Raw genomic sequence first — 144,179 nt, 5'->3', positions numbered from 1 at the left:
TGAGGTGGGATTAGCCGTGAAAATTAACTAAGGATTGGACGTTGTCATAGTTTAGACCAGGGTGGTTTAGCAGCAATTGGGTATTCCTAATAAAAAATGAAAATAGCAAGTGGGACTGGGGTGACATTGGTAAAAATGAGAGGGGTCATAATGGCATTTTGCAACTACTGCATGGCCTTGGAAGAAACAGTGTTTTTCTGTTTTTAATGTTTGGCTTTTTCTGTGTCTGTCCTCCAAGCCTGACTCATGGCAAGGCTGCTTTTTCTCCTTTTCAGTCCGAGCTGATTTTCATTCTTTCTGTTCAGGACAGATATGTCACATATAAATAAATAAGTGAATTTTAAAAATACAGAGGAAAGGTAATCTTGTTTTTCTGGATTATGACTTAAATAGCTAGAACCTGAAACAAATTTTTGAATGGTTGGGAGAATATTACTCTCCCTGTGGTCAGTGGTTTAAAAGTGAATTTTCATACACATGTAAGTCTCAAGTCAATTGTCTACACTTATTTTTACTTTTCCTTTGAATGACTTTCTTTTCCTTGAGCCACCAGATAATTCTGTATTTTTATTCAACTCTCCCTTCTCTGGCTCATTGTTCATTCTTTAATTATAGATACAGAGTTGTGGAAATGTGCTGAGAACATTTTCACAATTTCTTCACTTTCTTGTCCACCTCCCTGCCTCTCAAATGCCTTTGGTTTAATGGATCAGAAGCCTGCTTTTGTTATGTGTAAGTGTATGTGGGTGTGTGGTGTGAATAAACACACATTGATACCCCCCAATACACACACATACACACACACACACACACACACACACGGAAAAGAGGATATGAGATAGTTTTATTAAAGTTTTCCCTAGAGCAGAAACAAGTATAATCAATGTTAGAAATTGTTAAGCCATTTTCTTCTGATCCTGCAATCTTTAAAATTAGGTTAAAACTCTTTATGGCAGGCTTTTTCATATCTTCAAACACTGTGTTCTGTGTTGTAGAATTTCTCATGGTGGTGATTTTTAAAAGGTACTAGATTCCATCCATTCCAGGACACTTTCCCTCATTCCTTCTGAATCAACCCCCTAATAAAACCCCTAATTTATTATTTTTTTCTTTAAATGGATACCACAGCTGAAATCATATATTATTTGGTTCAATTTAAACATTAATGTTTCTTCACCTGCATTTATCAACCTGTCTACAACCAGAATGTTTAGAAGCAACAATCAAAAAAAAAAACATGACCTCACCATTTTAGAATTCACAAGGAGAGGTGTTCCATTAGCAAATGGCTCAGTTTCAGATTCAAGAGAACAAGGTAATTTGTCCTAAAGTAGAAGCCTCCTTTCCTAATTTTGTTGAATGCTACCTGGGCAGCCCTGGTCACACAACAGAGAGAGAGCATGTCAATATTTTTGGTGTGCGCTGTATATCAGAATGTGATTATAATCATTGTATCTGTATTTGTGTTTCTCTGGTTCTCTGTTTTCTTTTTAATTGGGTTACAAAACAATTAGTTAACACCATGTCTTTTTAGAACTCCCCAAGTGGGCCAGGAGCTGTTTGTTCTCCCCGGACCTTAGGGGGAGGGAGCCCTCAGGAATCTCACTTTATTTACAGCAGGGTGAAGGTCAGAGAGAAACAGTTTTTGTTCTTGTGCTGTTGCTTTCTGTTGTGACCTCTCTTGCATTGTTTGGCTTCCCTGCCCCCTCCCCTTGTGCTTTGAAGAGCCGCACACCAGGTGTTCCTGTTCTGAATTACACATGAAAGAACCTCATCCTTGGACTAATTAACTAGTAAACTGTACCCACCTCCCCTGGGATTAATTGATGCTGCTCTTAAAAGGGGAAGGCAGTTCTCCACCCCCACCCCCCCCACCCCCCCACCCCCCCCCCACCCCCGATTTCACACCACAGTTTTCTCTTCTTTATCTTTCTTAAATGTAGAGGATGTTCCAGGTGATTTTGACATCTAGGTAAGGTGCTGGGGCCAGTAGCATAGTTCATAAAACGATTACCCTGGGTGAAAGGAAACTCATCTGGACTTTTCTTCATGACTTTTTAAACCTGTGCATGTGACTCTTTCTCAAGGGAGTGTGGTGTCCTGAGTGATCTACTTGCTCACGGTAGCAAGACCCAGAATCTCATCCTTAACTTTATGCATTTCTGCATCTGATTTTCCTTCTTATCAAAGCAGAGCGGGAAGCCAGTATGCCAACCAGGGTTGTCTATTTTTATTTCTAATTGTAGTATTGGAAATATTAGAGAAATGTTAACATTTATAGAGTCGCATAGTATATCATCTTGTCTTCCAGGACTCCAAGGCTAGTTGATTTTATTTTTCACCTGCAGGGATTCTGGTCTCCTGATGTAGTGGACTTAGACTGTGGGCAGTCTTTTAAGACTTTGATGGGCATTTCAGGGAAGGGCAGTACTGAGTGCATGTGTAGTGCAGCATCTAGCCTTTCCTTTCTTCCTGTTGTCACCTTTAAAGTGTCTGATCCTATTTTTTTTAATGTCAGGATTTAAAATTTAGCGTATGAATTTTGTAACTTTTCCCATCATCATTCAGCTGTGATTATATTGCTGTTGTTGGTTTTTCTTAATTTTCAAACTAGAATTAAAATATTTAGAGTAAGTTTTTATGTGTGAGGACATTTAAAATGCTCTCTTTAAATTAAGCAAAATATTTTATATAACCTCTTAAATAATTTCTTGTAGCTATGACTATAGTTAATAATACTGTACTAGATATTTGAAAGTTGCTAAGAGAGTGAATCTTAAAAGTTCTCTTCACAAGAAAAAAATGTATAACTATATGTGGTGATGGATGATGACTAAACTTATTGTGGTGATCACAACATATAGCAAAAAAAAATAAAAGAAAATTATTTCTGTATAAATTTGGCTTCTTAGGGGTGCTTTTTAAAATTCCAGCCCAAGTATATAGATATTCCTGAATAACTTAACTTTAAGAGCCCTCCTTGTCTTTTCCTTGTTTTCTTCTTTCTATGAGCCCTGATGGACATTTATTTTGGTACTAACTTCCAGAACAGGACGTGAAAGATGCAATTAAAAAAAAAATCATACATATAATTATTACTCTAAAGTGTTAGTAAGAAAATCATTGTTTTTGTTTTTGTAAAAGGCATTAAACCTTAAAAAAAAAATCAGTCATCCTGTTGGAAAACTTTGCTCTGTGGTTGAAGGATTTACTTATTGGATTGCACACTAGGTATGCGTGATAAGATTAGAGTTCAAACATTTTTATTCTGAACTTTTTAGTTTGCTTAATTGAAAGCTACTTGAGAATGGGTGTTGTCTGAGTCTATCATTTCTGTATCCCAGCCCATAGCAGAATGCTTTGGTGCATGTGTGATCAATACATGTTTGCTGAATGTAACTGAATTGAACTAAGTAAATTTTTACTTCGTATTGGGTGTTGAAGAGAGCCAGGAATGGGAACTCGACAGAATGGTAGAGCAAACAATATCTCTTAAATTATTAACAAGACGATAACAAAGATATGGTCATGGTGCCTGAGTCCTGTAGGACTTGACTGAGTCTGAATTAGCCTCTGACATGATTGGGGAAAAAAAATGAAGAAAAAGTGCTGAGAATCTAGTTCAGTGTAGACAAAATGTGGAGGTAGCGGATTTGTACCCAGTGATCCTGTGAAGTCTGAAAATACTTGTTTTAAACATAGACACAGTTTTAATAACACAGATGTGTACCACTCTGTCTCTCTTTTTCTCACATATCCTACACATGGCAATCACATGAATTTATCCTATATGCCATTACTCACATAGTTCATAATTCTTAAAGTATCAATAATGGCAACTGCTGATCTAAAATCATCCACCTGATATTCACTTCTGTTGTACATTTTCATCTTCTGCATATTCTTACAGTGAGATTATAAATATATGTAAAGTTAAGGTTACATGTTTAAAATGTTAGTTTAGCCATGCATTTCAATATAAAACGATTACTTTTTGTGAAATGGAATCAAGTGTTATAGATAAATTCCATGAACAATAATTGAGTTTTTACTTTTATGGTAGATACAGTATGAGATTCTGGGTTTTGAAAAATGCATTAGATAAATCTCTGGCCCTCTAGAAACTGCCAGTCTAATGTCAAAGAACATCACACATATTAAACCATGCAATACAGTGTTATAAATGCTCTAATAAAGACATTTTTTAAAACTACAGATATACCCAGAAAGGTTAATGGCTCTGAGGAGGTTGGTAAAAGTTTCAGAGGAAATATCTTTGGAGTTGAATCTTGAATGATGAATTTTTGAAGGCAGTTCAGAGATTTGTACTTTGGAATAATTAGATGAATGGTGATACTTTGGGAGTCAGAAGAAGGTATAAGTTTGAGGAATGGAAAATAATGAGTCACTGTGAATATGTTAGATGTGGGTGGCTTAGGTCACCTAGAGAGAGAGCTCTAGGTAAAAATATGGAGCTGTCACTTAGAATAGAAACGAAAGTTGAATATATGTACACACACGCACACAGACACGTGCACACACTTGGTTGTCTTTGAGATACAGGCGCTAGTTGAAGAAAGCCAGGAGTTGAGAAGATTTGCTCATGCAGAATGTGTGTAGGAAGGAAGAGGAATGTCCGCATGGGAAGGGCCGCCAAAAGGTGAGGAGGAGACCACAGTGGCCAGTGCAGCTTCTGCCTCCCTTCTGTTCTCTTTAAGGATCTGGGGAGTGTGCTGGGCTCACTCTTCTCTTTTTCTCTTCCCTGTCTCCCCCATTTCTGTAGTCATTACTCTAGGCAAATATACACTTTTCTTTCTTTTGCGGCCCTTCCCAACAGACGATCCTTAACTAAACTTAAATAATTGAAATGAAATATCCACGTATGAATAAGTTAAAAATTTTGAATTCCAAAGTCCAGCAGATTAGAGCTGATTCAGACTTACATGAGATTCTTATAGAACATGATTTTTAGGTTAAAAAATGAACATGATTTTTAGATTAAAAAAGGAACATGATTTTAAAGGTTAAACCTTTAACTTTAACTTTTAAAACTTTTCACCCCATATCTTTATTTATTTATTTGGGCTGCACTGGGTCTTAGTTGCGGCCTGCGGCCTTCTTAGTTGCAACATGCACGTGGGACCTAGTTCCCTGACCAGGGATCGAACCCGGGCCCCCCCGCATTGGGAGCATGGAGTCCTACCCACTGGACCACCAGGAAGGTCCCCACCCCATATCTTTTAGGCTCTCTTTAGTCAATGTATTTCCCTTTAGGGAGTTAGGACTCTCTCAGTTGTAGTAAAATAAACTCAACTCAGACTAACTAAACTAGTTTGACTTTAGAATCTTCCTTTTCCTCTCCTCCTTTTCTATTATCTTCTCACTGACTCTGCTCTAATTTACTACTAGTGCTAAGGCTGAACTCAGGCGTCCTCTGTATTAACAGTTCCAGTTCTCCACTGGGAGGGGAGAGCCACCCTCTGTGTGCAATTCAAAAAAAAAAAACCCAAAGAAGGCCTGATTTGGGTACATACCCATCCCTGTACAATTCGTTTTTGTGGCCACAAAGATCAGGTACAGAGCCAGACATGGGCCAAGTACACACCCAAGGTACAAGTGTGGGAGAGGAATACCTTGGAAGAAAAGGGGGTGCTTTTATCAGATGAGGAGTGGAATAGCATGCTGGGCCAATGACATGTGTAGCCAACACAGTCCACAGCATCACTTTTAAAAAATTAGTAAAAGGTACATTAGCCATGACAAAAATAATATTCCTATTGTACTGAACTTCTTTTTAACAGACATAGACTAAAACCCCTAATATGTTGCTAATGACTATAAAGGACTTATTCAACTGAAAAGGTGTTTAACATCCTTCAAAAGCAACTTCATTATGGATGCATTTTCAATATTTTCTGTAAATTATTCTTTGCTTTAAGTTAGTATCATCCATCCAACTGATGATTCCCATTGTAATCACAATGGAAGTTAAGTCATGACCGCATGCTTGTATGGGTTAATAGCAGTCAGATATTCTGGTAAGTATGCATAGTTATGTTTAAATCTATCAGCAGATCCCAGGTTTTCTATTTGCAAATTCTTTGAAGTTCTCCACTTCTAATTCTTTTCTCCATTGCCACCTTCCTTATGCCACCATTTTTCTTCTGGACTTTAGCAGTAGTTTCCCAACTGGTCACTCTGCTTATCCTCTCACCCCTCTCCCACAAATCGACTTACCACATAGCCTGAGTGATCCCTTTAAAATATAAATCAGGTCATAAAATATAAATCCTATCATGTTATTGCCCTATTTAACGCCCTCCAATGGCTTCTCATTATAACTGGAATTAAATCCAGATTCTTTGCCCTGGCCAATAGGCTTTGCAGAATGTGGCTTCTGCTTACTTATGTAACTTCAATTTGAGCCATTGCTCTCTCATTTATGAAGCTGAAATCACACTCCCATTCAGTTGGAGAACATGTCAAAAGCTGTCCCCATATCAGGGCCTTTGTATACACTGTCCCCGCTGTGTAGAACTGCCCTCTACCCCACAACAACCCACCATCCTTCAGTACTCTGCTTAAATGTCAAGTTCAGAGGGTTCTTCCTTGCTACCCTATCTAATTTTGTATCTTGCCCTTTTTTTTCCTGGCTTTTCACCATGTTTATTTTCTTCATATGCTTACAATGATAGAATTTTATGTTGTTATGTTTACTTATTTACTGCCTATCTATCTCCCCCACTACGTTGTCAGCTTCGTGAGAGAAGAGTAAAGGTCGATGCCTGTTTCTTCACAGTGCACTGTTAATATATATTTAGCGTAGTGATTGACACAGAATTTTTGCTCAGCAAATACTTATAAAACATCTAACAGTATGAATTTAATAATCTCATTTAAAAATCTAGTTACCTGAGAGTTAATTAAAAATATTTTTCCATATGCTCATAAAAATAACAAAGACAAAAAACACCAACAGCAGTGGCAACAAACACTGCTGGAAAGAGAAAGGAAGTTTGTCAAGTTGAAGGACAAAAAAAACCCGGAAAAACCCTCCAGAGAAATTAATCAAGGCTGGCTGGATGCTTACAGGAGGGAAAAAAAAAATCGATTCAGAGGGTAAGAATTATCCATAATAAAGTGTTTTTCACCAAATCACAGGAGATTGGGCCTAGGTGTCTGCCAGGATGGATCTTATTTCCCTCAGGAAAACGGTAGGCTGCCATGGGGACTATGGGCTAATCTGAGGGCTGCAGGGAACCACTAATATAAAAGTTAAATCCAACTAGATGGCGTTACTGTAAGTCACTCACTTGTCTGTGTGTTTGGGGCTCAAGCTTCCCAAGTTAGAGTCTGGTGGTGTTGGAGGTTGGGTGGTGGGCATGTTTCCTATGCATTCCAAAGGGAGTGCTGATTCGTTGTCTCTTTGGGGAGGGGCACTGAGGAGACTCAAGAATTTAATGGAGCCCTGCTCAATATGATGTAACAACCTAAATGGGAAATGAATTTGAAAAAGAATAGATACATATGTATGTATAACTGAATCACTTTGCTGTACACCTGAAACTAACACAACATTGTTAATCAACTGTGCTCCAATATAAAATAAAAAATAATAATAATTTAATGCCTTTTTTGCCAAAGCAGTAGTATAAAGGTGGGGTCTCCGACTTTATTGCTACACTGTGGCAGAAACTTTCTCAGTCTCTGCTTTCAAGTTGTTTATAAGTGAATCTAGGAATACAGAAATTTAGAAGTGTCCTGGCAGTGTGACTTGATGGCATTAATAATGAGCTAATGAACTAAACTTGATAACCAACTTAATTTATTATGTTTGGTCTTCATTTAAAAATCTGATATTTATTTATAATGTGCAATCTCATGCTAAATCCATTTGTAGTATATACCAACCATATGCTAGTTAATACAAACACATAACCATAAAACTAGTCTGTTGAGCTTCAAGGAAGGCATCCCTGAGAAGCCTTTTTTAAGATTAGACCTGAAGCAGGATGTAATTAAGTGAAGGGTGAGAGGAAAGGAAAGAACTCCACCAGGTAAGGAGTAGTAGTATGTGGGTGCTGAGATGAGTCAGCCCACTGTGGGCCGTGACCCCAAAGAAAACAGTAACTCTAGACAGCAAAGATTCAGAGAGGTGCTGAATTATAAGTAGAGGGCTATATACAGCTAGATTGTGAAGGATTCTGTACACAGGTTTAGGATTTGGGCAGAAGGAAGCCAAGGAACTTATTTTAGGTGGAGAATGGCAGGGTCAGATTTGCATTATAGAACAGTGTTTCTGTAGCCTATTTCATCAGTCCAAACAAAAGATGCATGTGGGCTGAGTGGGATGCTGGTTGTGGAGATGCAGAGAAGCCGAGATTAAAAACCTATAACGTCAAGTAGACTCTACAGGGCATAGTTATTTATTACTTAGGCAGAGGTTAGGGTGGGGTGAGGAGAAGAGTAAGGATGGTTTCATGTTTTTTTGTTTTTATTTTTCCTGGAGCAGCAAGGAGATTTGTGGTGTCCTTATGGAAATGAGGAAGGCTGGAAGGGGTGCCCAAGTGAATGGGTCCAGTTTGGAGCAGATTAATTTTGTGTTTTCTGAAAGGCTTCCAATGGAGATACTGAGTAGATACTTGAGTAGGTGGGTTTTAAGCATATTATAAGGGTCTGGGAAGGAGATAAAGATTTTGAAGGCATTGGCATGTTAGGTGGGAATTTAACATATGGGAGTGAATGAGATCATATCGTGAATCAAAAGAGGGCCTGGAACGCAGCTCTGAGGACCACCCACCTTCAGGGTTTGGGCTGAGGAGGAAAAGGGTTTAGAGAGAAGGAAGAGAGTGTCCTGAAAACCCAGAGAAGAGAGTGCATCTAAGGAAGGAAGTGGTCATGGTGGTTGAAATGCTACTGAGATGTGAAGCGAACTGTGGCTCTGAAAGTACCCCTTGGATTCGGTGGTGTGTGGGTCACTAGGGGCCTACCTAGCACTGGCAGCTTTGGGAAAATGATGGTGCTGAAGCCAAAGTCGCATGAGTGGAGAAGAGAGTAGAAAGCGAGGGAATGTCAAAAAAAGGAAGTCCCAGACTTTTCTCTCTTTGGAGGTAAAGTGATGTCTAAGGAAAGTTTATTTTCTTTTTGATTTTATGTTCTTAAGATGAAAGAGACTTCAGTTTGTTTAAATGCTGACGGAAGGAGAGGGAGGGGTTAAAGTACATCTATTGAAAATGTATATATTTTTTTAACCTCAACACATCTGTTAGACCAGCCTAGAGACACTTTTTAAATGTTTCCTGAGTTTTCTTTCTCTTACTACTCAGAGATCATAGACAAAGAGAGTTAGGAAAACAGAAGGGGTGAAGAGGTACCTTGCAGCGATTGGAAAGCACGACATTAGATCGTGCTGGGTCTAGTTATGTTGCCACAGAGTTCATAGGTGCTCAGTAACTATTCACTGAATGACTGAAGAAGAAGAAAGGTAGTGAGGAATAAGCCCGCAACTGGTGTTTCCTAATGGGGTCTGTGTTTATGTCTTCAAAGTCTTTACGTCTCATGTGAAATTGCTCTGAGATTCTTCCTTAAGGAATCTTTGACCTATATAATAAATCCATAAAAAAGAAGTTTTACAATGGGGCATTGTGTTTGCATTAGAAATAAGGGTTTTAATGTATTTTTGACCCAGGATTAAAAGTCATTCTAATTTTAATGTAATTCATTTTTCTCTCTTTTGGAAAAATTAGCTATATTTATAATCATCAGAAAATGTCTCTCATCTTCCTTTCACAGAGATTCTCTTTGTGCTTAGAGTTTGAGGAAATCTATGATATCACTCCATTATTCAGAAAGGAATCTGGAGGAAAACAAAACCCTGTTTTACACTTACCAGTGTATATGAATGTGTGTTACAAATACTACCGTCTTGTACTTATGGTTACTCTTCATTTCTTATATGCTGAATGACTAAATTATAATAAAGGCTGAATAACCCCTTTTAGATTTAGAAAGGATAGTGGCTATCTGAGAAATATTTTATTCCAATTAGTCCATTAGTCTCCAGTGGAGACCAGTGGTGAATGTAGCTCACTGGACCCTAATTCTTCTCTACCAAGTAAAAACTCTTGACCAAATTTGTATCATGATGTAGTCCTGGGGATTTATTCTAAATGCATTTCTTTTCTTTTCTTTTTTCTTTTTTTTTTCTGTCATATTTCATAATATTCCATAAGTGATTTATGCAAGAACATTTGCATAACGGAAGGTGGTTTTAATGTATGCTATTTTCAATGAGGCCTGCACTTTCAGATTGTTCTTTTTGCTGGAGGAATTACTGAAGGGTCCAGGAGTTTGAATTTCACCCTCTTCTGTGAACTAATCAGTGAATGTTTTTTGTCAGGAAAAGCCATACTCCAAATGTCCTGGGGCTGTTGTTAGAACAGACCTGTTGGATGCATTGCGTGATTCTGGTTTCCAAGTAATTTCTGGGCAGGAGGTACAAAGCAAAATTTTTCTACCTAACTTTAAAATCTGCATTAGCCAATAAGAACTGTTTGCTACTGAGCAGACACATTATGAAAGATTATTATGTGGGAGAAGTACAAGTACAAAGTGGATCAGGACAGCAGGGGAGATCAAGGGAGGATAGAGATACTTTTTTTTTTAATTAAGAAAAATAGCATACAGTATTTAACGTGAGTCTATTACTAGTCTAGATTTCTTTACAAAACTTTTTTTACATGAGTATTTTACCAGCCATTTGATTGCATTTAAAAAATCAATATAACTGGGGACTTCCCTGGCGGTCCAGTGGTTAAGACTGCAGTTTCACTGCAGGGGTTGTGGGTTTGATCCCTGGTCGACCTAACATGCCGCGCAGCACAGCCAAAAAGACAAAAAACAACAACAACAAAAAACAATGTAACTGTTTATCAACTTTTTGTCACAAGAAGGGTAGCACTGTTCTTTCAGGGAGAGGTGAGACTCTTGAAGTTAGCATGCATCTTCTGGAAGGACACAGTGAGAATAAGAGTGGATGGGGAAAGGGTTACTTACCCAGCTGGGAGTACCAGCTGCTCAACCCTGGTCCCCATGAGGTGAGGAGTTTTAGAAAGAACATCTTCATATTCTACATGTCAGTGATGATATGCAGTTTGTTTTGGTACACACAACTGTAACTATCTCTGTTTTGGAATATGCCTGATATTTATACCAAAATGATTTATACTCAACTCCCTATTGAATCTGAAGGTTGGTACAAGGAATAAAAAGAAAGGTGTATATCATTATAATTTACATTGCTTTTGAGATTGCCATGACTTAATGCAGCATACACAACTTCCTTATAATGTTCTTAGATTATCCAATTATTTGAATTTCAACCACGTGATGTTTGGGCAATGAAAAATGGCCTGGAAGTAAGATTTAATGAAGGGAAACAGTTTAGGGAAGGTACAAGTTGAAGTTGCTTTTCTATGGAATCTTGCCTGTAAATAACTACCAGAAGGACTTTTTATGTTGCTAGTTAGTATGTATATTCAGTGCAATGCAGGGAACTTAAAAAGGAAAGAAAACGTTTTCCTTACTGTGTTTCTGAGATGTAACGCTGTACTTTGTGGTATTATCTGCTACTTTGAATTAGTTTACCTCTCTATTTTTTCTAATAGTATTGGTGGATAGAATCTTTTCAGGTACTTCTTTTCAACAAACAGAAGAAACATCCATCAGGATGCTAGTGGGTTAGAAGAAATGGGCACTAAGGAAGTTGCTCTGAAGATGATGCACATAGCGAGTAGTTGTCTGTACACCTGGGAGAGGCCAGATGAGGTGCATAGCCAGTGGGGGACCTGGCCATGGCTGCTCTGCTCTCTTTCAGTAATGATTTTAACAGAAACTTGATGGTCAAATCTTGGCTTTTGCTGGTAAGCTTTATGCTTAACCTCTCACCTTGGTTGACATTGAACTTGCCTCTAATGGCTTCACAGCAGCCCAGCAGCAGTTTCTCAGCTCCTTAAGTAAACATCACATTACTTCAAGTTAACATCACATTGTGTCCTTCAAACACTGTTTCTGTAGAGTTATGTTCGGCTGACCTCTAATTCACTTATAGAAATTGCTTTTAAGAAACTTTTTTTTTCAGGAGAAACATGGAAATAAAATAGCAACAAAACAAAAATGTGATCATGTACCTTCCTGAGCTGTTCCAGGGGTTATTATGCCTTATAATATAAACTAAATATATCCAGCTCTACTGGATATGTTACTAAATATTTACTAAATATTTTACATTTTACTAAATAGCTGAATATCTTACTTGTCCTACTCTGGTGTATTTTCAGGATATAGATTACCTTTTAGTGTTCTGATCTGTTGTTCACTTCTGTCTTATGGACAAAATATCAAAAGAATGCTTAACATTCTGTGAAGGGACTCTGATGCTTGGGGTGATAATATGCTTTAATCTGGGATGACAGTTTGTCTTGAATCATAACCCTCCCCTTCTTAATGAGCCAGACTTTGATCTTGTACAGATACTTCTGGTGCCACTGTCGAGCAACTTAGAATTTTATAACCCTTAAAAGTATAGGAGGAACTTCCATCTGAGGAAAGATACCCAGAACCCAGTGTCCCATTGTCCTACTTGTCCTGTAAGTCAGGTTCTTCCCTATGTTATGATATATTTATGGACCTGTGGTCCTTGTCAGTTGTCATAAAATGTATGTTATCTGGAGACATTTTCTAATATTCTCTAAGTCCTTCATAGCTTGTTATAAAATGCTGATGACCCCAAATTATTTGTTTTGTAATCATTTAAATCCCAGAGTGAGGAAAGTAATGCAGTGAATGAAATGGGCCTAGTATAAGAATTCAGCTCTCTCCAAATTTGCCAGGTTGGAGCTCAGTTCTGCTCTGGGCCCAGACCTCACGTTACAGATAACTGGGGATAAGGGGGACCCTGGGAAACTCAGGAGAGCATCTGCCTCAAGCAAAGGGGGCTGTTTTAATTTTTTTTCATGTGTTGGGTTTATTGTTACTCAGTCTTATTTTTTTCCAGCGAAATCAGAATTCTAGATGCTTATGTAAAATGTCCTGATTTTTAAATGTCTTAGATGCTTTAAATGTTTCTCAAAAAGGGGGAACAAAACCACACTGAAGACTAAATAAAAGATAGCTCTCGAGTCAGATAAGCTCCTTAGATAACCCATTTGAGTCTTCTGCTGTAAGGAAAAGCTACAGGTATATTGTCTTTCTTTTGCTCTAAGTAGATTATCTCTTTATTTAGTCTGAAGAGGACTAATAGGTCGGTAGATATATGATATTACCTAGGATAATTGTTGTTCAACCCTCTATTTTTGAAGGTCATGTCATAGTTTCTAATGTTATCTTCCCTTTCTTATTCCAAATAAAATCATTTTGCTTTATGTTGGTTAGGTGATGGGGGGTTGGATAGTTCTGAATAATAGTTTGAAAAGGTATTTTGGATAATAAAAGCATTTTTGCTCTCTGGACCTTTATCACTTGTGGTATTTAGAAAAGTAACCAATTTACAATGGCTAACTTTAGTAAGTATTCAATGAATATTTACTGAATTAAAAGTAATAGGCCTTTTAAACACAAAATACTTAGTGTTGGTGGGGATATGGAAAAAACAGAGCTCTAATACTCAGTGAGAATATAAACCACACGACCGCTTAAGAAACTGTTTAGTATCTACTAAAGTTGAACATAGGTATGGATAACTGTAATTCCAGTTCCACCTGAAGTGTTTATCCAATAGATATGCTTACATATGTTCACTGAAGGGTATGTACTAGAATGTTCAGAGTAGCACTGTTACAATAGCCCAAATCGAGAAATTTTACAAATGCCCAACAAATATGGAATGCATAAATAAATTGTTGCTTATTCTTAATGGGGAAAACTATACAGTAGTGAAAATGTATGATCTATAGCTGCACATAACTATATGTGAATTCCACAAGCTAATGCTCAGCACATGAGGCAAACATGAAGTGGTATGTACTGTATGAGTCCATTTATATAAACTGCAATAACCGACAAAGCTGACCTATGCTGCTTCTAAAGGAAGGGTAGCTGTTACCTGGGGATATTAGTAACTGGAAAGAAATACAAGAGGAAGGCCTTGGGAAGTGCTGACAAGGTTTCATTTCTTGATTTAGGTATAGGATTTCACCTGTAAGCTCAATTATTACAGATATTGAGCTGGACACTATGACTTGTGCACTTTTTTCTGTGTCTAATATTCTTGAATAATACATTAAAATGAAAAAAGTAATAGGTCTTTTAAATTCAATGAAATAATTGTTTGTAATTGAAGGAAGTATATTTGTTTTTAATATTCTCCAATATCTTATTACCTACTTTAGGGTAAAATTAGGATAGAGTGGAGTAGGTTGTTAAATGGAGGTACTCTGTAAATTATGGTTTTACATAATTACATTTAAAGTGTGATTCTTGCCAAGTTCAGAGATATTTTTAAGAATCTGCATTCATTTTACAAAATTTAAAAAGTGAAATGTAACCTGAAGTGTTAATCAGCTAGTCATGTATACAGCATTTCCAATATAATGCCTCTCATTTTGCAGTGATTTTTTACAATGCTTGCTGGTGAATAGTTTTAATGATGCAAAAAAATTTTATAGAATGGGAAACCTCTATTTAAATTTTGTTCACAATGAAGGTTAAGGAATTTTAGATTTGTTACACAGAAGATTACACCAGAGGAAGTTAAGGAATATTCCTTTCAAACAACCAAATGCTTCTTTAGTGTCTAATACTAATAAGAAAATACCAATTTAAATTTGAATCATAGATTAAATTCAACATCTTTAGAGTTATATGTGATCAAATATTATTATAGAATAATCCCTCTTTCTTTTTTTTTGCGTGAGGAAACAGTCTCAGAAAGGTTAAGGGGCATGTCTTAACCTGAACACATTCTTAATACTTTTCTCATTACTGAGACCAGAACTCTCCAATATTTCCCAATGCCTGTCTTTTCAGTCTGCAGAGAACATTCATGTGCATGATCTCAGTTACTGCTAGGTTTAATAGGAACACATTTTTGTAATTTAAAGCCATTCTCATATTCTCTGCCAAATGCCTGTTTACAATAACCCTACATTGATATTGGTATATTTTCCTGTTATGTTATTCTTGACACTGTAGGTGCCTTGATTAAGAAAAAATGTAGGTCAATTAGATTCTATTTTACTTGAAGCTTTTTCAGGTTTGACCAAGACTATAATGTCTGCTTTCATCTGCAGATGCATTTTCCTGCCTACGATTGAATAAATACAATTATTGATGAATAGGGATTTCCTAAGGTTTTAAAAAAGGATCTCTGATCATGTCAAGTAATCTCATCTAATTGTTTTGATATTATCAAGATGTTTAATGACTTTAGATAGTTTCTTTTTGTCATTGGAGCATTGAGAACTATCTGTGCCAGTGATTTAAGGTAAGTACGGGCTTAGAAATTTTTCATTTTTAGATAATGATCAGGTTTGAGATATATAATGGCCAGCATTTTATATTATATTGATATATCATATATACATGTACCTACACACATACATACATATTGCATTATATATGTACATTTAAAATTTTAAGTAAAGTGTTTTAAGTGTTTTTATCAAAGTAATACATACATGTGATTAGAAAAATCAAGCAGTTCATGGCAGCAGTTCTGTACCTTACCACATTCATTAGCCCTACGGCATTTTCCAGAGGCAAACATTATTATTTTAATTTCTTCTCCATACTTCTAAGTCAGGAATTTTTAACCTAGAGTTGATTCATAAGGTCTGCATGCTTGGATGGGGGAAAAAAGTTACATACAAATTGAAATTTAGCATAGGCAACGATCCACAGTAGTATTAGCAGTACTGTGACTTTATCAGTGGTAGAATTCAGAAGTATTTTCATATGACATGAAGTTGTTGCAAAATCTGTCTTGAAATATTGTTTACACTCCTTTCTACTTCCAAGTTAGATCTTGTTATTTAATGCATTAGTAAAGAAACATCTATTGCTATACCACACATTTGTTTAGTATTTTTGTATTTTAGTATAATTGATTTCCTTTGCAATTCTATATATTTTGTTTTATGCCTTTAGACTATTATTTTGAGAATAGTTCCATAGGCTTCACCAGACTGCTAGTGGAGTCTATGCCAAGTATATGTTAAAAATCTATGTTGTCAATACTATGTATATACCATTGTTTCTTGATTTATCAAATTGAGGCATTTGAGGCATCCGCTAGTTGCCAAATAGAAGAGGCTTCAGCTCACTTATAACTTTCTCTCATCCTTTCTCCTATCCTGTGATACAGTTATAGTATTCAACTTTGCTTCTCTATTGGTTGTCTTTTAAATTTAGGTATCTACTTATACCTTTAATTAATATTGGTATTTGTTGTATCTCTTGATGTTCCATTTTACTAAAGGAAGGTATTAGCATCCCTATTCTTTTCTTTGGCTTTCATTTCCATCCTTCTTCACAATGTCTGTCGTCTATACTTCTATATTAACAACGTCAAAGATAATAACATTTGCATTCTGTTCTAAAAACCTAATGATGTTCTGAAAACATGATTAAATCCCCAATTATTTATCTATATGTTGATTCTAAAAGTTCAAGATCAGTAAACAGTATTTACCTTGTTATGACTATGCAAATTTTTACTGTACATCTGACAAGCAAACTATGATTATATATCCTCTTTGAGCATCTCTTTGTTTTTCATGTTGAAGTTTCAAATTGCCTCCCTTTCTTCTTATTTATTTATTTCTTTGCAATATTTGCCTTTATCATATCCTCAATTTTTTCAAACTCTGACTTATCACTTATGCTAGTATGCACCTTCTCCCACTTAGGATTTTTTTTTTTTTTCTCTTCCTGGAGACTTCCTTTCCTGAACTCTTTTCTGACTGTTCTATTCTCATTGTTTTTTGGACTTGCTGCAGAGCTTATCAGGGTACATCCTCAAATAACTTACTAAGAAACTTCGCATAAGACAAACATTTCTGAGACTTCACATGTCTAAAAATGATTTTACTTTGCTCATACACTTGACTTTTATAATTCTGTGGGATACAGAATTCCAAGTTGATAACCATTACAGTTTTTCAAAATTTCACAAAAATATATCAAGGCAAGTAGTTTATTTAATTGATATTTTGCTTTTTTGTAATTATTTATGTTTTGAATAATAAGACTAGATCTTCTGTAGGTCCTTTTATTGAGAATAGTAATGTCTTCTGGATTTGATAAATCTTTGATTTCTGTCACTTTATTTTCTCTTTTTCTTGTGTATTAAATTTCTTGTATTGATTCTTCATGGGTTTTCTCTTATATATTCCATTTATATACTTGTTCAATTCAATCTCTAAGCCGATTCTTAGAGTTAAAAATAAATTCAGCCCATCCATTTTTAATTTTTACGTATATTTTCTTCTTCTCTGATACTTCATTATTCATAGGATCTTATCATTTTATAAATTCAATGCCTTTTCAAGTCTCTCTGAAGATTTTAAGATTTATTTAAAAAAAATTTCTCTGCCCTGAATTATGTGTTTCCTCTAGAATCTTTTTTTTTTTTTTTTTTAAATTTGATCGTTCTTTTTCAGGCTGCAAACTTTCCTCAAATGTTTGCTGATTCTTAATTACCTATTATTGTAAAGAGGAGAAGTAGAATCAGGTCTACCTCTGGACAGCACTTGTTAATAAGCAAAGCTTCACTTAAAGGGGTGGTCAGAAGACCAGCCACAATTCTTGTCTCCTCAGTCCTTCAAATCAGAGAGGTCTTTTCTTACAGGATTGTCAATCTCATTAGCAAAATCTCTTCTTTTTTTTTTTTTTAATGGGATTTTTCTATATTGCTGAATTCAGGTAATATGCACACAGGGATGAAGCTAGTGAGTGGGGTTTTGATTCCCTTGATTGTCAAGTTTTCCATTTCACCTTCCCTTCCTGCTCTCTAAGCTGGCTAAAATTTCCACATCCTGAACCTTCCTGAAGTGTATCAGGGCACCTAGTACATTGTCAGTCATTTGTAGCCCCTCCCCAAATCTTCCAGGTTGCAGAGTTTTTCTCTGTTCTATTTCATCATTCTTTCTTCCACACCTTTTCATTGTCCAGTAATCTGTTGAAAATTCTTATCTGCTGATCATTTCATCCCATCTTTTTTGTTGTTGTTTTTTTATATCTCTTTATACTTTATTATTGTGCCTAAAAGATTGGAGAGGAGCGCCCACAGTTCTAAATCAGAAGCCCTGCATACAACGGTGTAGTAATAAAAATTTTATATTGTTTATAATTATTTGAGCCAAAGATCTAACTTCGTATTACATACCAAAACAGAGTATTTTCGTGTAGCTTAATATATATTATTTTTCTCAGAAATGCAACCCTAAAAATAATAAAACAAAGAAAGATAGTATTTAATTTGTTCTGAACGTCACTAAGGATGTTTATCATTTTAAAATATCACTTTACCTTATGATACTTGAGTTACCAAATAACAACCCAGTTGTATCAATCTGTACTTTTGCCTCTGGATTTTTAGTGATTTACACACAGTTTTAAATATCTGACTTGATTATTTTTTCTTCCAGGGTAGATGTATTGAGTATTTATATATTTGAATACATATTATTTTATTATAAATTACTCCTGTTTGATTTGTCCTGTAAATTACAGCTAGGACATTATATTGATTTTGTTGAAATCAGCATCTGAGTAATTTAAATTATTTATGACTTTCATTTCAGAAGAATAAGGGGACAATAAGAATATTTAAAAATGTTTTTCGGTTCTAATAAGATTGAGAAACAGTAATCTAAATCATTGGAATCAATTTTTTTTAAATTATTTTTTAAAGTTCTTTCCATTGATGCTTTTTAAAAGCAATGATTCAGGAATAAGTACCGGGAAGTGTTCTATATTCCTGCACATGATAGTAAATCAACTACATTCTATCTGCTTGTTCTCTATTTGATGAAGTCTTACTTGGATGTTCTCCAACAGAGGCCAACAAACCTTTTTTGTAAAGGGCCAGAGAGTAGACCTTTAGGCTTCAAGCACTAGATTGTCTCTGTTGCACCTACTTAACTCTGCCATCGTGACATGAAAGTAGCCACACGCAATTCACAAACAGTGTGACTGTGTTCCAATAAAACTTTATTTACAAAATTAAATGGCAGGCTGAATTTGGCATACAGGCTATAGTTTGCCAATCACTGATTTTTGGGATTATCAAATCTTTCCATTTCAGTGGACCGTCATCTGTGATGATGTTAATCCATTCCAATGGCAAAACCGCTTAAACATCTTGAAATATTTGCCTGAATTTTGGTAGTTGAGCCATGGTAAAAATGGCTTTAGAGGTTCCTTCTTCCCTATTTGGCTGTTTGTTGTGATGATTGATAAGCCTAGCTACTTTATATATAGAAAGAAAAACACTACTGTTAATCTTGTACCATTCTTGGTGATGGCAAGACTCTTGACAAAAGCTGAAGCAAATAGAGGTTGTTCCATTAAAAAGGAATGTAGAGAGTGGAAAATATCTACAGTGGATTAACCTAAAATAATTAAAGGTCAAGGAAAAATAATTTATGAGTAATGATTGAAGTTGTGATTAGTAAAGAAAGAAGGAAGTTTTTGAGGGCCTCCTATGAGTCATCACATATTTGAAGAATTACCATGAAGAAGAATTCTAAGGTTTAATGTTAGGTTTTTTTTTCTTTTTCAGCTCTGAGATTTTCAACAAGAAAAGCTTTTTTAAAAAAACCGACTTGATTAGAGGTTTACATATGAGAAACATCATGGTTGTGAGAATCAGTAGATTTCACAATTCAGTCTACAATCTGAATTATTGGAATTTCCAGCTTAAAAATGTGTGGATTCAATTAACACTGATTTTGAGCTAAACCAGACAGATAACAGATTTGTGCCTTAATGATCCACACAGGTTTTTTAGGCATTAAAACAACTGATATATTAATATCTTACAATGCTCTTATTAGTGATACTAATATATGACTTTTATTTCTGGTAATTGTTTTAGTTAGACCCTGGTAAGACCCAGGAGCTGAAGGTGTTGGCTGGTCTAATACATCACTCATAGGCTACACTGTACACACTCTTTATCCCTGCAGCACAAACGTAGGTTGTGACTGTCAACTTTGCCCTTTGATAGATGTTATCTAATGTCTAAAATATTCTGTGAAGCCTTTTCTAGATTTCTCTTGGTAATATCAAGTTTAGAAATGTGATTTGTTTAATGCAGGCTTCTCAACTGGGGGTAATTTTAACCCCAGGGGATGTTTGGCAATGTCTAGAGACATTTTTGCTTGTCACGATCTGGGGACGCTATTGGCATCTAGTGAAGTAGAAGCCTAGGGTGCTGCTAAACTTCCTACACAGTGCAGCAGTCTTCCATAATAAAGACTTATCTGACCCAAACTGTCAATAATGCTGAGGTTGAGAAACTCTGACTTAGTGTAGAATTTGGGAAATAGGCCTTCAGGATCCTTTAAATCCATTCCATCTTAATTCTCATCAGTCAGGTACTTTATTCTTAATTCTTAATTCCATCTTAATTCTCATCAGTCAGGTACTTTATGTCTTCTTTATGGAGATATTTGAAAATGCAGCATTTTCTTTTATATATTTGAATCATAGGGAAATCATTGGTTGTCAGTGTTTCTTCCCAGATCAATCATCCATTTGTTTATCAAATATTTAATAAGCCCTTGATGCGGGGCCTAGGCTGACTCTACAAAATTGATAAGAGAAGGCCTTAGCTGAGATTACTGTTAGGCTATTAACATGGTTCTGAGACCAATTCCAATGTGGGGAAGGGGGTTTCCCCACACTTTCAGCAAGCAGTTCTCGGATAGAAGCAGGGCGTTTGAGAAGTCACCTACGTTATGACATGATCTGTCTGGAGATAGCATCAGATTCCGTAGGTTCGAGTAGGCGTTGGGATGGAAACTTCCAACGCTCTAATCATGTGGTTGGCTCCTCTGGTGGCCAGCCCCATCCCTAACCTGCTTCCCCCACGTCACCTCATTAACATAACAGAAGACACCTTGGTCACTCTCAACACTAAGGGAATTCCAAGGGTTTTGGGAGCCGTGAGTCAGGGAGACCAAATACGTAGTTTTCTTTTAAATCACAATATCGCAGCCGTTATGGTGCCATAATGCTGCAACAGCAATTGTTGTTGTTCTCTAAGACTTTTGTCATGTTTTGTTACATGATATCAAACCTTTGGGCTTTATTAAAAGCAAGGATAGGCTTGTCGTGAATTTTGGGGAGCTTTATTTGCGTTGGCAAGAGGATGGGGCAAGACAGTTGATTTACAGAATCTTTAGTCTTGTGTCTTTGCGTAAGTAACACGTAGACCAAACCAGTTGAAGAACCGTTGATGAGTGTTGATACCTCTTATAGGCAGAGGGGTGAAGTTGATGACTTCTATAAGTTTCTTTCAGAAATGTGAACATCATTATTTCCTAATGTATCATCAGACAAAAATTTCAGTGAGATTGGCATTAAAGTAAGTTTGTGTTATAGCATATTTGAACTTGTGGATATATATTTTCCAAGAATTCTGCTTCTGCCTTTACTTTTTTGGAAATTAGGACATGGACTGTAGGCTTAGTTTCCGAATGTGGATTTTAAAATAATAGTTTTTTTTGAAATAACCAGAAATACTTTTCAACATCTAATATTATTAAAATATTTTACCATTAGTTCTGTCGAAGTGAGTTTTGTTTTGTTGCTGTTTGAAACTAATTTTCTTCTTGGTGCTATTAAGTTACGAAAAAAAAAAAAACCTATAAAGAGACCAATCTATTTTTACTGTGTAATGATCCCCCTAGTGGATATGAGAAGCAGCTAGATTCAGGATTTGCATAAAGAAGCAGGTGATTGTGGGTGAGACTTCACTACTTGTTTCTCACTTTCAGAAGTGTTTTACCAGATCAGGACTGTCTCTGCTATTTTTAATAAAGGAACTCCCGGTGATTAAATTGACTGTTTAGAAAGCCTTAAAGAGGCAGAAAGTGGTAGAAGTGCATAATTCTTCAAAATTAGAAAAAAGATGAATATCTTAAACAAAAGCTGGAGTTATGCTTTTGTAGTTTTTCAGAACACTACATAAAGAAAAGGATTTTACCCATTATTCTGTGTTCTTTCATTTGAATTGGCTCACTATTTTCAAGTAGTCATAATGCAGCCTGGTGCTGCTATGTATGTGAGCTGGAGTTAGAAGATTTTTTAAGGCAAGAATAAATGTGAAGGAAAATTGATAATATAAAAATTGGTTACTTACAATGAAAGTGCTGTTAAAAGTCATACTGTCAGAGTAAGATGTTTAAGGCAACTATTTGTAGTAGCAATATAATAAAACTTTCGAAGTAAAAATTCGTTTTGATTGAGTAAAATGTTATTGTAATATTAAACCTACAGGTTTCAAATATGAAACACTGGAAATAGGAACAAGAGAGTAGAGATAAATGCCCTGTGAGGCAGAGAAAACTTAAAATATTGCTAGCTCAAAGAGCTTTACCGTGTTCAAGTAAAAATAATGTTAATGTAGACCGTATAATGAATCCAATGTCAATAGAACATTATATTGCCTGAGCAAACAGTGCTATTACTTCCCTCCCTATAATACCTTGCTGGCTTATGGAACTGCTACTGCTCTGAGAAGGGTAATAGTTAAGTAGGAAAATAGCCTATTTCTTTGTAAAGGCTTCAGCAGCAGTAGAGGATAGTACTCTGTTAAATAAGATGCATTTTGCAAATGCAGTGTGTCAAAAAGGCATGTTTGATAATCACTTTCTATCATAAAAGCTGTGTAAACTATAGAACAAATGTGTATGCTATTTGTAAACGCAATTGTCTTATTTTGTAATGGCCATCAGTAATGTGATTTTAAACTTTTAATTTTATTTTTTTAATGTTAGAAAGATACCTGTAGAACAGATAACTAAATAGCTAACTTGTTGACAGAAGTGAAGGATACAGTGTGTGTGATATAGTACAATAAATGACATATAACATCATTCAGGTAATGAGAAGTTCTACAAGTTTTGCTTGATTATTGAAAAGAAAACCACAGTTTTCAGTGATTAACATTCTTTGATGACGGTAATGATGATGCATGAATTGGATGAGAAGATAGGAAACGAGAAGATAAAAGGGTGGAAAATCTATAATTAACAAAAACCATACACAAACAATAATTAGTGTAAGTGAAATATATTTCTGCAGAATAAAAATGGAACAAAATGAACAATGAAAATCGTAGACAATTAGGGTGGATGCAGCTTGGATCATAGAAATGGTGAAAGGCAAAAGATAATGTAATACAACTTGTACAGAGAAACAATGGAAATCTGTTCAAAAACTCTTTTAAAAGGCCTCCCCCTCACACATAATGTATCCTATTCTGCCTTTTCATTAGCATGTTTTCTTTAATGTTTTTAACTTAAAAGATGCCTGAGGAAAATAAACACTTGGCTTGATTTTAAAACTTTATTTGTAGCTCTGCTACATCATATTTTGAATAAGCCTATATGTTATATGGATTTACTTAAACATTCACTGGGCTTTGCTTTCGAGTGGCCTGCTGGTCCAAACTGCCTGATATTTGAATGTTACCATAGTGATGAGTAGTGGACACTGTCATCTTTCTCTTTTTAATTAAGGAACAGATGCAGGTAATGCTGATCTCTCAGTGACCCTCTTTAAGCTGGCATCAACACATTGATTGTTTCAATTCTTTTCTCTCCCCTGCAATCTTAGCTTTGTCCTTTCTTCATATCAAGGTCTTCATCCTCTTAGGTTAAAGATGCAGGAATTCCTTTTAAACCCTTCCTTTGGGAGCTTTATCTTAGAAGGAGTAAAACACACTTCCACTGAACACCAATGAAACACTAATGCATTTTTTTTCTCAACAAGAAACCCTGGCCTTTTCCACTTTAAAATTCAGTAATGTGTGAGTGGTAGTTTGTTAAAATTCTGTAGAACCCACGAAGGCCATAAATGTTTCCACTTCTACAACTTTTTTGAGAAAACAAAATGCCCTTTCCTATTTAGTGTATTTACCAACAAAGTACATTTGGAAGGTTTAAATGGTGTTATCAATGCAATCATTCTTCCTTGGGCTATAATCTCCTAAACTTCACTATACCAAGGTACATGAATGGCATTGTTTTAGATGTTTGTTTTTTTTTTTTTTTCCAAATAAGAAGAGTTGATACCCTAAAGATGCTCGCAGTTTGTTTGTATGTGAGGCAGGCAGTAATGAGTATTTTAACCCAGTCATAACATGCTCTGGTGGAAGAAACAATATTTGCCTGGAGCGATTAGAGGAGATTAATAGGTACCCAGTAGTTAGAGGTTCAGGCATGGTGCAGAGGAATAGCATATATATAAAATGCTTGCCCTAACCAATTTTCATTCCTTCTACTTAGGTTTGTTAAAGTTAACTCAATACTTGTATGGTTCTTCATTATTTTACCTCAATTTTGTGGCAATTTTGTCTCATTTGATGTTTGTATTAGATTTCATTGATGTTGGAGACTAGCTAATCAAATTTATTATCCCTTTTAGGGTATCTCTAATTTCTTTTATGCATGTTAAATAACATGGATTCCAATGCATTTTTCTTTTTATTTTGAACCCTTTTGGCTTTACTTGTCTTTGTAATCTTTAGGCAAATACATTTTCATGAATTATTTCACATTTTACATTGCATCTAGAAGCCATTATGTACTTCTGAATATTTTCCCAATAGAATAGGTGGTCTGTAAGTATGCATAATCACATTTATTTACACAGTTTTCAAATAGTAACTAAAGGAGGTACTTCTTTTTTTCAAATCAACTTTATTGAAGCTCAATTTATATTCAATTAACTGTACCCATTTATAGTATATGATTCAATAAACTTTGACAGATGTATATACCCATGAAATCACTATCACAGCCAAGTTACAGAGCATTTCCATCCTCCAAAATTTGCTGATGACGCTTCGTAGTCAGTTTCTTCCTTTACCTCTGGCCCCAGACAATCGTTCTGCTTTCTCTCGATGTTTGCCTTTCCTGGAATTTCAAATACATGGAATCATACAGCATGTACTCTTTTGTGTCTGGCCTTTCACCTAGCATGTTTTTGAGATTCAACACATTATTGTATGTGTCAATAGTTTATCCCTCTTTATTGTGGATTTCATCATTTGGATTATATCACATTTTGTTTATCCCTTCATCTGATGATGAACATTGGGGTTTGTTTTTTTATTTCATTTTTTAGTAATTCTGAATAAAAATGCTGTATATGTTTGTGTGCAAGTTTTTGTCTGACATATATTTCATTTCTCTTGGGCAATTACATATTACATAATTAATGCTCAGTCATATAATTAGCATATATATATAAAAAACAGGCAGTGTTCCAAAGTAGATGTGACATTTTTATACTTCCAACAGCAATATGTGAGTGTTCCGGTTACTCCATATCTTCACCAACACTCAGCATTGTCAGTCTTTTAAATTGTAGTTATTTAAATATGTATAAAGTGGTCTCTCATTGTGCTTTTAATTTATATTCCCCTAATGCCTAGTGAAGTTGATTGTCTTTTTGTGAGCTAATTGGTCATTCATATATCTTTTTGATGAAAAAGTCTGTTCAAATACTTTGCCCATTTTTATTTTTTTTAATTAAAAAGTATTTATTTATTTATTTATTTTATTTATTTTGGCTGCGTCGGGTCTTAGTTGCGGCGCACGGGATCCTTTTTTAGTTGGGGCATGCGGGCTTCTTAGTTACGGCAGGCATGGCGGCATCTAGTTCCCTGACCAGGGTTGGAACCCGGGCCCCCTGCGTTGGGAGTGCGGAGTCTTACCAGGGAAGTTCCACTTTGCCCATTTTTAAGTTGGATTGTTTGTTTAATTATTGGCTTGTAAGAGGTTTTATGTTTTTCTGGATACAAGTTGTTTGTCGGATACTTGCATTGCAAATACAGTCTCCCATGTTTTGCTTGTCTTTTACACATTGTCTTTTTAAGTGCAAATATTTGATTTTTTATAAAATCTCATTTTTACCAGTTTTTTTCTTTTATAGTTTATACTTTTTATCTCTTATTTGAGAAATCTTTGCCCATCCCAAGGGCAAAGGTTTGCTCCTGTTCCTTTTAACACTTTTAAGATTAAGAAGGAAGCAGTAGTGTGGTGGACTAATCGTTTTTCTTACTGATGGAGGATATTCTCAACTAATAAGGAAAAGAATGAAGCATGATTTCCTAAACTGTGAAAAAAGGGAGGTGCTTCTTGAATTGTTTATGATTGAAGTAAAGCTTCTTTCTTCCTTTTTGTCTTGGAGCAAAACTTATTCTGAATGCTTTTCCTATGAGGACATTCTCTTTAATTTACATACTCTGAATATAGTAACATTAAATGATCAAGCCATTGATGAGAAAAATCACTGTAAAGGATACTTTTATCCTTTAAAGTGAGGAAATATTTGAGGAAATAGTTCATATTCTTTATGTGCAAACTGAAATGATATGAAATTATATTATATGTTACCAAGTCTTTAGTTTACTGCTTACAGATTTGTTACGGTTTCATCTAAATATTTTAAAAAGCAAAATGGGATTAAATCATTTACTTATTTTGTTTCCAACAAGGGCTGATAGTATAAACTCTAAATAAGTGTGCTTTAGGGGCGAGTTCGTCTTTGACCTGGCGAATAAAGTAACGTAGAGGCATTGAGGTGAATTTATCAGCTACCAACAATGTAACCGATGTTATGAGAAGGGCCAAACTAATGGCTGCCTTCACTCTGCAGTGAATAATAGACAGTGTCTCTTTTTCTTAGTAGTAAACCATTCTAAAGTTAGTGATCAGAACAACTCAAAATAATAAGTCACATCTGACCGGACTATGTATGGCTTGAGTGAAATAATAGCAATCTGAGATTTTACTTATTGATGATCAAGGCCTCCACTTCTATGGCTATTCTGGAATAAAGCAATTGTACCTAAAACCCAACTGTTACGTTGGGACATAATATTGTCTCAAGATAGGCCAGTGCTCTGAATTAATCTGCATTCATCTACAAAGAGCTCTTTTGCTGGAGACATGTCTGCAAGGGTCCTGCTCCTGGCACTGCTTACTGGTTTATGTTGATGGTATATTAGAATGGTAGATATTGCATCATCTTGAGCTATGTGTTAACAGTTGTTTGCAGTGACACTGTATCAGGAGTAATGATGATGACGTCAGTAAGCATGCTCTATGTATCTTACATACTATGTTATTTAAATTTTCTTTAAAAGTCATTACTTTAGTGGAACTTTTTCAGAGTCTTCTTAAATTAAATCTATAAAGTCTCTGGATTGTATGATTTCCTAAATATGTGCATTTGGTTTCCCAGAAGTTATCTTTAGAATATAAAAGTATCCTTTACAGTGAGCAAGTTTTTTCTTGGCCTTTGGATCAATAAAATCTGTAGATGATGTTTCCTACTGCTTAGAATAAATAATCAGTTGAAGCTAACAGTGGTCATTTCAGTATAGAATTTGTGAATTCACTTTATTGTGATAATCTTTGCTAATTTCTCTATTTCTCAACACATTGGTTTTCCAATTTTGGTATTAATGTACATTCAGTAAACTTTCTTGTGTGTATGTTCACAATGAACCTACCAAAAACACAGATAAAATTTTATTCACTATTTCTATTAGGATGCATGTGAAATTATAACATTTAAAAACTAAAGAGATTCGAAATTTGGTTGCAAGAGACTCAGAACTTTTTTGTACCCTCTTTACTTTTTCTGGAAAAACAATACTTGCAACAGTTTTATTCCTTCCAGCTTTAAACCTCCAAGACTTTCCTTAATGATTTTTTCTCATCAGAAGACACATATGCTGGCTATGAAAGAAAACACTGGCATTCTTTTTCCGGAAGAAGATAACGTTAATGAGCTTCGATAAGATCATAACTCCACTACATCTTGCACATAGTTTTTTTATTCCATATTTGAGGAATACTACTTAAATCATCATTCACAGCATAACTTTGATGCAGAAGATTGGCTTGTTCCTATGATGTTATATAAAGTTCCATGCACAGTTCTTTCATAAGTTAAGCTATTCTATAATGCTTTTATACTTTATTCTTTATAGTTCAAGTGAGAATTAAGATAATGACATTGAAGGAAAACTTATTATTGAAGATTTTTGAGTTCCTAAAAACGAAGAAGGCTGAATAATTTATAAAATGTAAAGCAAAGATATTAGCATTTTCTCAACCAAAAAACCCCCACAGAGCTGCTTAGATAACATCAACAATTTACTCTTAATGCTTCTTTATTTATTCCTTGTATATGAACCTCTTATACAACTTATAACAGTTAGAGGCCTACTTTAATTTGCTTTGCAATTTGAACTTGGCAATAGCCGTGTGTCTCTATTATGGATCCTTGGAGAAGCCTCTTGGGTTCAACCCAAGACTGCTCTCTCTCCTTCACATCCTCACCCTTCCTATGTTAGCCAGGCCTATTAGTCAGGGATTTCATATTACCACCTCAAAACTGCTAAGGCAACCTTGTCATTGTAATTTTCACGCCCTTTCTTTTTCTTTGTTCTATATGTCAGTGAGATCTTATCTCCACAGTCTTCTGTCATAGGTTAATAGCTTGGAACAAAGTTCAATTAGAGTTTCTAGCATAATAAAACAAATGCACAGATGAAAAAATTAGTAGCCACTGCCCTTCCCTGTACTTTATTCAAGGGCTGTTTGTTGAATTTTGCCCATCGGTGAAACTGAATTAGTGGATTTGCTGGGGTATTGTCAAATGTGTGTATACCCATAGATCTTGGAGACTCTAATGCAACTGTGTTCTAGATGTCTGTTCCGGTGACATGGGAGTGCCCTAGAAATGTTCTTGATGTAAGTTTTATTCCCTCAGTGGTGTGGTATTTAAGCATATTGTTAAATCCCAAAGCTCTAAATAATGTATGGAAATTTAACATCCGAACATTATCTTAACATCTTTAAGCTTTTTGAAAAGGATTATCGGTTCATTTCCATATACTGCATTTAGTCAGTTAAAATCACCTTTGCTAACAGGTTAAAGTCATGGGTCATTGTATTCTCCTCATGCTGCTGTCTGCTCAAGGTGATTTGGAAATTATGTGGCAGAGAAATTTTCCAAAGAAATAAATGGTACTAGTGCAAATTTACTAGTTGGATTATTTGAGAAGAAATATATTGACACCATTGAACATTATCAACAATTCCACTCCATCACTTCCTCCTCCTGTACTCAATGAGCTGTTAAAAGACACAATTTGTTGAACCATGTAGCTAACAAGAAATAAATAACATGCAGCAGGTGCTACATGGGAAGGCACTGAGTGTTATTGTTCTAACTGTGCCTGACTAATTGTAGCCAAAACAACAATTCTGTATTCAGTAAAGGAGAAGAACAGATAATTTAATGGAGATTTGGAGTCTAGTTGTTTGTAATGTCAGGGTTATGCTTGGAAAATAGAACCAAGTGAGAGACATGGCAGGAGGAAATCCTTGGCTGCAGAAACCTTATACTCAACTCACAAGAATCCAGTTCGATGGAAGATAATGGTATGCAGATGATTTAAAACATTGGATAATCCAAGTTTTTTGCTGTACGCTTTTTAGAAGAACTATGGGATTATTTTGGCATGGATCTGCCCTCTACATCATACTTCTTTTAAATTGATGTTAAAAGTAACTTTCGTTCCCTAAGTGTGTCATACCGATTTATACTAAAGGAAGGTGAAGAGCACAGCAAAGGGGAAGAAAGCCAGAAGTAACGTTTGCCATTCATAATCTGCAGAAGGAATAGAGATTTTGAATGATACAGGTATTTGTTTTATCTCTTGTACCAATGAGTTGATGTATATTGTTTTGATCATTCATTTACTCAATAATTACTAATTACTGTTTATTACACTTAGCATCTACTGTATGTCAGGAACTGTGGACAGAGCAAAACAAAAGACAAATGAGGTCCTGCTTGTGTAGTGACTGTATTCTATTGGGGGAAGTAGACAATTATTAAGTTAAAAAGGGTAATTACACATTGAAATGAGTGTGAATTATGAAGGAAATAAAGAGGATGCAGACACTTGGAGAGAGCGTCTATAGGAGGTTTTCCTTTGAGAGCTGAGCCGAAGGATGGGGATGGGTCAGAAATTGCAGGAATTGCAGAGGAAGATTTTCCTGGACAAGGAACAGCAAGGGAGATGTCTTGTAGAGGAGCAAAATATTGCCAAGTTCAAGAAGCAGGAAAGAAACTGGTGTAGTTAGAGCATCATATCTGGTGTGGAGTGTAATTTTAGAAGATAAAATTGGAGAGGTAGGCAAGAGGCAGATCAGGGGAGGGCCTCTTAGGCAGTGACTCAAAGCTTAGTTTTCATTCTGAGAGTAATAGATCCTACTGAAGGATTTTAAGAAGGGAGTGACTTAAGCTAATTGATTTCTTTGAAAAAGATCACTGGGCTATCTGGAAAAGGGGTTGGAGAGAGGGAGAGTAGAATGGAAGGATTCCTTGGGAGGTTATTGCAATAGAATTGATAAATTTTAGACCAGGATGGTGATTGCAGAGGTGAAGAAAAATATGGGGTTTAATGCATACTGCAGAGGTTAAACTGAGTTGACTTGCTAATAAACAGGATGAAAAAGGAAAAAAGGTCAGTACTGACTCCATATTTTTGGACTGGGCTCTGGGTAGATGCAGATGACATTTAGTGAGAGGGGGAAAGCTGGAATAGTCCAGATTTGAAAAAATCAAGAGTTCTGGGAGTTTTGTTTGGATTTATTAAATGTGCAAATACAATTCTATATTGAAGCAGAGATATCAAATAGATTAGTTATATAAGAGTCCAGAGATTGGAGGAAAGTTCTGGGTTAAAGATATAAATTTGTTCCTCATCAGCATATAAAAATGGTGTCTAATGCCACTGGCTTTGATGGGATCACCTAAAGAGAGTGTAGATAGAGAAGAGGTCCAAGTACCTAGATTGAGGTACTCAACTTTTCAAGACTGAGTAATGGAATGAGACTGAGAAAGAAACAGCCAGGGACATAGGAGGAAGCCAGGAGAGGAGAAAGTGACAATGGTGTCAACGCTGCTGACTCTGGAAAAATGTGGTGATTTTTAACTTTGAAAAGAACCATTTCCATGCAATGGTGGGGAATGGGAGCAGATTGGAGTAAGTAGATTCAAGAATTAGGTGGGGGACTTCCCTGGTGGCGCAGTGGTTAAGAATCTGCCTGCCAATGCAGGGGACACAGGTTCGAGCCCTGGTCTGGGGAGATCCCACATGCCGCGGAGCAGCTAAGCCCATGCACCACAACTATTGAGCCTGTGCTCTAGAGCCCATGAGCCACAACTACTGAGACTGCACTCTAGAGCCTGTGAGCCACAACTGCTGAGCCCTCATGCCACAACTACTGAAGCCACGTGGCTAGAGCCTGTGCTCCGCAACAAGAGAAACCTCTGCAAGAAGAAGCCCGTGCACTGCAACGAAGAGTAGCCCCAGCTCGCCACAGCTAGAGAAAGCCCACGTGCAGCAATGAAGACCCAATGCAGCCAAAAATAAACAATAAAATAAATAAATAAATAAGAATGAGGTGGGTGGTTTGGAAGGGTAGACCTTGAGTTTAGAATTGTTATTCAAAAATTTGAGCTGTGGGGCTTCCCCGGTGGCACAGTGGTTGAGAGTCCGCCTGCCGATGCAGGGGACGTGGGTTCATGCCCCGGTCCGGGAAGATCCCACATGCCGCGGAGCGGCTGGGCCCGTGAGCCATGGCCGCTGAGCCTGCGGGTCTGGAGCCTGTGCTCTGCAACAGGAGAGGCCACAACGGCGAGAGGCCCGTGTACCGCAAAAAAAAAAAAAAATTAAAAAAAATTTGAGCTGTGAATGGGGAGGCTGAAAAAAGGATAATAGTGGGAGTTCAAGCGAAGTTTTATTTGTTTATTTTTTAAGATGGGAAATGCCGCAATATGTTTGATATTCTAATACCCACAGTCCAATGAAAAGGGAGAGATTGTAGATGCAGGAAATGGGAGCAAGAACTGAAGTAGAGAAGTATTTTAAAAGAACTATGAGATTCTAAGTTCCATGAACTGCATTTGTGCATCTGCATTACACTTGATCTGACATAATATCATTATCATCATAGAATAGTAGGGTTGGAATGTACCTTTAGAGCTCATCATAAGAAAATTTCTCATTCTACAACTAACCAAATGAAGATTTCAATAAAAAGGTGAGACCTACACCTTGTCTCACAGCTAATTAATGAATCAGGGAGTGTCCATTTAGCACTATTTGTTGATACAGGGAGTGTGTAGGGAGGAGAAAGCCATTTCCTACTTGATGTTATAACCAGTGCATTTGCATCCACGAGACCACCTAGTACTTCGTAAGCAAATCACTAGGTAGGCTCAGGTTGAGAGGTAGTTAACATTAGTATAAGGCACCTTATGTCACCCAGTCTTCTCTTCACAACTGAAGCACTCATTCCCTTAGCTGCTGGAATTGCTGGCATCCAGAAATTCTCAACTGACTCACTTTCTGAGACTTGTTTCACCTGAAGAGAGCTAGCTACTTTGCCCCATGTCCCACCCTCTTCCTGTGGGCACCCTGCATCCAGTGATTGGTTGATGAAGTACTATAAAGGTTCAGCTCCTTCATCCCAATTTAGAAAAACTCTGAATTGCCACTGAAGACTCCTGTAGGAACTTCTGAGGCTTTTATTTGGATTATATTACAGTCTAGCTCCTCTCTATGACCAATCCTGTTGCCTCCCAGGTTGTTGATCCCAAGAGTATACCAAGTAATCTTCCTGCTTGAAAGTTTTCATCTCAGGATCTGCTTCCTCAAGGATCCTGACCTGCAAAAGCCACAAAGGATATGATCAATAATTAAAACTCCAATACAACGATCTTGGGGTTAATCAGATGCAGCTTAGATATTTTAAAAAGTCACAACTGTTACGTAGATTACTTTAGAAAAGGAAATGACTGAAGTCAGACTCTATGTCAGGGTTATGTTGGTGGAGAATTAACTCCATTTGGAATAAGACCCTAACTAGACATTGGAAATTTGTGGGTATCAGGCTTTGGCCTAATAGAGAAATAGAAGATAAAAATTTTAGGAATTATCAGAGCCTCAGCTATGAATTCTATGTTCAGAAATGATTCCAGGATTAATAAATAGCCTTTTGGTTCAGCATGAAACATGTTGAAACACAGTGAACAAGAAAACTGTACTTTGTGCAGGGCACATAGATACCCAGGGCTAACGTAAGTCTGAGCATATGAACACATAGCTAATTCCAGAACTTTCCTTCTGGTGGCGATATGGCTCCTGGTTATTACTACTCTTGGTCGATGTGAGCTCAGGAGCTGCACAAACCTGCCTCTTTAGGGAGAGGGATGTAGCAGAGAAAGACTGGAGAAGGTGAAAGCTGAAAGTTCAAGACAACCATATACATTTATGGGAAGAAAATTTGCCTTACTAAAGGAAATTTTGTTTTTGTTCTCACATTTCTAGATTCCTTCTGATATCTAAGAATATTTAGTTTATCAAGGGAGTAGTAGCATTCAAATCCATTTTTTGTAAGCACTGTGGCCATTTCTTAAAACCTTCCCCTGTTAATAAGTCCTGAAATTTACAGGGTAGAGCCCATTGGGGGATAAATGAATTCAGTAAAAGGGTCAAGTTAATGCCAATGTCTCAAACAATTGAAAACTCTGTGTGTGTGTGTGCGCGTGTGTGCGCGTGCATGTGTGTGTATGGTAGTATCCTAACAAATATTTCCAAAGCAGTCTTACCTCTGCAAAATTATAAGACTAAAAACAGAACACTGCCATTGGAAACCCCAAGAGCAGGATATTTGTAACATAGGACTCATGCTGAAAAGTACTAACGTGGTTGTTAATAGATCTAAGTGGTTAATAAGGAGATGAGCACTAACATCTTTTTAGTTAAGCCCTACCTGTAACCAATTTTGTTAGTAAGAAAGATCTCATGGTGATTTACAAAATTCACTGGCCACTACCTACCTACTTCCAATAATTATCACAACATTCCAATGACTAAAGTTGTTGAAAAGAAAATAATGAAATTGGTGAAAATGGAAACAGAAGTTAATAGATATGGCATAGAATATTGTAGATTTTTAGAACTCAGTAAATGCTCCAAACTTCTCTGAGAATGCTCCAAACTTCTCTAAAAATAACAGTGAGAATAGTTGAGTGGAATACAAATAAGTTCAAAAGTTTAAACATCATTGAATGGGAGATGGATTACAAAGTGGACTTTAGATTAAAAAAAAAAAAGACAAGGCATCATGGGATGAGATTTTTAAAGATTATACTATAATCTTGAAAAATCTTTCATTATATTATAATGAAAGTTATTCCAGTTTATCCTTGGACAGCTTATTTCAAGACATACATCAAATGAGAGTGTGATAGTCGTGTATATCATGAAGTTGAAACATTTGGGTACTAATCATATAAATGAGGGAGGATTGTTCACATGGAACCTAATTCATTTTGGACTTGTTTTATTACTGGTTTAACTGCCTAAAAGATAATAGTAGTTCTGGGACAACTGAATATTCACATGCAAAAGAATGAATTTGATCCTTAACTGACACCATATAGGAAAACTGACTCCAACTTAATCAAAGACTTAAATATAAGAGCGCAAAAAGTATAAAATTACTAGAAGAAAACATAGGGGTAAATCTTCATGAGAATGACTTGGGCAGTGGTGCTTTAGATATGACACCAAAAGCATAAGCTACTAAAGAAAAAATAGATAAATTGGATTTCATCGAAATTAAGAACTTTTTGCATTGAAGGGTATTTCAAGAGAATGAAAACAAAATCCATAGAATGGGAGAAAATATTTATAAATCATATATGATAACAGCCTAGTATCTAGAATATATAAAGAACCCTTGCAACTCTACAACATAAAGACAAACAACTCAATTTAAAAATGGGCAAAGGAATTTAATAAACATTTACCAAAGAATGTATACATATGTCCAACAAGTGTGTGAAAAAAATACTCAACATCATAAGGCATTAGGGAAATGCAAGTCAAAACAATGAGGGACTTCCCTGGAGGCCCAGTGGTTAAGACTGTGTGCCCCAATGCAGGGGGCCCAGGTTCGATCCCTGGCAGGCAACTAGATCCCACATTTTTGATAGTACAAAAATATTGGAATCAAAGGGAGTCCAAAGCAGAAGAAAAGGAAGAAGCATCAGGAATCACCTGTCAGGAAAACTAAAATCTAGACTTCCTTTAAGTTTGAAAAATAAAACAAACAAACTAAGGGAGAGGACAAGTAGGCAAAGAAACTTCCCCAACATTGTATAGGTGAGAAAGGAAGAGATCAACTACTTGAGGAAGATTATGTTATATTAACAGAGTTAAGAAAGAAAACTATTCAAATTCGGTTTCATTTAAGTATAAAATAGAGTAATTGATAGATCTTTCCCCTTTCTCCTGCTTTTTTGGAAGCCTATTTTTTCCCTGGAATAATCAAGGAAGTCTCTCTCTCTCTCTGTAGTGTGTGTGTGTGTGTGTGTGTGTGTGTGTGTGTGTTGAGGCTGTAAATGATGAAGAATTAAAAGAGAATTTATCATGCACAGCCTTTACATTCAACACTATCATCACCAATCATTCCGGAAGGTAGACTGTACTTATAAATGATTTTCTTGGGGAAACAAAGGAAAGGAGGAGGTAGCCAAGATAATTTTGAAGAAGTACAGATTTGCAAATGACTTTCTGTAAAATCTCATTACCTATTATAAAGCCAAAAAATTTAGACAGTATGGAATTGGCATTAAGTCTGTCATATAGACCAGAGAGGGAAGAATTGAGAGTCCAGAAACAGTTAAATTCATATATGAAAGCACAGTACTTGACCGTGGTAGCATTAAAAATCGGTAGGGAAAGTATGGGCTCCTCAGTATATGGTGTTAGGACAATTGGTTATCCATATGGAAAAAAGTAAATTTAGATCCTAGTGACAGAGTAAATTCCAGGTGGCTTTAAAATTTGAAACTAAAAAGCAAAACTTAAAAAATTCTACAGTCAAAAATAGGAGTATTTTTATGACCTCAGGTTAAGGAAGGATTTCATGAAGGAAAAGATTAGTAAATTTAGCCTCAGTAAAATTGCATTTTCTATACATCAAAAGAGACCATTAAAAAAACAAAAACAAAAACACAGAAAAACAAGACACTGACACGTGGAGCTATTGGAAAACCTATAGCCACCAAAGGATAAACATTTAGAACTTCAGCGGTAGGAAAAAGGCAAACAACCTATATTAAAATGAGTAAAGGAAATAAACAGGCATTTTACAGAAGAAAAAATATAAATGTCAAATAAAATGATCTACAACTTTACTAGTTGTGATAGAAATTCAAATTATAATAATATACCATTTCAATCCCATCAGATTGCCAAAAATGAATGACAATACCAGTGTTGGTGAGTGTAAAGAGCAGTGGGAACTCTCCTACAATTTTAGTGGCCGTGGTAATTGGTGTAGTCACTATGGAGAGCAATTTGGCAATATGTAATTGGACAGAAACGAACAATCAAAATATTTTCGAAAGACAAAAAATAAATTATAGGGTTTATTCATACAGCGGTTAAAAGGAATGAATTAGGATGTGTCAATATAGATAAATATGAAAATATATTCTTTCGAAATAATGAATCCTTTATGGACAAAATGGAGAAAGGTTGCTTTGAAAGTGTTGATTTTGGAACACACAGTTCAGTGACATTTTAACTGGTTGGATAGCCCTAACTGCAAAGTATTGATTAGTGGATTGGGTAAGGTGTTACATCCATCAGTATTTTTGATAATTAACAAACCACCTAAAAACTCAGGGTCTTGAAACGGCTACCATTTTATTTAGCTCATGATTTGATGAGTTGTCCGGGATGGTTGAGACTACTTGGATGGTTGGGGCCTCTTTCCATGTGGTCTTATATCTTCTAGGACGGGGGTCCCCAACCCCTGGGCCACGGACCAGTACCAGTCCGTGGCCTATTAGGAACCGGGCCACACAGCAGGAGGTGAGCGGCAAGTGAGCGAAGCTTCATCTGTGTTTACAGCCGCTCCCCATCGCTCGCATTACCGCCTGAGCTCCGCCTCCTGTCAGATCAGCAGCTGCATTAGATTCTCATAGGAGCACGAACCCTACTGTGAACTGCGCATGCGAGGGATCTAGGTTGCACGCTCCTTATGAGAATCTAATGCCTGATGATCTGAGGTGGAGCCGAGGCAGTGATGCTAGCGCTGGGGAGCGGCTGCAAATACAGGTTAGCATTAGCAGACAGGTTTGACTGCACAGAGACCATAATAAATCAGTTGTACACAGACTCGTATCAGAACCCCATCAGTGAGTGGCAAGTGAAAACAAGCTCAGGGCTCACACTGATTCTGCATTATGGTGAGTTGTATAATTATTTCATTATATATTACAGTGTAATAATAATAGAAATAAGGTGCACAATAAATGTAATGCGCTTGAATCATCCCGAAACCATCCGCCTCCCCCCCAACACCCCTGGCCGGTCCATGGAAAAATTGTCTTCCATGAAACCGGTGCCTGGTGCCAGAAAAGGTTGCAGACCGCTCTTCTAGGAGATTAGCACAGGCTTTACGTGCCAATCTCTGGGCTCTAAAGACCAGCAAGAGAGGACATGTCCCAAAGAACAAGTACGTTCTTGGACCACAACTAATGTGCAGTGCTCGAAAGCAAGCAACATGGCAAAGCCCAGACTTAGGGCTGGAGAAATAGACTCCACGTCTTAAGGAAGAGCTTTCTTTTTAACATCTTTATTGGAATATAATTGCTTTATAATGTTGTGTTAGTTTCTGCTGTATAACAAAGTGAATTAGCTATACGTATACATATACCAAGGAAGAGCTTTAAAGGTACATTGCAAAAGGGTATTTGTACAGGTATGGGAAGAATTTGTGGACATTTTTGCAATCTATTACAGGTGTCTTTATATAGGTATCTGAACTTGGTCTATGAAACTTTTTTATCAGTTACTTGGATAATAACCATTAACTTAGGGCCAGCTCAAGATGCAGCTTTTAGTAGAATAGCTTTACCCCCATTTTTTATGCAGGACCATTACTTCTGACAACTTTCTGCCAGAAGAGACTGCGGGCTTTCTAGACCTGACCATCTCCCAGACCATCTCTGGAGTGGGCTTTACTGGTGAAGCAGCCTACTTCAGGGGCTGCTGTGTAGTTCAGCCTCTACAGGTTAGGACAGACATAACTTCTCAGGACTGGATAAGAAATATAATCTTTTGCTTCCCTGATAATGTAGCGGCCGTGTTTGTGAGGAGGGGGTTCCCCTTGGTGGGATCTTTAAAGTAGATCCAATAAGATAATTGAAAAAAAAAAATCAGCAGCATTTGGCTCAGGCCTGGAAAGTAAATAAGTCCTTCTTTAGAGATTTATTCTTCTCCAGGATAACAGAAGGGAAAATAATGAATCAGAGAAATTCAGCCACATCCACTTTCCTGTAACCTGAGAACTTTCTTCAGGAATAGAGATGGGATGAAGACCCAGACCCTTGAGGTCCAATGGGCTTCCCTTCTTCTTTGGCACCAACATTCTAGGTGGACTCTGGTTGAAAGTATGTAGCAGTAACCAGCTAAGCAATAACAAATTAGCTTCTAACTGTGATAAAAGATACTTGGGGGGTGTGTGTGAGAGCAGAGGCCAAAACCTTAATAGTTACCCTCCACTTGGAAGCTAAGTAATGGGTCATCAATATTTTCTTCTTTATGTTTTCTGAAGTTGTCAATAGCTGTAATGAGCACATATTATGTTAAAAAATCAGGGGGGAAAGAAACTTTCATAGAGCTAGGATTTAAACCCAGGCCACAAACGGTACATTATTCACATTTATACCTCATACGTATTTTAATCCTATATAGATATGGTGGACTCTCTAAATGTTTATTGAATGCATGTTAAAATTTTAGGGAGTTCAGGGGCTTCCCTGGTGGCGCAGTGGTTAAGAATCCGCCTGCCAATGCAGGGGACGCGGGTTCGAGCCCTGGTCCAGGAAGATCCCACATGCCGCGGAGCAACTAAGCCCGTTTGCCCCAACTACCGAGCCTGTGCTCTAGAGCCCGCGAGCCACAGCTATTGAGCCTGCGTGCCACAACTACTGAAGACTATGTGCCTAGAGCTCGTACTCTGCAACAAGAGAAGCCACTGCATTGAGAAACCCACACACCACAATGAAGAGTAGCCCCCGCTCGCCACAACTAGAGAAAGCCCACGCACAGCAATGAAGACCCAACGCAGCCAAAAATAAATTAAAATAAAATAAATAAATTAAATTTATTTTAAAAAATTATAGGGAGTTCAGTTTGGCTCACTACGTTAAAGAATTTTCTAGCATGTAAACTGGTTCCAAAATGAAGCCCTCTGTCAAGCGGTAATCTCCAATCCCTGAAAACATCCAGACAAAAGCTGGAGTAAATAAGCAGTATTTTGGAAAGAGTTAACAGCCTGATTGCAGATTTTAGGGACGGTATCACAGGGGAGCTTGCATTAAAGGGATGAGTAGAATTTCAGTAGATGAAAAAAGAGAGAGGGTAGGTAGAAATGAAAGAACAGTTAGTAAAAAGAAATCATTAGATAACTGCAAAAGCCCCCACCTCACAAGGATTTTAATATGTCACAGATTGAATGATTGGATTCTTTGGAAGAAAAATACTATTATTTTCAATATTAGCATGGATTTTCTAGGCCTTAGTAAGTAATTTCTGCCATTTGCCTCTATCTCACCCCATTATGTGACTGTCTTATTAAAATTTATTATAAAATAGCATTCCCTATTCACTTTATACCTCTTCTTCTTTTGGGAATATCTAATTTTTATTTTTCATTTTTAGAAACTTCTGTAATTTCAAATTTCCCCATAGTTTTAACCAGTAAAACACCACTGATACAGTGTATGATGAAAATATATCAATTTTGTTACGATGTAGAATTATACTTCATTCATATTCTATATTCTCTTTATCGTGTGTCAGTTTAAATACAAGACTTGTGATGTTTAAAAACATCAGTACTTAGTGGGTATTCCTCTCAGAAGTCAAGCATCTCTGAAACACTGATTTCTTGTCAGGCAATGTCACAAAACAAGTTCATTTTTTGAATTGGTGAACAAAGAACCAAACTTAAGAATGCACTTGGTCTTTGTTCTTCCAAAGTTGTGTTCGGAATGACAATTAAAAGAAAGAAAGTCAAGAAAATATAGCAGCAGAACTCTTGCTCTCTGGAATGTTTTTCTGGTTCTTCCATAAGGTGTCGACAGTTCTCTGTCAACTTGCAGGCTTGAAAAACAAAAAGCAGTCTTGTTTGTCAGGTGTTCTGCAGCATCCCTCGCAGTGTTATGTAATTTATTCTGTTTCTAAATGTCATTTCCCCACTATCTCATGATTTGCTTTCAGACTGGATGCCTACAGCTCACCGCCAATTACCCTGAAAGTGCTTATGGCACAGATATTGTTCTATCTTACATTGATAATGCATGGGTAAAACCAAGGTGTTAACAAGAGTAATGAAACTTCTATAGTAAAATATGCATGTATTTTGGATATATTTTAATCCAAATATTTTGAGTTATCCAAATATTTGTCCAATATTTTGATATATTACTTTCATTGAGGGAACTTCTTGACCGTACAGTTATTTTCTTACTGTTTGTATTTTCTTTATAGAGACTCATACTAATATATAATTTTATCGTTTCACTTATTGGTATTATATACGTCTCTTTGAGCTCCTGGAGTGATTCAGTCAGTGGTCTTTGACCCAACAGTAAGAGAGAAGTATTCTTCATGGTCACATAAAAATGTAGTGAATGTGAGTTTATGCTTCCCTTTCGTTAGCCAACTACCATTCATTCTGAAACGAGGTAAATGATTACTTTCACTGAGTTGAAAGTTAAGGCTTTGGAAAGGGCACTTGGAAACTATACATTTGCTGTTCCCTTTAAAATCAAGATCTAAGTAAATGAAAAGTGGTGAAAAAAGATTTTAACAAGGCTTTTAATAAAAGTACATTTAAAAAAATGAGGTGATCTCCATTTTCTGGGGATTTTAAGGTATTTTTTAATCACATATTATGATTCTGTTAAACATCTAAAATATTTAATCATAAAATGTGTATTCTGAGCATACCTGTTTTTCACCCTTAAATTATTCTACCTGGTCTTATGTATCAATTACTTTCATTGGAAGAAAAACTACGTATATACTTTCCATTTTCTATATAATAGAGGTGGTTTAATAACTGCAAAAAGCCGTTAGAACTACCTTATGTTTATTATACCCAAAGCTTGTGGAGAGCCAACTAACTTTCCAGAAATGAAGAAGGGAAAATAGTATCTGAGAATCCCCATATTCAAAACACATCTTTCATTTACTTTATTCAGGTCTCATCTTAAAGAATTCCTTATAGGAATCTCTATGGCAATCTGGTGTTTAGACCAGAGGGGAAAGCACATAAGGCATGGCATTTTACCAGTCTTTCTGCTCTTTGTCATATGCTGTTTGGTTATCACCTAGAGGGTACTTCTGTGCCTCAATTTCCCACATTTATCAAAGATGACAATATAGCTCTGGAATATATACATTTTCTATTTGGTTAAATTTTTTCTATGTGTGAATATTATAAAGTGCGTATAGTCATATATAACTGCCTAATATTCATGTATACGTATAGACCTAAGGCTTATCCTTTAGAATGTTAGGACATTAAAATATTCATGCCAGTTTTTCCAATATATCAATTTATGGGACTGGATCTGGCAAAGCGATCATTTGTAACGACGACTGGAATGCAGATGGATTTTAGTGACTGTATATAGAAACTGGGGGGAGGGAGTAGCAATCGTTCTTTGTTTTTTAGGATGAAGCAGAAAAATCTGCTCTTTCCTATATATGGAGGAATTTGTTAGAAGCAAGAACTAAAATAAGGACTTACCGATCAGCTAGAAATTACATTTCTTTTATCTTCCCACTTCACTAATATTTTTACCCTCTGAAAGTGTATGGATATTTTTACAGAGATATATTACTGACTTTTGGATGAACACCAGTATTTTTCATTTGCAACGAAGAGTATATTACTGGTGTTATCTAAATACTCTTTAACGAGTCATCAGCAATTTTATTATAGTCATCTCAGGCATAAAAGCCGAAAATTAAACATTTCGTTCCATTCTTAAGTAAATTGGCAATGATTCTCAACCATAGGACACAACATATCTATGGGGCGTGATGTGATTCGGAAGGCTGGATGAGGAAGGCACTTTTAAAAGTACTTCTATTTTAAATATATGTTCCTAAATACGATTTACTGCCATAATGGGCCACTGTTGCCAATAGGATTGTATAATGTTTCTCAAGTGTGTTGAGATGGAAAAGTTTGCAAATGACTGATTTAGGGGACAGGATGATGTTTTATCATTGTAAGACTCGATAACCATATTCAAGAGGAAACATCAAATCATATGAAATAGTGATTAGAGGGTAGGTAGATAGAAGGAAGACTGAAATTGTCTTTAATAAGTCACTCAAAATATCTTCATTAGCATTAGATTGCCAAATTATTCACTTACATTCAAATAATCAAATCCATGCATGTGCTTCCTCTTGGTACTTCTCCTGTTCACCAACTAGTATTTTATCATCTTTTCCTGATTCAGCAGCTACGTGTGGAAAGGTGTTATAGTTCAATGTCTACGCAAACTTCACTAAGGTAGCTTTTAGTAGCAGAAATTGTGACACTATACTGCTCTTACATGAATGAAAAAAGTATTACATTATATAAATTAAAACAATAGACAATTGCTATGAAAGATTTTTCAGAGCTCCTAATTGCAAAGAATAGGGGGAAGTTCATCTTCAAAATCAACCCTTTTCCCCTGAAATCCACATTCACCATGAGATTAATGTTGAAAATATGTAAAATCTACATGTTTTTGACTCAGTAGCCCTGTGTTGATACATTCTTGATTTTTTTTTTTAAAGATGAGATTTATGGAAAGGAGTATCTATACTTTCAGTGTTTCTAAAATATAAGGGCAGAGATTCTTATCCATTGCTTACAACTTTCCTGGGGTATGTAAGTTTCTCCTGTTGCTTTTTGGCCCATTTCTGAGATAATCAGTAGACACTTACTAGTTGGAACAGTGGTGAGGACTAAAGAACCCTGTCTCTCTTCTTCATTACACTGAGACCCTGTTAGTTCTGTTAGTAGGAGAGGGAAACAAGAGTTGCTTTTATTTTTGCCTGTTGTTCAAATAAATGGATGCTGTGAATATTTAGAGCAGTCTATTTTAAAATACTAGCTCTTTTCAGTATTTTAAAAGGAAGATTTCCAGTGGGGGGGGTATTTAAGAATCATCGCCTAGAAAAGAGGAATGTGATTTTTTCCACATATTCTAAACATATTATCTACAGTAGTAAATTAAATGATCTCAGAATTTATAATTGGGGATCACATCTTAACTTGAAGTACATTGCTCCCCAGTATATTACATTCATAATTCCTAATCAGAGTATTTGCTCTCAGCTGAAATAAAAAGCACATAATCTGCTATTTTAATCATTTTATCAAAGATAAAATAAATTCATCCTCCCCACATAGAACTTTACACCCTGGTAACCAAGTAAATTTGCCTGACACTTGTAGGCAAAGCACCTGATTGCTTTTACCTGTACACTTTAATAAACACACAAGGTAAAAATAGAAACAAGACAAGATGAGTAGTAAAGATACGAGATATTTACTGCTTCATGTTACTCTTTTATATATATGTGCAGGGTGGGTGTTGCAATTAAAACGTATCATCTCTCTTTGAAACTTTGTCAATATAGCCTTTTGTCTTATTAACTGATTTCACTCATAAAATATGATTAAAATTTTAATAATTTATGGAACAATAATTATGATGAATTATTAGTAGAATTGACTGTATAATTAAAATAATTCTAAAATTTTATACGTATATATAGATATACATATTAAAAAAATATATATATATACATAGCAAGAGAGAGAGAAACACACGATGGTTCTTTAAACGTGTGGTTGTAGTGCAGCTACCTGGGCAGTGTCCAACATGTCGAAACATATGTAGAAGCCCTTGGTACTAAGTTAATTAAATGTATATTTAAATAATTAAGAAAACCGGTCACTGTAAATTTTGTGAAAATATGATATTTGTACGTCATTTTTGTCTAATGATCTTGAAACCTTGTCTTTGACTTGTACTTTCAGAAATATTCTTGAAATATACTGTGACAAAAATAAAGATTCATTGAATGAATGAATGATAACATTCTAAACCTTGAATATTTGACGGTGTTTTCATGTTTTACAGTTATGTGTTCGTTGAGTTTGGGAATTGTCACCAACCTCAGTAGATTTTTATCTAGTGACTAAGGAAAGAAAATTTTAAAAGCATAACAGTTTTCTTGAATTTTTGACTCTCCTGGGTCTATCAGGCCACTCAGATTCCACAGAGAGAACTGTAGTTACGAGAAATGAAATAATAACATTATTTCTAAAGTTTGGTTTTGTGGATGAAACATCAATACCTGGGAATTCATTTCTGTAATTTTCTCCTCTGACTAGCTCCAGTAATATATTTGGAAATGAGTTTTTCCTAAGGCATAGCAGTTTGCTCCTTCTCTTCCCCCTCCTCCTCCCTCTCCCCCTCCCTCTCCTCTCCCTCCTCCCCCTCCTCCCCCTCCTCCCCTCCCTCCTCCCCTCCTTCTGCCCCTCGTCCTCCCTCTCCCCTCCCCTCCTCTCCCTCCTCCCCTCCCTCCTCCCCCTCCCCTCCCTCCTCCCCCTCCTCCCCCTCCTCCTCCCCTCCTCCCCTCCCTCCTTCCCTCTTCCCATCCCTCCTCCTCTTCTCTCCCTCCTCCTCCTCCTCCCCTCCTCCTCCCCCTCTTCCCCTCCTTCTCCCCCTCCTCCCCCTCCCTCTCCTCCTCCCTCTCCTCCTCCTCCTTCTCTTCCTCTTCCTCTTCTACTTGTTTGCTAAGTTTTATAATCCAAAGTCTATACTTTAAGATTACTGTAAAAACAAGCAGATAGGTTTTCTATTCTTGTGGCATTTCTCCTATAGGAATTTGGCACTGCACCATCAGTTGTTTCCTGAATCATTTCTTATGGGAAAAACATTCTAAGAGTCTGTATAGCTTGCAATATATACTGATTTTACCCAATACTTCAGAGATTTTAAACTATTTCCCAACAGGAGTTTCTTAATTAAGGGTTTATTTTGACAATGAAAAAAAAAATGTTCAGTGTTTTCTCTCCCTTAACAGCCAAATTGTGTTTGCCAATGCTTCCTTTGGAAATATAGACAGTAATAGGTAAAATGGTTTTAAAATCATTTTGAATACTGTTGGCTTTCTTAACCACCCAAAAGAAAACTTTTGATTTGGCAAAACTAGTTTGAGTTGAGAAATACTTTACAAAGTATTTTACTACCAAGTAAAATATTTTCGGTGTAATTCAGATACCTTTTTTTGAGCCTATGCTTGCTTGTCTGTGTGGACAACTTAACAGTGTTTAAACTACCTTTGGGATTTTTTTTTTTACTAATTTAAGTGTGCTGACTTAAAGCTTTTATTTTGAACAGGATGTCAGAGGGAGGGATATTTTCAGAGTGATTTCTTTGTCCATTTAAAAATTAATAGTAGTTTTTCTTTTCCGTTAATAACAAGGTGGTTTTTCTTTTCTCAAAATGGAACTCTTCTTTCAAATATGACAAATTTGAAACCATTCGTAAAATATCTTTCTAGATACACCTCCCATCCATTTATTAGGAATTAGTTGCATAAGGAAACAGTAGACTATAGTGTTTTTGTGGAACTTATTCAGCCTGTGACCACTAACACATATGTATGTTATAGCCAAATAATTAACAAAATATAATTATATAAAAATATGAAATAAAATCCTGGTTTAACATAATGATACTTGCAGTAGTTCATTGTGGATAAGAATAAGGGCTCTGAAGTCAGAATGCCTATCTGACAACTTAGGTGCTTCCACTGACGAGCTGTGACCTTAGGCAAGTTAGTTTACCTCTGTAAAATGGGCACAAATTTGACCTGAATCATAGAGCTGTTGTAAGAATTAATGGAGATAGTGTATATGGAAACAGGATAGAGTTCCTGGCATACAGTCAGCCGGAATCCACAATCAACTGTGTACTTTTTATATAGCCCAAAGGTGCCCAGTCAAGGAGATGAACAGGGGTAAATGGGGCTGAAATTCACCCATTGGACCTCTTGCTGGCTGTGTTCTTGCTTGTGGACAGGATCAGTTAGTAGGAGGTGTCCTTTCGTTTCGAACAAGGGTCCCAGGTAGGATAGTGGTGGCTCTGTATGTTAGCTGTCTTTATTATTATCCTAAATAAAAACACATACCCTCTTTTTTCAGATTGTCTTTGGGGATTTTGAACTCAGCCTGTTTTCCACGTAATTGTTATGAAAATGTGATGTTAACAACACTGCCTCCAACAAGGTAGTTAGAAAGTGAATAGGCAAATATCCAAGTGCTTATATTAAACTCCATTTATCCTCATTGATATTGCATAGAACTTATCAATCAGGAGAAAGATACTCATTGTTAAGATTTAGCATTTATAATAATTAAGGTAGAATGCATGGTGATGGGGTAGGGCTATCCATGATAGGACAGCTATTAAAGGACAATACATGCCTTGTGAATTTACACTGGATTTATAGAATAAAATAGGAGGAAGAACATGATTAGTAACTTTATGAGGAGGACCATTTTTTAAATTAAAACCGATCATTGATAATAACTACAGTTATTGTAACAGGTAGGATGGACGGATGGATGTTTGGATTGGTAGAGTGTATCATATTTATATTTTACTTTCATCAATTTTTCCTGACATTAAATGTTTAGAAGATTATTTTTAAGCTGAAATTTTATTTTAAAAATGTCACATTTAGGGTTTTAAATTAAAGGACAGTGAAAGAGCAAAACAATGAATTAGGAATCTTAGGTCTTGGAGAGATACACAAAATATGAAATCTATTCTATTTTGAAACTAACACTGGAGAAAAAACCAAACAGGCACTCTCCCCTGTTTTCGGTGATACAAAGTAAATTAAGTGTGAATCCTACCTCTGTGGGGAGACTGTTTCAGTAACCGTTTTACTGACTCCACCCTTCTGCTGTGTGAATCTGGACACAAACCCCATTTTTCTTCTTGGACCTCTCTTCTCTCTCTACCCTCTCTAGTCACATATCACTTAGATGTATTAGGATGGCAGTTTGACATCGTTCAACCATACAGATACAACCAGCCTGGTGTAAAACCTTCAAAATCACGTTAACTCCCTTCCCCCTCTCAGCCACCATATCTGGCTTCCAAAGCACACAGATTTTTTTTCTCTCTTTAACGCATCTTCTCCTTTCCTTTGGCACAGCAGGGACACCATACCCTCATCCCTTCTCTGTTGAAATCCTGAAGTGGCCTTGGAATTCTTTTCCTGGCTCCTTGTCTCTTCCAGCACTAATCAGCTGTCTTCAGGGTAGCACTTAAAAACCACTGACTATGCTGTGGCCCCGATCTAGGTTTCCAGACCCATCTTGCCCTAATCCCATATAAGTAACCTCTGGAGAGACATATTGGGCCACTAAATATTCCTGGTTATGATCCACGTGTTTCTGTTTCCTTTTGTGTTCATGCTTTGTTCCTTCTTGTTCCTCCTTTACTCCTTCCCCAGGGTAAATTCTATGTTTCAACCCTATTCTTAATCCTAATACATTTACCATGATGCTTTGCAGATGGGTATTCAATAACCACCATAAATTAACTCAGCTTGCCTGCCATAGTTCTGGAGAGCTTGCACTTTCAGCTTGTGAAATGAAAGAAATTTTATACCTATTTGTGTGTCTGTAGCACTTCACACAATGTGAATGCTTATACTTGTTTAGTTGTAGGTCTTTCCAGCAGATTCTAAACTGCATGAAGACATCTTCAGTGCATATTGTACTTTACCATTGCTTGGTACAGTGCAGATAGCATATGCTTAATGAATTACCATAGAATAGAAGTTGCAGAATTTTGGTGCACAGTACATGTTTTAAACCACATACATATGATTATATATATTTGGTCTTTATAATTCACAGCATGATATCTGATGACATAGTCACTATTAATATTTTTTCCATCTGCTATAGGAAGGAAGCCCCTTAATACACTTTGTAATGTTTAATCTTATAGTGTATAGAAAGGAAAAATGTAAATTTTATTATAAAGTTAGTTGAATAGACTTGAGAAATTGTCAGGCATTTGATTAGTAAATGCATTTTTAGTTTTCCTAACACATGAAAATGTATATACTGTGAAGGCAATGTTCATTCTAACATGTAAGTAATTATACAAATTCTGTTCTATGAGAAAAAACCTCTTTTTAGTATTAGGGCAGCCAAGGATATCCAAAATAACTGGAAAGTCTGTTGTCATTATTATCACTTTATAAATATATAAAATTGCATATATATAATCTTTGTAAAATCATCAAGTAAGGAGAGGTATACTCCTAACAATCAGTGGTTTAGAATAACTGATAAATTAACTTATAGAGTGTATTAATGATAAGAGGATTACCTGATTGAAAACTCAACAGCACAGATATCTAGGACTTAAATTAAAAAGAAAAATTAAGGGGAAAAAAGAAAATAAGGCAAACAGTATCTGTATTCCTGCATTTCAGGTGAGGTATCTTCATTTTCCCTGTATTTTTTTCTTTTCATTAACTGTAGAAACCCATATAAATAAGTCTCTGGGCAGCTCCAAATGTCCCCATTTCATTTTTGATGGTATTTCCAATAAGGGCACTATTTCTTGCAAAGAATATTACATCTCACTAATTGTCCTACAAATCCCATTCTTAATTAAAATCAAAATCTTCATCGTAACAACTTTACTATATAGCTTGCAAATGTGTGTTCTTTTTGTTTGTTTGGAGGACGATGCTCTGGATACATTTTTTTTCCTTTCAAAAAGGAGCAGCCCTGGTGAGAAAAATTTACAGCAATTGATTTTGTTTGTTTGTGGCTGCAAACCATAAAAACTCCCAAGCAAAACTAAATAGTGCTTGGGGGGCACAGGTCTGACGCTTCATGGGCAAACAGTAGGTTTTATAGTACTATTAATGCTAGACAATAAGACAAGGTATAATAATTCCAATTGCATCATCTGTCTCTGTTTTGTACTAACTTGTGCACTCCATCATGCATATGCTGGCTATAATGTGACATTTAATTCTGCATTTAGTCTCTGCTTTGTTACCCATGCACGAATATAGTAAGTTCGCTTCTCAAATGCCATGTACCAGCCCTCTAACAACAACAACAAAAAAAATTAAATAGAAAATAAGTTTGAATAACAGTAATGGTGGGAAAATCTATCCCAGGGTTCATTCTTTTTACAGGGAGTTGGCAAACCAGGAAGAATAGACTTTGTCATGTGCAAATATGGTGACCATAAATGGTGCTGGAGGCTTTTCCATTGTCCTCTGAGTTTGCCATGAGAGAAAGCGGGTGAGAGAAAGAAAGACACGTTTGATAGAGTTGTGAAGAATGTTTGAATGGCTATTGGGTGTTGAGCATTGTCTTGCAGTGACCTCAATTCGGTACAGTAGAGACCCTTGAAAGCACTGTCTGAAGTCACAATACCACTATTCTCCTCCATTTACTAAAAGGGATTAGTTAAAAGGGTGACGTTCCGTGCAGAGAGTTCCAAGTATTCCATGAAACAAAAGGCTCTGAAATGTTTTTGAAGTTATTTTTAATTGAGTTGAACTAATTTAATAAAGGTCCTAAGGAGGAAAAAAAAATAAAGGAATGTGATTGTTTTATGATTCTTCACAGATGGAATGGACATTTATAGCATACTTTTCCTTTAGTGTTCCAGAGAACAGTAGCTCCATTTACAGCTACTGTTAGCAATTTAAAACTGCTCCAAAATGAAGTCTTTCAAGAAGTTGACAGCTTATAAATAAATCTGTCTGATAAAATTGAACATAAACTGCATCTGTGGTTAGTTTGCCAAAATTAATTCTACATTTAATTAGAGATAGCAGTCAAACATATTTAATAAAAAACAGTCTTGGGGAGTAAATCAAATGAAGTCAGATTTTAGCAGACGTTTTGCATTTTTTTGCGAGGAGTGATGAAATGACCTCACCTCTCCGATTCCCAGTTATATGGCAACTCTGTAGAATTATGGGGAAGCCAATGAGTTCACACTGTTTGGAAAGGTTCCTTGCTCAGCTTAGGGTAAAGAGAGAAAACGATCATTTTGTGATTTTGCTTGATTCCATCATTGGGTTTTACTTTGATGGCATATGTATTAAACTAACAAGTTAATGAGCATATTACTGCTAATGATTACAGAGACCAGGCTAAGGTAATCCTAATTTATATATATATACAAGTACGTAGAATTGCCCTTAAACATTTTTTTTTGCTTCCTTAGCAATCTTATTTATTTATTTTTTAATTTAACCATTGCGATGAGAGGTATTAAAATCATATACTAGATACAATGCCATTTCTTCCCCCGCAAAGACTTCAAAAAAATCAGCTTTGCTTATCAAATATTTGTGCTCACTCTGCATGGTTTAAGCAATGTGGCATAGCTCTGGAATCCTGGGGAAGATGCAAAAGCACACAGATCAATCAGAATGCAGCAAACAATATTTTGGAACAAAAGTGACTTACAGTTCAAAGGACAAAGAAGCAGGTCTTCAAACATTGGAAGTTTCAACACATAGTCCATAGTCCTAGGTGAAGTATACAGACAGATGATAGAAACTAGTATTAGCAATAACAGTTTCAAATATATATAAAAATTATATAGGGCTGCACTAATACATACAAAAATTAATACCAATTAAACCAAATTTTATTTTGATCTTTTTAAAGATCAAAAGTGTGATGTTACTTTCTAGCAATATGGAAGAATTTAAGAAATATTACGGAGATAACATTGTTGTATTTAGTTAATATCAAATTTGGATTAAAACATTTATTCTTTGAGCTCCTCTATATTCTTAGCATTGCAATTCTAGAGATAGTTAATCTATACTAAATATTTTTCCAAAAGATCTTTATATCTTAGTGTCATGTAGTTATTCATACAATTTCTGACTAAAATACACAGAGGCATTTTTTTCAGTTTTTAAAATTTCCTTTAGCTTTTTTGTCCTTTAAGAAGAATATTTTTATTTTACACTCATGGATTTGCCCCCTAAGTAACTTTATGAAAATTTTGCTAAAATTTTTAGAATAATAGGAAGTAAAAATAGTACACATTTATTCCTGGATTTAAACAATAGGTCATTGTTTTGAGGTTTGATCTGTGAGGCTTGCATTGCGTATATTCTGAATAAATAAAGCAGTAGTAAATGTGTACAAAACATAAATTCTATCTACCAGTCACTTTTAGATCTATTATTGAATAATTATGCTGTTTTAAAACTCACAGGTCGACTTAGATACTAATGCATTATAGTTGTTTCATCATTTATCGAAATACAAACCAGCTATTAGGCTATAGTTAGAAAAAAAAGTATTAAAAAAATTAGTTTATTTCAAAAGGAGGAGTTGACCAGTTTAATCATGCTGTAAGATCTTAATCATCAATGAACATATCCCAAAGGACTGGCTGATCTCCTTAACAATTTATATATTGGAACTGAGGAAACAATCATTTTAATCAATAGTTTCAAACTAGGCATTTGTCTTTCCGTGCCATTGCAGGATTAGGATATCATTAATGCAACTTTGTGGATACATACTAAATGGCTGTCCTTCTTATTTAATAAAAAATATAAATAAACACCCTTCTTAATTTAGGAAATATGTAAAAATATAATATTTTTTATTCTCATGTCATGCAGTTTTGTCAGTCCTAGGAAAATAACTTTTTTCCCCAAAATTTCATTAATAACTTTGTTATTTATAAAATAAACAGCTTCAGAAATATGGGTTAATAGGTACATGGTTCCTGCACCCTTGTTAGAAAACCCTTTCAGCAAATCACTTAATCTCACTGGCTCAAAGTTTCTTCATCTTCAAAGTGAAAATATTGACTAAATAAATTTTTATGCAGCTTCTTTGTCTTTAATTCCATGTAGAGCATTTCTACGCATTCTACTTCTCTAATTTCAAATGAATGCCATGTCTTTTCATCATTTTGGCTGACTTCATGAGGTGACTGAATAGAGCCAAACTAATGGGGAAGGGAGACAGTTTGCAACTGACACAGTTGTAGTTTTTGCTTTATCATCAGCTATAAAAGATTAATGACAAACAGAGAAGTAGGTCAGCTGATGCTCTCAGAACATTGATGCAGAGGTGATAAGTCATAGTAACAGTATTTTTATTAAAAAAAATTCTACACTGAGAGTAAAACTTGTCATCCTTTCATTGCTAAGGAGGTTGAGAGGTTTGGTTAAGAAATGCCTGAAAAGGTGCTCTGAAAAGATATATATTCTAGAAAGGCTAAATAAAGTTTTTAAAAGCCTTGTAGTTCCTTGAAATCAATACATTGGATGTATAAGGTTAGGACTTTATGGAGAACACAAAGAAAATTGCTCTCAGGCGTCAACGCGTCTTCTACCTTACTTGAGGTTCTCACCATCTGTCAGTGTATCACAGAATTCTCCTGAGTGGACTCCTCGCCTCCTGTCTCTTGTTTCAGATCCATTTATCTCATTGATGATGCCAGTCATGGTTTGAAAAATGCAAATCTGGTATGTCATCTTCCTGATTGAAAACCTCTAATGACTTTCAATTGCCTACTGGATAAAGTCTAAACACCTAAGCCGGGTAGACAAGACCCTTATCTATCTAACCCCAACACAGCTTTCCATCCTCCTCTTTATGCAGTTGCTTATGGTGGTTCAGGATGTGTGTCTTTCTATTTACAGCCTTCAAAAACTATGGGTCATCTTTAAAAGCCAAAACAAACATCATCTCTTCTGTGAAGCTTTCCTTTTCTCAGGCACCTCTTTGATTTGTGATTCTCTCTCTGTCTTTCCCCTCTTCCATAACTAGTGTGCTTCTTAGTTATCTTTTTTTTTCTAATCTGTTTTTTTTTAATATCTACCACCAAGCACAACATATATATCTAAGAATAAATAAATGAAAGCTAACTCTGTAGTCCAGTGAAATGCAACTGAGAGATTTATTTTGTTGCCATGTCTTTTATGGAGGTCATGTCACCTATGTACCTATTGTAACTATAAAATTTGTGCCTTTTTCCAAATTCTAATATGTCTATGCATTGTGTTTCAATGAAAATAAATTATTCTTAAGGTTTTTCAAAGCTTATGTATTTAATGTAACATTCATAATTGCTATGGGTATGTTGTTAAGATTTTAAATTGCCATTTTGAAGCCAAAAGTGAGATTTCAGTATATATATATATATATATGAAATATATATATATATATGAAAGTACCTTTCAAAGAGAAGTACCACCTTAAATAAATTAGTAATTTCTTTTAATTGCTTCAAATGTTTCAGTCTCATGTGGATTTTTGAAGCTGTATGCAGCTTTGATGTTTTATTAATTATTTTCAAGGTGGCTCTCTTTCCAGAGCGAAGCATACATATTGATTTTGTGTATGATGAAGATTGAAATTTCTATCTTGGCACTGATACTTCTTGCAATCAGATCTAGAAAGGGTTTGATCGTTTTTAAGCAACTCTCCAACAGTTAACTGTTGGCTGCCAAAGTTCAATTTAGATAAGTGAAGGGGAAGAGTTTAGAAATTTCACACATTAAATGTGTGATGGGAAAAACCCAATATAATGTATTAAAGATGCAGCCTTTGGAAGGAAAACATGGAGTATCATAAGAATTGTGTGCCAGTCTCCAAAGGTTTTCAGTCAGGTTTGGTTCAGAAAAGCCCTTGAATGTGTTGGAAGCAGATCTTGGAAGGGATTGTGTGGTGTGTCGGGGAAAGCACCAGAGTAAGTCTTGGTTACACATAGTCTGTAAAATCGACTGGGGTAGCATGACAAAACTTGGTCTGTGTAGTTTGCCACTGCCAATCTTCATGATTGATACAGATTGTTGGAGCCATATCTATCATATGGTGCTCCATATTGATTGTTAAAATCTGCAAAAATGAATTATTTGGAGTGTATTTTTCCATATCATTGGCTAATTTTTCCTGTGTCAAAGAGTTTAAAAGCATTTGACCTTTGCTCTGAATTCTCAGTTGTTACCATGACTAGAAGGAAACTGTATCACCATTTCTTTATGCATTATACGTGAATAATGATATTGTAATTGAATTCTTACAGAATATAGTAGAGGATAGAAGGTTCTCAGTAAGTCAGTTGTTTCTATTTTTAGGGATGGTTTAGATACTTTGTTTTTAAAATTGCCATCTAGACTTAAAGAGAATTAGAAACCTCCTGCCAAATAAACTCTTTTAGAAGAGCTTTTGATCTTACCAGCCATTACCAAAAAAAGCAGAAAATGGCTTTGGATCTTTTTTAGTATTGGGATTGGTCCTGTTTATCTATAGAATTCAAATGTAATCAACATGAATATGAAAATATTCCAGACTTTTTCAAATTGAAAAGATTCTGCATGTTTGCAAGAGGAGAGTGGCACACGAGAATTTCCTTTAAATCACCTATAATGTCAGGATCATTATAAAGTAAGCAATACAGAATGCTGAATTGTACTGCTGGAAAGAACTCACATAAGAATGAAAACAGATGGTATTATCATTCTATCCCAAGCACTGTGTGGATTTTTTTGGTCAGAGTCTGATTAAGGTTTCTGAAATTATTAAGTGGGTAGATAATATAGAATAAGAAAATGAGAGCACAGAGGGCTTGCCAAGTCTTTAATGCTCACTTAAACAAAACTGCTTGCAGGTTCAACAAACCCCTGCCTGGGTTTTGTGGGTTTACAAGGTCCCTCTCCAGAAAAGTTGTTTTAGGTGATGGTCACCATTTTAATTAAAGGAATATCAAACTATATGTTTAGAGAGATAATAATAAACCACCCAAACCCAGATGCTAGATGCCACACATGTTGGAGAAAGGCTAAAGAAGAAGAAAATCCAAAAACATAAAATACAAGCAAAACCCCAAATACTCCCTCATTCTACAAGCTGGATTTAAGTTAAACCAATGGGGATAAAGTTACGAACATTTTGTTTTCCGTCCCCTGCAGTCTTCCTCCCCAGTTTCCTCACTCCCTTTATTCCGCATCGAATTATCAGCTGTCTCCATTTCCTACTCTCCAGTGGGCATTTGTGCATTCTGAGTGTTTCCTTTGTATCTCATTGCCCATTAGTGTAATTTTACTTTGGCCTCTTTGGCTTCTTTGAAAAATTATCATGAATTAAACAATTTAGCAAAAATCAAACAAACAAACAAACAAAACTCAAGCCATGAGAGTCTATGATTACTTTCTGTTTGATTCCAACTGAGGAACACTCAAACTTTGAGTTTGTTTATTTCAACCGCTTTTTTAAAAAAACTGTAGTTCACCCATGTCTTTTAAAGTGTAATTTTCTAAAATAAAATAATAAAAAGTTTCTCAAATTCAGGTGGGAAGCTTTGGATTATGGCTCCATCCCCCAAATATCTGTCTGCAGTTTTACAGTGACCATTTACAAAACTAAATAACTTTTTCTTTCTTTCTACAGTACAGTCGACTCAGACTGTAGCCCTCTGATGTAAAAATAGGATTTTTAGCTGACACACTTGTCTCTCAAAAGAAGAGTTTGATACGATATTCTTTTTTGTTTCTTTAAAAAAAATTTAATATTTACTTTATTTTAATTTTTGGCTGCATCGGGTCTTAGTTGCAGCACACAGGATCTTTCCTTGTGGTGAGTGGGCTCTTCATTGCAGTACGTGGGCTTCTCTCTACTTGTGGCACACAGGCTCAGTAGTTGCAGCATGCAGACTTAGTTGCCCTGCGGCATGTGGGATCTTAGTTCCCTCACCAGGGATCGAACCGGCGTCCCCTGCATTGCAAGACAGATTCTTAACCACTGGACCACCAGGGAAGTCCCTGACATGTATATTCTTGATTTTCCATTTAAGTCTTACATGGTATAAAATTGGGAAAACTTGCAGGACATGGTTCTAAATGCCAGTGATTATTAACGAAATAAATGATCTGTCTATCAGTAAGAAGGTAGCAAATTTATGTGTGGAGGGTGAACAACAATGCAATCCAGAGTAGAGACCAAATTTCTCAGGTCATACTGTAGTCATGGTTAAGATTTCTGAGTAGGGCACAGAACTTTTGAGAGAGGTGTGATAAATGTTTCAGATAAATACTGAAAGCAAATTTGAAAGTGTGGTTTGACAGGCTTTGGGATCTTCTTTTACACGTGCAAGTTTTGTTCGTGTGAAAACAAGTAAGACTTCTTAAATTGAATATTGAGCTTTACTTGGTAATTTACAAAAATAAACACTGAGTATGACACCAGGTTTGTGTGGGAGTAAGGTAAATTTGGGCTCAGGGACTGATGTGCTGTTTGAGTATAAACATTAGATTCCATATTGCAACTGTCTGTCACTATGCTTGTCGTTAATCAAATAGGTACTAAAATGTACAGCAATGTTTAACCGTATTTAATGTTGTTAGTTTTTATAATCATTGCTGGTAGCTATCCAGGTGCAGGTGGTAGCTTCTTATTTTGGTTCCAGATTTAGGATTGTGAGATCATTCACTGTCTTTCTATAGAGTTAGAATCTGAGTATATAGGTTTGATTCGATCTGTGCAATTTGGTATCATCTACAGTCTAGTGGTGACGTAGGATTTAAAAATCATGAACATTACTAAAGTATTGGGAGAAGAGTAAATAAATTCTTTTGATTTTTGTGTGTGTCCTGATGATAGATCAAACACATGTATAGTCTCATTTGTAAATATCTATGAATTTACAAGTAAAAAATGAATTTGGGAAAAAAAATGGAGGCAGTGTAGCTCCATCTAACTTATTCTATATTTGTTGACATTGAACTTTGATAGAAACAAAGATAGAAATATTTTGAGTGCAAGTTAACAGATATTCAGTATCTTTATAGTAAGTAGTGTTTAACTTCCAGTGAAAAAAATTTACTTTAAATCTCACGGATTTAAGACTTAAGGTAGCTTTTAAAAGACAAAATATTTCTTAAGTTTCCATGCTAACATCATTTTAATTGGCTCACTCTTTAAGAGTCATGTTAAAAGGGACTAATTAGAAAAAAAAGAAATATATAGATTATCCCAAAATGATAACTCGTTAGACCACTAAGATTTCATTAGAAATTTATCAAGAAGTTATCTGATAAAAGTTTCACTTTTCTTCTGTGTTCAAGTTTATTTTTTGGTACATTGCCTATCAAATAGCCAAAAGCTGGGAGCAAAAGTAAAGTAGAAAAGCAATACATACATCAATGATTATTGTCTAGTCTTTCGGCATGGTTTTGTACAATTGCTTAAATTCATCGTGTATATTTTTTTCTTTTAAGAAGATATCAGAAGTGTGTAATTGGAGCACTTGCTAGGTAAAACATCTAAATTTGAATCACTATTGAAATATTCTGTTTGCTAATACAGATGTTCATTTGAAAATGATAGATGGTCCTTCAGGGACCCTGAAGTGTTTTCATAGATTCTCATGCTTGGTTGGCAGTTTTATTGAAAATGGCTGTAAATCAGCAAAGGGAGCTGAAAACACATTTCATGTCGTCTTTAAAGCAACTGTAAGTTATTGTCACAGAAAATGAAGAGGTCAGTTTTATAGAAGGTAGCCAGATAAGGTGTTGAAATGAATAGAAAAAACATATTCCCACAGAAGTACCCCAAAAAGTTACTTGTTAGCTACAGTATATATGGGAGAGGTATGGAAGATAAAAATAAATATCAAGATTGTCCATGGAGTCTAAAATGTAAATTAGCAGAACCTGGTGGGGGTTTTTTGTCATTGTTGTTGTTGTTGCTGTTCTGGTTTCTTTTTGCTGGTGGTGGTGGTTCTTTTACAAGATGTTTATTCACCAGCAAATTGAATTTGAGCTCATATGCTATAGGAACCAGGTGAACTCACATTCTCCAAATGCATCTGTTGTTTGCTTCTTCCAGAATAAATATTACAATTCTGGATGAACAACAGCTGGAAGGCTTGCGTGTGGTTGCATTCCTCTTGGGTTCACAGGATGAAATCACTTGTGTACCGCTGACAGTTTCAAATGGAGAAGAACAGTATATTCCATTATAAGATGTCAGAGAAAAATCATTTAAAAAATATATTTTCCTTTTTTGAGCTATATATTTTAGTATAGTGAATGAGTTGGAAGATGTATTTTATACCCCAACATTCTCTGTGACTTATCTATGCTTGTTTTTTTGAAGTAATCTTTTAGAAATTAATGTGTTCCAAATGCCAAAGTCCAGTTTGACAATGAGTTCCAAATAGAAGCAATTTGATCATTATACCGCTAAGTAATATTTTTTTAATTAATTAATTTCTTTGTGGCTGCGTTGGGTCTTCGTTGCTGCGCGCGGGCTTTCTCTTGTGTGGCGAGCGGGGGCTATTCCTCGTTGCGGTGTGCGGGCTTCTCATTGTGGTGGCTTCTCTTGCTGTGGAGCACGGGCTCTAGGCACACGGGCTTCAGTAGTTGTGGTGCACGGGGTCAGGAGTTGTGGCTCGTGGGCTCTAGAGTGCAGGCTCAGTAGTTGTGGCTCACGGACTTAGTTGCTCCACAGCACGTGGGATCTCCTCGGACCAGGGCTCGAACCCGTGTCCCCTGCATTGGCAGCTGGATTCTTAACCACTGCGCCACCAGGGAAGCCCCTGCTAAGCAATATGTGTATGGGTATCTTTTAAAACATGTGAGCTATTTTATTAATATTAATGTTTTAATCTATTTTACCTTTTCAGGTGAGGAGTAGGTTTTCTCTGTCAATGTCTCATGGAAAAGTTGGTAAAACAGTGCTAGTGGACAGAATCCTGGACTGGGGGTGAGTGGCTATGGCCACACTGCTGCTACCGAGGAGCTTTGTGGCCATGGGAAAGACTCTCATCTCCCTGGGCACACTTCCTCCTGTATAAAATGAGGAGTTAGCATGGGATGATTTTTCTTTTCAGATCTGTGAGCCTACAATGGCAGGTCTCAGGTTTCTTGATATTGGCTGCCAACGCTGACCTCATCTGTTTCTGACTTTCACTGTAGGTATTACCTGTTCCATAAATTGTGCTACTTGAGTGTATTTAATGATATACTTTATCATGCAGATCTTTTGTATGGCATTCTGTTTTTCCTTCAGGAACACACATTTTTATAATATTCACTGTCTCGTAAGGTTAATTCTTATCTCAAAAATGAAATACCTAAGCATCTCAAGGAAGGTAACCTTGCTCTATATTTCTTCTTTTTTCCCTTTCTCCTCTTAACACATGACAGAATAGTTGTCACAGCTATTTGAAATGTTGATAAACTTATCAGATTCAATTGCAAACTTATTTACAACCCATGCATTTTGTTTGATTCAGAACTGAAGAAATAGAACAGAGCTAACACGTCAATGGGAATCCAGAAACCTGAATTCCGGTCCAAGGTTCAGCATTATCTGATGCTGGGCCCTTGAACAGGTCACTTGTGTTTCAGTTCATTCATCTCTAAAATAAGGGGAAGAGACTAAGTAATGTCTAAGATTCCATCTAACTTTCAAGTTCCGTAATTTGTTTTCCTGTAAATGCTATTATGAAAGTGATGAACAAATTTGCTTAGCATTTTCATAGTCTACTCTTGCTCAAGCATTTTTATTCTTCTTTTAATTCAGTGATTCAACATATATTTATTGAGCACTTACTGTGAACTTAGCACTCTGAGTCAGAAAGTACAAGATTTGAATCCAATTATTATTTAAATGTGGACAAACCTTCACACCTTCTTGAGTCGTCTGCAAAATGGAGATAGCAATAGCTGCCTTACAGGGTTGATGAGAGGATTAAATGAGGCAATAAAGTCAGTCATTTAGCCCAGTACCTGCCAAGCAGAATGGGATTGATAGTAACACTGTCTTAGGTGATGCATTTAATTTTTAAACAATTAATTGCAGGGCATATTTAATGGTCTATACAATATAAATATAGTATAACATCACTTGAGTGTAATGGATTTAGAATTTCAGATGCAGTTTTATGTTGAGCAAGTTACTTATCCTTTCTTTTGAAAACTTGGTACAGAAATACCTGTCTCCTCTTGTACTTAGGATTAAGTGAGTTTAAAATGAGATAATGCACAGAAAATTCGCAACATAATATTTGGCATATAAGACTCAAAGCTGTTTGTTTTAGGCAAAACTAATCTGTGGTGATTAGGCAAAACTAGTCTGGTTTTGTTCTAGATGAAATTAATCTATGGATTAATTACCTGTGATGGAGAATTGCCTGGGAAGGGGTGTGAATAGACCATCTGGGGCGACAGAAATATGCTGTCTCTCAATCTGAATGTTATTACAAAGATAAATACATAGGTAAAAATTCTTTGAGCTGTACAGTTAAGACTTTTCATTTTACTGAATGTAAATTATGCCTAAAAGAATGTTTTTTTCTTCCCTAAACATAAATACTATATTATATTTTATAACTAGAAAAAATCTCAATTAATAATATTATTTTTCTGATGCCATAGCTAAAATGTTACTCCCATACAATATTTTTTTTCAACAGTACATATAAATGAAAAAGGGCACCATGATTCCTTGAAGCCCCTGATGTCTGAAAGCAGTTGGAGGAACACTCAGTGGTTCTATGTATTTCACCACCCAATTGTTTCAATTTGACACACCATATTTTAGGAGATTTATTGCCTGCCTAATTCTTGAATCTACTGTTTTCCCTGGTGCGGACACAACTGTACATTATGGAGTATTATTTGTATGAGCGCCTGGTCAAAAGGACCCGATCAGTCCTGTTGCCTCTTTCTTCACGTATTTGTCTGAGGTGAGGAATAGCTGATGATTTATTCCAATCAAGCTTTATTTAGGATTGGGTCCGTAGGAAGGGGTGGAAATGGCGGGGGAAGGAGCGGAAGGGACAGCACAAATATATACATACAGTGTGTGAAAATAAAGAAAGGCATCTTTTGTTACAGCTGGTTGCAGAAGTTTCTGCTTGCACTGCTGAAGATAGTATGAGATTAGTGGAGTTGTGGCAAAGTCAGGACAAAGACGGGCTGTGTGAGAGGAATCAGTGTGTTTGTTCAGCAGAGCTTTCTCTCCAGTTGTTGACAGATTTAACTGGTGTAATGTTAGGCCTGGCTAACGCCTCCCTATGATCGTCAAGAGACAATCTTTGCAGTAGTAAATGGCCATGTGGAATATACCATGAATTCCCTATTTGTGTAGTAGCTGTAGCTTAGGGTGGGGATTTAATATTGAATGGACTCCAGATTGTCTAAATTGCAATCACAGTGTTTATTTAAATAGCCTATGGGGACCATTAAAGCATTTTAACTTTTGCTCCTATGTTTCTCATGTTATGAAATCTTGAAGCACATGGGGGAGAAAAGAAAAATTCAGCCTTGTAGAAGTATTAGGATGCTAAAAGTTCTCCCTGCTGCCAAAAATGCTTCAAGAGTTTTAGTTCTGTGAGCTAACATGTAATGTGATGGATGGGATCCTGCTGTGGTCCCTAACTAGGGGATTTTCCTTATGCAGATATACTCATCTGTCACAGTGTAATCACAGCTAGCTCAGCTCAGGAGATCCTTTGCCATATTGCATCTCCACTTGTAAAGCTAAGGTCTGTTCTGCTTACAATAATTTTTATAATGCTGTAGCTTTAAAATTGTGCAAAATGCTGTTTTAATCACGTAGTTGCCATGAAATTATTAAGCTTTTAACTTTACGTACAGAAGAGCTATGTGTTTTACTCTACCAGGAAAGCCAGGGTAATGATAAAACTTCAGTTTGGTGTGTGAGGCCATGAACTTGAGATGCGGAGGAAACACACACATCTACTTCTAAGGCAGGACCTCTGAACAGAAAGCATGACTTGGATTTCCATGCTCTGATTTAAAACAACACAATTAAAAACACCTCAAAAATCACTGTCAAAGTGCTAACAGAAATTTCTCCAGTCAGTTCCCTTCTTTAGGATGATTGTCTATTGTTTCGAAGACCCTAAAGCTGGGGTCCATTTGATGATGCTAAGCATTGTTTTCTGATTATGGCAGCAGCCTGGTTCCAGAGATTTTTCTGAATCGCTGAGCTCAATTTTCAACTTCAAAAAACCAAAATTCCTACTAAGTTGCTAGGGCTGTACTAACTGCTTGGGGCTATATTGAAATAGGTTCCTATTCTTGAGGCTTTAACTCTGGGTGAGAGGACAAGGTATGCCTCACTAGACTAGTTCAGGGCACTCCCAGGGCCCACTAGGCCAGTCCCTTTGTATCTTTTTGCCTTGTGTTTATAGTGTGATAACAATACTATCTATCTCAGAAATAAACAGGGGGCTAAGGTGCTAATGTATATAAAAGGCTTTGGCCTTTCTTGAAATAAAGATACTGCAAGAGTTGTTTTGCTGACGGCGTGAGAAAATCAGCAATAGCGTTTTGCAGCTGGGCAGTGGCCATTTAACTTGACTCAGAGCATAAACAAGTGAAAGTTCTTTTCCATCACAAGTTTTCTGAAATATCTTTTTATTTATCATCATGATGTATATAACTGTAGGGTTCATTACTTCCAAATACATCATGATCTAGGAGTAGATTTTTTCCCTGAAACTCATTATTGCTCTTTATTCTCATTGCTCTTTATTCCATATTAGAATAAATAAACTCATTGCTCTTTATTCCATATTAGAATAAAAAGTTCCAGGTTTCTTTTGATTCAGTGTTCCAAATTCTTGTAACAATATCATCAGTATTTCCCACTATCCTGTCCGTATACTTGCCTCTCTTCTCTAATTCCTTTTTTGTAAACATTGTTGGCAAAAATCCGTAAATTTTATAGAAGCCCCATTTAAGCTGCTAATTTAGTTCCCTTTTCTTATCCCCATAAAAGTTTTTTCAAGAATTGATCCATTGCTTATTTATTCTCACTTTTAGTTTCCCCTTCTTGCTTTTAACTACCTTCTCTCCACGTCACCCCCTCTCTCTTTCTTTCCTGATTGTGTAAGTATTGTGAACGATCCAGAGAAAATGTAAGCTGTACAGAGGGAAGTGAAGAGTATGTTTAACCTGTAAAACTGACGGTCAGTCTCAGAATAACAAGGAGTTGACCATATGTCTCCTACTATGTAATAGGGAGTGATAAAGTATATATGACTAATTAGAAGAATCTCTGCTTGTTTTAAGAGTTATAGTAAATAATAATATGTATCTTTCTTTTACCCAATATTCTTTTAATTTCCAGGAATACTCTTTCTAGGACTACCATGCTCCAAAAAGGATATTTTAAGGATTATATATTGTTGAAAGGCACTGGAGTTTGGGACTACAAGGGAATCTGAGTTATTTTATTTTTCTGGAGCAAACTCTTGGTACTAATGCTGTTGATGGTTGTTTTGACTATATTACATTTTGCTGAGCCTCGGGACTGCTTTTGGAAGGTTTAGAAGTATCCAGGGAGGCGCCTGCCACTTTGATTATTCATACCCAGCTTTTTATTTTTATTTGAGACATAAAATAAAAACACACCCTGGCTTCTGCTCAACCTCAACTGGCGTTCATTTTAAAAACAAACCCTAAACTGACCAAATGGCAGCAATACAAGTTTTTCTGAGAGTGAGTCATCGTTCATGTCAATCAGAGTTCATTTATGGAAGCATTAAATTCTGGTGCTGGCCAGGCCACCTTTAGACAAATTAAAATGGGTTGGGATTTGGTAGGCTTGGAACGGAGGACCGAAAGGAAAACCAGGGTGATGCTATGACTCAGGAAGTGACTCTTTTCCTTCTGAATCAGAATCGAGCCACTGGAAGAATTAGCTCCCTCAGGAAGATGGCAACTTTTAGGTGAAAGGTTAAATGGAATCTCTGACCATCTATGTTCATCTTGTTGTTGGTTCAACTCTGTGCCATTTTGGATAATTACTTACTCTTCACCTTTTCCCTCATTGCTTAGTTGCAAATAAGATTAATATTTTCCTTTCTGTGTGTCTTAAAACATTTTTAAGGGTAGCTGTGAACTTGTAACCACTGGTACATTTTATACCAGAGGTGGTTTTATTTCAGTAATGTGTTAACTAATTTCTGCAGAAATGTACCACAGTTTTTCTACTCTGCTCTTTTGATAAACATTAGAAAATGTTTCTCTAGATAGCTACCCTCTGAAATTTTGCTGCTTATTCTATTTATGTACAAACAACATCAATTCTAGTTTTCACTTTTTTGTTCATTCTTTTTCTTAGCATTTCTATCTATATACTTCTAAAAATGATTTTACAGGGATTCATTCTTCTAGAAAACATTTATTGATCACCTATTATGTGTGGCTATTTCATCTTTTTCATCATGTCTTTATCAGAAGCTATTTAGAATATTTTCACTTCCGTAATTGATTGATTTCTACTTCATGCCATCTGAAAGCTCAGGATTTTATTAAATCTTACTAATACCTAACATTAGTCAGGTTGTGGATTTTTTTTTTTTATTGACTCTTTTTAGTTTAACAGCAAGATCAAATTTTAAGACCTCTGTACATTTCTCAGCCCTCCATATCAACTGATACTCAGGAGAAGCGTTTATATCTTTTTGGCAAATTGATATGGTTGGTTCATTACAGAATTATAACCATTTTAATCCCCAGCGCATTTGTTCATTCTGTATTTATTCATTTAATGCACAGTTCTTGAGATCCTAGTATGTATCATTAGATTATCAGTTCCTTGAGGCATTATAATACTTTTGGAAGGAAAGAATAAAGGAATACAGGGATTGGTAAGCATGGTCCCTTCTCAAGAACAAAGCTCCTTTATAGTGAAGTTGACTATGTCCTCACTGTACTCCAAATTAATTCAGGATTCATGTGGTTTTGTAATTATGGGTACTGAGCATTTGTGTCACTGGCAGAGCAGAGACAGAAAAGGTAAGGATTAATGCTTCATGGAGACCAAGGGCCTAGGTATGAAGTGAGGAGGTGAGAAGTTTGACAGTGGTCATTGTGGGCAACTGACAATTACAAATCATGGACTTTAGCATTGAACACATTTAGTGATTATTCATTTTGGAATTATCTGTTCCCCAGCCTTTACCTTATTAGCTTAAATATTCTCAAACCCATCTTCATGTACCTCAAGGGGTGATTAGAGACAGATGGCACCCCTGTGGAAACTGGACTTCCGCTCTTTGATTAGCAAGACCATCACTGCCAGGCAACATCCATATGGTTCTCTTGCCTTCTTCTTATCATTGTTTTTGATACCTGCAACTAGTTAGTTACCCTTTCTTCACCTTTGAGGGGTTGGAGGGCGCAGAGTAATCAGACAAGACCTGGAGTCCAGCACACAGTGGCTAGTCAAGATCAGGTTCTTGAACTTAATATCTCTGCCAGCGCATTGACATTCTGGTAACTGCAGGACAGTCTGGCCATTGTACACTCTCCAATCCCAAAACTCTTATGTCCTTTTTTCCCTCAATGCAAAGCAAATTGTCATTCTTCATTAGGAAGGTTTTTCTATGCAACTGGGTTTAATTTTAAAATAAAAGCATTTGGAAATTAAGGATAATTACCTTACAGTTTGCATTTCCAACCGCAGCTTAAAAATTAGTATCTCAGAGGAATATGTATGAAATCTCTTTAGGTGATAGCCTGTATTTGTGCCCTGTGTCCCTACATTCTTCTGATAAAGAGAACTTAGGCTATAGACTCTGTCATGTGAACCCATCCTTATGTATTAACAGACATATTTTAAGCCAACAACTCTTCTGAGATGTAAGTTCATGAGATATGAGTAAGTCATGACCCCTGAGCAAGTTTACGTATATATATATATAAATATAAGTATATATATATATATATTGTTCTGTTTAACAAATATTTATTGAGTATCTACTATGCGCCAGCCCTTTTTTGAGTCCAGGATACAGCAGGGAACAAAGCGAGGTCTAGAACCATATAGAGCACAGTCTCATAGGAAGACAAAGACAGTAACCTTATAATGTTTTCAGGAAACACCAACCATATTTAAATTTATTATGGATGCAACTTTGTTTTTAATTATATTATTTTACATTTGTGATTATTATACATTTTTAAATGATTTCTCATTGCTTTAATGTTATACTTTATGTGAAAGCAGTTTGTGAACTGTAAAAAGCTAGATATGTAAAACATGAGTTAAGAGCACACACCCTCTCTGATGGAATTGATCTTGTGCCATAGCTACTGGATTTTCAAAAGTAGATTGAAAACTTACTGTACCAGTGTATATGAGAGCTATCTTGGGTGCTTGAAATATTGCATTACAGTCTGCTTGGATGAGTTTAGGGAGCCTGTATTTTTAACAAACAAACCAGCCAAATCTACTGCTGGCTTTGGGAGGGCCACACTTTGAAGGATGCCATATTAGAGAGTTTATCAGAGGGGAGCTTGGAAGGACCCCTCTGAGAATTGAATGCACATATCTTGGTGCCTCCAATTCAGCAGCTGACATTGGTGATGCATTCGAATTTTTTTAGGCCATGTTCTAGGTACAAGAGCTACAGAGATGAGTAAGTCATGAACCCTGAGCTTAATGATCTCACAGTTTATTTACACTACCATAGACTTCTCTGCCATTTTATAGTTAGTTGTCATGCTATCGTGTGGCATTTTCCATTTGTATACCACTTATATACTTACATATTATTTGACTTACTAAATTGCCTCATTGATCCTGGATGCATGAGTTTTTTAAACTTACACATAGTTGTCATTACAGATGAAAACAGAGGCTCAGGGAAGACTGGTTACGTAGGCCAAATTCTGGTTATGTGGAGCAAAAACGTGGCAGAGCTAGATCCTTTGATTCCAAGTACAGAGTTTTTTCCACTTCATTGCATTTGCGTGCCTTATGAATATTAGTTTAGAATTTAGAGTATTTCTTCACCTATCGCAGGCATATTATAATATTCAGAGATTCTTCAATCTGTGTAAAGGTTGTAATGTACCGTGTTCCCAGCCATTGAAAAATGGAATTCAGCATCCTTAAGTGAAGCCAGATGCCTCCACTGAGAATGGCAAGGATCTCTTGTAATAGGATTACTTGTACATTCCAGGAACTTATGACAAGTGACAAATGAACTGATACTAAGAAATAGCATATAGACTTGCTGAGAAGGAGCCAATCTTTGACCACCGCCAGTTTAAAAGTTTCTTGCGTTAGAGACTCTTCTTAGTCTAAGTAGCGCCATTACTCAAAGGTTTTTCCTTTGATTTACTATGTCTATTATTTGTTCATTCATTCATTCATTCTATAAACACTTACTGAGCACTACTTGTGTACCAGAATAGGCCAAGTCACTAGTTATAAAATTATGAATAAGACATGTTCCCTACCCAAATATGAAGCATACTATATGTAATTACCACAGAGACGTGAATAAGGGTCTATTCTATGATTTCTCAATTCTGACAGTTACCAGTGGAAATACTGGTTGGAGAAGTGAGTGTGTGGGTGAATTCTTCAGTAAGGGTTGAAATTTGTTATAGTTACGCATCTGGCAGTACTTAAGAATTATGAATGATTTCATGTTTCCATGGGCACACGGTACATTATAACACATTATGTAATATGCTGGTTGATAAAGCACTTTATAATAGTATAACGTTGTGCCTTTCTTCCCTCATCCTTAAATCACTGTACACACATCAATTCTCACAGTATCGTTCCTAGGAGTTGTTGTGAGGATGTTTTTATTATCAGTAATTGCTGTGGTAACAACAGTCTAGAGTTGAAGAAAGTGGGACGCAAAGTAACTTGCCCAGGGCCACTCCACAACAGATTGGCAGCATCCCCTCTCATAATACTCTGTTCAGTGTCTAAGTCTCAGAACTTCTTTGAAAGAATTGTTAGCCTGGATATTTTGTTCATTTATTTTCCTATAACTTCGTGTGGCGCTTCATATAAGCAGTAGAATTTTCTGTGGTGGCCCACTGGCAAGCTCTAACGCTTCAGGGCCTTGTGTTGAGAAAGCGGTCAGACAGTCCCACCCTTCTACTTTTCCCTACAGAGAAACCATAGTTGAAGAGCTCTGGTCATTACTAAGGGGATGAGTCTTTGTGGGCTTGAATTTCCGACAATGGAATACATTCCTTCATCAGTCTCTGTCACTCAGAAACATTTAGAGCTCTGGGTATTTAATCAGTCGTCCAGTTAGTTTCTTTTTGACAAATATCTGTGTTATTCTTACATCACATGGCATTCTCAAACACAGACCACGAGCTAACAATGTTGAAGATCAACTGTGCTAAAACCAGAAAGAAATCAGAACTAAGGTGAAAATCTTTTCAGACTTGATTCCACCCAGTGCTTATTAGCTCTGCAGTAGAGAAGCCTGGAAAAAAAAATAGCATTTCAGAGTCAGAGAAGAATGTTCTTTGCTCAGGCAGGTCAAGTCAGATACTTGTCCCTTTCTTGCTGTTGTTACGCATCAGTTTGCCAACTGTACAGTCAGGATGTGAGTCTGCCTCTTGGGTCTAGAAGCCTACCATGTATGACTCTGTGCACATATGAGGATAGCATTGGATGACAATTAGTTGATTCATCTGTTTTAATGTTGGTTTGTTTCTTGAATGTATCTTAAAATTTTTTTTCTCTCTCAAATTGCTATATTAAAAAAGAACAAAACTCCCATTCAAACACAACAATTATTTGAAACTATTTTCCACAGAGCAAGAGGATACTTTATACAGTAATGACTAGCAAGCCATATTTTAATGTTCATGTGATTGACGCAGTGGTTCAAAACAGTTCCTCTGGAACCATTCTTGCTTCTTATATTATAAGGCCTGTTCAAAGAAGAGAGCAGAAGAAAGAAAGTTTCTTTTCCGTCAAATTGATGCAATGGGTGTATGGAGACCATATATATACCTCAAGTGACTCAGTTACTACAAGAGACCTAATTACTGACGTTAGACTTTTGGGTGACATTGAGTAAAGTTCTCAGGACTAGCTTGCTTTAGCTTTTTGCAAAAAACTCTGTGTTTAGAGTTTTGCACAAAAGTTATCATTGACACTGCAGTAGTAGCAAAATAAAGTGGGGCCTTGGTTTTTATAAAATGTTATTTCTATCTGGATAATCATTTGGATATATCACTGAGTATTATGACTACAATGTAGGCACACAGTAGTAATTGGTTCTGGCTCCTCTGGAGATACAGTGAGGCCAGTTGGAAATACTAGCATTGGCTGGGAAGCAAGACAAGCTGACTTTTGGTGTTCCTTAATACTTAGGACTCCTTAAAAGTTGTCCTTCTGTTCTTTGATTTTACCTGGTACAGGGAAACTGAACCATCGTATTTCTTTTTTCTCCAACCCTAGTTTTCATCCAAGATCCTCAATCTTGGTATGGAAACCTGACAATAGTAATAACTAAAATGACAAGGAAAACATCCAGCCTTCATTGAGTACTTACTAATTACAAGTATCTTGAGTTCTTCACACACATTGTCTCTATGAGGTGATTTATTAGCCTGGGCTCTTTTGGTCATAAGTGACAGAAACCCAATTCAAATATGCTTGAACATAAAACGGGAGAGAGTGTTGTTGGTTCACGTGAATGAACATTTCACGAATAGCCTAGCTTTAGGCATGACCATTCCGGGGCTTATGTGCTCTCTTTATCTCTCATCTCTCTTTGCCTTTCTCTGTGTTGGCTTCATTTTTAGACAGGCTTTTGTGCATATAACCTCTGCCCAAGCAGCTCCAGTCCTTTATCCTAAAATTAAGAAGTTAGGGCTTCTTTCCTCCTAACTCTATCAAAAGTCCCTTATAGGTCATCTGTTGGTTTGGCCTGTATATTGATTGGGTCCATACCTGAACCCATCCTTGTGGCTGAGGAGATAAAATGCTTTTTTGGGCCAGAGCATGGTTTGAGAGTTGGGGAACAGTTTTTTCCCCACAGAAAAAGATGTGTTTTTTTTTAAGAGAAAAGAAGATGCAGGCAGGTCAAAACAATCCCCATGTCAACGGAACAGTATTATTTTTCCTAGTTTACAAGCGTAAGAACTTTGCTTAAGGTCACAGAGCGAATACATGGGAGGATGTGGACTCTAACCCCATCTGTCTGATTCCAAAGCCCACACACCCACAAGGGAGATATCAAGGTTGAGAATATTGACTAGAGTCAGAATGTCTAGGAGTGATTCCTGGCTCCACCACCACTTACTAGCACTGTGCCTTGAGGAAAAATGTAATCCTCTCAAGCCTTAGTTTCATTACCTATAAAATGGGAGTAATAATTGTATCTACTTTCATAGGGTAATTGTGAAAATTAAGTGACATCAATGTATATCAACTGCTTTGCATGATTCCTAACATATTAGAAGTGCTCAGTACATGCTGGCTACTATTGTAGTGTTTTGTTTTGTTGTTTTAATTACCACAAAACTATGATTTAAATCACCAGTTGTTCTGACTTCCCTTTTATTTACTGATTTACCCTAGGTAAAAGAATGGATTAATAAACCCAAACCATCACCTGATTAAAATTCCCAGTTTATTCCATTGCACAACACAGCCAATCCCATTCATTTAATTTATTATTTTTTATATTTTTGATATTATTTTTATAGTCTGATATGACTGACCCTTTTATGATTACTTAATGAAGCAGTAAGCTTGTACAGAAAGGGAACCACATTTGCCATACACCTCAAACTAACACAACGTGGTAAATCAGCTATACTCCAATATAAAATAAAAATTAAAAAGAAAAGAAAGGGAACCAGATTTTCTCCCCTACTGTATCTTTCACAGTACTTAGAACCTTGTGTATACTATGTACTCAGTAAATATTTGTTGATTTCTTTTTTTTTTTTTAATACTTTTGATCATGCTCATTTCTTCAAAGACCATCCATAGGGAATTAGCAGGGGAGATGTGGTTCCTTTTCCTCGAGTTTTGTAGGTGAATCCAGATTTGAGGGTTGGGCTGGGACTCAGATGCCAGTAATCTGTGGGAGGAGAGGGTATGCCTCACCCACCAGAGGCACACAGGCCAGCAGAGAAGACTCCCTGGGCCCCTAAGGATTCCATCCAGCTTTCCTTCCGTGTCTGTTTCATTGTCAGATAAATTTAAGGCGGCACAGTGAGAACAGAATTTTCTATAGAAAATCCATTAAAAATCAAACTCTGAACTAGGTAAGTAGAGTTTTCTAAATTGTTTCAATGATTTGCAATGCCTCAGTGCTAAATGTGGGTTTTATTTATCTGAGATGAAGAAAATAAGCTATTTAGCAAGACCACTCTTCTAACCGCCCATCTAGCCTATTTCCTGTTAAGATAAGTAAGGATTTTGGTATAAAGGGAGTGTTTTGAATATGGATTTACTATCAGTAACACACAGGAGAGCTGTTTTCGGAATCAGGTGAAATTTAATGCCACAATTTCAATATTTAAATGTCTTAGAGATTCTAATGATAAAGATGAAATATAACATGCATAGAGTGTATGTGTGTATATATGTATAAAACACTGTATATGATTACAGACAGAGTACTTCTCTAGCAAGTGCTAATTTTAAACTCCTTAAATGTTATAATAAAGTGAAACAGCATAGTTAGATTAATGCCATGTTTCTTGAGTCTTGGTTATAGACTATTCAAAAAGGAAGTGTATATTTGAGGTATCTCCTCACAAGAATCATGAAAGGCCCTTTGACATTTGTCGTCACCTTATTTGATCCTCCCGTCAGAAGAAGTGGCTTGAACAGAGCCTTAGACAAAGCTATTTAAATTGCCTTTATTTATTTTTTTAAAGGGGCCTATTACAGCAACCTAGTCAAGGTTCAAGGTCACTTACTCTTTTCATGTGGTAAAATAGTTTGGCCACTTCTAAACTGCAGCATTTGGACTGGCAGCCTAAAGGCTACAAAGCCTATATCTTTTAACTAACCTAAGACAATATATAACTCTATATTTACAGATTTTTTTTTCTTTGCGAAAGTAATAACACTCAGTAAACAAGAAAGTGCTGCTAGCATTTTGGCGTTTTCAACTAATTTCTCAGCAAAGAAAATATACTGTGCCCCCGGTTGTATTTAGTGTAAAAAGTAAGAGGAACATTCTAGAGACAGAAGTGATTTTTCTAGTTAGTTACCTACAAGGAGACGTATTGATTTCTATTGGTAGTACTGGTTTCTGCCTACAGATGTACATTGTGTCCAGGGGTTTAGAAAACAGAGCTTTTAATTCTTTGTAAATAGTAGCATTGTATGAAAGGGGACTTTTTTTTTTTTTAACTGCAACTACAAAAAATACTGTGCACATCGGTTTAAAGTGAATTGACCTTTTGTTTCAATGAGGGCGGTGTGTTACTTGTTATGGAGTGACTCCATTTGCCCATGCAAATAAGCACAAAGCCAGGATATTATCAGGCAATGGTAAAATTAAGAGGTAGGTCAGATTTAATGGAAACATCTGTCATTAACCCTTTTACAGAAACTGCCTCAGGGAATCCTTGCAGATAAAAGCTATGCCAGGCTATCTTACCTTGCTTTGCAGAGCTGCAAAGGGATGGCAGTCACACCGTAAAAATTCTGCTTGGAGGATTTACTTGAAAGAATGGCACATTTTAGAATATGGAAGAAAACAACAAGGCTTATTTCGTATATCATTCTCTTTATAAAAAATTTAAAGACTGTGGAACAATTAAGGCTGCTATTAATATTTAGATTTTATACCAGCAAACTTGTTCCCTGCTGTTGGCTACATTATGACGTTCCAGTGAGTGTCATCTTATTAATACCTCAAATCACAAATGAAATATTTACAAGCTATTTTCAGAAATTATGTAAAACACAAAATTAGAAAAAAAAAGTGTATCCGTAGCTGCACATGGTAATACATTTTTGCCTGTGTTGTGTAGTGGTGATAAGAAAAAGTTAATTTTGCTAACTGAGCAGTTATTGAAGATAATTCAATTTATGAAAGTTTAACAGTCACTTGGATGTCATTTATTTTTGTTGCTTTAAATTATCGATACTAATAACAAAAGTATATGTGTGTCAATATGCATTTGCAATGAAATTTAAAACACAACTTTAAAAGATTACTGCATTCGAAAATTGTTTTTTAAGTTTACGTGAGTGAACACAAAAGTGTTAATATTAATTTGTCAGGAGGTAAAGAGGGCAGTGGGAAATCCCTGATTATCTCCAGAGAGGTAGAAAATCCAAAGTGATGTTTCAGGTATTTTAGTTATGTTTATTCACAATATAGTTAAAATCTTAAAATTATTTTGCCCCTCCTCTCTCTTACTATTTATATTTTCACGATTGCCTTTGCTATAGTATTTTACTAATTCTTTCTTTATATGATCATTTGTGTCTTCTTCGCTTCTGACCTTCTTTGTCTTCCTACTATTCTGATATCAATGTAGCCTGGCCTTTTCTTTCTTTTACCTTCTTGAAAGTAGGATGCACAGATTAAAATGCACCTCTCTTTTGACTACTTCTTCTGCTAAATAAGACTTTAAACTTATCTAGCTAAAAAGGCATTGTAAAATGAATAGAGGGGCCATTTACTTTCCCTTTTGGGGGACTTTTTATACAATATCTGATCCCTTCCTTTGAGTAGGAGAGGCCCACAAAGGTTTGTGTCAGCAGCAGAATGATGAACCATTTTAACACAAATCCAGCCTCCTCAAGGCCATGGGATTGAATTGGGTAGAATTACTCTGAATGTTACTTTGGACAGATTGAGGGGGTGTGGCATGAAAGAGAATTAGTATAACCATGGATATCCATCTGCTCTAAAAAATACAGTACTCATTTTGAAAAATTTAAGTATTAAGATGTTTGAAAACAGTTTTTGGACTTTGAGAAAAAAAGCCAAGTAACCTCAGGCTTCAAACATAGAATTAAATGGACTGAAAAATTATTTTATGCTGCTTCAGAATTCACCTATTAATTTTATATTGGTCAGAAGTTAGCATTTGATTTCAAAATATAAATCATCTCTGTTGCTTCCTGTGGGTGTATGAACATGGATTCCTATAAGTGGGTCTCCTCCTTTTGGACCATGAGCTGCTCAAAGGTCCCCAGGTCTGTCTGCACTGACCATTGTAAAGCACTTACTTCAACTATATACACAATTAGGCACCTAATTCGTGTGTTTCTCTATTGACAGATGCTTTCATACACTGATACTTGATTTCAGTGTGTAACTCTGCTATGTATAGGAAGGCATGCCATAAGAACCATCAAAAAAGTTGCAGCACACATGACCCTCAACCTGATTAAAGATCATGTTGAGTGCCATCCCCTTCTCCCAATCATAGTGGGAAAGGCTCTTGGTCCCAGAGGCAAGGCAGACCTGCTTAGTTATTCGCTAAGTGATGCAGACTTCATGGAGTGCCAGCTACCTTCCAACCGCTCACAAAAACATGGTCTTTACCAGAATATTTTGCCTTTTTACCCAGTTTAATAAATCATGGTATCTCCTAGGTGTCATTGTATTTTGTTCTTATTTCTTCATTCATAATACTCTTTGCATCTAATGATTGGACAAGATGTTTTGGGGATATTGACATTTGGCTGAAATGTCTGTTTAATTTTGAAAGAATTCTTATTTTTTTCATTTTTGTCAGGTTTTAATGATTCTCTTCTAAGAACCCTTTTGATGATTTGTCTTTTTCTATGCACCTTTTTTTTTTTTTTTAAACGAAGAGAGAGCTGTGAAATTCCTTCTCTGATTTTTTATTTGAGGCAAGACATCGACTTTTTTTTCCCCTATGTCCTCTGGACGGTTGGCCTGTAGCTTGAAGACACCTATCAGTTAGCCGGACTGTTGGGAACCCTCTCCTCATTGTATCTCTCTTTGATAATCAGGGCATGAATCCTTGGTTCAGTCAATAGATCCCTCTTTCTTGAAAGAGTTATCTCAAGGAGAATAAGCAGTATTCCTGACTGATGGACCTGCTTGGCCTAAATCTAGATTCTTAAGATGAAACATTCTCTTGTTGCTGATTTTTCCCCCTAAACCAAAACAAGTGTATTGTTATACTAAAAAGATATTCAGAATGGTCTGTTGGAATTATCTTTTTATCCTCATTTTGGAAAAACTTCGATTTACTTAATCGCTTTTTTTGGATATAGTCACATGGTTCAGAATTCAAAAAGTATAATAATGTGTACCATGAAAAATATTTCCCCATTGCCATTGAATATTTGCCCAATTTCTACTCCCTTCGCTCCCGGCAAGTGACAGTTGTAACTGGTAACTTGTATGTCCTTTTAGACTTTCTTTACTTGCCGATCCTTTGCAATAGGTCCTACTTATTCCCAGTCTCCCAACTTATACGTGTCCATGTTCACTTGACGTTCATAAAGTGTCTAACTATGAAGTGACATTTAACAATGTGCATGTTGAATCTGGGTACTTTTTGCTTGGCTTTGCATTCATCTTTCCACTTATGTTTTGAAGAGAAATTTCATATTTTCTTTGCTCTAATTCTGGTTGCCAGGATGGCCAAATGCCATTCCTGGAAGGGGTGTGTGTTAGAGTGGGCACAGGCAGAACCACTGGCACAGGAAAAGGAAACCATTCCTGTGTCAAGGAGATTTATCTATTCATTGTTTAAAATATTGTTATTGTTACCATCATTGACCATTTGTTGTGTGCGACCCATGTTCTGGGTACCATTTTAAACGAAGAGCAAGGCATGTTCCTGGGTGGTGCCCAAGGCACTCCCAACTGGGCATGTTGGGACTCTATCTATGGTAAGATTTCAATTTTGGTAGCCAGATCTTTAGCAGTAAGCAGAAACTAGTCTAGTACAATTGTTTCAAACTGTACTCTGAGGAAAGCTGTAGGTTTTTTTTGTTTTTTTTTTGTAGGTTTTTTATATGTGACCCCGGGTCCAGTTAGGGAAGGGAAGGGGAAAGGACATAACCTTACTACTTTTATCTCTTTTATAAACTGTGCCCTTATAAGATTTCTATTGGAGAAGTATTCCAATGGCTTTAAAAAAAGTTTGACATCCCTGCTCTAGAAAAGTAAATACCATAGCTGGAGTCAAGGAATTGTGTTAAGTCTGACTGTGCCTCATTTTCAATTCCACATTACATGGGATGCAACAACCTGATGAGAACAAGTTGTAGCCCACTTGCTAGCTGATACAATTCTGGAAAAGTTGAGTGTAAATGTATGTTATTTAATTGCTTTATGCTTTTCATGCACTAGAAAAAAATCACTATAGGGATTCTGTAGGCAATTTTTTGTAATGTTAAAGATCTCTCTGTAAAGTGAATAATACTCTATTTTATGTTGTCTAGGTTTGAGTTTCTGATTTATATTTTCTTTAAGGGAGAAACATGTATCAAATAAGAGAGCACAGTAGCATTGACTTCCTAAATTATCTGAAAGGTGTAACATTAAGGGATACACATATCAGAGGAAAGAAAAGAAGAAGCAAAGGGCACTTCCCTGGTGGTCCAGTGCTTTCACTGCAGGGGGCATGGGATTGATCCCTGGTCGAGGAACTAAGATCCCGCATGCCAAAAGGCGTGGCCAAAAAAAGAAAAAAGAAAGAAAAAGAAGAGCAAAGGATGGAGAGAAGTTTTATTTACAAATAAATGTGTAAAGTGGTTTCCAAGTTTTACGGTGATGGGGAAGGAGATCATAGCAGCAGAAAATGATCTGGCAATAATTTGGAGATGAGAGAATGGAGAAAGATGATCTACTTTACTGAAGAGTTTCTATTATTTTTTTTCTTGGTACGCGGGCCTCTCACTGTTGTGGCCTCTCCCGTTGCAGAGCACAGTCTCCAGACGCGCAGGCTCAGCGGCCATGGCTCACGGGCCCAGCCCCTCCGCAGCATGTGGGGTCTTCCCAGACCGGGGCACAAACCTGTGTCCCCTGCATCGGCAGGCAGACTCTCAACCACTGCGCCACCGGGGAAGCCCTACTGAAGAGTTTTTATTGAGAGATTGATGGCTGTGTAATGAGGAGTTTAAAAACACCGATGTAATTCTCTTTACAATATATTTTGTTTAATTTTACTACTGGTTACAAATTATGGAAAGAAAGTTATTTCAGAGGTAAACATCAGCACTTTCTTAAAGTTGTTACTTTATATTTTGAAGTCAATTTCATTTATGTAATATCTGGCTGAAGTTTACATATTAAGGACGACTATAAAAGTGTTTCACATGTCACTGGCATTCAATAGATGATTGCTGAATTCTATTAAATTACCTTCAGATACATCCTAATAATTCTAACAGCACTGGCTACCTTCAAATTAAATAGGTTGTGAAAGCGTTAAAAATTAAGGTAACGTGGGCTTCCCTGGTGGCGCAATGGTTGAGAGTCCACCTGCCGATGCAGCGGACACGGGTTCGTGCCCCGGTCCGCGAAGATCCCACATGCCGCAGAGCGGCTGGGCCCGTGAGCCATGGCCGCTGAGCCTGCGCGTCCGGAGCCTGTGCTCCGCAACGGGATAGGCCACAACAGTGAGAGGCCCGCGTACCGCAAAAAAAAAAAAAAAAAAAAAAAATTAAGGTAATACAAAATTAGGAAACTCATTTCTTTGTTTAAATTGGTTAATTCATTATAGATGTCAATAACATATTTAAGACTCAGCAAGGTAGTATTAAACATACTGAAGGTAATATAAGTAGAGATTGTCTATGTAAAAAATCTATTTCACTTAAACTGTAACCCAAAAAGTGAAAGTCGTGTGTATTTTTGTTGTTGTTTAATGCAGCCTTCTGTTTACTTCATTTATCAATAGTTTCCTCGTTTGTCATTCCTTTCTAACTTTGATCTACATGCCTTAGGTAGGGCATGAATTAAAGGGCAAATGTAGAGTTTGGGGATCCCCCATATCGAGGAGCAGGTGCAGGAGGACAAGGGAGTGAGAGGCTCAGAAAGGCCAAGCAAAGAGGCAGGAGAGTCACGCAAGAGGCATTCCCAATTCGCACAGGGAAGCCAAGAGCTGAGGGGTTTGTGTGTGATGGTTTTAGATGCTAAATAGAAGTTAAAGAGGATGAAGCCAGAGAAAAGGCCACTGGACTTGGAAATTAGGTGGATATCAGTTACCTTTGAGAAAAGAGCTTCTGTAAGAAGGTAAGAGCAGAAGCATTTGCAGTGGATTGAAAAGTGTACAGGAGATGAGTAGGAAGAGGCAGTAGACAGAGCCAAGCTCACAGGCAATGCAGTTGTTGGTGAAAAGGAAAAGGAAGCAAAAAATAAAGGGAAGCTGGACCAGCAAAAGACAATCCAACTATTTTACCACTAACTATGAGTTTGACTGCTGTTTGTTACAAATAAACTCCATTAGAAAGCAGTTTTCTTCTCTTCCTAACTTAAACTAAACAAATCTGGAATGGTTGGCGCCTTTTTTCAAAGACTTTAACAATTTGCTTGTGGGTTTTCACTTTTTGTCTACTCTTTTAAATGTAAAAAATTACTTAAGTAGATGTATTTGCATTCAATCAGCCTTCCATCCTTATAATGAATGCCATATGGTTATGGTGCATTATTCTTTAATTCACCCTTGAGGTCTACTTGGTAGAGTTTTGCCTTTTTTTTTTAAGTGATTTTGGTCTATAATAATGTGTGTGTGTCTATACACACAATACTGTCTTGGTCATGACTTGGTATCAGGATTGTGCTAATGCTGTAAAAGAATGGAGTCTTTTAATCATTTTAATGTTTTGGGACTGTTTAAACAAGAAAAAAATTCTCTTTAACTTAGTTTTATTAGAACAAATATAAAACTACCTGAGTCAGGAAAAAAAACTACCTGTCTGATATTTTTTGGAGATAGATCTTTAACAATCTTTTTCAGTTTTTCTATGGTCATTATCCTATATAGGCTTTCCATCTTTTCTGTCATTTTATAATTTCTGTTTAAGAAAATTATTTTCATGATGGGGGAAATGAGTATATTTTAGGCTAAGGAGAAGGAACTAGTGGATGAGAAGGAATTTATGATAAAAATAGAGGAATCAGGTAATAAAGGAGAAAATTATTCTGGTGGAAGGAGTGATGGAATACATAACATAATTGGAAGGATCAGAAAGAAGCAGAGGCATTTATCCTTCAACGTGAGAGAAGCAGGTAAGGATGGGCAAAAATAGACTAAATTTATAGGTGGAGGAAACTTGGTAATTAAAGGGGAAGGGGAAGGAGGCAAACATTCATTTATTCTCTGTCTGGCATTGTGCAATGTGTTATATAGAAAAAAATCACACTTAATTTTCATATACCCCTATGAAGCAGGTTTTATCCTCTCTATTCTGTAGCTAAGGACACGGACAGGTTCAGTAATTTGCCCAAAGTATCACTTATGGAAACTGTGAAACTTTTATTCGTATTTACTCAATATGATTACAGAGCTTTAAGTCAAAATATTTATTTTTCTTTCCTGTGACTGGACAGAACACATCTACTACTAGGCATATATGCTTGTAATTGTGTATATTTGCATATACATACACAACTGCAGATAGATCTTATGTGTATCTAAATATACAAATATATAAGACTAGGTGTATGTTTATGTAATTCACGTGAGGAAACGCTACAGTTAGTGATTTAACCTAGAAAGACACCTCTCCAGATGATACAATAGCAATAATAACAACAGCTTCATTTATTGATCAACTGTATACTTGCTGACAGTTTGCATTGTTTATATTTCTAATCTCACCACAATCATAAAAGGTAGAACTCTTATCACCATTTTTATAGATGAGCTTATTGAAGCTTGGAGAATTTCAGAAACTTGCCTGGGATCACGTTGCTGGTATGTACTGAGCAGGCATTCAAACCTAACTTCAAAGAATATACTGCTCTGTATACCAGACACTGCTTCTTTTTGGCTATTCACTTATTATCTGTCAGAATTGTTTAGGATGCCCTTTTCTGTTCACAGAAGCCATTCCAATGATTATCACTTACTTCCCAGATTCAGCTCTGTGAATCTTCGATTGTTAGAGGGTTTTTTGTTATGACTCTGCTAGGTAGTTATTCTTTGCCTACAATAGTCTATTTGAATAATCAAAATAAAATTAAACAGATCCTCACTCTTATTCTGCTGACATGACTAGCCCAGTATCATGCACAAGGAATACAGTTACCAAATGTTGGTTGATGATGTTTATGACCCTCTGGGTAAGGCATGCCTAGTCAACAGGGCTGAAGAAACTATACACCTGTTTATTTGTACAAAAATGAAAAGTGTAGCATTTAAAAAAAATCCTGTGACCATATGACTGGTGATTTTTCTACTTGGTAAAAATTAATCAACGTAGACTTTGGAAAATTCACATTTCAAGAAACTTCAGAGACATTTGTAATGATCATACACAGTCACTTACCCCCTCCCTTTTTCTTTTTCCCTTTTACTTTTATGCCTCTGTGCCCACAGCATGTGAAAGCATTGAAAGAAAATAAGAATCTTAAACTCATAAACATACCTGCTTACCATCTGGCAGGCATCCCAGCAGTCTGGTGATCTCCTTAGTTATCCAGCAGATAGTAGAAAAACAAGAGTCCTGTGAAGATTTCACATGTTGCCATATCCCTGCCAGATGGTGATTTGTAAAACATGGACAAATTGCACTGGCTCCACTTCCCTCCTACAATCACAACAGAAACACTGTAGCAATGGTGTTTAATTTGAAAGCAACTTCAACTGAATAACTTTTAAGGTATAAACATCTAAAGATTATCCTGATAAAATGTATCATTATCTCTGGAGAGCTGGTCCTTTACAAACCTGCTCTTCTGTGCATGGCTACTTCTAGGAGTCTCCCTAAAAAAAAAATCTGCGGAGGGTTGGGAAATGTCAACATCATGGGACATTTGATTACTACCTACTGATTCTTTGCCACAACAAGATGTCTTCCTGTCATCTAATGTTGGGCTGCAGGACTAAAAAATTATATTGACAAATTTGCTATTTGGGGCAACTTACCTTGCATGGAAACAGGAAGAACTGAATCGGAGTAGAAGCAGGGAATTCAACTCTCTAAATGTTAATAAAACAGTAAGTAGTTTTAAAATAATATTTTCCCGCTGTTTCAGTTGTTCTTTGTGGTTGCCTACACAATACTCAAATCACGGGTCAGTTTAGATGAAAAATGTCAAACAAGCGGTTTAGCATTGGGTAAACAAACTACTAGTTTGTGGTTCTAGCTTTTCAACAAGCTTTGGTCTCAAAGCATACTTGGCCAGAGAGGGATATCTTTTCAACTCTTTCATTGATTCAGAAGTCCACCTGGATCTAGCAGACAAAAACTTTCCTGATATGGATGGAAAATGATAGACGATAACCAGCTCTTCTTCCCTGTTGCGGTAGCTAGATTTGCTTAGTAGTTTCTGTTCTCTGGAGGAAGTATACTGGCCACTTTGTCCTGATGAGATGGATGCAAAGTTTTTACATAACCTTTTTTTTCTTTTTTAGTGGGAGCTTTATTAAGATATACGTACATATTAATTCACCCATTTAAATCATACAATTCAATTACTTTTAGTGTATTCACAGAGTTATGATGATGCAAACATCATCATAATCAATTTTAGAACATTTTCATCACCCCAGAAAGAAATTCCATACTTATTAACAGCCATTCCTCATTTGTTTCCCAAACTCCACAGCCACAGGCAACCACTAAGTTACTTTCTGTCTCTATAGAGTTGCCTATTCTGGACATTTAACTTAAATGGAATCATATAATGTGTGGTCTTTTGTGACTGGCTTCTTTCAATTAGCATAATGTTGTCAAGGTTCACCTATGTTGTGTGTCAATACTTCATCTTATTTTTTACTGCCAAATAATATTCCTTTGTATGGATATACCACATTTTATTTATCCATTTATCAGTTGATGGACATCAGGGTTGTGTCTACGTTTTGTGGAAACGTGGCTATGTACATTTCGGTACAAGTTTCTGGGTGAGTATATTTTATTTTTCTTGGGCACATATACCTAGTAGTGGAATTGCTGTGTTAGTTGGTAACTATATTTTTAAATTTTTAAAGAGCACGAGGACTGTTTTTGTTTGTAACACCTTATTCCTTGTAGGCCAGGGACGTGGTTAGACTGTAGACACACTGAAAGTCTGTAATCTATAGCATTTTAATTTCTATTTCAGAATAGTGAATGGACATGGGTTTTACAATTAGACAAATCTAGAATTGAATCGCAGTCTCACAGCTCACAACTCTATGGTCTTGGGCATATTTCTTAATCTCTCTTCCATTTCATTCCATCATCTATGAAATAAGGATAATAACACCAGTGTTGCCTGGAGTTTGTGTGTGTGGAACGTGCTGATGTATAGAAAGCAGCTAGCACAGTGCTGATTACATGGCAACTTTCCAATAAATGTTGGGGTTTTTTTGTGGGTTTTTTTGTTTTTTTTTATTCTTTACTTTTTGCTTTTGAGTTCCTGAGCTGTAGGAACAGACTTAAAGAAAAGCTTCTGGGGATAATTTAGGTGTTCAGGTGAGGGTCTTCTTGGCTGGTTTATAGGCTTCTTGGAGAAAAGAATCACATCTTTATGTTTACTCTTCAGGATTATATTTAGAATTTAATAATCAGAAAACAATAAAAAGAGTATATACAAAACACTGTTTGCTGTAACTTTTAAGAACTTAGTGTTAAAAAATGAGACTTTATTGCAATTCTTATGCAGGTGTGTCTACGGTATTTTAGTATTGGGGGGAAGCTTATTCCACATGTAGACCATCTCATAAGAAATTGAAATGAGAAAGAAGTATGATTCTGTGGAATTTTTTTGTCTTTTTACTGAAATATATTTGACATATAACATTGGGTAAATGTAAGGCCTACTGAGAAATAATTTCTAGTTAGAGTTTCAAAGTGAGACCTTTCCATAAAGACCTTTCAAATCATTTATGATTTGCAGACACTGGGCACTTGGCTGACCCAGTATCGAGACGTGCACTTAGTTCCATAGAGATGAGAGGGGCTTCCTGAAGGAGGTATTATAAGTCATAAACATTTAAAGTCTTGAAGATCTCTTTAGGGCTGTCTTCTTGACTTCGGCAAAACCATGCTTACGGCACACAGAACGATATGAGTGTTGAAAGATCATGAGCAAAGGGGATTTCATCATCTTTCCCAAGAGTGGACTACCCATGTTCAATGATTTTCTGCATGCAGAATCTGTAACCTTACTTGTAACCTAAATCCTTTTTGCTTCATTTAAATCCATTTCCACTAAATCCATTTTCCTGAGGCCAAAGTATTACTAACTAGCACAATCTGTTAAAAGAACAGGAAAATATTTATCTAGGTTAGCAGGTTTGCCCCATGTCCCCCAATCTTTTAAACTATCCCAGAGAGGTTCAACTGGGCATAAATGGTGTGACCAGTGAAACTGAGATGTTTCCTTTCACCAGTCTTTGGGTGGTCATCCTACTGACCCCTTGAAACTCTAGAGGTATTTGAAGAAACCAAGAAAGTTTTATTCATACTTCCAAAGGGGGAGGGGGAGAGGAAGGAAAGGAAAAATGTAAAAGGGATAGGAGATGTGTCTCAGATATATTCTTGCTTATACTTATACTCGGACACATTTTTAAACCTTTTTTTATGGTTTCAAGTTCCAAATTTAGGTATCATTAAGTTTAACGTTTTAAAATAATAAATTTTAGTGGGAAGCAGCCACATAGCACAGGGAGATCAGCTCCCTGATCCCTGTAGGTGCTCTATAAGGGTGGGATAGGTAGGGTGGGAGGGAGACGCAAGAGAGAGGGGATATGGAGATATATGTATACATATAGCTGATTCACTTTGTTGTACAGAAGAAACTAACACAACATTGTAAAGGAATTATACTGCAATAAAGATGTTAAAAAATAATAAAATTAAATTAAAAAATAAAATAATAAATTTGACTTTATTAATTATATGTGTTATCACATATTGCCTACATTTTTGTGTCAAACCAAGGAGGAATATTTGAACTCCAGTAATTATTGCAATTTAAATGATTAAAAACACACTACAATGATGATATCACAGATATTAATAAGCTTTTGTAAACTCTTCTCACAGACAACTCATGCTTTCTTTTAAAACTAAATTTGAATTTCAAGCCTAGATTACTTCATAGTATCATTTTAAATTGATAACATCTGAAAAGGGTGGGGGGGTGAGGGGAGTTCCCCTTTCAGCTCTTCAGAACAGATTCTGTTTCAGAATTGCCAGAAAATTTAGACCTGCTGCAAGTTTAACTTTTGCATCACTGCTTTTTTTAAAAAATTCTCTCCTTGCACACTCCTTCCTTCTGATTATACTCTCCTCCCCTGCTCTTAAATGTGTCTATTACCCTCAGGCTTTGACCTTGGGCAGACTGTGAGCACAAAGTCATGTTATTTAGAGTGAAGTAACACCAGTAGTCAGGAAGGAACAATGTAGTTCAAGCCAGATAAAATAAATCTCTCATTTCCTGTCAAGGGACTGAGCCAAAAGCAATGATGAGAGACAGAGGGGGCAAACCGCGCAACTCGAAACACAGACGCTCGGGATAGACACCACCACAGGCCTCCTTTGAATACAGACAACAAAACCCAAACCAGCCAGAGTGACAGGAGACGCAGAAGAGCTACGGAAAAAAACAAAACACATAAAACAGAGGGGAATCTGGGCAACTCCTGGCCACCAGAACAACTTATTTGAATTGCTTGAGTAGAGAGTCCTAAGGACAAGACTGAGACATGTGAGGGATTCCCCTGTACACACAGGGCATTTCATAAACTTTGAAACACACCTGTGGAGCTGCCACTTTTGACTAAGACAGCTTTAGAATGAAAGACAAACATCGATCTCTGAGTTACTGTGAGCTGCATATTAAATACGCAAATAGCCATGGGAAGGTGTTCCCGTACTCAACAGACTGACATAGAGATGATCACTGTTCCCATCTCTAAGAACTTTGCTTTCTGAATGACTGCAGCTTTACTAAACAAGCGCCGATAGAATGGCTGCTAGCTACCGGTGCTGCTTAAAGTTATTTCAAATATTTAATCGCTCTAATCCTTAAAACAGCACTAAGAGGAGGCACCCGTTTTACTCTTATTTTATAATTGAGATGCCTGAGGCACTGAGAGGCAAAGTGACTTACTTAGTCACATGGCTCAGGAGCGATAGAACCTTGATCTGAACCCCAGTCCTGGGGGTCCAGAGTCCACTCCCTTAATTATTATACTTTGCTGAATACATAGCCATATCCTCCTAGCATGACATTTTACTAATCTTAGTTGTTTGCAAGCCCTGCTCAGATTCTTTTGAAGTCCACTCTTTGTTTCAGTAGTACAATGCTCACGTCTGAATGCTCGTGTCAGACCGAAAAGAAATGTAAAAAATAGTGAGAGCATGCTACATTCATTAACAACGCTGAGTATTTCACTTTTGTCCGAAGCTCTTCCAAGATGGTGAGGGACTGAGAGTTCGTTCATTCATTCATTTGTCCCATCAACAAATGCTCATTATTGAGTGTTTACTACATGTTAGGCACTCTGATGGGTGATGGAACAGTCTCCTGCTGACACAGAATCAATCAAGGATGCATTTTAGATCCAATCTGGTACAGGGTATACTGTATAAGGAATCTTTATGATGACAGCAAAATTCTTAAAGATGAATACTGGTTTATATTTGGAGATCGGAATTTTTTTAGGATGTCATATCATTTAACCTTTTGAATCAAACATTTAGAAACTATCACATGGAGATGGAAGCATTCTTTAAGACTGTGCACCAAAAGACTCTGCCCATGTAGTGCCAAAATGACAGTAGACATGCATACTTTAGAAAAAGCATGCCTCATTGTGAGAATGTTTCTAAAACTTAATTTGTAGTCTTTTGTAATCCTCCTAGACTAGAAAAAGTAGCAGTGTTTTGGCTCAAAATATACACTGTGCATAGTTCTCTTGTGGCACATAACATGTTATATTATACTTAGACGCAGCAGTATTATACTTACCTGCTAAACTAAGCTTCCTGAGTGGGGTATTGTATTCTTCATCTTTGTGTTCCACTGCCTGTTGTAGTATCTGGAATTTAGAAGTTACTCAGTATATGACTGTTACATGAATGGATGAATACATTTTGCATACACACATAAATCAGAGGCATGCACACAACCTTTATATGTGTAATATTATGCAAATCATGGATGGTTCAAGACAAATTGTACTATTAAAGGCAATGATTATTCCTTTTATAAAATAATAACCATAATAATATAATAGATAATTTATTTGAATATTTACTATAGAAGGCCTAGTAACACCTGCTTCTATGTTTTTAGCATGAGTTGTTTAATTTAATCCTCACCCTAATTCTATGAAGCGTGTACATGCTTTGTTTTAAGGTCAAATTGAAAATGACCATAAGTGATGGACCCTTTTACTTTAAGTATTATGTAATTAAATTTATTCTGTTACTATTACTAGTGGAAAAGAGTCAGGAAAATAAAAAAAATCTTAATTTCCCTCCCCCTTTCTAAGAAATAATAAAATAGTCCTGTTTCAAGAGGTAACTATAGCTCGCATTTATATTTTGGGGAGCAATTCCATAAAAATTTCCATATCCTCAGAGGAGAAAACTCAGGCAGATGAGGAGAGGTTTTGCTTGGGCACTGCATGCTTGTATGAGGAAACTTGTGCATTGTTAGGGTATATAAAACACAGAGATGCCCCATAATAGATTTGGTGGACCCTTGCCTTAACCCCTGGAGAAATTCAGGAAGAAAACTGTATCAGACCCACTGGACATATGTGGGTGGAGAAGATGGTTCCAGCTGTGTCATGCTTGAATTTGACTTCGAAAGATGCCTTTGACAAATGTTGAACTTTATTTTAAAAGGCAGGCCTTTATATCTATTTTATGTTTATTAACCTGTTCGTATATGATGCCTACACAAAATACAAAATATTTTAACAAAATGAGAAAATTAATTCAGGCATTCAGATATTTTGTTTCCTGGTGTCCTTAATACTTGCACATACAGGTACGCCATAAATACTGGCTAGTCTTTTGCTTTCTGATAATTATTGACCTTTTTACCTCTCTGCTTTGTCTTCTGTTGACAGAAAAAGGGACTTTTGCTTAATCTAACCCAGGATGTTTCCTTTAAACAAAAACAAGTACTTCCTTTCTACAGGAAATTTATGAACCAGAAAGTCTGTGGAGACAATTCATCTCTTCTTTAGGTAGTTTGCAATACAGTGTGAACCTAAGGTCGGCTCAGACTCTGGTGGGGAATAATATCAATTATTTTTATATGCCCCAACTTGGGCTATCAGTTCCTGTCTCTCCTCTACTAATATTCATATTTAGGATATGACAGTTAAACGCTGATAAATAGTAGGTAACATATTCTTGGAGAAACATGTATGCTGAAGGTTCTGTGTGATTCACAAAAGCAGAAAAATGAAATCATTGAGAAGCAAGGACTGACTAACACCAATACTGACTGTATTGTAACCATGAGTAAAAGATGAAACTCAAAAACTATTCTCTATATGGACCGAAACTGATAATGAAAATTCATATCTATTAGTGGATTTCTTTACCTTTCCTCATGAGGAAACACCCATGAAATCAAGTATCATGATCCAAACAGTTAATAGGAAATATATTTAATGCAACATAAAACTGAAATTGTAGAATTCATAGCTGCTATCACTGAAGCAAATGGCACAGTAAGTGTAGTCTTTAAAAAAGGGTCAATCATTTTTATGAATATGGAGAACATTGTAATTACATTATCTCAAGAAACTTTAAGAGATTCCAGTCAATCACACTTCAGAACAGATCAATAGCTTGGTCAGGAAGAAATATTTCCGTATTTTGTTGGTATAGCACACTTGACATATTATTGATCTCTAGATTCTATTATGGGGCAATATTCAAGACAGATTCCAGGTTAGGATAAAAACCGTACAACTTGTTTTATCAATTTTAACTGCTTTATTACTGCCTTGTATACATGATACTATAAAGGTACATACTGATATTATTATGCAAAAATTAATGCATAATTATTAGAACCAACAATACCAAGGCTTCCTAAAACTTGTATTCTTTGTTTATGTGCATGTCTTTAATCCTTTATTTTTGTAATAAAAATCTAATGTTTATCTAGTTCTACATTAACTTTTTGGTGACATTTGAAGACATATTAAAGAGTGTTAAATGTAGTGTTGGTTAATCACTGTAAAATACAGGTAAAGTGCTCAGTACTTTGTCTTGTGCATGGTAGGTGCACAAACAAACAACTTTAATGATTGATTTGGGGCTTTTACAAAAGGACTTAGTATTATTTAATGTGTACTTAATGTTCATTTTTAAATGCAGTTTAAAACAACCCAATCACAACTTATTATTAACCAATATATTAAATAAGGCAAGTCTCACCCAAATTTATTAGTTTGCTACTTATCACAAGAATATTCTCAAATTTAGAGGTGGTATTTAAAAAAATTCCTGATTATTTCTTTATAGCCAGATACAGAAATTGTTATCTAATGGTGTTATCTAAGTTTCACTTAGGCATTTTGATGTTTCTTGAGCTTGGGGAGAAATTTTTTGTTCCACCTGTGTTTTAATTCTTATAAGGCTCTTTCAATATATTGTTCACCTTGTGGCTCCCCTCATGTGAACAGTTTGGAAATGATTTTTATTTTTTCTTGCAGTTATAAATTCACAAGAAGAGCCCAACTTTGATAAAGAGATAAAATGAATGGTTTAAGGACTTTAACATATGTGGTTATGGTATTCTATTTTATATATATACAGTCTTTAATCAAAAGAACTCCAAATACTTCAATGTCCTCATAAGATTCATTTTATAACTGACAGTATTTCTTAAGCCCCAGATTGATTCCTCTCTCTGCCTCCTCAATCCAAGAATTTGTCATTTTTCTTGCACATGGTATCACTAGTAAGCAGTTCTGTGGAACTTGTAATTTCTGTATCCTCATCTTGACAAACATGTTTAATGTTTATAATAGAGGGACCAAAGGTATACACATATCTAAGATAAGTTTCACTCAGTTTACAAGTATTCAGTGAGCTTATGACAAACAAAGGTCTTCTATAGGATTCAGAAGGCAGAGGGAGCCCCCTTACTGATCTCCCAGGACCATCAAAACTGATCTTTGAGATTGTTCAGCTCTGGTGTCTCTGGTCCCTTTTTTAGAAAACTACGTTTTCCTAGATGTCCAGATTTTCTAGTTTCAGAAACAGTAGTATATTTTGATTCCTGATGAGAGGGAATATTCTTTAATTTAAGTTATACTTAATTAAAATACGCTTGGGGTTCTTTATAAAGGTTTCCCCCCCAATCACAAGGTAATCCAAACAGTTAAAGGAATTTTTAATAAGCATTGCAGACATATAGCTCAAGTAAATATTTAATATTTGTAGGGAAACATCAAAAACATTTACATTTTTCAATTATCAGAGAAAATTCATGCAGATTATGAACCATTAAAGTGCATAATGTCTTGTGACAGTGTAATAGCAATATTGCTACAATTATTTGCTTCCTACCATGAGCAAGTATTTACTAGGGATTTATGTGTGGTAAATTTGTGACCTTTTTTACTTGACCAAGTTCATCACAAACCATTTTACAGTTTAGAAAGTGAAAACTCAGAGGTGTAAAGTAATGTGTTCCTGGTCACACAGTGAGAAAGTTAGGACTCTGGGTATTCTCAAATCTAATTTCTGTTCATTTGTCTAACTGCTAAAGAAGTAATATTTAGAAGTAAATTTTTTTTCTACATGCTGGTCCTTTGAATTTATCTCAAAATATTTCCAAAATTCTGTATTAGACACCACTGTATATTTACCACAGTCCTAGGTTTCATACATACATGACACAGAAATCGTGTCCCATCTTCCTGGGGAAATAATGCTAACATAATTGAACCAGGACGAGCCTGTCTGAGCACATTGGCATGAATTTAATTTTTATTTTTAAAAAGTTGATATGTGTACCTTGTTTCCATAATAAGATTGAAATCAGCAAAGTGAGGAAATAAGTGTTCACTTCTATTGTACCTGCGTAGTTTGGCTTCCTACAGGACTGAGCCACTTCCGACTGGACACAATAGGTGATTGATAAAAGTTTCTTGATTAAATGAATAGCTTTTCCTTGGTTAAGTTTTTAATGCAGTATGTTTAATACATTATTCTCCTTATATTTCTGTATTAGAAAACATCTGAGAGATTTCAAAGGAATAGGGGAAATTAATACGTATATGTTGTAGGATTTGGGTAAAATTTTTACTGATATAGAAATGCTGAGATTGTTCTGTCATCATTATACCTCAAAAATTATTTTACCATTTTTGCAGCCATTGGAGCTTTAACTACCTTAAGTGTATATGTTTTGCCTTTTATTATTAAATATGAACCATATCAGATTTAACATACAAGTGAGCATATTTCAATTGACTTTTATGGTTAGAACAATGTTACAGAGTTTTTTGTTTCTATAATCAATGAACTTAAGAGTAGCCCTCTGCATCTAACTCATCTCCATATTATCTATCCAGTATTGACTTGAGCGAGACCTTGAACAGTCACCACTACACAATATACTTTAAAGTTTTAAAATCTATTTGTTTTGGCTTGTTTTAGTCTAGCAATTGAGAAATTATTTAGTCATAGCCGATCTTACTTACACACAGGAAAAAAACATCAAATCATCATCTCTTTTGAATCTCTATGTTTTTTCGGAAGGCTTCATTACTTCTGGGGATATAAGTGACTCATGTGTGTTGGAAAAACTCAGAGTTTCCATGATTGCTCACATTTTTTGACTTTAATATTTACCATTAGAAATGACATTTTATCCTGCCAGGGATATGGGAAAGGGGTCGAGCGCCAGAAGTCTCTTTCCTAATAAAATTGTGATTAGATATATGCAGTAAATACAGGTTTTGGGTTTTTTTTCTTTTCTTTCGTTGATGCTAGGAATCAGAAGAAAATGTAATAAGTAAGCTAGTTTTAAAAAGCAGTGATAATTGTGAGAATAACAATTTCTAATTTTTAATTAGAATGTCCACATAGAAATCATACGGAACTCTGCAATTTAGTTGAGGCTGATGTGATACACATCTGTAAACAGGACTGAGGCCTTGTAAATATTGATGACAGTATTACAGCTTAGAAAGAAGAATCAAATAGCAGGCCAACTGATTTCCATTCATTTTCTATCACATACCACTCAAGAGTGAATAGTACAATATTGAATTATTTTTGATTGGGCTTCAAATCTGAAATATGTAATTTCCCGCCATGGGTAGCGGATAAAAACATCTTCTTTTTAAATCTTCCTTTACTTGAATTATATTGGGCTTTACCTGGATCTCTTTTTACTCCTTTGCAAAAATACAAAGCAAAGAGGGGGTTGAAGTTCCCATTGTGTCAGTAGGCCTCAAGAATGTGGCAATATTTGGTTGTGTAATTAATTTGTTTCACAAAGGGAAGAGCCCTCCTTAGGATTTTTGGAGCTGACACTGGAACTCCGCAAAGTCACATGGCACAGGACTGTGGTGAAATCCTGCTCTCTGGGTCACTGGGAATCCCAGCAGAGTGATTCCCTCTTGACCCTTGGTTTCTAGAGTTGGTATTGTCACAGCTCCAGAAGGTAACAGGAAATCCTGGGTGCGATGGATATTCAGGACCACTGAATTCCATGTCCCTGCCACTGATGGAGCTTCCTGGGAGCTCAAGGCACATGTTTTGCTCTGAAGAAACCTCCACATCCACATGGTTTCTGGCTGAAAGAAAGGTCTATTTGGTGTCTCAGTTATCTCTGTCTTCCTCTATTAATTTTGGTAGGGTTTTATTTTTGCTTCTAGAAACTATATGATTAAAGCTCTCTAAACGTAAAGAAAATATACAGAATAGTTTTGTCATATTTTAAATCTCCATTTCTACTCTTTTCTCCTTTGGATCTCTTTTTAGGGAAGGGGGAATGAGTAGCTTCAGAAAGCATCCTAAAAGTATTTACAGCATCATGCATGATTCTTTATACATTTAACTATCAGGTTTGGGCTACTACTTTTATCACCATTCTGTGTAACAATTTGCAGTAGACCTAGTAAATACTAGCGTTAAATGTACATTTAAAACTATAGCACGTAATGCCACTAAAGTGGAGAAGTAGTGTTGGAAACTACTAGACAGACACCAATTAGTCTCTATTTTGAGGAAATATTTTAATGAAAGTGAACAAATAATTCTTGTAACTATAGATATGTATAAGTGCACATTCATGAGATGTAACATTTTTCATAAAATTTTCTATTTAACTTTGGAATAGAAATACGTTTGACTGGAATATTTTGAACTTTTTAAGCTGAATATCAATCACTTAATGATATATTTCATCGTATACTTCTCACTGCATTTTTTTATTTGCCAGCCTCCTTGACACTCCCCCAGTATAACTATGATCATATATGGAAAAATTTTAAGTTAACATGCGGACAAGGTGGCTCTCTCTTTTTCTTAACTCACTTAGCTCTTTTAGCTGTAGTTGACTCACAGCAAGTTTATATCCCAATTCACAGAATTATTGATTAATGTCAGGAAATATCGTTACCATCCATAAATGGGAGTTCCTCTTGTACCATCAATGACAATGCCAAGAAACGGACTTCAGGATGGTTAATTTCTAGGTATCTAGCCTATCCACTTTATCAGGATTCACTCTTTTACTATCTGTATATCTGCTCTATGTATGTGTATATATGGTATTTATTGGAATTGTCTTAAGTGCATACTTGAATAGCTTGCAAGGGTCAAAGAGAGTTCAAATGATAGAAGAATGGCTTGTTATTTTCTCCCTCCCCCTCCCCCCATCACTAATGCTAAATGAGAAGAGTGCAAGGCAGCGTCCTTCGTCCTTCGTTTGGAGGGTGTGAATGCCATTCTTGTGAAATACTGTAAATAGTAATTCACAAGAGGGTGACTTTTTTATTGCTTTTACATTGATAACATGCCTTGTGAAGACTTACAGTTATTCTGCTGAATTTAAGAGAGATAAGAATGGAATGTGTGTGCTAATTTAAACATCTGTACATACCATAAAAGAATCCTTTATGATCAGGAAATCAGGTCCTTTTAGATGTTTACCAATATTAAATAACTTTTAAAGTTGTTATCCAATGTGTGAATACTCTATTACTTTCCTCAGTTTTTCCTCCCACACTGTCTTTCTGAAGTATTGAGAGAAGGGCTATGATCCTAATATAGCCCTTATGACCATAATCCCCAAATCTACAGTTTATAAAAATGAATTTGAATCACATCTAGAAGCAGTATGACTTGACACAGCAGCATCAGACTGCAGAGCAAACCATAAGGACTGAGGGTCGATGTCGACCAAAACAGGGGTGCAGCCACGGTGTAGTCAGTCTGTAAACAGCTTATTCTTCAGCTTGATGAAAACATAATGCCCACATGTAAAGGTTGCTGGTGAACATAAAAATTACAGAGTGATTCACTTCTCAAGAGCAGTACCAGAGCAATACCAGCCAGCTACCTTGCAGATTAACCCCGTGTACCTTCACGGTGTTTGTTTGGTAAGGTACAGTAGAAGCATTTGAGGATTTGAATGCCAAAAGATGTTAAGTCAGTGTAGTGTTGGAATGTTTAATGGCATTAATTATCACTTATACATGGCCCTACTCCTCCTTAAGGCCCAGGAGGCAGTGACTCACTGGGTTGCCATTAACTGTCATTATTGCTAGTAAAGTCAACTTCCTATTCCTAAAAATAAAGAAAAAAAATTAATGGTGAAAAACACTTCATTCTCTAATACAGCGTTTGTGTTGCTAACTAACTTATTCTGTATTTTAGAATTCTGTTGGCATTTTGAAATGAAGATGAATCTCAATATTTTTATAACTACAGTTAAAGCCTTTTTTAAAAAAATCTTAAAAAAAGATTCTAAGATGTGTGTGTGTGTGTCTGTGTGTGTGTAATTTTTCCTTCCTCTAGGGTTTCCCTGGTATGGAAAACAAACAAACAAACAGACAAACAAAAACTTGCAAAAGATCTGCAGAGGAGTTTTGTTTTTGTTTTATAATTGATCATTTCTGAGGGACAGAGGTCAATTTGGAAGGATAACCACCTAGAGATAGAAGCAAATGGCTGGGCAGTTCAGGGCAGAACTTTCTCCAGTCTGAGAACTTGGCACTGTATAGTGAAACCGTTCATATTTTGTAACAAATGAGGGACAAGCAGTAGGATAAATAGTTGTAGAAACTGAAGTTGCATAAAGTTAAAATATGTTCAATTATACATAGTGAGGGAGATGCTTTTCTTTCTTTCATTAAGAAATTATTTATACATAAGGGCCAGTGAGTTGAAGGACTGTGATTTATTTTTTTGACCTAAGATATTTATTACATTTTCTTTATGGTCACTATTCCTGCTGTGATATCATTTAGTTTTGGTTTCTGATAGAAGAAGAAAAAATATTTCCATAGTTTTCTTCTATGCTGTTTCTTTGTTTTAAGTATGCTACTTGGTTTGCCTTATACGTTGTAAAAGCTTCAAATGATCCATTAGAAAAGCCAGTTTTTATTTCTGATTTTGAGTATTTATTTGTAAATATTTATTTGTAACTGTTAATGGTTACAGGGGTTCATGTACGGACTATGTGTATATAAGAGTGTACGATAGGCTGAAATGCAAACTGTGGTTGTTATCAGTGGTTAGCATTTACTGAGTAACTGCATATTCTAAAAGCAGAATTGGTGAAATTAAAAAGTAGATGACATTAGGATAAGATATAGGTACAAGTTGCCAAAAGTAATTGTTCTTTACCCTCAGAGTCACTTAAAATCTTCTCACAAAGGCTATTACTGCCATCATAGAGTACTTATTGAGAACTCATAGTTTGCTAGGTACAGAAAAAAAGCATTGGACAGAAAGAGCCGTGATTTCAGACAGAAATGTAAAACAGGATTTGGGAGACTTTAAGCTTACATCGTCAGGAGACGCTGGAGTTTAGCATTCTGTTTCATGTGGAGACCCACAGTTAATATGGTCCTTGTTGAAACTTAAAACATCTCTATTAGGAGCTTGATTGAGAAGTGGGGGAAAAGGCATAGAGTAAACAAAAGTGTGCGTTTTCAAGACAGCCTAATTGTATACAGTACATTTGCTTCCGCAGTTCCTTCTAATCCATCAAATAGTAAAACACACAAGTTTATTCTATTAAAGTAGATAAAATTGTTAGGTAAGTAGAATACGTGGACCAAAAGGGGAAAAGGCCTCCGTTTAACAATTCTCTATTGTTCAAAGGATCACAGAAGTACTGTTGCCTGCCTGTCGCATTCAATCAAGTTGGGTAAAATGCTGCTTTGGAGAAAAGGAAGGAGGAAACTGAAAGTATTTGCTTACACCTTTTTTCAAAAATTCCTCGGAGTGGTGGTGATGAGAGTCCCAGGGGCAGGGGAGAATTCGGGTTTGTGAAGTGAAAGAGTTATTGGTTCCCCCTCACCCCCATTCCTGTCTTTTACTTTGGTCCTACCCAGGAAAGCTGCACGCAGTCGGAACTAATTGTAACTCACTCAGGAAAGTCTTCATTAGCACCACCACACATGGTTACCAGATGTGCCGAAAGGCAAGGCCAGGGAGAGGAGGGCTGAGGCATCCAGGGAGCGGAGAGAAACAAGTAGATTCATTTGAAAACTTAATAATCTGCCTTTTGTTTCCAAGTGTATTGTGTTAGAGAAATGGGAGAGAAGGGAGTTTGGGAAGATGAAATGCCTTCTTATTCACTCATTCTCTGGAAGCTGAATGGAATTCTTTGTCTTCTTCCAAAGATCAAAACTTTTTGTGACTGTCAGTGTGTTGGGAATGTTTTACTTTCTCCATCAGAAATGAAAAGTACCTGGATTATCAAAGCAGTCATGTTTTTCTCATGGCTGGGATTGATAGTCCTAAATTAGGGGTCTTTGAATAGAGAGAGTGGACTTAGAAAAAATGTTAATGACATGTAAAAAACTGTCTTCAGATTACAGTTCCAACTAAGCATCATTGAAAACAAGAGAACAGGCTTTTTCTCATCTCATCATTCCTAACCCTGATCCAAGTCAGGAGTAGAGTGGGGTGGCATTATGTCGTCTTTTGTACAAACTGTGCTAATTTTTGGCAGTAAAGAGTACTAATTGCAGACCCCTGAGATTAAATATTTTATTTGCACTACTTATGGGTATATTCCCTGGAAGTTTGGATTTATTCATACCCACTATGTTCCGCAAGAGATTAATTGAAATCACAGAATTTCTACTGTTTCTGAAAATGTATTCACCATCTTCTCACTTAACTTATACCGCTATCTATAGACGTAGATTATTTTGGAAGGCCAGTAACAACTACCCTATCTAGATGAAACCTCTCATTCTCAAAATGGAACTTTTTGACACTGCAGGAAATTATGACAGTAAAAAAATGATACCGTGATTTGGATTCTCATAAAAAGCATAGAAACTTTGTTATTTATTTATTTAGTGCCTGGATTGACATATTTTTTTTTAATTTCATTTGCAATGATCCTGGAGATTCAAAGTAATTTTTAAAATTAGACATCAAAAATGTCAAATAAATGAACTGTAAAAATCTTGAATTCTGCAACTGAAAATTTTAAGACTGGCTAGGTATTTTACTAGCAATTTTAGGACAAGCCATTTTGGATGATGCTTTATCCCTTCCATTCCTAATCCTGCAGTAGAATCATAAAGACACCTGGAAAAAACATATAGCAAGTTATAAGAGAAAAGTTGCTTCTACTAGTCTTGGAAGAACATGGTGTAGATTCATTTCATTTTTAGATAAAAGACCCAGTGGTTATTAACCTATTGGGGGTCATGGAACCATTTGAACTTTTGGTGAAATCTGTGGACCTTCTTCTCACAAATGTGCTTATACACAGATTTTTAATGTAATTTAAGACTTCCCAAAATCCACTTCCAGTTTGAGATCTCCAGTTTAGAGCCTTCCAATACTTCCCCCCACCCCCCCCGCAAAATACCCACAAAGTTCAAGTGTTACAAAGTGTGAATTATATGACCTGTTCTATTTAGTCCTAATAAGTGGTAGAAGAGAGTAGTCCGAAGGAAATTTCATTGAAAATGAAAATGTTCTTCGCCAGCATATTTAGTTTCTACTGTTAAAAGAGATGCATCTAGGGCTTCCCTGGTGGCGCAGTGGTTGGGAGTCCCCCTGCCGGTGCGGGGTCGCGGGTTCGTGCCCCGGTCCGGGAGGATCCCACACGCCGCGGAGCGGCTGGGCCCGTGAGCCATGGCCGCTGGGCCTGCGCGTCCGGAGCCTGTGCTCCGCAACGGGAGAGGCCGCAGCGGTGAGAGGCCCGCGTACCGCAAAAAAAAAAAAAAAAAAAAAAAGAGAGATGTATCTATATTTACTTTCCTTAGTTAAGTTTTAACTTTCTTTCAGATAGTAATCATACCTTCTTTTTCACTTAGACTTCCCAAAGAGCTTAGTATAGCTTTACCCACGCAGTACTTATCTGGCATGGTCTGACTGACCGAATGAATGAATGAGTTAATTTTAAAGTTCACTTGTTGGTAGCTTCTATAGTTAACAGCAGAAAATGCTACCATACTAATTAAATTTGCTATGAAAATGTTACCTATCATTTTAGTTTTTATAACTCAACAAGAAAAATATATTCAGTCTTAAATTTTTGGTGTATTATATCAAAGCCTTACTGTAACAATAAATTAGTGGGCAATTCTGGCTGATTTTATTATAGGTAAAATTACAAAAAATACTGGTATTTTCAGGAAATAAGCTATTTTAAGTGGTAGTTAAAAATGCAGATTTTAATAGATGTGTTAGATTAGTATATGACAAAAACTAATATTTATAATGATATCTCTTTTTTTTTCTTCCATGGCTTATATTATCGTTCTTGTGTTGACTATGACTTTTTTTGGAAAATCAAAATGTCAAAGCATTGATATTTATGTAATATTAGGTGTTACTATAATTTTCCCCATAATTTATTAACTCACCAACAGCCCCAGCATTATCACTTGCCAACTCAAATTTCTCTACTGTTTCTATGTTGATTTTTGTGCAGTCCTCTTCTTCCCCACCCTAAATACTTTAGCTTAGGTCAATGTGAAGTGTTTCATTGCTTAGAAATACTAACAGCATTTTACGTAACTTCTTAGTTTCCCATTGAATATTTTCCCTGTTATGATCCTTCTAAAACATGGATTTGACCTTATGCTTAAAATCACTTTTGGTATCCTGAGTCCCTTATGGATAAAATTGGGAAGTCACAGCTGTCACCATAGTTATTTATTTAGTAACCCCTGCCTCAGCTTTTGCTGTTCTCCCCACACTGTAATCTCAAACCGTTACTGTGTTACTCTTTTTTTCTTTTGTATGCTGTGTGCCCATGATTCTCGTTCTTCAAGATGTGTGAAAATGAGGCATTACGTAATATTTTTATGGATTAATATAGTCAGAGTGCTGAGCTAATAATTTATAAATGATTTTTAAGAAGACTAGTGCATAATTGGTAAGTTAGAAACTAGCATATATAAGAACATCATAGTCTGAGAAGAATAGTTACTGAGTTATGCAAAAATGACTACTATTCGTGTTTTATGGGGTTGACGTTAACACAGCCACGTGGACTCTAGAGGCAGACTGGCTCAGTTTACTCCCAGGCCCCTTCCTTTAGTCACCCTGTGATGGAGCATGGGACTTCACCCCTCTGGGCTTCAGTTTACCATCAATAAAACAAGGGTGAGAACAACACCTACCTTGAGCAATGTTATAAGGATTAAATGTATTGGTACATATAAAGCAGTTAGAACCAAGCCTGGCACATATGAAGTGCTGCACTGATGTGATGAATTTGAGCTATCGATGTTTCTCAATTCTTTAATTAAACAGAGAGATCCAAAAATACCTTATGAAACAGAATGTTAAAAAGTGGATTGTCCTCCTATTAAAAAAATTTTATCTTTAAACTACTATATTTTGAATTTTTAGGGCTTCTTTCCTAATTCATTCTTCATTCAGGAACATTAAAAAAGCATAAGAACTTAGAAGAGAAAAAATATTAGAAGACAATGGTCAACATTTAAAAAAATATACTTGCAAAAATATCAATCCAATTAAAGAAGTATTCACTGGTCTGGCAAAGCTAAGGCGAAATGGAGTTGAATCTAAAAATAAAAATGTTGGGAATGTTTTGGCTCTTGGTAAATATTTCATTGAGTACATTTAACTGTGGTATAAACTGATGAGGCGATCTCTCAATTTTAAAGTGATTATCAGCAGTTGCTAAGCAATATCGAAAATAGAAAACAATGTAAATTTGCTATTAAAAATGTCATCACTGTGCGGGAAAAACTACTTTTTAGAATTTCTTGCTGTGTCTCTGTATAGGAGTATATTAAGTCATTACTATTTCTCATAAAAAATAAAATATGGTTATTTATTTCTGAAATAAATTGGTTCTGCTTCTAAGTAGTGCCAACTTATTTGTTGACTTAGGTCCTTAACATTCTTGTGTTTGGGTAAAATGTCTTTTCTCTTTATTTGTTTCTAGAAAAAAATAAAAAGTATATTTTAAACTCACTAAATAATATTAAATAGATGTTTGCTGCTAATTAGTGTATGGTTTGAATTGTAATTATGTCATCCGAAGGGACTTTATAAATATAGTCTAGTTAAAATGTGATTCAATATTCAATCATTCACAGAGGCATACATTCATTATTATTCATTTAGTGCTCTCTGATTTGAGCTCTAAATGTAATCCAAGAAAAGATGGAGGGATTTTACTTTTATTGTTATGATTTAATATAGCAGATCCCTTAGTTATCATCCTGTACTAATCCAGGGATTGTTACAACTTCTTAGAGTCTGTTATTTGATTTTTAAATCAGTCTGTTTATCGTACCAGCAGAGCAGCATGTAAATTCAAGAGGTGAGAGGAAGATAACCCATCTCATTACAGGACAATCAGCATATATTTTTCCTACTGTCCAAATTTTAGTTTAACTTTAGACGAAGTTTCGTTTCAGCTCTTTGATATATTGCTACTTTAAAACTCTTATCCATGGCTTCTGTTCATCTAAATTATAAAGAAACTACCAACTTCATTTATCCAACCATCTTTATTAAGTCCGTGTTGTGTGACAGGCCCTGTGCTAAGTGCTAGGAATTTTGCACTGACTAGGACAGTTATGATCTGTCCTGAGAGATCTTAACAGACTAGAAGAAAGCACGGTCACTAAAAAAGTACTATTATTATGAAAGTGTTGACTGCTACAAAAGTTTTGACTTCACAGAGTGCTCAAGAGCAAAGGCAGCCAGGGAAACCCATCTCACTCCCAAACCCTGGAAGTCATAGAATAGCATTTTCTAAGGCTCAGAAGCCAGAGAAAGCACGATGAAGTCAAGGAACTGCAAGGTGAGAAATACGGGATAGCAGAGAGAATGGTGAACAAGCAGTTAACAGGGACCAGCCTGGGGAGGCCCCTGGAAGCTTGTTTAAAAATGTTGGACTTTTCTTAGACTTGTGGTAGTAATGGAAAGTTTGATGTGATTGGATTTGCTTTTTTTTTCCTCTCTTTTTTTTTTTTCCTTGTTGGTTATCTATTTTAAATATAGCAGTGTGTACCTGTCAATCCCAAACTCCCTAACTATCCCTCCCCGGCACCCTTCCCGCATGGTAACCATAAGTTCGTTCTCTAAGTCTGTGAGTCTGTTTCTGTTTTGTAAATAAGTTCATTTGTATCATTTCTTTTTAGATTCTGCATATAAGTGATATCATATGATGTTTCTCTCTCTCTGTCTGACTTTTACTTCACGCAGTATGATAATCTCCAGGTCCATCCATGTTGCTGCAAATGGCTTTATTTCATCCTTTTTAATGACTGAGTAATATTCCATTGTATATATGTGCTACAACTTCTTTATCCATTCCTCTGTCGATGGACATTTAGGTTGCTTCCATGTCTTGGCTATTGTAAACAGAGCTGCAATGAACATTGGGGTGCATGTATCCTTTCGGACCATGTTTTTCTCTGGATTTGCATTTTTAAGAGATGAGTTTAGATGTGGGGTGGAGGATATGTTGGAGGGGAATGAGATTAGAGACGGAGAGAAATGAGTAGCCTGCGATAGAGGTCCAGAGAGAGATCGTGGTAACCTAAAGTTAAAGGCAGAGCCAAGTTCTCATATTGGGAGACTTGAGGGCAAGAAGGTGACTTTGGTGGAAGAGTGGGCACGTGAAGAAGGGGCTTCCATACGAGGGCCTCTGTATATGTCCCAGTCTTGCTTTCACATGGCCCTCCTTATGACTTTTCATCTTGGTCTTAGAATATACCATGTTTTATTACATTTAGGTAACTACTTGAATAACCTTTCAACAGAAAGGACACTGCTTCTGGAAATCATGTTGAAGGGAAGTTATCATCCATCGATCAACCTCTTGTCTTGCTATGCTTCTGCTCATAGTAGAGTGATATGACAATGGAGTCAAACTTGAGAGCTATTTAGGAGGACAGATTAATATGACCTAATCATTTGCTGTATATTGGGGATTATTCCTAAATTTCTAGCTTTGGAGTTTCAGTGAATGGTGGCGTTGTTTAGAAAACATTGAGGAGAGGCAGGAGGAGGTAATGAATTTAATTTTAAACATGCCAAACTTTAGATGCCTGCAAGACATCCACAGGAAGATGTGGAAGGCAGTAGAATATGGTGGTCTGGAGTTGAGAGAGGAGATTTGTGGGTTCTTTTCACATAAATGGTGCTTAAAAGCATGGGAGTAAATAACACATGAAGCAAATGAAGTGTAAAATCATGAGGAATTTCAGATTTTAAGAGTCTGGAATCTCAGAAGCCAAGAGAGACATTGTTTTGAGGAAATAGGAGTATTCAGTAGGGATAGATGTGCCGTGGAATTAAGCAAGTAAAGGAATTTGTGAATCAGTGTCTGCTAGTTTTGTCAATATGAATGAAGAGTTTCAGTAGATTAGAAGGGGCTGAATAGTCAATCAGAAGCCATTTTGAGATGTTTTGCTAGGAAAAATTCATGTTAAGCAATGAGACTATAACTATACCAATATGATACGAAGCTTTGTGGGTTCACCTGGCTTTCAAATTAACTTTTAAAAGTTTGCCTATGTATAAATCTTTCTTAAATGCTTCTTTGCCACTGTAGCGTGGAGTTTTCTATTTATATTCACAATCTCTGCACAGTCCTTGGAGCCTGATATGAGTTTGTGATGGCGATACACTATTCCCTTGGTGCCTTTTTCTTCTCCTGAGTGGATGAGATTACATTAACTCTGTTGCAGATGTGCAGTGGAGAAGTTTAAAGAAATCTTTGCATGCAATTTCACAGCCATAGCTGAAGTTACCAGCTCCTCTGTAGTCAAGGCTTCACCAGTTCTAGCCACAGTACTAATAGGGGTTTCCCCAGCCACTAGTTAATTATAATCGATGATTTTTTTTAAATACTTTTTTTCTCAGATTTCTCTTTGAGATAAGAAATCTTTATACTCAGAACATCTCATACAGAGTTGGAGAAACTCTTTGCATGTTAAAATTATGTCATCTTCTGTAGTCGAGGAAGTATCATTGAAACCTTTACTCCCATGGTTAACCTGTCAAAATCATTTCCTTTAGGAAGCAACTGCCAAGGCTAACTTTAGTTTTCCTTTGCTTTTTTTTTTTTTTCCCACTATGTTTACCCTAAATATCATGAGGCATTTTGCTTTCTTCTTACTACTTTTAAAGAGTGTAGCTATGTTGAATCTGGCTATTTAAAAAAAAGTTAAGCCGTATTGGATATGTTCGGATTCTGAGATTTTATCTACATATGGTAATCCAGTCTATTATAGGAATGTGGATTAGAAAGAAAATCTGGTCTCTAGGAGCTGATTGTTAAGTATACAGAGTTCCTATGTTTATTATTCTATTCCTGCGAATCGTAATATTCACCTTAGTGAGAGCCAGCTCACTTTTCTGATTCATTTGAGAAGAAAATTGGATGGCCACAGATGAGTATTGTTATTTAGTCCATGGAATTTTTTTCAATAATTACAGTCACTGTAATTAATTAATTAATAATTAATTAATTATTCAATAATTACAGTCACTGTAATTAATTAATAATTTTGAAAGTTTCTTTTGGTATTTTACCATCTCCCACTTCTTTATTAGCTGTCAGCTAATTTTGGGATTTGAGAGGAATATTTTACTCTTCCCTGTAATAAGCATTAGGTACCACTAGATAGGAGTCGAGAGTCTCTACAGCCTAAGAAGGACTCATACGTCTGTGAACATTTAAAGACCACATGAGTCACTTTTGTCTGAACCTAAAATAATATTTTCCTTGGGAAAACTGCTGGCAAATTTATTGTGTTAAAAAGTAGATATGGAGCTGTTTAAGTAAGAGAACCAGAGTTGAACTAGTATCTTTCAATTCTTTCTCTCTAGATTGGATTCTTTTTATTGTTTATGTAACCTTCAGACCTTTTGTATGAGTTTAGAAAAATAGGTTTCTTTTCATTAGAGACAACTGAGTTTACCATGGCCTCAGATTCCTGGCTGCCACACTCTTTAGGTTACAATCTGTGTAGTCCTATCTTTCCATTTCTCATTCGAGTGTTATCCTTTAAGTATAAAGCCTCATCCTCTCCAACTTTGCCCAGATCTCCTCTATTCCAGAGTTTTCTGGATTTTTTTTTTCTTTTCTCTGTTTTTCTTTTTTTTTTTTATATTTTATACCCTAATAAAAAGACAGTTAACATTTAAAAAATATTTTCCACAGGTTTCTTTACATGATTAATAAAGAATTTTTTTAAGTAACTGCAAACTTAAAATTTAGTAAATGGAGGGATTTTAGTAACCACATTTTTAATATACATACAGGTTATAATGTTCAGAGAAATCATTTCTGGAATTCCCTATTTGAAAGAGAAATTCCGTGTGGATTACCAATCTTACTCTACTTTGCTCAGTGAAAATCTAACTGCTTAAAATTAGGCTTTATAATCTTTTTTAATTAGGTCAAATGAAGTCCTGAACACTCAGAGTTACAGATTGGTTATGTTCTGGAGATTAAGGGTTACAGTCCTTTTTAATGCATTCTGTCCAACCCTAACACATTATGGAGCCCTTTCACTTGTTACTTTGGCAACATCTGTGAGTATAATAATTTGGAATTAATGTTTGAAAATTATTACACATATTTAGAAATGTCTGAAATGTAGTCAAATTTAGTCCGCTCAACTTGTTTTGAAGCAAAATATTCATCTTGAGCAAATGCCTATGAATTCTCATACTTTCTGAATTCTGGTGGTTATTTTTAAGTTATACTACTTACTTTTCATAACTCTCATATAGCAGTTACTTAAGAGGTTAAATCTAAATGGGTTTGTATTGTTGTAAAATTTGGTTTGGTTTTGGTTAATATGTGTGCTACAGCACAATAGAGATGGAAATAGACTCTATGATTTTATTGTCTTAATATAAAATTAACTTGATATCTTGATTGGGTGAATGAGATACACTTTATAATATATCAAAAGAAATTGTTTTGTAGTTAAAATAAAGTAGACCCTTACAGCATATATAATAGAAGTCTACCATCTTGGAAAGCATAATTAACTCATTCTAACCATTATACTTCATTACAATTATATTCCAAATGCTGAAGTGATAATGTACTTCTTTGTACTCTAATACTTAGTGAAATCAAAGAATATTCTCACAGTACTTATCTTAGTTTAATTAGCTTCTGACATGAGGGAATCTGGCTAAATGCTTATTACAAAGTCACAATATTTTAAGAAAAGCATAGCAGAATGGTTAAAACCTAACATTTTGGATTTCAGAAACATGGGTTTACCACTTACTTATGTAAACCCAGGGCAATTTACATATTAGCCTAAATCACAATTTCCTTCCATATCAAAAAGATAATGAAAGCACCTTGAGGGCAGGGATTATATCTGTTTTATTCATTGCTATATTCACAGTGCCTGGCACATAGCAAGCACTCAATAAATATTGAATGAATTAACAAATGGATACCTGTACCTCATGGCTCTTGTAAAGATTTGGTTAAAAATAAATATTTAAAAATTAAAATAAATAAATAAATGCATATATATAGTTGAGTGTATGATGTATTTAATTGCTCAACTAATGGAAGTTATTTTATGATTCTTCCATGTCAACTCTAAGGATAATAAGTATTTTGAATGACCCTAAATGTAGGACTGTTTTTGCCAATGTCAAAATTAAGTAAAAGAAACAGTCAGGGTTAGCAATTAATTTGGTTGTTTATTTTGTTGAGTATAATTTGAAATAATGTTTACAAATCATCTAAAACAGTCAACAAGTTCTATACTGAGATAAATTTTCCTCCTCCAAATCAGACGCCGTAAGACTTAAAATGTCTACAAGATAATTGTACATTGTATATCTGGGATTTGGACAGCTTTTCTGGATTTCAGACTAATATGAAAAATTTAACATTCATCCAATTTCTGAGGTTTGTCTTAACTATGCAGATCAAGTAATAGTGCTTTTCAGAAAGGAAATGAAGTGGCTTTAAGAGAAACTTGAAGAATAATCCTCAAAAAGCTCTTGATACAGCTGTTCTATCATGTGTAACAAACATCTGAATTTGCTTCCTGAATGTGCTCATTATTTGATAGCTGCATTTCATATAAGGAACATAGCTTGCAAGAATGCTCCCTGGGAATTATGACTCACAGATACATTTATAACTTTTTTATATCCATTAAATTGAAATAGAAAACTTTAGGTTTCATATTTGGGGACTAATTTGTCAAAAGCAATGCCATTACACCTTTGGATATCTTAGAAGGCAGAAATCATCATTTTCCCTTGAGAAGACATCCAACCCAAACAATAGCAATCGATTTCAAAGAGGGAAGCCTTCCGATTCTTTACTCATAGTCAGAGGTTTTGTCCAGGGCACTGACCACCGTCTTCCAGTGGTGTAGCAAAGTTAAAAGCCATTCATTCATTCATTCATTCATTCAGTGGTATTGAACAAACATCATATTAAAATGCTTTTAAATTTAATTTGCTTGATATTAACTTGCATCAAGGAATGGTTCTCTTTCTGAGAAGACATCCCCTTCGATCAGACTCATGGCTTAGGCATGGGAGCATGTATGGAGCTGTGATATCAACTGAATCAGCCCTGCCAGTCCTTGAGGGGAAGATGCCATTCTGTCCTGCAAAGCAATGTGCTAGGCACTGGGAAAGGGCAGTGGTGAATTGCTCTCAGCCACTAGAGATCTTGTAGAATGGGGGGCAAATTACAATGGCTACACAGTTCTGACTGTGTCTTGACCACTTCCTCTTAAAGAATTTCAGACGTTTCCAGCTGATTTTTAGGATGACACCAGAGTCCTTGACATGGCCTGCAAAGTTGCTTTTTATGTTTTGGGGGGTCCCCTTGCTCCTCCAGACTCAGCCCACACTGCTCTCTGCCTTGTGGCCTGAGTTCTAGACATGCCCTTTTCAGACCAATTCACTTGTGCTCTCTCAGACAGTGAAGACTGCCTCTGTCTCCTCTCTTTACACTAAGTTCAGCTTATATTCTTACTTCACATCTGGGAAAAAATCCTCAGGGACTCCTCCCTTAATAGGTCAAAATCCCATGTACCTCCTTTGTGACACATACCACACTTAAATTTTACATTTATTTAAGCATTCATTTGATTGTCTCACCAACTAAACTGTAAATACCATAAGAGCAAGGATAGGGTCTGCTTTTAGTCATCCTTTTATCTCCAGTGACTGGGACAGCGCCTGACACATATTGTAGGTACCCAAAAAATATTTGCTCAATGGGTAAAGGGATAAATGAATGAATGGATCACATAATTTACAGGAGAAAATGCTATGTTCAGTAAAAGAAGTCCTGACAAAACACTATGGGAGTTCAGAGGAATAAATGAATTTCCCAAATGACTCATGTAGAATACGTGAAGGTAACAACTATTACTGCATTCTGTAAAGGTAGAGACTGAAAATTTTGCCATATCAGCTTGGATGATACAAATCCTGACAGCCCACAATGACTGAGCATCTGTCCTACATAGGGCACTTTATTAGGCACTTCAGTGAATCACTCAGATAAGAATTCTATTTGCCATCATTACCTTAAGACAGCGGTCCCCAACCTTTTTGACACCAGGGACCAGTTTCGTGGAAGATAATCTTTCTGTGGACCAGTGGTGTGTGTGGGGGGATGGTTCAGGCAGTAATGCGAGCGATGGGAAGCGGCAGATGAAGCTTTGCTCACTCTCTGCTCACCTCCTGCTGTGCGGCCCGGTTCCTAACAGGCCACGGACCAGGGTCAGGTTGGGGACCCCTGCCTTAAGATACTGGTGCTGGTGCTTCCCTGGTGGCGCAGTGGTTGGGAGTCCGCCTGCTGATGCAGGGGACACGGGTTTGTGCCCCAGTCCGGGAAGATCCCACATGCCATGGAGCGGCTGGGCCCGTGAGCCACGGCCGCTGAGCCTGTGCGTCCGGAGCTTGTGCTCCGCAACGGGAGAGGCCACAACAGTGAGAGGCCCGAGTACCGCAAAAAAAAAAAAAAAAAAAAGATACTGGTGCTGATTCCATTAGTCCAAAAAGCAACCTTGGAGTTCTCATGAAAAATCCGCCTGAAATTGTATTTTTGTTGTTTGGAAGAACTTCTTAATTTTGCTGGAATTTCATTTGAGGAGCACTGGGCCTTGATTATCATAGGACAATGGTGTAGTGGTCCTGAGAGGTTACCATTAGTAACTCTTTGGTGTTGACAGGATGAAAAGTGTTAACACTGCCGTGTAAGTTGCCACATCTTAAAACCACTTAAACCTGTCTTGCTAATGAGAGTCTGCCGTGTCCAGCCTATGGCAGTCCTTAGTGCAATCTCCAGGAGAAAGAAACCCCAAATGTGGATGTACTGCAGAACTTCTGGGGAAGGGTTCAGGGTGCCTGGCTGTGCGCCTCAGGTCTCCTGAGGCACGTAGACCTCTGTCCCCATCTCGTGCGGAGCTTCTAATCTATACGGAGGAGAGAGCTCTGTCTTCTGATGCTTTCTGCAATCTCACTATCTCAAGGTAATGATGGATTTTGCCTTGCATTCATTTTCCTTTTATTTAGTAGGCAGGAGTTTTCTTTTCTTTTTTTTCTCATCTTTTTATACATGCCCTGTAGTACCACAGCCCTGCCAACGCTCTGCCAGTGACATCACCCTGTGGTGGTTATAACTCTGTAGCTGCTGGTGAAGACCTTTCTCAGGAAAGGGAACAGGCCCTGTAGGTTGGGTGCCAACAGTGTCTAGCTTCCTCCATAAACCAGCAGTTGTTGGGATGTTTTCTGCAGGGCAGATCTCTTCTTCTTTAATCACTGGTAATAATGAAGTTTTTGTCATATTAAAGGAGAAAGAAGAGAAGCGATTGAGAATAGTTTGAGGGGATGACTGTGCCGTCCCTCAGGTCCAGCGACAAGAGGACTACAATGGGTAGCTTTCAGAACTACATATGGTCTTCCTTCCGAGGGAGTTGATTAAGCGACTCCGGATGAAATTGAAATCCTGTGATTTGACCTTTGTCTGGCCTGGGAGGGCTGCAATTCGCATAACAATTTCCTTTTGTTCTTTGTTTGGAGTTATTAATCCAACATGAGCCTCGAATTAATCAGGGGTAGTGCGTAGCTACATTTCTAATTCACAGCTCTGCTGCTTGTGTCTTTTTTAATTAAGGCCGAATGATAGCAGGCCTTAGCCCTGATTGCCACACTTGCTAACCACACATTGAGGGATGAAGAGGCTAAACAGGCAGAATGAGATTACTTCAAGGTTTCACTTAATTGTTTTCTTCCTTTAAGTAAAGAGCACTGACTGAAGGTTATTAATTCTGGGCTGGGAGAGCTCCTTTTACGTGTGTTACTTGTCTTGACTTTGGGATGGGGTGGAGAGAAATTCAGGTTCTCATTAGTACCCTTAGGTGTAAAATGACCAAAGGGATTACCCAAGTCACAGTTTCAGTTATTGATTTAAACTGCACAGCACATCTTCATGGGGAATGGGAGGTTGGTTAGTGGTGGGGCCAGAGAACTTTGGCCCTTGGTTACCTCTCTATACACTGTGGAAGGTTTGAAGCCTTTGAGGCACTAATGACTGTTCAACATTGCTCAGTCAAAACTTTGTAAGAGTAAATAAATTGGAAATGTGCTCTAATGTGACTTAACATTGTTCTAGAATTCAGTATCACATGGTTCTGTCTTCTACTTTGTTGGAAGGATGTAATTACTAGAAGGACCTAATTATAGGTTAGCTTTACCAAACAGGCTTTGCTACAGTGTGGAACCAAGGAGGCATCATGCAGGATTTTACTAATAGTTATTTCCCTTCGGTAGAAGTTATTAATTGCCTCCATCCTTCAATTGCTTCTTATATTTTGGAAGGGAAATATGACACACAGATATAGATCAAAGGATGTTAAGTAAAATTGGACTCCAATTTACTGAGTTACTATGCCTCTCCCTGGAAGAAAATGGCTCCTTATAGAAAGTCAGCTCTGAGACACTGAGATCATTTAATTAACCACTGTTGCAGTGAACTTGTTAGTATCTTTGTACAACTGCACAAGTAACTTATTCCTCCCTCCAAATGTCTGACTAACCTAGAAGAAATTGATTCTTCATTACTGTATAGTTCAGGCTTGGACAGAGTTGTAGAGTGGAATAAACACAGCAGCTCATTTGATCTTTTGCTTTTTGAGACTCAGGTTTTAGAATAAACAAACAAATAATAGCAAGTTCGGCCAGATAACCTATATGGTTCCTTTCATCTTTAAAACTACAATTCTTTATTTACATATTCTGCTTCAAATCCCAGATTTGGTCATTTATTTCACTAATCTCTGTTGTGTCTGTCTATGAAAATAGTGGGCTTTCACTGGCTAGAGGTGTCTGTATATTTTCCATAGAATTAAAGTCTGGAAAACATTTTAATTTAAATGTATTATTGTGTTTCAAATTGGTCTCTTCTTATGGTTGCACTCAGTATTATATTGTTTTTCTTAATATTTGAATAAGAATTATATGTGAAAAGGGATATTTTAAAGAATAGAATTCAATTTGTAGAGGAAAGAGCACTGAACTGGGAGTTAGGGAAACTTAAGTCAGGTCATAGCTCTGCTCTTTACTTGGTGTATGTATGACCTTAGGTGTTTGGGTCTCATTTCCAACATAGGCAGAATTAGGAAGACTAGACTAAAGGTTTCTTCCAACTCTGACTTTCCATGATTCTGTTAGTTTTATTCTGATTAGGACTTTGATGCATCAGATGGGTTGAATGTTGTGTTTTTCATTTTAGAATATTTTCATCTCTTAATTGATAGATACATTGAAATATAGGTAACATTTCTAAGCAAATAATTTAAAAAAGCAACACACTTCAAGGGAAAATGTATTTTCATTTTCATTTTAAAATCTAAATTTTGGAATAACAGGTTGTGAAAATGACTGATGAGGTTGGCCCGAAAAGAAGAATCTTTGAGAAAGAAGATAGGGTGGCAGTTATAGGGAGATGGGAGTGTGAAGGAAGGTTTAACATGATGAGAATGATTTGAACATGTTTACAGGTTAAGAAGAATGAGTTGATAGAACAGAAGATATACTCAGAATGGGGAAAATTGATGAAGCAAGGTCCCAAGGTGATGTGAGCAGAGTGGATCCCAGCTATCAGTGGGGTGTTAACCTCAAACAGAGGAAGAGAGGTTTCATCCTCTGACCCTGCAGAGACGTTGATTAGGTGGATTGCAGAAGTGATGTGTGTGGATGGGGCAGGTAGTACATACTTAAGGGAAGTGAGGTCATCTGAAAGTGATGGGGTGGTTTATTAAAGAGAAAGGTGAAGGTTTGAGACAGCTACAAAAGGGAGAGGAGGTGAGAAAGGCAACTAAAAGAAGTCTTGAGTGAGGTAGAGCACAGGTGCGCATGGGGTAGTGGCAAGGAACTGTGCTGTTGCATAATTTCCTCCGGCTGTGTTCAGCTGCCCTGGGGGGCGGGGCCGGGGGGGCGGGATGAGCTTCAGAAAAGGCAGGCTGTGGAGTTCATTAGGCGGTTCAAGGCCTGGGGAAGGGATGTGCAGGGGTAAAGAGGAGATGATATGCCTTGGTGCATTGATCTTATTAATTCCTCAAACAATCTTAAAAGATAAACTCAATTTTGACAGTTTAAAGAGAGGGAAACAGAGGCTACAGGAATTTAGATAATGCCTTGAAGTCAAACGTTCTTGTCCCTACACCATATACTCTAATTTAATAGTTTAACACTTTCCCCTTCATTATTGCCATCAAAATTATTGCATTGAGTCATTCGGTGAATTATATGGATGAGAACGTTTCTTGTAAGGATTACATAAACTCAAAAGTAAACCTCGTTTGGTGAGTAGATTTCGTTTTACGGTAAATGGCAAATCCATGGAAAATCTGGAAGTACAATTTACCAGATATTTATGGCCACCAATCTTTGGCTTTCAGCACTGTGTCACTGCCTTTTGCTCTTTTTCTCTCTTGGCTGAGATTAAAACAATTTTTTTTAGTCTTTGGGAAAGGTTGATAGCCCTATACAAGTCAAGATATTATTGCCACGTTTCCAAAATGCAGATGCCAAACTCTCTGGGGTTGTGATACACCCAGATGGTCTTCATTTTTTGCATTTCTGCAAATGTTATTACCAAATACAACAGTTTTTCCTCCAAAGTCATTAGAGCCCATTTGGCACCTTCTCTAATCTGTCCTACTTGATACCTTTTAATTACTTTGTGAGGGGATCTAGTTGTCTTGTTGTTGCTAAGGGCCAAATGACCAAGGGGTTAATGGTTTTTCTGTCGCTGGCCAATTGGTTTTTAGTCAGTAGTTATTTATGGGGAAGTCCAGGGGCCATTAGTTTTCAAGTATGTGCAGCTGTACTCTTCACAATTACTAGTCCATAAGCAAATGTGGACTTACTTTTTGTGTACGATTGTTTTTTCCCTGATTGGTTAGACAGTCTGTCACCATTTATGAATGATTCTTGTTGATGCAAAACATAGCATTGAATTCTATTTTATTATTTGGATTCCATGTTTCATAGGATGCTGTCATCTGGATTCAGACAAGGCACAAGGGTATGCACCCCCTGTCACTAGTGACAAATTGCTCCTGTGTAGCAAAACGTCAAATCTCGCCCACCACGTGTTAGCTGTACCGTTCTCCATACATCGGCATTAGGTGCTGAGGCTCGCTGTAAAATCGGTGACCAGTTGGCCTTGGTTTTTTTTTTTTGCTCATGCTCTGTCCTTTTGGACATAAGGTAGAGATTACTATTAATGGTTCTTTCAGTTCCTAGGAGCTCCTCCCTCTGTGCTGTCTTACTGTGATTTTTTTTTCGGCCCTCATTGAATGGTAGTCTTTGATGTCACACAAGAGAATACTGTTGGCTAACAGTCTGGAGACGGCTTCATTTGAGCTAACCACCACATGAAAACAAATGTGATCCATCATATTTCATTAACTAGCTGTCCTCCTTTTGGGTGCCCTTTTTTGATGTCAGAGTACATCCTGACAGGAATCAGAAAGATCTGTGTGATTAAGAACAGTAATAATGCTTATTGCATTGTATTGTAAATTACCTTCCTGGGCCCTGCTACTTTATCAGCCCCACTGGCATTGGCTCCCGTACATTTTTGACTACTCAGTATATACAGTGTATTAGCGCAATGGAGATCATTATGTGGCCTGTATTTGAGTCATTTTTATTTAAGATGCCAAACAATAAGCTGTTGATTGGGGGAACAAGAGGCGAACAATAATGTTCTGTGTCACATAATACACCACCATTTTCCAGCTTTGCTTTAGAAGGGCCCTCTTTATTGTTTTTGTATAAAAATGGTTCTTAGGAGGAGGAATATTTTGCTGAGGTATGTCATTATTTTGCAAATTTCTATTATCTCATCATGTTGTCTTCATTGTAAATTGCAGCTAATTAGGAACCTAGTTAGAGCCCCAGCTTTGAGGCTGGCTTTTTTGTGAAAAGAGCCCACCGATTACCGCACTACAAGAGAGGAAGGGAGAGAAAAAGGAGATTAATCTGGTTACCTAGGCGACACTCGCTTCCATCTGCGAGGAACAATACATTTTTGTTTCCTTGGCTCAGTTCAGATCTGTTTTGTTTAGAGGGGGAAAAAAAAAGAGAGAGAGAGAGAGAAAGAGAGAGAAAGAGAGAGAAAGAGAGGGAGAGAGGGAACCTAGCTCCAGAACAATGCTGAATTCTGTCTAGCCCAGGCTTACAGGCTTGATTCCTCTGCAAGTTAGGGGTCTCAGGGGAGTGAGAAGATGAAAGAGATAAGCTCCAAAGTTGTCAAAGGTCATGACCTTGCCACACAAAGCCAGCAGTTTTACCACTAAATCCCCTTCTCCCAAAAAAGCACTTAATGAAATAATATACTGTGCTTCTCAACACCCCATCGTCTATATTAAGGAACAAGGCCCCAGAATTGTGTATTTAAGGAGTCATTTTTTAATTTCATACTAAATTATCAGTGACTCTAAGAAGCTACTTATGGGTCCAGTTTTTGTCTTGGCAAGTTAACTTTGGCTTTTCTACTTTTTTTTTCCAAGTGGCTTTCACAAAACCTACCATTTTATTGTGGTGACATATAATGTTTAAGTTATGATTTTACTTTCCAGTGAATACAGCAGAACTATTGAATCAACCCAAGACTGAGCCGTATTAACTACTCACTTCCAGTTGCTTTTGTTGTACGTCAAACTTTTAAGTCTTTAGAATAGGATGGCCATTTATTTTGCTCAGGCGTAATGTGTGGGTGTTGCCAGGCTGTTTGCTGCCTCTTATACAGTCACCAGAGAAAGGGCTGAGAATGGCAAGAAGCTGAAAGAGTCAGCCTAAAAGACTCGGGAATCTCAGGGCTTCTTCGGGAGACTTGGCTAAACCCACAGCTTCTGATGAGCATAATGCTTTCGGCATCATGTTCTCACTCGTTGGTATGCCATCCTGCATAATGAGTAGTTATCCAGGAAGGTTATGTGTGATGACATACAGTTAGAGGAGTCTCCAAGAGAGGAATGTTGGCTTATCTGAGCTTTGCAGTCATAAAATGCATTGATTAAATCGGAGCAACTGGCTTATTTTAAAATACCCCGTAGAATCCACACTTCACGCCCCTGAATGTCTCCTCATCAGTCCTCCTTCCAAAATAGATTCTTAATAAAAGGAACATAAATCTTTTCATAACAACTACAAGTTACTAATGGTTCTCAGTATGCAGTATACACTAATGGAGACATCCCTTCAAAGGGGATTACCCATCTCTCTTATCTTACCTGCAATTGGAAAAAAGATACCTACCCAAATTATTTTGTATTTATCACTCGTCCAGCCCTCTAGAGCATCTGTAGTCTTTCTTTCCCATTATAACATTTGAGCAACTCCAAGTGCTGCATCTCATAGGATTTATAACGAGTCCTAGAAACTATGAAAAAAATCAAACTCATGCAGTTCTAATTCATTCTAATATTAATAGATTTTATGGATAAAAACAAAAGCAAAATCTTGCTTCTTATCCCAAACTTGTCTTCAAAATGGTCCTCTATTTTTTGAGCCTTTGCAGGAAATCAGATAAACTTTCCAGTTTACCCATGAGTACCTCAAATAAGGCAAGATACAAATTAGTGTAGCATGGCAAACCCTCAACAAGAGTCTTCTCCCAGTAACCTTTACTGTATAAGGACAAATTACCAAATACTACATTGTTATTAAAAGCTGGAACATCTTTCTGAAGTTTGTGAAATCAAGTTGACTCTTGGCAATGGCAGGGACTAAATGTGCAATTGTGTTTTGGAAATCCACTTTTAAACAGACAAATGAAATGGTTTCTTGTTATCTGAAAATGAACTTTTTTCATAAAAATGATGAAGTGTCTTTTTAAGCTTTCAGGGGACATGATACCTTTTTTGAAATGAAGAATTTTAGTAAATTACATAGTTATACAGAGAAGTAGTTGTGGTAAGGAAGTCAACGCAGCTCAGAATAGCTTTCTTTACAGAGAGTATTTGAGCTCTACCGAGCACTCACTAGAAGGACCCCCGTGTCCTCTGCTCATCTGTCTGCAGAGTCAGTCCATTCAATTCCTGTTCTCAGCTTACCAGAGTCACATATGGTATCTAATCTCTTTATAAAGGCTTTGATTGATTATATGCTGAGAAGGTAAAGAAATGAAGACGAGAAAACTATTCGGCATGTGCAGAAGCATATTTTTGCTCACATTAGATAAGACAAAAATCTTTAACCACAAAATGTGTTAATGTAGCATGGGAATGCGGTTATCACCAGATGAGATGGCAATAGCTACTTACTTACCAGTATGACTGGTCTTAATAGACAGCGAAGAAGGGTGCATTTACCTGATGCATTTAGGAAGGATTTGGTAGTTCTCTAATATACAAGTTTCTCTTGTCTTCAATCCTGCCTTACTGTTGCTCACTCAAGACCTTAGGTACCCCCTCTTAGGAAGTAACTTCTAATATTCTGCCCTGAAAAAGTAGTTCAAAATGGATGCAGAGGAAAGAGTGCCACCTGCTGATTTCTCATCCTAAAGCAATCCTGATTTCCTTGGAGGTTTCTCAGCAAGATCTCGTAATTCCTGATACTATTTATTACGTCATAAATGACAAGCCCAAAGCCTGGAGTGGTGGGGCTACAGTTTTGTGAGCTGTAAGGTAGAATCAGAGGGGTTCAAGGATTGATTACAAAATATTTTCATTCAGTTCAAAATACTCACTATTACGGGTTTCAAAACATTCAAATTCACCATTTCATCAATTTTTCATGTTTTTCTTCTTATCAGCTACAGGGAAGCTTATGGACAACAGGAAAGTGACTTCCTTGTCTTACGAAATTTCCTTGTCTTGAATTTCTTCTGGACTCTTCTCAGAGTGGAAAAAACATGTCTAATAAAAGCCACTTTGTGATATTGGAAGTTGCTCTCACGAACATGACTTTTTCTTCATTCTGTCTTGAAAGGAAACATGCTTCTTTCTAGTTGCCTGTGACACTATCAAAGAAAATTGCTTAAAGTAAAATAAAAAGATGTATTAACTTGCCCCCCAATGCATTTGCAAATTAAGGTTGTAGAAATTCATCATTTCTGTTTTTCCTGCTGAAGTTTGCAATTCAGGGAAATTTTATAAGTTTTCAAACAATTATTAATATGTAATTGCTCACAAAGTACTGGGAAGTTAGGAGAAGTAATGTGTGTCTAAGAAAGACAGGAACCTCTAGCTGATGAATACAAATTGAAGTAAGGCCCAGGAAGAATTTTCAGTTGAGTGTGATTCTGACATCAGATACATCAGTGTACCTTTTTTTTTTTTTTTTTGCCACACCCGTATCACCAATTAATAGGAGAAAACACTGTTTCTCTTAGTCAAATGGCAGAAGGAATGGTCCATACTAACACCCATTCTTTTAAAAAGACTCCCAATTAAGTATAATTTAAAAAGTTGACCAACATAATGGGTGGGCTGATGCATGCTTATCCAAAGTGAAACTCATCACCTATTGCAGTTTATTTATCCTTAATTGTTACTTTAGAACAGTTACCGTTAACCTGTGCCTTCAGTGTTAGGGTGATTTTATCTCTAATCAACTCAGGCATGAATCAGATTGCAGGCAGAGCAAGAAGAATGAGCAACAAAGGAGCTGTTACCACAAAGGAACAACTCTAAAAATGGGCCGGAGCTGTCAATATCTCTTCCTACTCTGCAAAATAAAAGTTAACAAAAAAATATAGAATCCTTTTCTTTTGGAGAAATAACAAGAGAATAGATGGAAAGAAAAAAAATAAGAAAATTTAGTCACAAAGCATTTATTTATAATGTTAGTAAAATAAAACATGTTTTCCAATCCTTAGAAAATAGGAAGCTGTTATCATGTCATTGATATGAGTGGCCATGGTGGCCATTTGTATTTAGGTGAGACAAATCTGAGTGTGTGTGTGTCCACATGCATGTGTGCATGTACACATGTGCATTATAAGGAACACTGTTTTCTCTTTTTAAATTTGATTAATTTCTGTAGACATTTTGCAAATAAGCAATCCTGCCCATGTATAAGTAACTCTAAAAAAGTGGTTAGCAATTATATATCATTTGGAAGTTAGTCCATTTGTAAATTTGGCATCAAAATGCTATTAATATTTTAGAACACTATTCTAATTTCTAAAGAAAGATTCTCCAGCAAATGGATAGTCACTGGTAGTAATGGCAATTTTTACACGAGGTGCAAGGTCTCTTCCTTCCTTTTTCCTGGGTACTGGTTTGTTAGTCCTCTGGTTTAACTTCCTGTTTTAACTGTTTAGGCAAAGGGACCGCTACCTCCTTTACCTACATTTTTTCTTATAGGAATCATACCTCTCAGGGTGCAATTTAACTTCATCACTGCCGGTTACTTCTTTCTTGTATTTCTCCCAAAACACACACACACACGTAGTCATTCATTTGTTTTACACATATTTATTAAGTACCTGCATGTGCCGGCACTGTTCAGGGACGTATCTTGGGATATATTGCGTATTTAGGAATATAAAACCAACAAAGATCGCTGCCCCTGGGGAACCACATTCTAGTAGGGAGAGAGGTCTAAAAGTAATAAGCATATCTTGACTCTGAAAACCTTGACAAATGAACTGAGTAATATTGAATAGTAGTTGTTCAATACATTTTGTTGTTTCAGTCGAGAAGTTGTTTGTGTGTGTGTGTGTGTGTGTGAGGAAATGCGTGGAAAATAGTTCTATTTCTGCAGTGGTAAACTGCATCCAAGGCTTCAACTACATTTTGATGATTGAATGAAGCTAAGAAAATTCCAAGTAACGGGGACCATACTAGAGATTGGACGATATCTTCTTTGGAAGAACACAAGACCCACAAAATAATTTCAAGGAGCAGTACCAACTCTGCTCATCGTTCCTTCTGTAACTCTTCAAAACTTGTATCTTAATGTAGAAGATTTTTCTAGTGAAATATTAGGGGAAGGTATTAAGGATGAGTGGGAACACAATACCACTTGACCAAACAAATATTTTGAAACATTCTTAACTAAAATGATACCTGATATATCTGGCTTATAAAATTTTAAACGCAAAAAAATTCTTGATTACCTACTATAGGCTATCTTTAAGCTTCCGTTTTTCTTTTTGGCTTTCATAAAATCATGGAAGTTTCAAGCTGAAGGCTTTACTCTGATCTTAATACTCACTTCTTGGGATTTAGTATCCCTTTGAAAATCTGCTAAAAACCATAGACCCTGTCATTCCAAAATGTGATATATGTACATAAAACGCTGCTCTTAATTTCAGGTAATTTGTTGATAACTATGAATCCATTGAGTGGCCCTTAGATATGAGGTAGATCTAGTCTATTCTGTTCAGTTTACAGATGAGAATATAGAGATGCAATTACATTGTGATTTACTTAAGACCACACAAGTAGTGAATGTCAGGCTAAGAATAAAGAAGTTTTCTGATTCCTACCTTGTGTGAATTACTTCCACTCTGCATCCCGTTCTGGATACTTAAGGCTCCATTATAACTCATCCCACAACTCGGAGACTTAAACCTACACTTTGTTATTCTCTCTCATGATCCTGAGATTTGATTGGATTTATCTGGACGGTTCTCACTTGGGGTCTGTCACGTAGTTGCAGTCAGATCGCAGCTCGGGCTGGAGTCATCTGATGGCCTGACTGGCTGGATATCTAAGGTGATTCCGTCACTTATATGTCTGGTATCACAGCTAGGATGGCTGGAGCAACAGGAGGCCAGGTGTGGTTCTCTTTCCATGCTGCCTCTCCAAGTGGCCAGCTCTTACAAGGCATGGCAGTCTCTTACATGGCAGCTGGCTTCCTCCAGAGTGAGCGTTTCAGGAGACCCAGGTGGAGGCTGCAAGATTTATTATGACCCAATCTTGGAAGTCAAGGAGCATCCTTTCTACTGCATTCTGTTAGTCAAAAAGCAAATCACAGGGACAGCCCAGGTTAAAAGCAAGTGAGTTCACATGGGTGTGAATACGGAAAGCATGGTTCATTGCGGGGGGCGGGGGGGGGCATCTTTGGAAACTAGCTACCATCATCCTCTTTAAGTGTTAGCCATATCTGACTTTTTGGAAGAAACTTCTACAAAAACATAGAAATTTACCAGTAAGTTATTCAAAATTTAAATATTTAAATTATCCTCTTGAAAATGATATATTTTTAATAGAGTACTCATTTTGCTAGTTAATATTAAAATAGAGGGTCATAATACCTTCAAAAAAGAATCTCAAGGAACTGAGAACTTGGATTTCTTTCCTTTTAGGAACTAGAACTTAAAAATATATGTGCAGATTTAATCCAAGCTCTGCATCAAGGATGTCCATCCATTCCTCCTGGTAATTGAATTCCACTGACTGACATAATTAGGCCCTATCTGTTAAACCTGTTGTGTCAAAAGCTTCTTGAAGTGCCTTCATTTACATATTTCTAATGTTGCAGAAACAATCGTAATAGTCGGTTCTGTCAAGGCCCATTGTAGAATGCTTTCATTCTCTGATTGACAGTGATAATAATTGATACTATGGGTCCTTTATATTAGAGTAGTTGTTTATTTGACATAATATTCTAGAAAATGTGCACCGAAAATCCTTAAAACGTGTTTTGGTAAAAGTAGCTTCATCAATTTTTCATCCATTTTTCACTCCTGTCATCTCAAATGGTTTGCATCAAACTGTCCCTAAATTAGTAGACTGGAAAAAAGAGCAATCTTAGTCTCTTATTTCAGATATTTTCTGGTGTCTATAGTCATTCCTCTCTGTAATCATTTACAGTTTACTGAGTGGCAGATACACATAAAAATATCTGAGGATTTTAAACCAAAGAAGATATCCTTTTTCTCTTAGCCCATTCTTTTAATTTAATTAGGAAGACTTTGCAAGACCTTTTAGTAACTAAGGGAACTGACATATTATAATTCAAGAGAACATTAGGGACTTAAGTACTCCCTAATTCTTACTGCTTCTGTTTTTTCAGTTAAGATATTAACACTAGTCAGTTAAGACCTATTTGGAGTTATTTGAGGCAGACTAATACAAAAAATCTCTGCCTAATTTTTTTTTTAAAAAATCCAGCCGTTATGCAAAAAGGAATAAGCTAAATGAGGGCTGTAAGGTTATCTTTACTGCTGATAAAGGTGATATCAGAGAATGTGGGCAGGACGTCTTGTTAATACTTAGTGCCAGGATTAGTCAAATTTTCCCACCCAGTCATGGCAGGAGTGGACAGGGGCAGGCCTCCCCAACAGGGACAGAACCAAGCAGAACTTGTGATCCCTGCAAGCATCCAGCTCCCAAGAGAAAAAAAGAGGAAGGATCTGAGCAACTTAGATTCACTTTCTCCTACCAAAGCCTCACACACACACACACACACACACACACACACACGCACACACACATGCACACACACGGTTACTGCCTCTCCCTTAAAAAGCAGTGATAGAGGGGACAGTGAGAAACCAGGAGTAGAAGATAATGGGGTTGACTCCATAAGTAAGGACAACAGGAAAAGCATTTTGCCACTAATTTTCTACAGCTTTTTTGTTCTTTTAACATCTTTGGTTTACTCTTTAAACCATTAACAAGATAATATATGAAATGAGTTCTCTTACCTTTCTTCTCAAGACAATCTCTTATTTTAATATTCTTTCTGTTCTACTATTCTGATGAAAAGATGGTGATTCTCTTTATGTGCATAAGAGTGACCGTGGAATGCTCTGACAAAAGCTTTCCTATTCATTGACTGGGTCAGGATAATAATTCTTTTCCATTGATGATTACTACAAAGGCCTTTGGCATCAATAGTCCATTTAAATAATCCAGTGATAAACCTAGCCAGAGGAAAGAATCCAGAATGGATATCAATGCAAAACAATTCCAGATGCAAATAGAGGGTTCAAGCACCAATTAGGGGAATCTTTTTCTTCTGTATTTAGTTCCATTGGAAATTTTTCTGAAACGAATATATAGTCAATCTGTTCAAGCTTTGATAATTTATGTTATAGCTAGTGAAGACAACGTATGTTTTTCCTATTTTTAACCTCTCTGTATTTTATAAAAGTTTTCTCAAGATAGTTTCAAGTTCTATTGTTTGTGACAGTTGTATCTGTGATGTGATTCATTCATTCAACAAATATTTGTTGAGATCCTAATATATACCAGATAATATTCCAGGGCACTTCTCTTATTTAATAATGGATTTAAAAGAAATGTAATGAGGAAAAAGTACGTTAACTAAAGGGGATGAGAGGATATAGGGCGTATTTCAGACAGAGAAGTTCTTTTCAAAAAGGTGACAACTGATCAGAATACTTTTAATGAAGCGAAGGAATGAGCCATGAAGATGTCATACTAATTCTGGAATTGCAAGCCAGACAGAGAATTGCAGATGCAAAGACTCTGAGGCAGAAACATGCTTAACAGGCAACTTGCATTAGAATGTGGCCAGATTTGACAAAAAGGGTTGAATTTTCAACATGAATTTGATATTTAGTAGTAAGGAAAAAATCAGCATATTTTACTGAAAAAAAATGTGTTCTATATTATAGATGCCTCTTTTTCAATAATCATCTGATCATTCAAGTTCCTCTTCTTCAGTAATTTATAACAGCTTCCTTGAGATGCCATTAACATAATTTAAACTTTACTCATTTAAACATGTAAGTCAATAAATTTATAGAGCTGTGCAACTATTATTACAGTCCAATTTTAGAACATTCCACTGTCTTCAAAAGATCCCTCATGCCCATTTATAGACAGTCTCTCTTCCCACCCCCAGCTCCAGGCAAACAATAGTCTATTTTATGGATTTGCTTTTTTGGACATTTTGTATAATTAGAATCATACAATATGTGGTTTTCTAGATTTGGCTTCTTCCACTTTGTATAATGTTGTTGAGGTTATTCCCTACAGGAACATGCATCGGCTGTTTGTTACTTTTTATTGCTGAATACTATTCCATTGAATGGATTAGCGTTTTGTTTTTTCTTTCACCTGTTGATGGAAATCTTCTTTTTTTTCTTTTTTTTAACTTGTTGGCTATCATGAATAATGTTGCTGTCACCTTCACATTCAAATCATTGTATGGACATATGTTTTCATCTTTTTGGTTGGATACCTAAAAGTGGAATTGCTGGGTTTTATGGTAAATTTACCTTTAACTGTTAATGAAACTGCCAGACTGTTTTCCAAAGTAGCTATATGGTTTTATATATCTACCAGCAATACATGCCTATTCCAGTTTCTTCACATCCTAGACGACATTTGGTATTAACTGTCTTTTTGAATATAGCCATCATTGTGGATATGAAGTGGCATCTCACTGTGGTTTTATTTGCATTTCCCTAATCTTTAATTTTTTTAGCACATTTTCATAGGTATTTAACTATATCTTCTTCGGTGAAATGTTCATCCAGATCTCTAATGAATTTTTGATTGGGCTGTTAGTTTTATTGAATTCTTTATATATTCTAGATACAAGTTCTTTGTCTTTAATATAATTTACAAATATAATTTACAAATACTTTTTTTCCCCAGTCTGTGATTCATATTTTCAAACTCCTAATGGTGCCTTTTGAGGAACAAAAGTTTTAATTTTCATAAAGTTCACTTTATTATTTTTTTTCTTTTATGTGTCCTGCTTGAAGATCAGGAAGATTTTTTCCTATTTTCTTATAAACATCACATAGCTTTTGTTTTTACATTTAGGTCCATGATCAATTGTGAGGTGGTTTTTTTTTTGTTTGTTTTGTCTTGTTTTTTGTTTTTGATGGCAGTAAGGGTCTTTTAGCACATGGAAATCGTATTGTTTCAGCACTATTAGAAGTTGTTGTAGAGATTACATTATACATTTTAAATGCTCACAATCTATATTAGATTAATACTAACCAAATTCTTATAAAATATACAAACTTCTGTAATATATTTCCATTTCTTCCCATTCTTTGTGCAACTACTATAATATACATTATGTATATATGTTATGTACATGGTAATACAATATTATAATTATCGATTCATGCAATCTATGCCCCTTAAAGAAGTTTGGAGAAAAAAAGGACAAAAACTTATTTATGTTTTTTATATTAACTCACATATTTAGATTTTCTGGTGCTCTTCATTTTTTTTTCCATTTTTTTCCTGTGGATTGAATTACTATCTGAATATCTGCTTTAATTTTCTTGCTCCATTACACCTCAATTATCTCCACCTTTTTGCTAGTATATGTATACATTATATTTATATATCTATATATGTTATAAGTATATACAGAATATTATAAATATATTTCTATTTATAGAAATAATTTTCATATGCTATGAGGCCAACAGTAGTTTTATAATTATTTTATAATTATTGTTTTATTAAATTGTCTTTTATAAACATCTGTTAAAGGTTAATGAGAAAAACTACATATGTTTATACTGTCTTTACAGAGCTCTTTATTTCTTTATGTGAAATCAGGTTACCATTTGGTGTCATTTACTTTCAGCCCAAAGGACTTTCTTTAGTATTTCTTATAAGAAAGGTGTACTAATAATTAGTTCTTTCATATTTTGTTCATCTGGAAATATCTTTATTTCTCTTTCATTTTAAAAAGTGAAATATCGTTGATGTACAATGTTATGTTAGTTTTACCTGTACTACATAGTGATTTGACATTTGCATACATTATGAAATGATCACCAGGATAAGTCTACTAACATCTGTCTCCATACAAAGTTATTACAATATTGTTGACCATATTCCTCATGCAGTATATTACATCCCTGTGACTTATTTATTATATAACTGGAAGTTTGTACCTCTTAATTACCTTCACCTATTTCACCTCCCTCACCCCATCTGCTCTGGCAACCACCTGTTTTTTCTCTGTATCTATGAGTCTGTTTTCATATTTTTTGTTTGTTTTCTGTGTTTTGTTTTTTTAGATTCTACATATCAGTGAGATCATATAGTATTTGTCTTTCTGTGTCTGACTTATTCTACTTAGCATAATATCTTATATATCCATCCATGTTATCACAAATGGCAAGGTTTCATTTGTTATGGCCAACTGATCTTCCATTATATATATTCCATCATGTCATCTTTATTCATTCAACTACTGATAGACAGTTAAGCTGCTTCTATATCTTAGCTACTGGGCTATTATAAATAATTATGCAAAGAAAATTGATGTGAAATATATCTTTTTGAATTAATTTTGTTTTCTTTGGGTAAATACAATTTCTTTTTTTTTTTTTGAGGGATAATTTTACTGGATATAAAATTCTTACTTGACATAGTATTTTTTCCTCCTGACACTTTAATTATAGTATAATGTTACTGCATTATGAAATTATCTTTTAAATCACTTGAGAAGCAAAGGTGCTTGCATGTTACCACTATACCACTTCCTTCCTTCTATACCACTTCCTTCTGGACTCTGTTGTTTCTTCTGAGAATCTGTTGTTAAACTTATTGTGGTTCCCTTATATATGATGAATCATTTTTTCCTTGCTGTTTTCAGATTTTTCTCTTGCTCTTTAGCTTTTAATAACTTGACTATTATGTTTCTAGATGTGGATCTGTTTTGTTTATCTTATTTGAGGTTTGTTGAACTTTTTGGATATGTAATTTATGTTTTTTGGCACATTTTGGAAGTTTGTGATCATTATTTCTTCAAATATTTTTTCAGCCCTTTTTCTTTCTGCTTTCCTTCTGGGACTCCTATTATTCATACGTTGGTGTACATGAAGTTTTCCCTCAGGTCTCTGAGGCTTTGTTCATATTTCTTCAATCTTTCAATCTTTTTTCCCCATTCTTTTTAACATTAGGTAAGCTCAACTGATCAATCTTCAAATTAGCTGATACTTTTTTCTGCTACTCAAATCTGCTATTGAGTCCTTCCAATAAATTTTTCATTTCTTTCCACTATATCTTTCCAGCTCTAAAATTTCCATTTTTTTAGAAAAGCATTTAACCTCTTGATTGATATTCTATATTTGATGAATTGTTGTCGTCAAGTTTTCTGCCTTCTAAAACATATTTAAAAAAATTTTTTTAAGCATAATTGTAACAGTTTTGAAGTTTTTGTCTGCCAAGTCCTACATCTGGGGCCCCTCAGAGACAGTTTCTGTTGACTGCTTTTGCCAGTGTATGGATTACAATTTCTTGTTTCTTTGACTGTCTTGCTATTTTATTGTTGAAAACTGGACAATTTGATAACATAGTGTAGTAACTCTGGATTCTGATCTACCCCTCCTTCCACCTCTAGGAGTAGTTGTTGTTGCTATTATTGTTCATTTGTCTAGTGATTTGCCTGGACTAATTTTATGGATTTTATCTTGCCCTCAGTTGCATCATTGATATGTCTTCCTTGTGTTTTTAATTTATTTAATCTTTTTTTTTTTCAAGTCTGGCTTCCTGTATTTCCCTTGGATCAGTTTAGTAGTCAGACAATGATTAGTCAGAGGTTGTGCTTAAATATCTTGAGCCAGTAAGATTTCCATCCTTTGCCAATGGATCTGTGTGTGAGTGAGAAATACAAAATTCAGGCAGTTTATGAATCTGCCCCAGCTTTTACCTTCTGCATGTGCAAGGCCTCATGTTCAGGAAAGCATGAGTAAATAGCTAGGTCTGTCTCCATTATCTTGTAATTATGTTCATAGCCCTTCTGACCCTAGGGATATGTGGGAATTTATCAAGGTCCACAGTGGCTATCTCTTTCACTTGATCTCTCCAAAAAACTTCTGAAGTTTGTCTGAAGTTCTGTTGCTTATTCCAAGCAGTATTGTAACCTCATGTAAGCTATGATATTGGCTTTTCCTGATTGTTTGTCACAGAGATTGCTGTTGTTTCTGATAGCACCTCAAGGTGTGGACCTTTTCAAGCTCTGCTCCAAATCAATTCTGCCCTGTCTGGAAAGAAAGCTGATGTTCCTTACAGCTTGTCATGCCCTGGTAAATACAGCAATAAGGAGCTGGGAGCCAGTGAACAGGGTAGAAGCAGCCCCAGGATAAAGTGCTACACAGACTCCCATTGTTTTTTGGAGGTTTAGCAGTTTTTCTTGAATAAACATTTCACTACATCATTTTTGTATACCTGTAGTCAATTTTCAGAGTTCTGAAATGGTTGTTTTTGGCATTTTTATCCAGTTTTATTGTGGCTTTGTGTGGAGAAAATTTGCTGAGCTTCTCACTTGGCCATTTAGGAAAGCTCTTCTTTAGTATTTTTTTTAGTTGAGATTCACATAACAAAAATATTAGCCATCTTAAAGTATACAATTCAGAGGCGTAATCATTTGCAATATTGTGCAACCACACTTCTCTATATCTCCAACCATTTTTATCATCCCAAAGAAAATTTTGTACCCATTAAGTAGTCACTCCCCTATTCTCTCATTCCACCAGCCCCGGGGAACCACAAATCTCCTTTCTGTCTTATGGATTTACCTGTTCTAAATATTACATATGAATAGAATCGTCAAACATATAAACTTTCATGTCTGTCTTCTTTCACTTAGCATATTGGTTTTGAGACCCATCCACATGATAGTGTGTGTTAGTACTTTATTCCTTTTTATGGCTAAGTAATATTCATGTATTTATACCAGATTTTGTTTAGGTACTCATTTGTTGGTAGACATTTGGGTTGTTTCCATCTTTTATCTGTTGTGAATAATGCTGCTATGAACATTCATGTACAGATATTTGTTTGAGTCCTGTGTCCAATTCCTTTGGCTATATACACAGATGTAGGATTTCTGGGTAATTCTATGTTCACCTGTTCGGAGGAACCACCAAACTGTTTTCTGCGGCAGCTCTACTACATAGTAGTAGTACTACATAGTAGTACTATCTGCTATGGCTGCGGCAGCCATGTATGAGTGTTCCAATTTCTCCACATTCTTACCAACACTTATTTTCCATTTTTATAAATTACTGTAGTCATCCTAGTGAGTGTGAAGTATTCTCTCTTTATGGTTTTGATTTACATTTCCCTAATGACTAGTAATGTTGTTGTTTCATATATATATGAAAATATATATATTTTATATATATATATATGAAAATCAAACAGACTCATAAAATGCACTGGTACTAATATGCTGTGAAGCAGAGTTTCACAGAGTTGTGGCTCTGTGGGGAAGATCCAGGAAGGCTTCTCTGGGGAATGATATTTGAAACCTTCAAGGAGTTAATGAAGCAATGAGAGGGCAGGAAGATCTTTCCAGATAGAGGAGACAATATTTGCAAAAACCCCATGGCAGGAGGAGTATGGTGAATTCAGAAGCCTAAATGAAGACTCTTGTGACTGTTGTAGAGAATAAAAGAGAGCAAGGTACAAATCTGACTGGAGAGGTTGGGGGGAAGACCATGCTTTGCCTTGTAGCCTTCCATCCAACAATATGGTGTATGTGTTACTGGGTGACATGGTCAGATTCACTTTTAAAAAATAATTCTGGGGCTTCCCTGGTGGCACAGTGGTTAAGAATCTGCCTGCCAGGGCTTCCCTGGTGGCGCAGTGGTTGGGAGTCCGCCTGCCGATGCAGGGGGCGCGGTTTCGTGCCCCGGTCCGGGAGGATCCCGCGTGCCGCGGAGCGGCTGGGCCCGTGGGCCGTGGCCGCTGGGCCTGCGCGTCCAGAGCCTGTGCTCCGCGGCGGGAGAGGCCACAGCAGTGAGAGGCCCGCGTACCGCAAAAAAAAAATAAAAATAAAAAAAAATAAAAAATAAATAAAAAAAGAATCTGCCTGCCAATGCAAGGGACACAGGTTCGAGCACTGGCCTGGGAAGATCCCACATGCCGTGGAGCAACTAGGCCTGTGCACCACGACTACTGAGCCTGTGCTCTACAGCCCGCAAGCCACAACTGCTGAGCCCACATGCCACAGCCCACGTGCCACAAGCCTGTGCGCCTAGAGCCCGTACTCCGCAACAAGAGAAGCCATGAAAATGAGAAGCCCGCACACCGCAACGAAGGATAGCCCCGGCTCACGACAACTAGGTAAACCCCACGCAGAGCAACGAAGACCCAACACAGCCAAAAATAAATAAATAAATAAAATAATTCTGGTTGTCTGTGGATAATCAAGGAAGGTGGGGAGCATCATTAGATAAGAATAGACAAACTAGTACACTATTATATTGTTCCAAACAAGTTGTCATGGTACCTGGAGCTAGGTGGAGGAGATGGAGAGATGCATTTGGAATAGAGATTTTTAAGAGGTAAATTGTCAGAGGAGCTTCAAGATGGCAGAAGAGTAAGACGTGGAGATCACCTTCCTCCCCACAAATATATCAGAAATACATCTACACGTGGAACAACTCCTGCAGAACACCTACTGAACGCTGGCAGAAGACCTCAGACCTCCCAAAAGGCAAGAAACTCCCCACGTACCTCGGTAGGGCAAAAGAAAAAACAGAGACAAAAAATAGGGACGGGACCTGCACCAGTGGGAGGGAGCTGTGAAGGAGGAAAGGTTTCCACACACTAGAAGCCCCTTTGCGGGCGGAGACTATGGGTGGCGGAGGGGGGAGCTTCGAAGCCGCGGAGGAGAGCGCAGCAACAGGTGTGCGGGGGGCAAAGCGGAGAGGTTCCCGCACAGAGGATTGGTGCCGACCGGCACTCACCAGCCCGAAAGGCTTGTCTGCTCAGCTGCCGGGAGGGCGGGGCTGCGAGCTGACGCTCGGGCTTCAGAGGTCAGATCCCAGGGAGAGGACTGGGGTTGGCAGCATGAACACAGCCTGAAGGGGTTAGTGCACCACGGCTAGCCGGGAGGGAGGCCGGGGAAAAGTCTGGAGCTGCCAAAGAGACAAGAGACTTTTTCTTGCCTGTTTCCTGGTGCGCAAGGAGAGGGGATTAAGAGTGCAGCTTAAAGGAGTTCCAGAGATGGGCGCGACCCGCAGCTATCAGCGCGGACCCCAGAGACGGGCATGAGACGCTAAGGCTGCTGCTGCCGCCACCAAGAAGCCTGTATGCAACCCCAGGTCACTGTCCACACCTCCCCTCCCAGGAGCCTGTGCAGCCCGCCACTGCCAGGGTCCCGTGATCCAGGGACAACTTCCCCGGGAGAACGCACTGTGCGCCTCAGGCTGGCGCAACGTCCCGCTGGCCTCTGCCGCCGCAGGCTCGCCCCACATCTGTACCCCTCCCTCCCCCCAGCCTGAGTGAGCCAGAGCCCCCGAATCAGCTGCTCCTTTAACCCTGTCCTGTCGGAGCGAAGAACAGATGCCCTCAGGCGACCTACATGCAGAGGCAGGTCCAAATCCAAAGCTGAACCCTGGAAGCTGTGAGGACAAAGAAGAGAAAGGGAAATCTCTCCCAGCAGTCTCAGGAGTGGCAGATTAAATCTCCACAATCAACTTGATGTACCCTGCATCTGTGGAATACCTGAATAGACAACGAATCATCCCAAATTGAGGAGGTGGACTTTGGCAGCAACGATATATATATATTTTTTTCCCTTTTTTTCTTTCTTTTAATTGCGTATGTGTATGCTTCTGTGTGTGATTTTGTCGTCTAGCTTTGCTTTTACCATTTGTCCTAGGGGTCTGTCTGTCCGTTTTTTTTGTTGTGTTTTTTTTTAGAATAGTTTTTAGCACTTGTTATCGGTGGATTTGTTTTTTGGTTTGGCTGCTCTCTTCTTTCTTTCTTTCTTTCTTTTTGTTTATTACTTAAAAGAATTTTTTGAATAATTATTTTTTATTTTAATAACTTTATTTTATTTTACTTTATATTATTTTATTTTATTTTATTTTATCTGCTTCTTTCTTTCTTTCTTTTTTTTTCTCCCTTTTATTCTGAGCCGTGTGGATGACAGGCTCTTGGTGCTCCAGCCAGGTGTCAGGGCTCTGCCTCTGAGGTGGGAGAGCCAACTTCAGGACACTGGTCCACAAGAGACCTCCCAGCTCCATGTAATATCAAATGGCGAAAATCTCCTAGAGATCTCCATCTCAACATGAAGACCCAGCTCCACTCAACGACCAGCAAGCTACAGTGCTGGACACCCTATGCCAAACAACTAATAAGACAGGAGCACGACCACATCCATTAGCACAGAGGCTGCTGAGAATCATAATAAGGCCACAGACACCCCAAAACACACCACCGGATGTGGACCTGCCCACCAGAAAGACAAGATCCAGCCTCATCCACCGGAACACAGGCACTAGTCCCTTCCACCAGGAAGCCTACACAACCCACTGAACCAACCTTAGCCACTGGGAACTACAAACCTGCAGCCTGTGAAAAGGAGACCCCAAACATAGTAAGTTAAGCAAAATGAGAAGACAGAGAAACACACAGCAGATGAAGGAGCAACGCAAAAACCCACCAGACCTAACAAATGAAGAGGAAATAGGCAGTCTACCTGAAAAAGAATTCAGAATAATGGCAGTAAAGATGATCCAAAATCTTGGAAATAGAATGGAAAAAATACAAGAAACGTTTAACAAGACCTAGAAGAACTAAAGAGCAAACAGTGATGAACAACACAATAAATGAAATAAAAAATTCTCTACAAGGGATCAATAGCAGAATAACCGAGGCAGAAGAACAGATAAGTGACCTGGAAGATAAAATGGTGGAAATAACTACTGCAGAGCAGAATAAAGAAAAAAGAATGAAAAGAATTGAGGACAGTCTCAGAAACTCTGGGACAACATTAAATGCACAAACATTCTAATTATAGGGGTCCCAGAAGAAAAAGAGGGAAAAAAAGGGGCTGAGAAAATATTTGAAGAGATTATAGTTGAAAACTTCCCTAATATGGGAAAGGAATTAGTTAATCAAGTCCAGGAAGCACAGAGAGTCCCATACAGGATAAATCCAAGGAGAAACAAGGCAAGACACATATTGATCAAACTATCAAAAATTAAATACAAGGAAAAAATATTAAAAGCAGCAAGGAAAAAACAACAAATAACCCACAAGGGAATCCCCATAAGGTTAACAGCTGATCTCTCAGCAGAAACTCTGCAAGCCAGAAGGGAGTGGCAGGACATATTTAAAGTGATGAAGGAGAAAAACCTACAACCAAAATTACTCTACCCAGCAAGGATCTCATTCAGATTTGATGGAGAAATTAAAACCTTTACAGACAAGCAAAAGCAAAGAGAATTCAGCACTACCAAACCAGCTTTACATCAAATGCTGAAGGAACTTCTCTAGGCAGGAAACACAAGAGAAGGAAAAGACCTACAATAACAAATCCAAAACAATTAAGAAAATGGTAATAGGAACCTACATATCGATAATTACCTTAAATGTAAAAGGATTAAATGCTCCAACCAAAAGAAAGACATAGACTGGCTGAATGGATACAAAAACAAGACCCGTATATATGCTGTCTACAAGAGACCCAATTCAGACCTAGGGACAAATACAGACTGAAAGTGAGGGGATGGAAAAAGATATTCCATGCAAGTGGAAATCAAAAGAAAGCTGGAGTAGCAGTTCTCAGACAAAATAGACTTTAAAACAAAGACTATTACAGGACACAAAGGACACTACATGATGATCAAGGGATCAATCCAAGAAGATATAACAATTGTAAATATTTATGCACCCAACATAGGAGCACCTCAAAACATAAGGCAAATACTAACAGCCATAAAAGGGTAAATTGACAGTAACACAATCATAGTAGGGACTTTAACACCCCACTTTCACCAGTGGACAGATCATCCAAAATGAAAGTAAATAAGGAAACACAAGCCTTAAATGATACATTAAACAAGATGGACTTAATTGATATTTATAGGACATTCCATCCAAAAACAACAGAATACACATACTTCTCAAGTGCTCATGGAACATTCTCTAGGATAGATCATATCTTGGGTCACAAATCAAGCACTGGTAATTTTAAGCAAATTGAACTCGTATCAAGTATCTTTTGGGACCACAACACTATGAGACTCAATATCAATCACATGAAAAAATCTGTAAAAAATACAAACACATGGAGGCTAAACAATACACTACTTAATAACCAAGATATCACTGAAGAAATCAGAGGTAATCAAAAATACCTAGAAACAAATGACAATGAAAACACGACAACCCAAAACCTATGGGAGGCAGAAAAATCAGTTCTAAGAGGGAAGTTTATAGCAATACAATCCTACCTTAAGAAACAAGGAACATCTCAAATAAACAACCTAACCTTACACCTAAAGCAATTACAGAAAGAAGAACAAAAAACCCCCAAAGTTAGCAGAAGGAAAGAAATCATAAAGATCAGATCAGAAATAAATGAAAAAGAAATGAATGAAACAATAGCAAAGATCAAAAAAACTAAAAGCTTGTTCTTTGAGAAGATAAACAAAATTGATAATCCATTAGCCAGACTCATCAAGAAAAAAAGGGAGAAGACTCAAATTAATAGAATTAGAAATGAAAAAGGAGAAGTAACAACTGACACTGCAGAAATACAAAGGATCATGAGAGATTACTACAAGCAACTATATGCCAATAAAATGGACAACCTGGAAGAAATGGACAAATTCTTAGAAATGCACAACCTTCCGAGGCTGAACCAGGAAGAAATAGAAAACATGAACAGACCAATCACAAGCACTGAAATTGAAACTGTGATTAAAAATCTTCCAGCAAACAAAAGCCCAGAACTAGATGGCTTCACAGCGAATTCTATCAAACATTTAGAGAAGACCTAACACCTATGCTTCTCAAACTCTTCCAAAATATAGCAGAGGGAGGAACACTCCCAAACTCATTCTATGAGGCCACCATCACCCTGATACCAAAACCAGACAAAGATGTCACAAAGAAAGAAAACTACAGGCCAATATCACTGATGAACATGGATGCAAAAATCCTCAAGAAAATACTAGCAAACAGAATCCAACAGCATATCAAAAGGATCATACACCATGATCAAGTAGGATTTATCCCAGGAGTGCAAGGATTCTTCAGTATATGCAAATCAATCAATGTGATACACCATATTAACAAATTGAAGGCAAAAAACCTTATGATCATCTCAATAGATGCAGAGAAAGCTTTCGACAAAATTCAACACCCATTTATGATAAAAACCATGCAGAAAGTAGGGATAAAGGGAACTTTGCTCAACATAATAAAGGCCATATATGACAAACCCACAGCCAACATCGTCCTCAATGGTGAAAAACTGAAACCATTTCCACTAAGATCAGGAACAAGACAAGGTTGCCCACTCTCACCACTGTTACTCAACATAGTTTTGGAAGTTTTAGCCATAGCAGTCAGAGCAGAAAAAGAAATAAAAGGAATCCAAATCGGAAAAGAAGTAAAGCTGTCATTGTTTGCAGATGACATGATACTAAACATAGAGAATCCTAAAGATGCTGCCAGAAAACTACTAGCGCTAATCAATGAATTTGGTAAAGTAGCAGGATACAAAATTAATGCACAGAAATCTCTTGCATTCCTATACACTAATGATGAAAAATCTGAAAGTGAAATTAAGAAAACACTCCCATTTACCATTGCAACAAAATGAATAAAATTCCTAGGAATAAATCTACCTATGGAGACAAAAGACCTGTATGCAGAAAAGTATGACACTGATGAAAGAAATTAAGGATGATGCAAATAGATGGAGAGATATACCATGTTCTTGGATTGGAAGTATCAACATTGTGAAAATGACTGTGCTACGCACAGCAATCCGCAGATTCAGTGCAAGCCCTATCAAACTACTACTGGCATTTTTCACAGAACTAGAGCAAAAAACTTCACAATTTGTATGGAAACACAAAAGACCCCGAATAGGCAAAGCAATCCTGAGAAAGAAAAACGGAGCTGGATGAATCAGTCTCCCTGACTTCAGACTATACTGCAAAGCTACAGTAATCAAGACAGTATGGTACTGGCACAAAAAACAGAAATATAGATCAATGGAACAGGATAGAAAACCCAGAGATAAACCCACTCACATATGGTTACCTTATCTTTGATAAAGGAGGAAAGAGGGCTTCCCTTGTGGTGCAGTGGTTGAGAGTCTGCCTGCCGATGCAGGGGATACGGGTTCGTGCACTGGTCTGGGAAGATCCCACATGCCGCGGAGCTGCTGGGCCCGTGAGCCATGGCCACTGAGCCTGCGCGTCCCAAGCCTGTGCTCCGCAACGGGAGAGGCCACAACAGTGAGAGGCTCGTGTACTGCAAAATAAATAAGCAAATAAATAAAGGAGGAAAGAATATACAATGGAGTAAAGACAGCCTCTTCAATAAGTGGTGCTGGGAAAATTGGACAGCTACATGTGAAAGAATGAAATTAGAACACTCCCTAACACCATACACAAAAATAAACTCAAAATGGATTAAAGACGTAAATGTAAGGCCAGACACTATCAAACTCTTAGAGGAAATGATAGGCAGAACACTCTATGATGTAAATCACAGCAAGATCCTTTTTGACCCACCATCTAGAGAAATGGAAATAAAAACAAAAATAAACAAATGGGACCTAATGAAACTTAAAAGCTTTTGCACAGCAAAGGACCCATAATCAAGACGAAAAGACAACCCTCATAATGGGAGAAAATATTTGCAAATGAAGCAGCTGACAAAGAATTAATCTCCAAAATTTACAAGCAGCTCATGCAGCTCAATATCAAACAAACAAACCACCCAATCCAAAAATGGGCAGAAGACCTGAATAGACATTTCTCCAAAGGAGATATGCAGATTGCCAACAAACACATGAAAGGATGCTCAACATCACTAATCATTAGAGAGATGCAAATCAAGACTACAATGCAATATCATCTCACACCGGTCAGAATGTCCATCATCAAAAAATCTACAAACAATAAATGCTGGAGAGGGTGTGGAGAAAAGGGAACCCTCTTGCACTGCTGGTGGGAATGTAAATTGATACAGCCACTATGGAGAACAGTATGGAGGTTCCTTAAAAACTAAAAATAGAGCTACCATACGACCCAGCATTCCCACTATTGGGCATATACCCTGAGAAAACCATAATTCAAAAACAGTCATGTACCAAAATGTTCATTGCAGCTCTATTCATAATAGCCAGGACATGGAAGCAACCTAAGGGTCCATCGACAGATGAATGGATAAAGAAGATGTGGCACATATATACAATGGAATATTAATCAGCAATAAAATGAAATGAAATGGAGTTATTTGTCGTGAGGTGGATGGACCTAGGGTCTGTCATACAGCGTGAAGTAAGTGAGAAAGAGAAAAACAAATTCCATATGCTAACAAATATATATGGAACCTAAAAAAAAAAAAATGCTCATGGAGAACCTAGGGACAAGATGGGAATAAAGACACAGACCTACTAGAGAATGGACTTGAGGATATGGGAAGGGGGAAGGGTAAGCTGGGACAAAGTGAGAGAGTGGCATGGACATATATACACTATGGAATGTAAAATAGATAGCTAGTGGGAAGCAGCCGCATAGGGAGATCAGCTCCGTGCTTTGTGACCACCTAGAGGGGTGGGATAGGGAGGGTGGGAGGGAGGGAGATGCAAGACGGAAGAGAGATGGGGACATATGTATATGTATAACTGATTCATTTTGTTATAAAGCAGAAACTAACACACCATTGTAAAGCAATTATACTCCAATAAAGATGTTTAAAAAAAAGAGGTAAAGTGTCCACCGTTGGATTTCTTAGAATATATATATATATATATATATATATATATATATATATATATATATATATATATATATATATATATATATATCGAAGATTCAGTCTGAGTTGCTTCAGTTGGGCAAATAAGGAGTAATGACAAGTTAATTTCAATCTTTCTCTCTCTTAAGCATTTATTTTTCCATCAGTATTTATATTCATAATCTTTCTTGCTAAATGTCAGTGTGTATATTTAAATATCATGTCCTCTGTTTCATTTACTCTGGGGCTAATAAAAACTTAATAGACACTAATTGTTATCAAATTTGCCAAGAAAAGACTCTCACAAATCTAGTTAGTTTTTAACATTCTGTTCAATTTGGAGCCTATAATGTATCCCCAGCAGGGACTGTGCTTGGAAGCACCAGGGACTTCTTGGAAGAAAATATACTTGACAGATCTTGGGTCAAACCATAATCATCCTTCACAAAGAGTGACTCTGGACATACTGTAGGTAATATATTTTTATACTGTCCGGGTTTATCTCACTTTGTTGTCCAATTGTTCTAGACATTTTGTCCTTGCATCTACAGAGATGTGTACAATAAGAGCTTGTTTTCTTATATTAGACCGCTGGCACAAAAATGCTTATTCCAACTTTTCCATATGTATCTATGAAGGTTTGGAAAATTAGCTACTGAATCTCATCTAGTGACCATAAATGTGCCTGCATTAGCCTATGAAGAAAGAAATCTCATTTCTTTAATTTAGAGATTTCCTCTCTCCTTCCTCCAGCAATTCCCCTCCCCTCTGCCTCTCACCATGCCATGCTCACCTTTAAGTTTTCTCTCCTGGAAGAATGAGTACAGACAATAAGAAGTTAGAGCAGAACTGCAGAGAAAACAGATTGGTAGTATAATCTTGAATATGGGAATAATTTAGAGAAAATAAATCCATATATTTAGATATAAATACAGACAGAGACATAGGTATCTATGTTTATATCTATTTCTGTATCTATCAATCAATCAATCAATCTGTCTATCCACAGCACACATTCATACATCTTTTTTGTAGGAGGGATTCAGATTATTTAGTCAAATTTAAACGGCAAAAGGCTAATTTATTACTGTTCTCTAAAATTTAAAAGAATTATTTGAGAAGTTTTTTCATATAAGGAAAATTCAAGTAATAAGTCCTCTTACTTCATTATTGCTATTCTTCCTTTTTCACTAAAATTCCTTCCCTGTGCTATCTCCCCTATTTCATTATTCCCCTATGTCTTTACTCGTTTATTTTAGATTCGTTCCTTATGCTTTATCTTTGTAGAAATACTCTTTTATGTCCATGGCTTCTTTAATTTTCTCTCACTGTTCTTTAGTTCAACTTAAAAGAATGTTTTTAACCAAAAGATTCCTGGAAAAAGTCTTTCTCCTTTTGGATCCCTTGTGGCTTTGGGACAATGAGGGAGTAGGTGGGGGGCTGTAAATGGAAAGGTTACTGAGTCTGTACCACAGAGGTATCTGGAGGAATGTGTGGCATGTTGACAGCCTGAGATGAAGTTGTCATAATGACAATTTGGAGTCTTGTCTGATTTGACAGCATTTACTTGCTTTGCTGCTCCAACTGAAAAAGTAAACATTGTGTCTGGGGACTAAATCTACTTGTGCATTCTTAAACTAGATTAAAGTCAGATACTAAATTGTCTATATGGGTTTCCTTTGTTCTGGTTTTTTTTATTTGTTTGTTTCAATACTCTGATATACCGATGTTCTATTCTTTTATATGGCTTGTATTTAAAAGGAAGTGATTTGAAATCGGTGTCACTGTGAAGTCAGCTTGTTGAAACTGAAATTCAGTATTTCATTGATCATATATTTATTGTTTTGAATAGCATCAGTAAATGTGAAGTGATTTATGGGGTGTTTTAATTCCAAATTGGCTGTGATATCTAACCTATGGACCCGGAGAGTGGATTATCACAAATTCTGAGTATTCAGTGTCCAACACAGGAATGGAATAACTCTTTGTGGAAGTACCCCAATCCCCCCAGTGGGATTAATTTTCAGTATGCCCATTGATAAGGAAGGTAAGAGATGAGCAGAATGAGAAGTAAAAGGTTATAATCATTTTGTTATCACTCTTCTTTCTTCCACATCCTCCTGTGCAGAGTGGTTCAGTAGAAGTGATACCAGCATGGAGGTGTCTCTTGTCATGCAGGCTTTTATGGTTGTGACTTAGAGCTATCTAACCAAATTTTCAGTAGAACTGCAAAAAGTTCATGTTGGCTTTGAGGACCTTGTTATATAATGAAAGGAAAGTTTCCTTTCTCTTTTCGCTCTAAATGTTACTATGTTGTGTAATATGGACCTCAAAGAAGAAATTATGAAAAAAAGTGTATGTTTAAATGATTGTCCATACCTGCCTTCTTAAGAGTCCTAAAGACAATTGTTTCTTGACAGTCAGTGATTATTCGACAGTGAGAGAGAACTCATGGAAAATTTTTTTCTGAAAATAAGATGCATTTGTGGAAATAAAATATATTAAACTTCTGAGTGACTTATTATTTTAATAATTCATATTATAAAAGAAATTGTTATTGATGGCTGCTTTGGAAATGGAATATTAAATCTTTTAAATACTTTATTTATACAATTTCACTTTGAAACAATGCCAATAAGTATGTTCAAGTTAATAAATCAATTAGGGAAAGAATCTTTTTTTTTGCGGCACATAAGTTTCTGCAAATTTTCTGAAGTAATATTCTACCTGAGGACAATAAAGAGAACAATCTAGCTTTTTAAAATGTCTCATCGTTAACTAAAATTATAGGTGTTGCCAGATCAATATCAACACTTTTCAGAAAATATTTGGAAGCTATTGAGATACAGATTTTAAGGAAACTTATTAAAGAAGGAATTTTCTTCTTTAATAAGCTTCGACCCACACTAATCAGGATTTCCTAGAACTGCAAATTTACTACGTTTGTTTTTGCTGTTGATGATGTTGAAGGTTGATAGCATTATTTGTGTGCAAGAAATAGGATTTCTGGAAAGCTTCACAGTAGAAAATAAGTTTTATATTGCCTCTATCTTTAAAGTGCCAAAGACATTCTAACAAGTGACACTGGGAATTATTGACAAGATGGTCTTGAAGCCAGTCTAAAGTGTTACCAGAGAGTTATGGATCAGTCCAGGAAGTCTTTTCTTAGACTGTAATGATTAGGTCTATATTATTTGTGTTCTATTCTTTTAAGTACTCAACCTACATAATTATACAAAAAGTTAAAAAAATACGTCCTATATTCATTTACCTGGTTACTGCATTTGATCCATTATGTTAATACATTATTTTATTAACAAATGAAGGAAATTGAAGTAGTTACAGTAGTAACTTCCTGTGACAATATTGACTAAGAATTGCTTAGTTTCTCCAAAATAGTATTTTAGTACAGATTTACAATAACTTATTTACAGTTCTGAAATTTTTTTGTAAGTCATATATATATATATAAGTCATATATATAATTTTTTTTTTTTTCTTGACTGTGCTGCGTGGCTTGCAGGATCTTAGTTCCCTGACCAGGGATTGAACCTGGGCCCGGCAGTGAAAGTGCCCAGTCCGAACCACTGGACGGCCAGGGAATTCCCAAGTCATTTTGTAATTGGAATGTTGGAAATGTATCACACGATTTTTGGTAATTCATTTAGAGGAAAACCTAAATGGACCTGACAAGAGGCTGGTTATTTAGTGTGGCTGTTTATATGTCATGGCAGAAATATCAACGTATTTGATTATGGAATATTGCCCTAGACCTCATTGGTAGTTCTATGTAATATATGGTATATACACCATATTATGTTTCTCTAATCCAATTTTTTCAGTATTCTGAAGCTTATTTGGCCTCTGGGGTTTTGGATAAGAACATTCACCTATATAAACAGTTAAATTTAAGTCTAACGGTGTCATAGAAAAATGTAAAAAATGTTCTAGCCTTGTCTGATTGCTGTTCAGACCTTCTACCTTATGTATGTAGCATCTTTCATTAATTCTCTATCAAGCCTTCCATCTTCTATTAGATAACATCTATTCAGCAAACTATTGAGCACCTATTATATAATAGGTATTTTGCTAGGTCCTAAAGAAATAGACAATGTCTGTGCCCTTGAGAAGCTTAGAGACCTTGCTAACAAAGAATACAGGGGAATGTATGGAATAATAGAAGCATGTAGAAGATACAGAAGTGTCTAGGCAGTAATCGGGTGATGGTTCTCTTTTGGCATAGAGCTGTCAGGAAATGGACAATGGGAAAGGTGGAGAATAGGGAAGGTGTTACAGAGAATGTGATGTAGTTTTCAAAGAACATCACAGTTAAAGAGAGTAGCCTGAGCATAACACAGATGTGAGAAGTGGCATGGTATTGGTATGGAAGGAAAAGAACTGTATTGCAAGGGAATTATGGGGAATGTGGTGGAAATGTGTCCGGAGGAATAGGCAATGATCAGATCATCACGGTCCTTGGTTGCCACACTAAGGAGCTTGGATATTATTCTGTGGATAATAGGAAGCTATTGAAGGGTTTAGGGAGGTGAGTGCTGTGATCCATTTTGCATTTTGAAAAGCTCTCTTGTGAAGTCTTGTAAAGATGGACCAGATGGGAACAAGACAGAGACAGTTTAAGAGAATAATGCAATTAATGGGATAGATGCCATAACCTGTAGCACAGTCTTTTGGTCCTGATTTGTCAAAACCTATATTCCTTACTTTCTTTTTATTCCCTTTTCCCTCCCTCCCTCCCTGTATTTCGCTCTCTTTTCTTCTTTTTCCCCCCTAGAATTGTATTATGGTTCATAATGACACTATCTCTTCATATACTTTTAAATCTGAATAATGTTTATTTAAATAAGTTTTTCTTTGTATATCAGTGTCTTCTCTTTCTAAAGTTAAGCCCTGCTGATTTTTTAATGTCATCTATTGTGACAGTTTTCATGCCTCTTTCTTAGATGACTTTAGCGTTCATGGACTGTCTGTTCAACATTCTACACTCAATCAATCTTACAAACAATCTGTAAGGTCATTTATTCACATGACCAATCTCTGTTTCTTATCATCACTCAGAAATGTCCCACAGCTGAAATCATAACTTCCTATTCAAGACTAACTGCAATCTTCTATTTCTCCAGCTCTCCTCTAAGAGCGCCACGTAGGATGACTCCAGGAAACACTGTTCACACTGTATTCTGTGTGAGCTCCACTTAGACTTGTCTTCAGTCTTAACAAAATTTTAGTACTTTGAGTCTTCTCTTTTTCTTTACCTATCAGTTCCTTCAACTTCACTTAATTCCCTGTTGATTCCAGACCCATTTGGGTATCACTTCTTTTACTCTTATGAGAGCGTCAAAGTCCCACTTCCCTCTTTTACTACATCCACTTTGGTTTAAACAACATTTTCTGTTTCTCTACCTGACTGTTAAGCACTTCTGAAGGAAATCATATAATCTCATTATTAGTGCTTGCTAATTTTTGGTCTTCTCCCTTAACTGGGACCTTCCTATACCTCTCTCCCACATAACTCTCAAATTCTTTTGCTTGACCTTACACACATATATCTCCCATGATCCAAAGAAGCTAATCCAAAATACTGAATGCAATAGACATTAATTTCCTTCAGTCCTCACACACCTTTTCTATGTCTCAAGCTCTCTTCTCTACCTATTTACTCTTCCTAGGTGGCCTAATGCAGTCTTGTATACCGAAATCCATCAATAGTCTGATGACCTTAAAATTTTTATTGTCAGTCCAGATCTCTTCCTGGAATTCCTATATTTATATATTCAACTGATTACTTGACATCCCTACCCAGATGTCTGGTAAGGATCTCAAATATAACCTAGGCAAAATAGAATTCTTCATTTTCACCACAAACCTCCTCTTCTGTTTGTCTTCTCTATCACTGTAAATAGCATGATCTTCCAACCACTTTCTCAACTCAAAAACCTGTGAGTTATTTTTGATTCTTATCTTTATCTCTTCCAGATCCAGTCAGTCACCAAATCTTTTGTACTACCCCCAAAAGAGAACACAAAGCCAGTCATTTTTTTCTCATGTCTTCTACATTATTTTAATCAAATTACCATCACCTCTCACTTGGATTACTGTAATAAAATCTTGATTTGTTTTTCTACTTCCCGTTTTACCCCCTTACAATTGGTTATCCTTTCACGTAGCAGCCAGGATAATCTTTTTATACCGTATATCATATAATTTCCTCTTCTTGCTTTAAGCCTTTCAATGAATTCCTGTCATCTGTTTTACCATGGCATTCAGAATCCTCTATGATGTGGTTGTGGCTGCCTCTCTAAGACCGTTTTGTATTATTGTCCTTCTAGCCTACTAGCCTATTATGTTCCAGCTCCACTGGTCTTCTGTATCTCAAACATTACAAGTTTGCATTAATGCTTACTTCCATCAGTGCTCCCACTGGACCACTGGTGTGTACTTCTACCAATCTATGTGTGGTTGCCTTCTCCTTGTTATTTTGATCTCAGCTTAAATGTCATCCTTTGAGAGATTCACCTCTGACCACCCAATCTGGACACCAGTTCACTCTAGATCACATCATTCATTTGAATTTTCTGCACAGCAGTTATCACCATTTGGTCTTTTTCTCTGGTTTATTTATGGATTTTTTGGTCTCCCCTTGTCTGTCTCATTTTCTACTATATCCACACCTTCTAGAATGGTACTAACACTTAGTAGTCACTCAATAGCATGCTAAATCAATACTAAAGTTAGCCTTATTAACTGTAATAACAAGTTAATCTGTTAAATCTGTTAATTAACTGAACTCTATGACATTTGTAGTAGAGAAAAGAAAATAAATAATTTTTTTTCTCACAGAGAGTTAAGGAATAATTTTTTTAGGTGAGTTTTTGATTAGCACAAAAAGAAGAGAAACTTAAAGTAGAATTTTAAGCTTTTTTTTTTTCCCCTGGAGGAGAATGGAGTATAAAGAAAAAGCTTTGCTAACTTGATAAAGTTTGTAACACAAGTCTTTGAAGGATCATAGATGGTAATTATGATCCCCAAACTATTTCTTTTCTTTCCTAGACCATTAAAGGAAGGCATTCATTGATACTTTGTAAATCTGGTACACCCCTACTTGATACTATAATGGTCTGTCATTTCAATGAAAAAAAATCATTCATGTTGATGAAATAACAGATCATTCAAATCAGTTGTTTAGAATCATGTAGCCCAGTCAGTTGATTGACTAAATTTTTTTACTTTCTCTATGGACTTATGAGTCACCCAATTGATGAAAGATATATTTTGTTCTTTTAATAGTGTATTATGAGTCATGCAATAAAATATAATTGTTATTATTGCTACATTATTAAATTAATTTGATTGACGTTGGTAAATAACATTATTTTTTAACTTAATGAGTACTTAACGTGATGAAAGGTCCTTGTCCCAAAAGATTTTTACTTTGTACATGTGATTTGTACTTTCTCTCTGCAAACTTCATGAAGACGGGGATTTTTGTCTTATTTATTCTCTGAGATTGCATGAAAGCCTGGCATCATGTTCCAATCAAATCTTACTGGACAAAATAAAATACAGTTAATTTACAGGTTAAAATTTTTCTTACTCTGATAGTTTCTATGGTAGGCCAAATATCACCCCCCCACCGCCCCCCAGTCAAGATATCCACACGCTAATCCCTGCAACCTATAAAAAATATGTTATATGACATAGCAAGTGGGAATTAAAGTTGCAGATGAAATTGAGATTGCCAATCAGTTCAAATAAAGAGAGCATCCTGGATTATCTAGGTTGGCCCAGCATAATCAAAAGGCTCCTTAAATGGGGAAGAAGGAGGCGGAGAGACGGCATTCTGAGAAAGACTCAATATTGCTGACTATGAACATGG

This window comes from Grampus griseus, assembly GCF_964374135.1.
Source record: "Grampus griseus genome assembly, chromosome: 11".
Taxonomy (NCBI): domain Eukaryota; kingdom Metazoa; phylum Chordata; class Mammalia; order Artiodactyla; family Delphinidae; genus Grampus; species Grampus griseus.
The sequence above is the reverse complement of the archived record's forward strand: the minus strand, read 5'-3'. Positions refer to the sequence as shown.